At 31.1% G+C, this 140,182-nt stretch overlaps 3 long non-coding RNA genes across 4 annotated transcripts; 1 reads left to right on the top strand and 2 right to left on the bottom strand.

Annotated features, from left to right (window-relative positions):
* Positions 1-5,203: 5,203 nt before the first annotated feature.
* On the bottom strand, positions 5,204-69,911 carry LOC126749569 (uncharacterized). 2 transcript variants are annotated; one of them, XR_007665142.1, is made up of 5 exons: positions 69,633-69,911; positions 54,120-55,091; positions 49,779-50,444; positions 38,684-38,748; positions 5,204-7,096 (listed from the first exon to the last, which is right to left on the bottom strand). It is a non-coding gene; the product is annotated as an uncharacterized LOC126749569 (long non-coding RNA). The 2 variants fall into 2 exon arrangements; XR_007665143.1 differs by lacking the exons at positions 5,204-7,096; positions 38,684-38,748 and adding an exon at positions 41,769-42,399.
* LOC126749568 (uncharacterized) lies at positions 11,993-13,214 on the bottom strand. Its single transcript, XR_007665141.1, has 3 exons — positions 12,662-13,214; positions 12,292-12,602; positions 11,993-12,158 (listed from the first exon to the last, which is right to left on the bottom strand). It is a non-coding gene; the product is annotated as an uncharacterized LOC126749568 (long non-coding RNA).
* A 50,818-nt stretch (positions 69,912-120,729) lies between the features above and the next one.
* Positions 120,730-131,647, top strand: LOC126749567 (uncharacterized). Its single transcript, XR_007665140.1, has 3 exons — positions 120,730-121,779; positions 126,310-126,401; positions 131,221-131,647. It is a non-coding gene; the product is annotated as an uncharacterized LOC126749567 (long non-coding RNA).
* The last annotated feature ends 8,535 nt before the right edge of the window (positions 131,648-140,182 follow it).

Raw genomic sequence — 140,182 nt, forward strand, 5'->3', positions numbered from 1 at the left:
CACATCTCGTGAGAGTTATGCTTTATTTAGGACACAATTAATAAATTTTAACAGATAATTGACAAATTATATTTTAAAGTCACGTGACTTTGATAATTCTTTTGCTATTGATCCGATTGTGTTGAAATTTAGTATTTGGGCTTTATTTAGGATTCAAGTAATAAATTTTGCCAGAAATTTGACATATTGAATTTTAAAGTCACGTGACTTCCATAACTTTTTTGCTTTTGATCCGATTGTGTTCAAATTTGGAATTTGGGGTTTATTTAGGATGCAATTGTTGATTTTTTACAAAATTTTAAAACATTATGTTCTAGGGTCACGTGACTATCAAAATTTCCTATTTGATTGAAATCTGCTATTAGATGATATTTATATATTTATAAATAATATTTTGTATTACCCTATTCATTTTATCTTAATTAGTTAAATTATTTCTTAAATTTGCCTTTTTAAAAACATTAAAAAATCATCGGTTCGAATACATAGGCTTTAAAGGGAACTTATCTTCTTTCATAATATTGTAGCATTATTATAGATTTTGAAAAATTTTGTCATAAAGCTTTTTCATTACTTTTTGAATGGTCTTTAGCCAGAAAAAAGAAATTTTGAATTTGGAGCATGTTTTGAAAAATTTTCATTTTGGGCCGGATTTTGTTCGAAAATCGATAAATGCAAATAAATAGGTTTTCTGTTCATTTTAGAGTCAAATCGATAATAACCTTTTTAAAAGGTATCCTGGAGTAGTACAAGATAGAAAAATAAAAAATTGAAATTATTCCATAGGGCTCTTGATATTTCGATATTTATGTTTAATAGTTTTTTCCAATTTTCTCCGATTCTGTGATAGCTATAATCAATTCGTTTTAACATTCGGATACCTCGGAATATTCCCGAAAACTTTTGTTTAAGACAAAAAGTTGTCAGAGTTATAGTTTATTTAGAAAAAAATAAAAACCATTTTTTCACAATTTTTCATGGCTATACCCCTTTCGATTTTGGAGCAAAAAAAATTTTTTTTCTTGGGTTTTTTTTGCTGGAAATTGCCAACTTAGGGCTTACATTATAATTTGTCGATTATAATTTTAAGAAAAAAAATGGTACCGTGGGAAAAACGAGTTTTCTCCTTTATTTTTTTTCACATTTTTACTAATATCTCGACTTGTATAGCTTCGATTCAATTCGTTGATAGTTTCTATTATTCCTTATTCTCCTCCTGTTAATTCTTTTTATATTTTATTACAATTGCCTTTCGAAATAAAACTGAAAAATTTTAAAAATCGACGTAAATACATAGACTCTTATGGGACCTAATTTTACCTTTATATTGTGCCACTCGTATAAATCGTGGAAATTTTTGTTATTAGGCTTTTTTACTAGTTTTTGAATGGTCTTTAACCAGAAAAAAGAAATTTTGAATTCGGAGCATATTTTGAAAAAAATGGTCATTTTGACCCCGGATTTTGTACGAAATCGAAAAATGCAAAGAAATAGGTTTTCCGTTCATTTTAGAGTCAAATTGGTAATAATCTTTTTTAAAGATACTCTGAAGTAGTACAGGATAGAAAAATAAAAAATTAAAATTTTTCCATAGGGTTCTTGATAATTCGATATTTATGTTTAATAGTTTTTTCCAATTTTCTCCGATTGTATAATAGTTAGAACCGATTCGTTTTAACGCACGGATACCTCGTAATATTTTCAAAAACTTTTGTTTAAGACAAAAAGTTGTCAGAGTTATATTTTATTTATAAAAAAATAAAAACCATTTTTTTTTAATTTTTCGTGGGTATACCCCTTTCGATTTTCGACCAAAAAAAAAAATTTTTTTTCTTAGGTTTTTTTTGTGAAAATTACAAGTTTAGGGCTAAAACTAAAATTTGTCATAAATTATTTTAAGAAAAAAAATTATACCGTGGGAAAAAACCAACACATCTCGTGAGAGTCCCACATTTTTACTTATATCTCGGCTTCTATAGCTTCGATTCAATTTATTTATGGTTTTTTTTATTTTTTATTCTTCTCCTGTCAATTCTTTTGATATTTTATTACTATTACATTTTAAAATAAAAAGAAAAATTAAAACAAATCGACGTAAAATCCCTGTTTGTTCTATTTCAAGAAATAGACCCTTATGGGAACTTCTCTCTGAATTTGGTATTTATGGTTTATTTAGGATACAACTAATAAATTATGACAGATAACTGACATTTGAGTGTCAGCCTAGGTCACGTGACTACCGTAAATTTTTTGCTATTGGTTCGATTCTGTTCGAATTTGGTATTCAGGCTTTATTTAGAATACAATTAATATACTTTCACAGATATTTGAAATATAAGACAGTATATTGACACACAACGCGACTATATAACAAATTATGGTTCTTTGAAGCATGATACCCCAACAACTGGTTTTCTCTTTCCTTGGCAGGTAAACGTTAGCCTCCCCGACTCACCTAAGTACACCTGATAATTTTTGTTTTTTTTTTTTTAATTCCCTTATGACTTTTCACAGACAAGACCTAAAGGTTCCAAACTGGTCCCCACGGACCAAAAGTATAGGAGCGAAGCGACTATACTTGTTATATAGGAGCGTCTGCGACTATATTATGCACGCGAGCCCGGGCCCGAAAAATCGTGTTTTTTTGGAAATAAAAATTCATATCTTTGGCTGTATGGTTAGCGAAACGATGAAATTTGGCATAGGGCCTCTCAATACATTGAGAATGATGGATCCGTAAACGATTTTTTTTTCCGGTACCACCAAACGGAGCGGTACTGTCTCAAAGTCAAAAATTCGTAAAAAAATGGGTCAAATTCCTTTCAGACGCGAGAACTCAAATAAAAAGCCTTTAAAAGACTTAAAATTTTTAGGACATAAGGGTCGGTGGGGCCTTAAGAACTGTATACTTTTTGGGCCAGATCGGTATACAGGGTGAGTTGTTATAAGCGAACAAAAGTGACTAAAAAAAAAATTGAAACTTCTCCAGAGGCTAAAAAAAAATTTTTATAAAAAAAGTGTTTCGGCGAAAAGACTTCGTTTTATAAGAGATTTAACATACTTGGAGCTTTTTTTTGTAAAAAATTTATTTTACGAGTTCTGGCATTTTCAGTTTTTTGGGATTTTCTGCCAAACGATACTTATTTTGGGAATTTTTTTTTTTTCAAAAAATAACTTCATCTTTTACCTTTCATATGCCATATAACCGAAATTTTTGGGAACCATACAGGGCGAGCAATAATGAACTTTACCCATGAAGGTCCGACCCGAAAATCACATTTTATTTAATAACTTTTTAGTGGTGGCACCTGGACCATTTATATTCTCAGGGATTAAATACTTTAATAACCCCATTATTTGTGTAAAATTACAATCTTCCAACTTTAATAGGTTCTGAGCAATTCGAATTTTCGCGTTTAATTCATTTGTCACGTCCCTGTACATGGTGAAAAGATCAGACATCATCTAAAAGATCCGAAATTTTGTTTTACAACACATACTAAAATTTCAGGGTTCCAGCGATAGTACAAGTACCCGAAAAATGCGATTTTATGAAAAAAGTCCATTTTTTTGCGTTTTTGCAGGTAATTGGAGGTGTCAACCTAAACTCTGATGAAATGGCTGGTGGGAACAATACTTTGACGTATGGTGGATACAAATTTTTTGCTCGTGACAGGTGGCCGGGACTTGGTTGGGTTTTTTGTAAAATTATGAATGAAAATGAACCGGAAACGATCAGGGAAAGGAAGCACCGAATCAGAAAATGAATGGGCTTTCCGAATCTGTGCATATCAATAGGGGAAATTGTGTATTGCGGCCAGGAAAATTCGGCAAACATTTTGACGTCTTCGAAAAATGCCGTTTTTTTGAAATGTCAGTGTCTTTATACCGGGGTGAGACGAAATGAAATTTGCCCGATTATTTTATTAAAATTATTCGAATATATACACGGGTCAGTCGTAATGATCTATTTAATTTAAAATAAGAATTTAGATATTTTGTGAGTTTTTACTATTTAGTTTATTATTAATAAATGTTAACAATTCTTAAACATTGCTTTTGGGATATAAATAAAAAATTTTTTGAAATTATTGATTTTTAAGGTTAGTCGAGTATCATAACTTTTTTGGTATTGGTGCGATTTGGTTGAAATTTGGTACCTAGTACCTATTTCGGATAAGATTAATAAATTTTTACAGATATTTGACATGACTATGTTTTAAGGTCACGTGACTACCGTAACTTTTTAACTATTGGTCTGATTTGATTGAAATTTGGTATTTGGGGTTTAGTTAGGATGCAATTATTAATTTTTCACAGATATTTGACATTTGACTTCCGGGTCACGTGACTATTGTAACTTTTTTGCTATTGGTCTGATTGGGTTCAAATTTGGTATTTGGGGTTTATTTAGGATGCAATTATTAATTTTTCACAGATATTTGACATTTGACTTCCAGGTCACGTGACTATTGTAACTTTTTTGCTATGAGTCCGATTGGGTTTAAATTTGGTATTTGGGCTTTAATTAGGATGCAATTATTAATTTTTGACAGATATTTGACATTTGACTTCCGGGTCACGTGACTATTGTAACTTTTTTGCTATGAGTCCGATTGGGTTCAAATTTGGTATTTATGCTTTATTTAGGACACAATTAATAAATTTTGACAGATAATTGACAAATTATATTTTAAAGTCACGTGACTCTCATAATTCTTTTGCTATTGATCCGATTGGGTTGAAATTTAGTATTTGGGCTTTATTTAGGATGCAAGTAATAAATTTTGCCAGAAATTTGACATATTGAATTTTAAAGTCACGTGACTTCCATAACTTTTTTGCTATGGGTCTGATTGGGTTCAAATTTGGAATTTGGGGTTTAATTAGGATGCAATTGTTGATTTCTTACAAAATTTTAAAATATTAAGTTCCAGGGTCACGTGACTATCAACATTTCCTATTCGATTGAAATTTGCTATTAGATGATATGTATATATTTATATATAGTATTTTGTATTACCCTATTCCTTTTATCTTAATTAATTAAATTATTTTTTAAATTTGCCTTTCAAAAATAAATTAAATAATCATCGGTTCGAATACATAGGCTTTAAAGGGAACTTATCTTCTCTCGTAATATTGTGGCATTATTATAGATTTTGAAAAATTTTGTCATAAAGCTTTTTCATTACTTTTTGAATGGTCTTTAGCCAGAAAAAAGAAATTTTGAATTTGGAGCATGTTTTGAAAAATTTTCATTTTGGGCCGGATTTTGTTTGAAAATCGATAAATGCAAATAAATAGGTTTTCTGTTCATTTTAGAGTCAAATCGATAATAACCTTTTTGAAAGGTATCCTGAAGTAATACAAGATAGAAAAATAAAAAGTTGAAATTTTTCCATAGGGCTCTTGATAATTCGATATTTATGATTAATAGTTTTTTACAATTTTCTCCAAATCTGTGATAGCTATAATCAATTAGTTTTAACATTCGAATACCTCGTAACATTCCCTAGAACTTTTGTTTAAGACAAAAAGTTGTCAGAGTTATAGTTTATTTAGAAAAAAATAAAAACCATTTTTTCACAATTTTTCATGGCTATACCCCTTTCGAATTTGGAGCAAAAAAAAATTTTTTTTTCTTGGGTTTTTTTTACTTGAAATTGCCATCATAGGGCTTACATTATGATTTGTCGATTATAATTTTAACAAAAAAAAATGGTACCGTGGGAAAAAACGAGCTTTCTTTTATTTTTTTTCACATTTTTACTAATATCTCGGCTTCTATAGCTTCGATTCAATTCGTTGATGGTTTCTATTATTCCTTATTCTTCTCCTGTTAGTTCTTTTTATATTTTATTACAATTGCCTTTCGAAATAAAACTGAAAAATTAAAAAAATCGACGTAAAAACCCGGTTGTGTTATCCCTATACATAGGCTCTTATGGGACCTTATTTTTTCCTTTATATTATGGCACTCGTATAAATCGTGGAAAATTTTATCATAAAGCTTTTTCGTTAGTTTTTGAATGGTTTTTAACCAGAAAAAAGAAATTTTCAATTTGGAGCATATTTTGAAAAAATTCTTATTTTGAGCCCGGATTTTGCTTCAAAATCGAAAAATGCAAAGAAATAGGTTTTCCGTTTATTTTAGAGTCAAATCGATAATAACCTTTTTGAAAGGTACTTAAAAGTAGTATAGGATAGATAAATAAAAAATTTAAATTTTTCCATAGGACCCTTGATAATTCGATATTTATGTTTCATGGTTTTTCTTTATTTTCTCCGATTTTATGATAGCTAGAACCGATTCGTTTTAACGTACGGATACCTCGTAATATTTCTCATAACTTTTATAAAAGACAAAATGTTGTTAGTCTTATAGTTTATTTTAAAAAAAATAAATACCGTTTTTTCGAAATTTTTTATGGCCGTACCCCTTTCGATTTTGGAGCAAAAAAAAATTTTTTTTTTCTTGGGTTTTTTTACTTGAAATTGCCCACTTAGGGCTTACATTATAATTTGTCAATAATTATTTTAAGAAAAAAAAATTATACCGTGGGAAAAAACCAGTTTTCTTTTGTTTTTTCCCACATTTTTACTAATATCTCGGCTTCTATAGCTTCGATTCAATTCATTGATGGTTTCTTTTATTTCTTATTCTCCTCAATTCTTTTGATATTTTATTACTATTACATTTCAAAATAAAAAGAAAAATTAAAACAAATCGACGTAAAATCCCTGTTTGTTCTATTTCAAGAAATAGACCCTTATGGGAACTTCTCTCTGAATTTAGTATTTATGGTTTATTTAGGATACAACTAATAAATTATAACAGATAACTGACATTTGAGTGTCAGCCTAGGTCATGTGACTACCGTAACTTTTTTGCTATTGGTCCGATTTTGTTGTAATTTGGTATTCAGGCTTTATTTAGGATACAATTAACATATTTTAACAGATATTTGAAATATAAGAGAGTATTTTGACACACAACGCGACTATATAATAAATTATGGTTCTTTGAAGCATGATACCCCAACAACTGGTCCTCTCTTTCCTCGGCAGGTAAACGTTAGCCTCCCCGACTCACCTAAGTACACCTGATAATTTTTGATTTTTTTTTTTTAATTCCCTTATGGCTTTTCACAGACAAGACCTAAAGGTTCCAAACTGGTCCCCACGGACCAAAAGTATAGGAGCGAAGCGACTATACTTGTTATAAGAGCGTAGCTCTTATGGTGGGACGCTTTTTTTTTGGAGTTTTCGCACAACCTCGGGACTCGGCGGACAAAAGTGCCTATAACTTTTTTTCTAATTAGGGTAGAGAAGTGATTTTTACCTTTTCGTAATCTAGATATATGAGGCTACAACTCTATCAACTACAATTTTTCATTTGTTTTTTTAGTTGGGAGGGGGAAGCTTTAGAACTCAAAAAATTTTTTTTGTTCGATTTTTTCCGCGTGCTTCGATACAGGTCGCAACGGTTGTTTGAATTTTATGAAATTTAACGGGTCGATTAGACCTCATCTCTAGATGGACTGTATACTTTTTGGTAATTCTCAGCACACGGGAAGTATTTTTTTTTAACGCTTAAAGTTTCAAACATTTGTGATATTCTAGCCCCTCTGACGGTTTAACGGTATCTTTCCGAAAACAGTGACTCACAGAAGATGTGTGCGCCTTATCGAGAGCTACAATTTTTATTTAGGACTTTTTTTAAAAAAATTTTTTGTTTAGGAGAAAAACCAAAAAAACCTTAAAAAATTGACTTTTTTTAGTTTTTTCTCTGTGAAATTTTTATGGTGCAAAATTTAAAAAAAAAATATTTGGATTAATTGAACCTGCGTTCTTTCCGAATAAAACGGTGTATTAAGTTTAAGGCTATCGTTTATACAGGGTGAGAAGCCCTCAGTTGAAAATACCCTTTTTCACACTTTTTTTTTTCAAATATTAATAACTTTTTAGTGGAGGCACTTAGAGGTTTCATTCAATTGGAGCATTTAAAGAACCTTTTAAAAACAATTTTTTGACACACTCTACAATCATCTACGTAGAGCAGTTTTTGCTCTACACTATTTTTTGACTTTGAGGCCTAATACCGCAATGGCTATGCCACCTACGAAGACCATTTTTGCCCTCAAACACGCGGAATTTATCTGGCTATAATCCACTAAATCCGTTTTGTTTCAAATATCACCATTTTCCAAGAAAATGCAATTTTCCATGAAAGGTCCCAAAAAATCGGTCAGCTGAATATTGGTACCCCCCCGGGCGGAGCTCACAGGGTATAATAACTAATATGGTCTAGCACCCAACAAGTGCGCGTCTCCATGGCAGCGAAACCGGCGATTTTTGCCCGTTTGCACTTAAAATAAGACCCTTTTTATAATCGAAATTTAACTACTAAAACCGATTGGAATCGGTCCAGAATTGATGTTAAACTGTTCCTAAGGCTTTATACTATTTTTCCATGTACAAATCATAAGGTAAAAACCTTTTTTTATACCCGAAATCATCGTCTGAAAATGGTCGATTTTGACGTCTACCCGCGATTTTAATGCCGAGTTTTACGGCGGTTTTGACAACATGACATGACGTCAACGTGAGCAGTCAACGTCAACGTGGATGTATCGGCTCGGACTTGCTTCTTATTTTTATTGATAAAATGCTTAAATTAGCTCAGAATTTCGTGAAATTGGTGTGAAATTATTCAAGAGACTCTGTAGAATCCGATTATGTGCATATCTTCTATCAAATCAAGTTCTTTTAGCCGTGATTATTCTTGTGACAGTGTTTTCATGTGACAAAAGGACTCATACATGGCATTTTGGATGCGGGAGTGGAGGTTTAATGTGGACTATTTATTTATTTTACCACAAAATCTAACTGTGGATCATTGTTATTATTTGAATAAGTTGTAAAGAAAACTCAAGCGTTAAAGGTAAGCCTTAATGTAATGTGAGCTTTAATGCAATGACAACCTAACCTCTGTCATGAGTGTCATGTACTATGTAAATAAATAATAATACCAAAAAGGAAAAAATATTGAACTTATAAGTTGGAATAAGGTCCAAAATGTTGAAGATTGGCAAATTTGCGCTTAACTAAACGTTGTACATGTTATATTACACCTTGCATATAAGTATATAATCAGTTTTCTGCACTTCAAGCAAGAGGCGTGTAACCTTAAAAGAGTAAGAAAATTCAACTACAGTTATGTGTCCCTAGTAAAATATGAATAACAAATAGATATCTGTATGATCTAACAATGAGCGTCCATACAAGGGTATCTTAATGTTTTTGCTTCTGACTGTCACACATTAGTCTGAATGCTCTGGTCAGCGAGATGGCAGGCTTTAAAAATCTAAGAGGATAACCGAAGCAGTAGATAGCATTCAGTTGTGGCACTATCAATGGGGAGGAATGCAGATTCTAGCAGCAAGATGTTTCAAGTATTGAATTCATGATAAGGTGGAAGATGGTGAAAAGAAGCAGAAAAAACCAATCTAAAACTGGAGAGACTTTTTTTTTATCTGTTCTTTATGGTTGTTTAATATTCTTTATTACTTAGGTACCAAAGATAGTTTCCTTACAGAGAAGTATTTATATATTACACAGTTTGGTACATATTAAATAACATATTAGCGATTACTCCACAAACAAAAATGTACATGATCATTTTACGAGAAATAGAGAACATATATATATACAGATATTTATAGGATACACAAGGGTATGTGTGGGGTTTCTTTCTATGGTCCCAAACTCTATAATGCTCTCCCTGCTACCATTAAACTGTTACCTACCAAGTTTTTTACTGCAATTTAAATTTACTATAAAACAATATTTATTGAAAAAATGTTTTTTCTCAATACAAGAATTTCTAAATGATGATTTCTCATATATGTAATTATAATATAAAACTTTTAGGCTTTAAATCCTTTGATTATTAATAATATTAAGAAGTGTAAAGATTTTCTCTGTGACATATGTGAGCATCTTTGTGTATATGGCATGAATAAATTATGTTTATGTTTAAATTAGGTGAAAGAACAGCTATTTTTGTTAAATCTCTCTTTTCTATCAGATAAAGTGATGTGTAAGTGTAACATAAGTGTTTCTGAAATAAAGATGATTTTACTTAATTATTTAACTGTGGCCACCATTTATTTTACCTACCTAAAATATAGCGGGTTGGGAAGGGCAGAAAAACTTACTGGTTTTTCATGTAAACATTACAGCTATGTAGTGTTAGAGTCTGATGATGATGTAACAAAAATCAACTCATCAAAATGCATACCTCTTGACAAAAGATTGGCATTTTCATTTGTCGAGAAAAGTCTTCCCAACCCACTATATTATAGCCACTCCACTTCAACAATGGACTTCTACTTACAAAAAAAAAAAAGATTTAAATAATATTGAATGTTTTTTCCTTTAACTTGGAATATTTAAGAGAATTGTGTGAGTATTCATGTTCTTCTTCTACTGGAAAATAAAACTGTAAAATAGCTAATCTAGTGAAAATATTATAAATGATTTAACATATTTTTTTATAAAGTGGGCTAATATGAATGATCTCTCTATAAATATAAATAAGTGCTACTCAATCGGATTCTCTAGACTTAAAAATAAAATGAATAATATATACACTATTGATGACATAGTACTCAGTTCTGTTATACTCAGTTTCTTTGATACTCAGCTCAAATTTGGGGAACACTGTGATCTTGTGGAGGGGAAGGCCTCTCAGATGTTAGGTTTTGTTTTAGGAACTTGTCGTGACATGTCTATATCTACTTTGAAGATACTTTATTGTTCATTGGTTAGAAGTCATTTAGAGTATGCCTCGATCATTTGGTCTCCTTTTTATAATTGTCACAAAATGCAACTTGAAAGAGTCCAAAAGAGGTTTACCCAGTACTGTTCCTACAAGTTGAATATGCAGGATAACCTACTTGACATGGAGGCAATATTGGGACTTCAATCGTTGGAATCTAGAAGGATTCAAAGTGACCTCAGCTTTATGTATAAGGTTATTCATGGGCTTATTGATTGCCCTGCTCTCATCAACAGCTTTAATTTAAAGGTCCCTGCATGCACCCTAAGGAGACATGAACTGTTTGCTTTACCAATCTGTCACTCCAACTATTCTTTACATTCTCCAATCTGTCCTAGTCTTGCCTATTTCAACTCTCACCCTGAACTTGATCCATTTGCAAGCTCACTCTCTGGATTTATTGGTCAACTGGGTCAAATATTTTAATTTATTGTTTTCTTATTGTGTTTATTTCTTGTGTATATGTTTTGAATACTGTCTTATTATGTTAGTGAAAGTACTTTTATTATGTTAATTATACATCTTTTACTTTATTTAATATTGTAACCAAATCTTTTCTAAAATGGGGTTTCCCGTATATTGATTAAATAAATGAATAAATAAATATTTAATTGACCCAGAGCATTATGAGAAACTAAAAGATACTTGTAAGTGTGCTGAAAGGGTTAGTCTTTGGAGTTCTCTTGTCCTCCCTTTCAGCCAGTGTACCAATTTAGAAACCAGATATGTTTACTTTTCTGCAAGACATTGTAACTTATTAATGACCTAAGTACATATCTGAAATGACTTTCTAAATAAATTAAAGACATTGATTAAACAAGATATATTATGATTAAGCAAAAGAATAAAGTACTCCTTTAGTTAAGTATGTAAGAACATTCAGGTATAAATACTGTCTATGAAATATTTCTGATTAAGTGTATGTACAAATTTAAACTGATCGCCACATATAAACGGTAGCTCATAGAAAACTGTTCCAATAATATCTGCTTTATATGAGGGTAGATTGTCAAAACTATTTATTATATGAAATTTTAAAATTAAACATGTGTATGAAATGGATAACAATCATATGGTAATAACTGCAGAGAAGAGCATAATGTGGTTTATGCCTTAAGGAATGGAATCTTCAAAAAAAAAACAACAACAACTTTCTCTTTAATTATTAAAACTAAATAACTGTATGACAAAATTTAATAAAACAATAAACAGGTCATGGAACATAAACATTAAATAAGTTTTATTTTCTAACCAAAAATAGAGACTTTGGGTCCAGTTGGAAGATTCTCATGCCATTTTGCCTATTCAAGATCTGAAACAAATAAAGTATATATAATTAGATATGCATATTTCATTGAGACAACACAAAGTATATAAATTATCTTCTGGTGAAACAATCCAGTAATAAGTAAAACTTTATTAAAATATTGCTCTGTTTTACTCACAACAAAAAAGCTGATTCATATCCCTTCAAACACATTCCATGATCTCTGGGGAATCCTAACATACTTCCTGTAGCTTATTTATTTCTGGCTGCGTACTCTAACCAACAGTAAAGACAGGCAGTTCTTCCTGGTTTCCCAATTTCATCAATATGGTAGAATCTCAATGATTTCTTGATGGATGTCCTTAAGTGCATGGTCTGAGCCCTATCAAACACATTTCATGATCTCTGGGGTATCCTAACATACTTCATTTAGCTTATTTATTTCTGGTTGTGTAGTCTAATCAGCAGTTAAAACATGCAATTCTTCTCCTACAACAAATGGGTCCCATAGCTGTTAAATTGTTGACCAGGATGAAAACAAATCATACCTTGTAATCATTCTAGGTACACAAAACAAAGGCCACACAAGCAAAATATATGTGAACTTGAATGAAGTTATGAGATTTTCATCAGTTTTATTTAGCAAATAATTTGTGTTGAAGTTTTCCAATAAATATTAGTTAAAAAATAATAATTTCTCAAGTTATTGTTTTGTTGGGTTGACATTGACATCTGAATTTAACTGGCTTGTCAAATTCAGATGTCATTGAGCATTGCTGTTTGAGCTTGGCATGTCATGGGCGCACTAAAATTTATTTTTTCACGGTCGGTTTGATAAATTATATAATTTAATATTTTGGCAGCAAAATTCATATACCTAGTTCTAATTGTTTTTTTCAATTTAGGGTTTGGGCGACATAGGGTAAGTTTAGTAGATAAATTTCATTGCAGGGGTTGTTAAAGCAAGTGACGGTTATTTTATTTCAATGGTTTATTTTACTAGCTTAATTTTAGCTTCTATTGATCTTTCCATTTACCTAATTGACTTTCAAAATGAAAATGGAAAATAGAACAGTCGACGTAAGAATTCTTTTATCCAATCCTAATACACAGATTATTATACGGTCTAATCTTTTCCTTTTCTATTGTGGCACTCCCATAAATTGTAAAAAAATTTGTCAATAAGCTTTTTTACTATTTTTTGAATGATCTTGAACTAATAAAAAAATTGAATTGGGAGCATATTTTGAAAAAATGTTCATCTTGAACACGGACTTTCTTCGAGAATTGAAAAATGCAAATAAATAGGTTTTCTGTTCATTTTAGAGTCAAATCGGTTATAACCTTTTTTAATCTCTGTCGATTTTCGAACAAAATGTGTTTCTTTGGTTTTTTTTACTAGAAATTATCTGTTTAGGGCTTACATTAAAATTAGTCAATAGCCATTTTAAGAAAAAGAAAGTGATATAGTGGGAAAAAACAAGTTTTCTTTTGTTTTTTCCAATGTTTCATTAATATCTCGGCTTCTGTAGCTCCGATTCAATCCGTTAATGGTTTATTGTATTCCTTATTCCGTTTCTGATTATCATTTGCATATTTCATTGTATTAACCTTAATATAAAGGCCAATGTAAAATAAAGGATATTAGAAAAGATATATGGCAAAACCAGTTTGAAATATTTCAATGCAGGATTTTATGAAACATGATTTGCCAAAAATTTATGTTTTATTTAGGTAAAATTATTGAATTTTTACAAAGGGTTGATATATTATGCAAAAGTGTGTGCTAGAGTCTTATTATTTATTTCAGCGTACTTACTCTCATCGCCATAAAAAACATCTTTATCAGGTGTGGCCTAGACCTAGAAGTTTTCACCAACCTTCATCCTCCTGTATGACTGCATTTGACTGTCAATTTTTTGCTTGAAAAATGCATTAAAGCTTTCGAAATGTATAAGAGAACACTACACATATCCTGAATCGAAAAAATAAGAGCACCAAAGCTCTCAATAGAATGCAGGAAAACTAATAATAAAGCTAATGATAACAATAAAATAGTGCAAATTATGGTGTATTGGACCTAGAATAAGAGGAGATTATAATGAAATACATCGGTTGGTTTTCAAGGGAAGAATTTAGAGAAAAGGTGAATAGTGAGAATACACATTTCATTGCTCGAGGATCTACACACATGGCTCATTCAAAATCTTCAGAGCAGCTGTTTAACGAGTTGCTTGTCACTTGGATCACCAATCTTTGAAGGAAGACGGCTGAATGAAAAGAGTAGAGCGAAGCTCTTATCACATCATGATTCTTAGAAGCATGATACCCCAAAAACCGTAAAAACAAATGGTCGTTAAGCTCACAGCGTTGCCGGGGCAGCACCTGTTAAACAATCTCTAATAAATTTAATTCTTTTTTGAATTAGTTTCCTCTGACCAAAAGCTTTTCTACTGGTCCCAACTGATCAAAGTACGAGCGAAGCTCGTACTTGTTATATAGGAGCGTCTGCGACTATATTATGCACGCGAGCCCGGGCCCGAAAAATCGTGTTTTTTTGGAAATAAAAATTCATATCTTTGGCTGTATGGCTAGCGAAACGATGAAATTTGGCATAGAGCCTCTCAATACATTGGGAATGATGGATCCGTAAACGAATTTTTTTTCCGGTACCACCAAACGGAGCGGTACTGTCTCAAAGTCAAAAATTCGTAAAAAAACGGGTCAAATTCCTTTCAGACGCGAGAACTCAAATAAAAAGCCTTTAAAAAACTTTAAATTTTTAGGACATAAGGGTCGGTGGGGGCTTAAGAACTGTATACTTTTTGGGCCAGATCGGTATACAGGGTGAGTTGTTATAAGCGAACAAAAGTGACTAAAAAAAAAATTCAAACTTCTCCAGAGGCTAAAAAAAAATTTTTATAAAAAAAGTGTTTCGGCGAAAAGACTTCATTTTATAAGAGATTTAACATACTTGGAGCTTTTTTTTGTAAAAAATTTATTTTACGAGTTCTGGCATTTTCAGTTTTTTGGAATTTTCCGCCAAACGATACTTATTTTGAGAAAAATTTTTCTTTCAAAAAATAACTTCATCTTTTATCTTCCATATGCCATATAACCGAAATTTTCGTAAGCCATACAGGGCGAGCAATAATGAACTTTACCCATGGAGGTCCGACCCGAAAATCACATTTTATTTAATAACTTTTTCGTAGTGGCATCTGGACCATTTATATTCTCAGGCATTAAATACTTTAATAACCCCAGTATTTGCGTAAAATTACAATCTTCCAACTTTAATAGGTTCTGAGCAATTCGAATTTTCGCGTTTAATTAATTTGCGGCGTCCCTGTACATGGTGAAAAGATCAAACAACATCTAAAGGATCCGAAATTTTGTTTTACAATACATACTAAAATTTCAAGGTTCCAGCGATAGTACAAGTACCCGAAAAATGCGATTTTATGAAAAAAGTCCATTTTTTTGCGTTTTTGCAGGTAATTGGAGGTGTCAACCTAAACTCTGATGAAATGGCTGGTGGGAACAATACTTTGACGCATGGTGGATACAAATTTTTTGCTCGTGACAGGTGGCCGGGACTTGGTTCGGTTTTTTGTAAAATTATGAATGAAAATGAACCGGAAACGATCAGGGAAAGGAAGCACCGAATCAGAAAATGAATGGGCTGTCCGAATCTGTGCATATCAATTGGGGAAATTGTGTATTGCGGCCAGGAAAATTCGGCAAACATTTTGACGTCTTCGAAAAATGCCGTTTTTTTGAAATGTCAGTGTCTTTATACCGGGGTGAGACGAAATGAAATTTGCCCGATTATTTTATTAAAATTATTCGAATATATACACGGGTCAGTCGTAATGATCTACTTAATTTAAAATAAGAATTTAGATATTAGGTGAGTTTTTACTATTTAGTTTATTATTAATAAATGTTAACAATTCTTAAACATTGCTTTTGGGATATAAATAAAAATTTTTTGAAATTATTGATTTTTAAGGTTAGTCGAGTATCATAACTTTTTTGGTATTGGTGCGATTTGGTTGAAATTTGGTACCTAGTACCTATTTCGGATAAGATTAATAAATTTTTACAGATATTTGACATGACTATGTTTTAGGGTCACGTGACTACCTTAACTTTCTTCCTATTTGTCCGATTTGATTGAAATTTGGTATTTGGGGTTTATTTAGGATGCAATTATGAATTTTTCACAGATATTTGACATTTGACTTATAGGTCACGTGACTATTGGTACTTTTTTGCTATTGGTCTGATTGGGTTCAAATTTGGTATTTGGGCTTTATTTAGGATGCAATTATTAATTTTTGACAGATATTTGACATTTGACTTCCGGGTCACGTGACTATTGTAACTTTTTTGCTATGGGTCCGATTGGGTTCAAATTTGGTATTTGGGCTTTATTTAGGATACAATTAATAAATTTTGACAGATAATTGACAAATTATATTTTAAAGTCACGTGACTTTCATAATTCTTTTGCGATTGATCCGATTGGGTTGAAATTTAGTATTTGGGCTTTATTTAGGATGCAAGTAATAAATTCTGACAGGAATTTGACATATTGAATTTTAAAGTCACGTGACTTCCATAACTTTTTTGCTATTGATCCGATTGGGTTCAAATTTGGAATTTGGGGTTTATTTAGGATGCAATTATTGATTTCTTACAAAATTTTAAAATATTAAGTTCTAGGGTCACGTGACTATCAAAATTTCCTATTTGATTGAAATTTGCTATTAGATGATATGTATATATTTGTAGATAATATTTTATATTACCCTATTCCTTTTATGTTAATTAGTTAAATTATTTCTTAAATTTGCCATTCAAAAAAAAAATTAAAAAATCATCTGTTCGAATACATAGGCTTTAAAGGAAACTTATCTTCTTTCATAATATTGTAGCAATATTATAGATTTTGAAAAATTTTGTCATAAAGCTTTTTCATTACTTTTTGAATGGTCTTTAGCCAGAAAAAAGAAATTTTGAATTTGGAGCATGTTTTGAAAAAATTTTCATTTTGGGCCGGATTTTGTTCGAAAATCGAAAAATGCAAAGAAATAGGTTTTCTGTTCATTTTAGAGTCAAATCGATAATAACCTTTTTGAAAGGTATCCTGAAGTAGTACAAGATAGAAAAATAAAAAGTTGAAATTTTTCCATAGGGCTCTTGATAATTCGATATTTATGATTAATAGTTTTTTACAATTTTCTCCGAATCTGTGATAGCAATAATCAATTACTTTTAACATTTAAATACCTCGTAATATTTCCTAGAACTTTTGTTTAGGACAAAAAGTTATCAGAGTTATAGTTTATTAAGAAAAAAATAAAAACCATTTTTTTGAAATTTTTAATGGCTATACCCCTTTCGATTTTGGAGCAAAAAAAAATTTTTTTTTCTTGGGTTTTTTTTAATGGAAATTGCCAACTTAGGGCTTACATTATAATTTGTCGGTTATCATTTTAAGAAAAAAAATGCTACCGTGGAAAAAAACGAGTTTTCTTTTATTTTTTTTCACATTTTTACTAATATCTCGAATTCTATAGCTTCGATTCAATTCGTGGATGGTTTCTATCATTCCTTATTCTCCTCCTGTTAATTCTTTTTATATTTTGTTACAATTGCCTTTCGAAATAAAACTGAAAAATTTAAAAAATCGACGTAAAATCCCGGTTGACTTATCCCTATACATAGGCTCTTATAGGACCTAATTTTTTCCTCTATATTATGGCACTCGTATAAATCGTGGAAAATTTTGTCATAAAGCTTTTTTGTTAGTATTTGAATGGTTTTCAACCAGAAAAAAGAAATTTTGAAATCGGAGCATATTTTGAAAAAATGCTCATTTTGAGCCCGGATTTTGCTTCAAAATCGAAAAATGCAAAGAAATAGGTTTTCCGTTTATTTTAGAGTCAAATCGATAATAACCTTTTTTAAAGGTACTTAAAAGTAGTACATGATAGAAGGATAAAAAACTTTAATTTTTCCATAGGACCCTTGATAATTCGATATTTATGTTTCATGGTTTTTCTTTATTTTCTCCGATTTTATGATAGCTAGAACCGATTCGTTTTAACGCACGGATACCTCGTAATATTCCCGAGAACTTTTATTTAAGACAAAAAGTTGTCAGAGTTATAGTTTATTAAGAAAAAAATAAAAACCGTTTTTTCGAAATTTTTCATGGCTATACCCCTTTCGATTTTGGAGCAAAAAAAAATTTTTTTTTCTTGGGTTTTTTTTACTGGAAATTGCCAACTTAGGGCTTACATTATAATTTGTCGGTTATCATTTTAAGAAAAAAAAATGATACCGTGGGAAAAAACCAGTTTTCTTTTGTTTTTCCCACATTTTTACTAATATCTCGGCTTCTATAGCTTCGATTCAATTCGTTGATGGTTTCTTTTATTTCTTATTCTCCTCCTGTCAATTCTTTTGATATTTTATGACTATTACTGTTGAAAATAAAAAGAAAAATTAAAACAAATCGACGTAAAATCCCGTTTGTTCTATTTCAATAAATAGACCCTTATGGGAACTTCTCTCTAATTTTGGTATTTATGGTTTATTTAGGATACAACTAATAAATTATGACAGATAACTGACATTTGAGTTTCAGCCCAGGTCACGTGACTACCGTAACTTTTTTGCTATTGGTCCGATTCTGTTGGAATTTGGTATTCAGGCTTAATTTAGAATACAATTAATATATTTTGACAGATATTTGAAATATAAGACAGTATATCGACACACAACGCGACTATATAACAAATTATGGTTCTTTGAAGCATGATACCCCAACCACTGGTCATCTCTTTCCTTGGCATATAAACGTTGGTACACCTGATAATTTTTGTTTTGTTTTAAGAAATCCTCTAAGGCCCATCACTGACAGGACTTAGAGGTTCCAAACTGGTCCCCACGGACCAAAAGTATAGGAGCGAAGCGACTATACTTGTTATATAGGAGCGTCTGCGACTATATTATGCACGCGAGCCCGGGCCCGAAAAATCGTGTTTTTTTGGAAATAAAAATTTATATCTTTGGCTGTATGGCTAGCGAAACGATGAAATTTGGCATAGGGCCTCTCAATACATTGGGAATGATGGATCCGTAAACGAATTTTTTTTCCGGTACCACCAAACGGAGCGGTACTGTCTCAAATTCAAAAATTCGTAAAAAAATGGGTCAAATTCCTTTCAGACGCGAGAACTCAAATAAAAAGCCTTTAAAAAACTTTAAATTTTTAGGACATGAGGGTCGGTGGGGGCTTAAGAACTGTATACTTTTTGGGCCAGATCGGTATACAGGGTGAGTTGTTATAAGCGAACAAAAGTGACTAAAAAAAAAATTCAAACTTCTCCAGAGGCTAAAAAAAAATTTTTATAAAAAAAGTGTTTCGGCGAAAAGACTTCGTTTTATAAGAGATTTGACATATTTGGAGCTTTTTTTTGTAAAAAATTTATTTTACGAGTTCTGGCATTTTCAGTTTTTTGGGATTTTCCGCCAAACGATACTTATTTTGGGAAAATTTTTTTTTTCAAAAAATAACTTCATCCTTTACCTTTCATATGCCATATAACCGAAATTTTTGGGAACCATACAGGGCGAGCAATAATGAACTTTACCCATGAAGGTCCGACCCGAAAATCACATTTTATTTAATAACTTTTTAGTGGTGGCACCTGGACCATTTATATTCTCAGGGATTAAATACTTTAATAACCCCATTATTTGTGTAAAATTACAATCTTCCAACTTTAATAGGTTCTGAGCAATTCGAATTTTCGCGTTTAATTCATTTGTCACGTCCCTGTACATGGTGAAAAGATCAGACATCATCTAAAAGATCCGAAATTTTGTTTTACAACACATACTAAAATTTCAGGGTTCCAGCGATAGTACAAGTACCCGAAAAATGCGATTTTATGAAAAAAGTCCATTTTTTTTGCGTTTTTGCAGGTAATTGGAGGTGTCAACCTAAACTCTGATGAAATGGCTGGTGGGAACAATACTTTGACGCATGGTGGATACAAATTTTTTGCTCGTGACAGGTGGCCGGGACTTGGTTGGGTTTTTTGTAAAATTATGAATGAAAATGAACCGGAAACGATCAGGGAAAGGAAGCACCGAATCAGAAAATGAATGGGCTTTCCGAATCTGTGCATATCAATTGGGGAAATTGTGTATTGCGGCCAGGAAAATTCGGCAAACATTTTGACGTCTTCGAAAAATGCCGTTTTTTTGAAATGTCAGTGTCTTTATACCGGGGTGAGACGAAATGAAATTTGCCCGATTATTTTATTAAAATTATTCGAATATATACACGGGTCAGTCGTAATGATCTATTTAATTTAAAATAAAAATTTAGATATTTGGTGAGTTTTTACTATTTAGTTTATTATTAATAAATGTTAACAATTCTTAAACATTGCTTTTGGGATATAAATAAAAATTTTTTGAAATTATTTATTTTTAAGGTTAGTCGAGTATCATAACTTTTTTGGTATTGGTGCGATTTGGTTGAAATTTGGTACCTAGTACCTATTTCGGATAAGATTAATAAATTTTTACAGATATTTGACATGACTATGTTTTAAGGTCACGTGACTACCGTAACTTTTTAACTATTGGTCTGATTTGATTGAAATTTGGTATTTGGGGTTTAGTTAGGATGCAATTATTAATTTTTCACAGATATTTGACATTTGACTTCCGGGTCACGTGACTATTGTAACTTTTTTGCTATGAGTCCGATTGGGTTCAAATTTGGTATTTATGCTTTATTTAGGACACAATTAATAAATTTTGACAGATAATTGACAAATTATATTTTAAAGTCACGTGACTCTCATAATTCTTTTGCTATTGATCCGATTGGGTTGAAATTTAGTATTTGGGCTTTATTTAGGATGCAAGTAATAAATTTTGCCAGAAATTTGACATATTGAATTTTAAAGTCACGTGACTTCCATAACTTTTTTGCTATTGATCCGATTGGGTTCAAATTTGGAATTTGGGGTTTATTTAAGATGCAATTGTTGATTTTTTACAAAATTTTAAAATATTGAGTTCTAGGGTCACGTGACTATCAAAATTTCCTATTTGATTGAAATTGGCTATTAGATGATATGTATATATTTGTAGATAATATTTTGTATTACCCTATTCCTTTTATCTTATTTTGTTAAATTATTTCTTAAATTTGCCTTTAAAAAAAAAATTAAGAAATCATCGGTTCGAATACATAGGCTTTAAAGGGATCTTATGTTCTCTCGTAATATTGTGGCATTATTATAGATTTTGAAAAATTTTGTCATAAAGCTTTTTTATTACTTTTTGAGTGGTCTTTAGCCAGAAAAAAGAAATTTTGAATTTGGAGCATGTTTTGAAAAAATTTTCATTTTGGGCCCGATTTTGTTCGAAAATCGATAAATGCAAATAAATAGGTTTTCTGTTCATTTTAGAGTCAAATCGATAATAACCTTTTTGAAAGGTATCCTGAAGTAGTACAAGATAGAAAAATAAAAAGTTGAAATTTTTCCATAGGGCTCTTGATAATTCGATATTTATGATTAATAGTTTTTTACAATTTTCTCCGAATCTGTGATAGCTATAATCAATTAGTTTTAACATTCAAATACCTCGTAACATTCCCTAGAACTTTTGTTTAAGAGAAAAAGTTGTCAGAGTTATAGTTTATTTAGAAAAAAATAAAAACCATTTTTTCGCAATTTTTCATGGCTATACCCCTTTCGATTTTGGAGCAAAAAAAATTTTTTTTTTCTTGGGTTTTTTTTTCTGGAAATTGCCAACTTAGGACTTACATTATAATTTGTCGGTCATCATTTTAAGAAAAATAAATTATACCGTGTGAAAAAACCAGTTTCCTTTTGTTTTTCCCACATTTTTACTAATATCTCGACTTCTAAAGCTTCGATTCAATTCGTTGATGGTTTCTTTTATTTCTCATTCTCCTCCTGTCAATTCTTTTGATATTTTATTACTATTACTTTTCAAAATAAAAAGAAAAATTAAAACAAATCGACGTAAAATCCCGTTTGTTCTATTTCAATAAATAGACCCTTATGGGAACTTCTCTCTAATTTTGGTATTTATGGTTTATTTAGGATACAACTGATAAATTATGACAGATAACTGACATTTGAGTTTCAGCCCAGGTCACGTGACTACCGTAACTTTTTTGCTATTGGTCCGATTCTGTTGGAATTTGGTACTCAGGCTTAATTTAGAATACAATTAATATATTTTGACAGATATTTGAATTATAAGACAGTATATCGACACACAACGCGACTATATAACAAATTATGGTTCTTTGAAGCATGATACCCCAACCACTGGTCATCTCTTTCCTTGGCATATAAACGTTGGTACACCTGATAATTTTTGTTTTGTTTTAAGAAATCCTCTAAGGCCCATCACTGACAGGACTTAGAGGTTCCAAACTGGTCCCCACGGACCAAAAGTATAGGAGCGAAGCGACTATACTTGTTATATAGGAGCGTCTGCGACTATATTATGCACGCGAGCCCGGGCCCGAAAAATCGTGTTTTTTTGGAAATAAAAATTCATATCTTTGGCTGTATGGTTAGCGAAACGATTAAATTTGGCATAGGGCCTCTCAATACATTGAGAATGATGGATCCGTAAACGATTTTTTTTTCCGGTACCACCAAACGGAGCGGTACTGTCTCAAAGTCAAAAATTCGTAAAAAAATGGGTCAAATTCCTTTCAGACGCGAGAACTCAAATAAAAAGCCTTTAAAAGACTTAAAATTTTTAGGACATAAGGGTCGGTGGGGCCTTAAGAACTGTATACTTTTTGGGCCAGATCGGTATACAGGGTGAGTTGTTATAAGCGAACAAAAGTGACTAAAAAAAAAATTCAAACTTCTCCAGAGGCTAAAAAAAAATTTTTATAAAAAAAGTGTTTCGGCGAAAAGACTTCGTTTTATAAGAGATTTAACATACTTGGAGCTTTTTTTTGTAAAAAATTTATTTTACGAGTTCTGGCATTTTCAGTTTTTTGGAATTTTCTGCCAAACGATACTTATTTTGGGAAAATTTTTTTTTTCAAAAAATAACTTCATCCTTTACCTTTCATATGCCATATAACCGAAATTTTCGTAAGCCATACAGGGCGAGCAATAATGAACTTTACCCATGAAGGTCCGACCTAAAAATCACATTTTATTTAATAACTTTTTAGTGGTGGCATCTGGACCATTTATATTCTCAGGGATTAAATACTTTAATAACCCTAGTATTTGTGTAAAATTACAATCTTCCAACTTTAATAGGTTCTGAGCAATTCGAATTTTCGCGTTTAATTCATTTGCGGCGTCCCTGTACATGGTGAAAAGATCAAACAACATCTAAAGGATCCGAAATTTTGTTTTACAACACATACTAAAATTTCAGGGTTCCAGCGATAGTACAAGTACCCAAAAAATGCGATTTTATGAAAAAAGTCCATTTTTTTGCGTTTTTGCAGGTAATTGGAGGTGTCAACCTAAACTCTGATGAAATGGCTGGTGGGAACAATACTTTGACGCATGGTGGATACAAATTTTTTGCTCGTGACAGGTGGCCGGGACTTGGTTGGGTTTTTTGTAAAATTATGAATGAAAATGAACCGGAAACGATCAGGGAAAGGAAGCACCGAATCAGAAAATGAATGGGCTTTCCGAATCTGTGCATATCAATTGGGGAAATTGTGTATTGCGGCCAGGAAAATTCGGCAAACATTTTGACGTCTTCAAAAAATGCCGTTTTTTTGAAATGTCAGTGGTTTTATACCGGGGTGAGACGAAATGAAATTTGCCCGATTATTTTATTAAAATTATTCGAATATATACACGGGTCAGTCGTAATGATCTATTTAATTTAAAATAAAAATTTCGATATTAGGTGAGTTTTTACTATTTAGTTTATTATTAATATATGTTAATAATTCTTAAACATTGCTTTTGGGATATAAATAAAATTTTTTTGAAATTATTGATTTTTAAGGTTAGTCGAGTATCATAACTTTTTTGGTATTGGTGCGATTTGGTTGAAATTTGGTACCTAGTACCTATTTTGGATAAGATTAAGAAATTTTTACAGATATTTGACATGACTATGTTTTAAGGTCACGTGACTACCTTAACTTTCTTCCTATTTGTCCGATTTGATTGAAATTTTGTATTTGGGCTTTATTTAGGATGCAATTATTAATTTTTCACAGATATTTGACATTTGACTTCCAGGTCACGTGACTATTGGTACTTTTTTGCTATTGGTCTGATTGGGTTCAAATTTGGTATTTGGGCTTTATTTAGGATGCAATTATTAATTTTTGACAGATATTTGACATTTTACTTCCGGGTCACGTGACTATTGTAACTTTTTTGCTATGAGTCCGATTGGGTTCAAATTTGGTATTTATGCTTTATTTAGGACACAATTAATAAATTTTAACAGATAATTGACAAATTATATTTTAAAGTCACGTGACTTTCATAATTCTTTTGCTATTAATCCGATTGGGTTGAAATTTAGTATTTGGGCTTTATTTAGGATGCCAGTAATACATTTTGACAGAAATTTGACATATTGAATTTTAAAGTCACGTGACTTCCATAACTTTTTTGCTATTGATCCGATTGGGTTCAAATTTGGAATTTGGGGTTTATTTAGGATGCAATTGTTGATTTTTTACAAAATTTTAAAATATTGAGTTTTAGGGTCACGTGACTATCAAAATTTTCTATTTGATTGAAATCTGCTATTAGATGATATGTATATATTTATAGATAATATTTTGTATTACCCTATTCCTTTTATCTTAAATAGTTAAATTATTTCTTAAATTTGCCCTTAAAAAAAAAATTTTAAAATCATCGGTACGAATACATGGCCTTTAAAGGAAATATATCTTCTTTCATAATATTGTAGCATTATTATAGATTTTAAAAAAATTTGTCATTAAGCTTTTTTATTACTTTTTGAATGGTCTTTAGCCAGAAAAAAGAAATTTAGAATTTGGAGCATGTTTTGAAAAAATTTTCATTTTGGGCCCGATTTTGTTCGAAAATCGATAAATGCAAATAAATAGGTTTTCTGTTCATTTTAGAGTCAAATCGATAATAACCTTTTTGAAAGGTATCCTGAAGTAGTACAAGATAGAAAAATAAAAAATTGAAATTTTTCTATAGGGCTCTTGATAATTCGATATTTATGATTTATAGTTATTTACAATTTTCTCCGAATCTGTGATAGCTATAATCAATTAGTTTTAACATTCGAATACCTCGTAACATTCCCTAGAACTTTTGTTTAAGACAAAAAGTTGTCAGAGTTATAGTTTATTTAGAAAAAAATAAAAACCATTTTTTCACAATTTTTCATGGCATACCCCTTTCGATTTTGGAGCAAAAAAAAAATTTTTTTTTCTTGGGTTTTTTTTTACTGGAAATTGCCAACTTAGGGCTTACATTATAATTTGTCGATTATAATTTTAAGAAAAAAAATGGTACCGTGGGAAAAAACGAGTTTTCTTTTATTTTTTTTCACATTTTTACTAATATCTCGACTTGTATAGCTTCGATTCAATTCGTTGATAGTTTCTATTATTCCTTATTCTCCTCCAGTTAATTCTTTTTATATTTTATTACAATTGCCTTTCGAAATAAAACTGAAAAATTTAAAAAATCGACGTAAAAGCCCGGTTGTCTTATCCCTGTACATAGGCTCTTATGGAACCTAATTTTTCCCTTTATATTATGGCACTCGTATAAATCGTGGAAAATTTTGTCATAAAGCTTTTTTATTAGTTTTTGAATGGTCTTTAACCAGAAAAAAGAAATTTTGAATTTGGAGCATATTTTGGAAAAATGGTCATTTTGACCCCGGATTTTGTTCGAAAATCGAAAAATGCAAAGAAATAGGTTTCCGTTCATTTTAGAGTCAAATTGGTAATAATCTTTTTTAAAGATACTCTGAAGTAGTACAGGTTAGAAAAATAAAAAATTGAAATTTTTCCATAGGGCTCTTGATAATTCGATATTTATGTTTAATAGTTTTTTCCAATTTTCTCCGATTGTATAATAGCTAGAACCGATTCGTTTTAACGCACGGATACCTCGTAATATTCCCGAAAACTTTTGTTTAAGACAAAAAGTTGTCAGAGTTATATTTTATTTTTAAAAAAATAAAAACCATTTTTTCGCAATTTTTCATGGCTATACCCCTTTCGATTTTCGACCAAAAAAAAATTTTTTTTTTCTTGGGTTTTTTTTACTTGAAATTGCCAACTTAGGGCTTACATTATAATTTGTCAATAATTATTTTAAGAAAAAAAAATGATACCGTGGGAAAAAACCAGTTTTCTTTTGTTTTTCCCACATTTTTTCTAATATCTCGGCTTCTATAGCTTCGATTCAATTTGTTGATGGTTTCTTTTATTTCTTATTCTCCTCCTGTCAATTCTTTTGATATTTTATTACTATTACTTTTCAAAATAAAAAGAAAAATTAAAACAAATCGACGTAAAATCCCTGTTTGTTCTATTTCAAGAAATAGACCTTTATGGGAACTTCTCTCTGAATTTGGTATTTATGGTTTATTTAGGATACAACTAATAAATTATGACAGATAACTGACATTTAAGGTTCAGCCTAGGTCACGTGACTACCGTAACTTTTTTGCTATTGGTCCGATTCTGTTCGAATTTGGTATTCAGGCTATATTTAGGATACAATTAATATACTTTGAGAGATATTTGAAATATAAGACAGTATATTGACACACAACGCGACTATATAACAAATTATGGTTCTTTGAAGCATGATACCCCAACAACTGGTCCTCTCTTACCTTGGCAGGTAAACGTTAGCCTCCCCGACTCACCTAAGTACACCTGATAATTTTTGATTTTTTTTTTTAATTCCCTTATGGCTTTTCACAAACAAGACCTAAAGGTTCCAAACTGGTCCCCACGGACCAAAAGTATAGGAGCGAAGCGACTATACTTGTTATATAGGAGCGTCTGCGACTATATTATGCACGCGAGCCCGGGCCCGAAAAATCGTGTTTTTTTGGAAATAAAAATTCATATCTTTGGCTGTATGGTTAGCGAAACGATGAAATTTGGCATAGGGTCTCTCAATACATTGGGAATGATGGATCCGTAAACGAATTTTTTTTCCGGTACCACCAAACGGAGCGGTACTGTCTCAAAGTCAAAAATTCGTAAAAAAATGGGTCAAATTCCGTTCAGACGCGAGAACTCAAATAAAAAGCCTTTAAAAAACTTTAAATTTTTAGGACATAAGGGTCGGTGGGGGCTTAAGAACTGTATACTTTTTGGGCCAGATCGGTATACAGGGTGAGTTGTTATAAGCGAACAAAAGTGACTAAAAAAAAAATTCAAACTTCTCCAGAGGCTAAAACCACATCTCGTGAGAGTTTCGGCGAAAAGACTTCGTTTTATAAGAGATTTAACATACTTGGAGCTTTTTTTTGTAAAAAATTTATTTTTACGAGTTCTGGCATTTTCAGTTTTTTGGGATTTTCCGCCAAACGATACTTATTTTGGGAAAATTTTTTTTTCAAAAAATAACTTCATCTTTTACCTTTTATATGCCATATAACCGAAATTTTTGGGAACCATACAGGGTGAGCAATAATGAACTTTACCCATGAAGGTCCGACCTGAAAATCACTTTTTATTTAATAACTTTTCAGTGGTAGCACCTGGACCATTTATATTCTCAGGGATTAAATACTTTAATAACCCCATTATTTGTGTAAAATTACAATCTTCCAACTTTAATAGGTTCTGAGCAATTTGAATTTTCGCGTTTAATTCATTTGTCACGTCCCTGTACATGGTGAAAAGATCAAACAACATCTAACGGATCCGAAATTTTGTTTTACAATACATACTAAAATTTCAGGGTTCCAGCGATAGTACAAGTACCCGAAAAATGCGATTTATGAAAAAAGTCCATTTTTTTTGCGTTTTTGCAGGTAATTGGAGGTGTCAACCTAAACTCTGATGAAATGGCTGGTGGGAACAATACTTTGACGCATGGTGGATACAAATTTTTTGCTCGTGACAGGTGGCCGGGACTTGGTTGGGTTTTTTGTAAAATTATGAATGAAAATGAACCGGAAACGATCAGGGAAAGGAAGCACCGAATCAGAAAATGAATGGGCTTTCCGAAATCTGTGCATATCAATTGGGGAAATTGTGTATTGCGGCCAGGAAAATTCGGCAAACATTTTGACGTCTTCGAAAAATGCCGTTTTTTTTGAAAAGTCAGTGGTTTTATACCGGGGTGAGACGAAATGAAATTTGCCCGATTATTTTATTAAAATTATTCGAATATATACACGGGTCAGTCGTAATGATCTATTTAATTTAAAATAATAATTTAGATATTTGGTGAGTTTTTTACTATTTAGTTTATTATTAATATATGTTAACAATTCTTAAACATTGGCTTTTGGGATATAAATAAAAATTTTTGAAATTATTGATTTTTAAGGTTAGTCGAGTATCATAACTTTTTTTGGTATTGGTGCGATTTGGTTGAAATTTGGTACCTAGTACCTATTTTGGATAAGATTAATAAATTTTTACAGATATTTGACATGACTATGTTTTAAGGTCACGTGACTATTGGTACTTTTTTGCTATGAGTCCGATTGGGTTCAAATTTGGTATTTGGGCTTTATTTAGGATGCAATTATTAATTTTTGACAGATATTTGACATTTGACTTCCGGGTCACGTGACTATTGTAACTTTTTTTGCTATGAGTCCGATTGGGTTCAAATTTGGTATTTGGGCTTTATTTAGGATGCAATTATTAATTTTTGACAGATATTTGACATTTGACTTCCGGGTCACGTGACTATTGTAACTTTTTTGCTATGAGTCCGATTGGGTTCAAATTTGGTATTTATGCTTTATTTAGGACACAATCCATAAATTTTGACAGATAATTGACAAATTTATATTTTAAAGTCACGTGACTTTCATAATTCTTTTGCTATTGATCCGATTGGGTTGAAATTTAGTATTTGGGCTTTATTTAGGATGCAAGTAATAAATTATGACAGAAATTTGACATATTGAATTTTAAAGTCACGTGACTTCCATAACTTTTTTTGCTATTAATCCGATTGGGTTCAAATTTGGAATTTGGGGGTTTATTTAGGATGCAATTATTGATTTCTTACAAAATTTTAAAATATTAAGTTCTAGGGTCACGTGACTATGAAAATTTCCTATTTGATTAAAATTTGCTATTAGATGATATGTATATATTTGTAGATAATATTTTGTATTACCCTATTCCTTTTATCTTAATTAGTTAAATTATTTCTTAAATTTGCCATTCAAAAAAAAATTAAAAAATCATCTGTTCGAATACATAGGCTTTAAAGGGAACTTATCTTCTTTCATAATATTGTAGCATTATTATAGATTTTGAAAAATTTTGTCGTTAAGCTTTTTCATTACTTTTTGAATGGTCTTTAGCCAGAAAAAAGAAATTTTGAATTTGGAGCATGTTTTGAAAAAATTTTCATTTTGGGCCGGATTTTGTTCGAAAATCGAAAAATGCAAAGAAATAGGTTTTCTGTTCATTTTAGAGTCAAATCGATAATAACCTTTTTGAAAGGTATCCTGAAGTAGTACAAGATAGAAAAATAAAAAGTTGAAATTTTTCCATAGGGCTCTGATAATTCGACTATATATGATTAATAGTTTTTTACAATTTTCTTTGAATCTGTGATAGCTATAATCAATTAGTTTTAACATTTAAATACCACGTAATATTCCCTAGAACTTTTGTTTAAGACAAAAAGTTGTCAGAGTTATAGTTTATTTAGAAAAAAATAAAAACCATTTTTTCACAATTTTTCATGGCTATACCCCTTTCGATTTTGGAGCAAAAAAAAAATTTTTTTTTTGGGGTTTTTTTACTGGAAATTGCCAACTTAGGGCTTACATTATAATTTGTCAGTTATCATTTTAAGAAAAAAAATGCTACCGTGGGAAGAAACGAGTTCCTATGCATAGACTCTTATGAGACCTAATATTTCCCTTTATATTATGGCACCTCGTATAAATCGTGGAAAATTTTGTCATAAAGCTTTTTTATTAGTTTTTGAATGGTTTTTAACCAGAAAAAAGAAAATTTGAAATCGAAGCATATTTTGAAAAAATGCTCATTTTGAGCCCGGATTTTGCTTCAAAATCGAAAAATGCAAAGAAATAGGTTTTCCGTTCATTTTAGAGTCAAATTGGTAATAATCTTTTTTAAAGATACTCTGATTTAGTACAGGATAGAAAAATAAAAAATTGAAATTTTTTCATAGGGCTCTTGATAATTCGATATTTATGTTTAATAGTTTTTTTCAATTTTCTCCGATTGTATAATAGCTAGAACCGATTCGTTTTAACGCACGGATACCTCGTAATATTCCCGAAAACTTTTGTTTAAGACAAAAAGTTGTCAGAGTTATATTTTATTTTTAAAAAAATAAAAACCATTTTTTCGCAATTTTTCATGGCTATACCCCTTTCGATTTTCGACCAAAAAAAAATTTTTTTTTCTTGGGTTTTTTTTACTTGAAATTGCCAACTTAGGGCTTACATTATAATTTGTCAATAATTATTTTAAGAAAAAAAAATGATACCGTGGGAAAAAACCAGTTTTCTTTTGTTTTTTCCCACATTTTTACTAATATCTCGGCTTCTATAGCTTCGATTCAATTCATTGATGGTTTCTTTTATTTCTTATTCTCCTACTCTCAATTCTTTTGATATTTTATTACTATTACATTTCAAAATAAAAAGAAAAATTAAAGCAAATCGACGTAAAATCCCTGTTTGTTCTATTTCAAGAAATAGACCCTTATGGGAACTTCTCTCTGAATTTGGTATTTATGGTTTATTTAGGATACAACTAATAAATTATGACAGATAACTGACATTTAAGTTTCAGCCTAGGTCACGTGACTACCGTAACTTTTTTGCTATTGGTCCGATTCTGTTGTAATTTGGTATTCAGGCTTTATTTAGAATACAATTAATATACTTCGACAGATATTTGAAATATAAGACAGTATATCGACACACAACGCGACTATATAACAAATTATGGTTCTTTGAAGCATGATACCCCAACCACTGGTCATCTCTTTCCTTGGCATATAAACGTTGGTACACCTGATAATTTTTGTTTTGTTTTAAGAAATCCTCTAAAGCCCATCACTGACAGGACTTAGAGGTTCCAAACTGGTCCCCACGGACCAAAAGTATAGGAGCGAAGCGACTATACTTGTTATATAGGAGCGTCTGCGACTATATTATGCACGCGAGCCCGGGCCCGAAAAATCGTGTTTTTTTGGAAATAAAAATTCATATCTTTGGCTGTATGGTTAGCGAAACGATGAAATTTGGCATAGGGTCTCTCAATACATTGGGAATGATGGATCCGTAAACGAATTTTTTTTCCGGTACCACCAAACGGAGCGGTACTGTCTCAAAGTCAAAAATTCGTAAAAAAATGGGTCAAATTCCGTTCAGACGCGAGAACTCAAATAAAAAGCCTTTAAAAAACTTTAAATTTTTAGGACATAAGGGTCGGTGGGGGCTTAAGAACTGTATACTTTTTGGGCCAGATCGGTATACAGGGTGAGTTGTTATAAGCGAACAAAAGTGACTAAAAAAAAAATTCAAACTTCTCCAGAGGCTAAAAAAAAATTTTTATAATAAAAGTGTTTCGGCGAAAAGACTTCGTTTTATAAGAGATTTAACATACTTGGAGCTTTTTTTTGTAAAAAATTTATTTTACGAGTTCTGGCATTTTCAGTTTTTTGGAATTTTCTGCCAAACAATACTTATTTTGGGAAAATTTTTTTTTTCAAAAAATAACTTCATCCTTTACCTTTCATATGCCATATAACCGAAATTTTCGTAAGCCATACAGGGCGAGCAATAATGAACTTTACCCATGAAGGTCCGACCCGAAAATCACATTTTATTTAATAACTTTTTCGTAGTGGCACCTGGACCATTTATATTCTCAGGCATTAAATACTTTAATAACCCCATTATTTATGTAAAATTACAATCTTCCAACATTAATAGGTTCTGAGCAATTCGAATTTTCGCGTTTAATTAATTTGCCACGTCCCTGTACATGGTGAAAAGATCAAACAACATCTAAAGGATCCGAAATTTTGTTTTACAACACATACTAAAATTTCAGGGTTCCAGCGATAGTACAAGTACCCGAAAAAAGCGATTTTATGAAAAAAGTCCATTTTTTTGCGTTTTTGCAGGTAATTGGAGGTGTCAACCTAAACTCTGATGAAATGGCTGGTGGGAACAATACTTTGACGCATGGTGGATACAAATTTTTTGCTCGTGACAGGTGGCCGGGACTTGGTTGGGTTTTTTGAAAAATTATGAATGAAAATGAACCGGAAACGATCAGGGAAAGGAAGCACCGAATCAGAAAATGAATGGGCTTTCCGAATCTGTGCATATCAATTGGGGAAATTGTGTATTGCGGCCAGGAAAATTCGACAAACATTTTGACGTCTTCGAAAAATGCCGTTTTTTTGAAATGTCAGTGTCTTTATACCGGGGTGAGACGAAATGAAATTTGCCCGATTATTTTATTAAAATTATTCGAATATATACACGGGTCAGTCGTAATGATCTATTTAATTTAAAATAAAAATTTAGATATTTGGTGAGTTTTTACTATTTAGTTTATTATTAATAAATGTTAACAATTCTTAAACATTGCTTTTGGGATATAAATAAAATTTTTTTGAAATTATTGATTTTTAAGGTTAGTCGAGTATCATAACTTTTTTGGTATTGGTGCGATTTGGTTGAAATTTGGTACCTAGTACCTATTTCGGATAAGATTAATAAATTTTTACAGATATTTGACATGATTATGTTTTAAGGTCACGTGACTACCTTAACTTTCTTCCTATTTGTCCGATTTGATTGAAATTTGGTATTTGGGGTTTATTTAGGATGCAATTATGAATTTTTCACGGATATTTGACATTTGACTTCCAGGTCACGTGACTATTGTAACTTTTTTGCTATTGGTCTGATTGGGTTCAAATTTGGTATTTGGGCTTTATTTAGGATGCAATTATTAATTTTTGACAGATATTTGACATTTGACTCCCGGGTCACGTGGCTATTGTAACTTTTTTGCTATGGGTCCGATTGGGTTCAAATTTGGTATTTGGGCTTTATTTGGGATACAATTAATAAATTTTGACAGATAATTGACAAATTATATTTTAAAGTCACGTGACTCTCATAATTCTTTTGCTATTGATCCGATTGGGTTGAAATTTAGTATTTAGGCTTTATTTAGGATGCAAGTAATAGATTTTGCCAGAAATTTGACATATTGAATTTTAAAGTCACGTGACTTCCATAACTTTTTTGCTATTGATCCGATTGGGTTGAAATTTAGTATTTAGGCTTTATTTAGGATGCAAGTAATAGATTTTGCCAGAAATTTGACATATTGAATTTTAAAGTCACGTGACTTCCATAACTTTTTTGCTATTGATCCGATTGGGTTGAAATTTGGTATTTAGAGTTTTATTACGATGCCATTATTGAATTTTTACAAATTTTTAAAATATTATGTTTTTAAGTCACGTGACTATCAAAATTTCTTTCGTATTCGCTCGATTTGATTGAAATTTCCTATTAGATTATATGTATATATTTATAGATAATATTTTGTATTACCCTATTGCTTTTATCTTAATTAGTTAAATTGTTTCTTAGATTTGCCTTTGAAAAAAAAATTAAAAAATCATCGGTTCAGTATGCTTTAAAGGAAACTTATCTTCTTTCATAATATTTTAGCATTATTATAGATTTTGAAAATTTTTGTCATTAAGCTTTTTCATTACTTTTTGAATGGTCTTTAGCCAGAAAAAAGAAATTTTGAATTTGGAGCATGTTTTGAAAAATTTTCATTTTGGGCCGGATTTTGTTTGAAAATCGATAAATGCAAATAAATAGGTTTTCTGTTCATTTTAGAGTCAAATCGATAATAACCTTTTTGAAAGGTATCCTGAAGTAGTACAAGATAGAAAAATAAAAAATTGAAATTTTTCCATAGGGCTCTTGATATTTCGATATTTATGTTTAATAGTTTTTTACAATTTTCTCCGATTCTGTGATAGCTAGAATCAATTTGTTTTAACATTCGGATACCTCGTAATATTCCCGAAAACTTTTGTTTAAGACAAAAAGTTGTCAGAGTTATAGTTTATTTAGAAAAAAATAAAAACCATTTTTTCACAATTTTTCATGGCTATACCCCTTTCGAATTTGGAGCAAAAAAAAATTTTTTTTTTCTTGGGTTTTTTTTACTTGAAATTGCCATCATAGGGCTTACATTATGATTTGTCGATTATAATTTTAACAAAAAAAAATGGTACCGTGGGAAAAAACCAGTTTTCTTTTGTTTTTCCCACATTTTTACTTATATCTCGGCTTCTATAGCTTCGATTCAATTCGTTGATGGTTTCTTTTATTTCTAATTCTCCTCCTGTCAATTCTTTTGATATTTTATTACTATTACATTTTAAAATAAAAAGAAAAATTAAAACAAATCGACGTAAAATCCTGTTTGTTCTATTTCAATAAATAGACCCTTATGGGAACTTTTCTCTGAATTTGGTATTTATGGTTTATTTGGGATACAACTAATAATTCATGACAGATAACTGACATTTGAGTTTCAGCCCAGGTCACGTGACTACCGTAACTTTTTTGCTATTGGTCCGATTCTGTTGTAATTTGGTATTCATGCTTTATTTAGGATACAATTAACATATTTTGCCAGATATTTGAAATATAAGACAGTATATTGACACACAACGCGACTATATAACAAATTATGGTTCTTCGAAGCATGATACCCCAACAACTGGTCCTCTCTTTCCTTGGCAGGTAAACGTTAGCCTCCCCGACTCACCTAAATACACCTGATAGTTTTTGATTTTTTTTTTAATTACCTTATGCCTTTTCACAGACAAGACCTAAAGGTTCCAAACTGGTCCCCACGGACCAAAAGTATAGGAGCGAAGCGAGTATACTTGTTATATAGGAGCGTCTGCGACTATATTATGCACGCGAGCCCGGGCCCGAAAAATCGTGTTTTTTTGGAAATAAAAATTCATATCTTTGGCTGTATGGTTAGCGAAACGATGAAATTTGGCATAGGGTCTCTCAATACATTGAGAATGATGGATCCGTAAACGATTTTTTTTTCCGGTACCACCAAACGGAGCGGTACTGTCTCAAAGTCAAAAATTCGTAAAAAAACGGGTCAAATTCCTTTCAGACGCGAGAACTCAAATAAAAAGCCTTTAAAAGACTTTAAATTTTTAGGACATAAGGGTCGGTGGCGGCTTAAGAACTGTATACTTTTTGGGCCAGATCGGTATACAGGGTGAGTTATTATAAGCGAACAAAAGTGACTAAAAAAAAAATTCAAACTTCTCCAGAGGCTAAAAAAAAATGTTTATAAAAAAAGTGTTTCGGCGAAAAGACTTCATTTTATAAGAGATTTGACATACTTGGAGCTTTTTTTTGTAAAAAATTTATTTTACGAGTTCTAGCATTTTCAGTTTTTTGAGATTTCCCGCCAAACGATACTTATTTTGGGAAAAATTTTTTTTTCAAAAAATAACTTCATCTTTTACCTTTCATATGCCATATAACCGAAATTTTTGGGAATCATACAGGGCGAGCAATAATGAACTTTACCCATGAAGGTCCGACCCGAAAATCACATTTTATTTAATAACTTTTTAGTGGTGGCACCTGGACCATTTATATTCTCAGGGATTAAATACTATAATAACCCCATTATTTGTGTAAAATTACAATCTTCCAACATTAATAGGTTCTGAGCAATTCGAATTTTCGCGTTTAATTCATTTGCCACGTCCCTGTATATGGTGAAAAGATCAGACATCATCTAAAAGATCCGAAATTTTGTTTTACAACACATACTAAAATTTCAGGGTTCCAGCGATAGTACAAGTACCCGAAAAATGCGATTTTATGAAAAAAGTCCATTTTTTTGCGTTTTTGCAGGTAATTGGAGGTGTCAACCTAAACTCTGATGAAATGGCTGGTGGGAACAATACTTTGACGCATGGTGGATACAAATTTTTTGCTCGTGACAGGTGGCCGGGACTTGGTTTGGTTTTTTGTAAAATTATGAATGAAAATGAACCGGAAACGATCAGGGAAAGGAAGCACCGAATCAGAAAATGAATGGGCTTTCCGAATCTGTGCATATCAATAGGGGAAATTGTGTATTGCGGCCAGGAAAATTCGGCAAACATTTTGACGTCTTCGAAAAATGCCGTTTTTTTGAAATGTCAGTGGTTTTATACCGGGGTGAGACGAAATGAAATTTGCCCGATTATTTTATTAAAATTATTCGAATATATACACGGGTCAGTCGTAATGATCTATTTAATTTAAAATAAAAATTTAGATATTTTGTGAGTTTTATGCTATTTAGTTTATTATTAATATATGTTAATAATTCTTAAACATTGCTTTTGGGATATAAATAAAAATGTTTTGAAATTATTGATTTTTAAGGTTAGTCGAGTATCATAACTTTTTTGGTATTGGTGCGATTTGGTTGAAATTTGGTACCTAGTACCTATTTCGGATAAGATTAATAAATTTTTACAGATATTTGACATGACTATGTTTTAAGGTCACGTGACTATTGGTACTTTTTTGCTATGAGTCCGATTGGGTTCAAATTTGGTACTTGGGCTTTATTTAGGATGCAATTATTAATTTTTCACAGATATTTGACATTTGACTTCCGGGTCACGTGACTATTGTAACTTTTTTGCTATGAGTCCGATTGGGTTCAAATTTAATATTTATGCTTTATTTAGGATACAATTAATAAATTTTGACAGATAATTGACAAATTATATTTTAAAGTCACGTGACTCTCATAATTCTTTTGCTATTGATCCGATTGGGTTGAAATTTGGTATTTAGAGTTTTATTACGATGCCATTATTGAATTTTTACAAATTTTTAAAATATTGTGTTTTTAAGTCACGTGACTATCAAAATTTCTTTCGTATTCGCTCGATTTGATTGAAATTTCCTATTAGATTATATGTATATATTTATAGATAATATTTTGTATTACCCTATTGCTTTTATCTTAATTAGTTAAATTGTTTCTTAGATTTGCCTTTGAAAAAAAAATTAAAAAATCATCGGTTCAGTATGCTTTAAAGGAAACTTATCTTCTTTCATAATATTTTAGCATTATTATAGATTTTGAAAATTTTTGTCATTAAGCTTTTTCATTACTTTTTGAATGGTCTTTAGCCAGAAAAAAGAAATTTTGAATTTGGAGCATGTTTTGAAAAATTTTCATTTTGGGCCGGATTTTGTTTGAAAATCGATAAATGCAAATAAATAGGTTTTCTGTTCATTTTAGGGTCAAATCGATAATAACCTTTTTGAAAGGTATCCTGAAGTAGTACAAGATAGAAAAATAAAAAGTTGAAATTTTTCCATAGGGCTCTTGATAATTCGATATTTATGATTAATAGTTTTTTACAATTTTCTCCGATTCTGTGATAGCTAGAATCAATTCGTTTTAGTATTCGGATACCTCGTAATATTCCCGAAAACTTTTGTTTAAGACAAAAAGTTGTCAGAGTTATAGTTTATTAAGAAAAAAATAAAAACCGTTTTTTCGAAATTTTTCATGGCTATACCCCTTTCGATTTTGGAGCAAAAAAAATTTTTTTTTTCTTGGGTTTTTTTTACTGGAAATTGCCAACTTAGGACTTACATTATAATTTGTCGGTTATCATTTTAAGAAAAAAAAATTATACCGTGGGAAAAAACCAGTTTTCTTTTGTTTTTCCCACATTTTTACTAATAGCTCGGCTTCTATAGCTTCGATTCAATTCGTTGATGGTTTCTTTTATTTCTTATTCTCCTCCTGTCAATTCTTTTGATATTTTATTACTATTACATTTTAAAATAAAAAGAAAAAATAAAATAAATCGACGTAAAATCCTGTTTGTTCTATTTCAATAAATAGACCCTTATGGGAACTTCTCTCTGAATTTGGTATTTATGATTTAATTAAGATACAACTAATAAATTATGACAGATACTTAACTGACATTTGAGTTTCAGCCTAGGTCACGTGACTACCGTAACTTTTTTGCTATTGGTCCGATTCTGTTGTAATTTGGTATTCAGGCTTTATTTAGAATACAATTAATATACTTTCACAGATATTTGAAATATAAGACAGTATATTGACACACAACGCGACTATATAACAAATTATGGTTCTTTGAAGCATGATACCCCAACAACTGGTCCTCTCTTTCCTTGGCAGGTAGACGTTAGCCTCCCTGACTCACCTAAGTACACCTGATAATTTTTGATTGTTTTTTTAAATTCCCTTATGGCTTTTCACAGACAAGACCTAAAGGTTCCAAACTGGTCCCCACGGACCAAAAGTATAGGAGCGAAGCGACTATACTTGTTATATAGGAGCGTCTGCGACTATATTATGCACGCCACCTCGGGTCCGAAAAATCGTGTTTTTTTGCAAATAAAAATTCATATCTTTGGCTGTATGGCTAGCGAAACGATGAAATTTGGCATACGGTCTCTCAATACATTGGGAATGATGGATCCGTAAACGAATTTTTTTTCGGGTACCACCAAACGGAGCGGGTACTGTCTCAAAGTCAAAAATTCGTAAAAAAACGGGTCAAATTCCTTTCAGACGCGAGAACTCAAATAAAAAGCCTTTAAAAAACTTTAAATTTTTAGGACATAAGGGTCGGTGGGGGCTTAAGAACTGTATACTTTTTGGGCCAGATCGGTATACAGGGTGAGTTGTTATAAGCGAACAAAAGTGACTAAAAAAAAAATTCAAACTTCTCCAGAGGCAAAAAAAAAATTTTTATAAAAAAAGTGTTTCGGCGAAAAGACTTCGTTTTATAAGAGATTTAACATACTTAAAGCTTTTTTTTGTAAAAAATTTATTTTACGAGTTCTGGCATTTTCAGTTTTTTGGAATTTTCTGCCAAACGATACTTATTTTGGGAAAATTTTTTTTTTCAAAAAATAACTTCATCCTTTACCTTTCATATGCCATATAACCGAAATTTTCGTAAGCCATACAGGGCGAGCAATAATGAACTTTACCCATGAAGGTCCGACCTAAAAATCACATTTTATTTAATAACTTTTTAGTGGTGGCACCTGGACCATTTATATTCTCAGGGATTAAATACTTTAATAACCCCAGTATTTGTGTAAAATTACAATCTTCCAACTTTAATAGGTTCTGAGCAATTCGAATTTTCGCGTTTAATTCATTTGCGGCGTCCCTGTACATGGTGAAAAGATCAAACAACATCTAAAGGATCCGAAATTTTGTTTTACAACACATACTAAAATTTCAGGGTTCCAGCGATAGTACAAGTACCCGAAAAATGCGATTTTATGAAAAAAGTCCATTTTTTTGCGTTTTTGCAGGTAATTGGAGGTGTCAACCTAAACTCTGATGAAATGGCTGGTGGGAACAATACTTTGACGCATGGTGGATACAAATTTTTTGCTCGTGACAGGTGGCCGGGACTTGGTTGGGTTTTTTGTAAAATTATGAATGAAAATGAACCGGAAACGATCAGGGAAAGGAAGCACCGAATCAGAAAATGAATGGGCTTTCCGAATCTGTGCATATCAATTGGGGAAATTGTGTATTGCGGCCAGGAAAATTCGGCAAACATTTTGACGTCTTCGAAAAATGCCGTTTTTTTGAAATGTCAGTGTCTTTATACCGGGGTGAGACGAATTAAAATGTGCCCGATTATTTTATTAAAATCATTCGAATATATACACGGGTCAGTCGTAATGATCTACTTAATTCAAAATAAGAATTTAGATATTAGGTGAGTTTTTACTATTTAGTTTATTATTAATAAATGTTAACAATTCTTAAACATTGCTTTTGGGATATAAATAAAAATTTTTTGAAATTATTGATTTTTAAGGTTAGTCGAGTATCATAACTTTTTTGGTATTGGTGCGATTTGGTTGAAATTTGGTACCTAGTACCTATTTCGGATAAGATTAAGAAATTTTTACAGATATTTGACATGACTATGTTTTAAGGTCACGTGACTACCTTAACTTTCTTCCTATTTGTCCGATTTGATTGAAATTTTGTATGTGGGGTTTATTTAGGATGCAATTATTAATTTTTCACAGATATTTGACATTTGACTTCCGGGTCACGTGACTATTGTAACTTTTTTGCTATGAGTCCGATTGGGTTCAAATTTGGTATTTGGGCTTTATTTAGGATGCAATTATTAATTTTTGACAGATATTTGACATTTGACTTCCGGGTCACGTGACTATTGTAACTTTTTTGCTATGAGTCCGATTGGGTTTAAATTTGGTATTTATGCTTTATTTAGGACACAATCCATAAATTTTGACAGATAATTGACAAATTATATTTTAAAGTCACGTGACTTTCATAATTCTTTTGCTATTGATCCGATTGGGTTGAAATTTAGTATTTGGGCTTTATTTAGGATGCAAGTAATAAATTATGACAGAAATTTGACATATTGAATTTTAAAGTCACGTGACTTCCATAACTTTTTTGCTATTAATCCGATTGGGTTCAAATTTGGAATTTGGGGTTTATTTAGGATGCAATTATTGATTTCTTACAAAATTTTAAAATATTAAGTTCTAGGGTCACGTGACTATCAAAATTTCCTATTTGATTAAAATTTGCTATTAGATGATATGTATATATTTGTAGATAATATTTTGTATTACCCTATTCCTTTTATCTTAATTAGTTAAATTATTTCTTAAATTTGCTATTCAAAAAAAAAATTAAAAAATCATCTGTTCGAATACATAGGCTTTAAAGGAAACTTATCTTCTTTCATAATATTGTAGCATTATTATAGATTTTGAAAAATTTTGTCATTAAGCTTTTTCATTACTTTTTGAATGGTCTTTAGCCAGAAAAAAGAAATTTTGAATTTGGAGCATGTTTTGAAAAAATTTTCATTTTGGGCCGGATTTTGTTCGAAAATCGAAAAATGCAAAGAAATAGGTTTTCTGTTCATTTTAGAGTCAAATCGATAATAACCTTTTTGAAAGGTATCCTGAAGTAGTACAAGATAGAAAAATAAAAAGTTGAAATTTTTCCATAGGGCTCTTGATAATTCGATATTTATGATTAATAGTTTTTTACAATTTTCTCCGAATCTGTGATAGCTATAATCAATTAGTTTTAACATTTAAATACCTCGTAATATTCCCTAGAACTTTTGTTTAGGACAAAAAGTTGTCAGAGTTATAGTTTATTTATAAAAAAATAAAAACCATTTTTTCGCAATTTTTCATGGCTATACCCCTTTTGATTTTGGAGCAAAAAAAAAATTTTTTTTTTTGGGGTTTTTTTACTGGAAATTGCCAACTTAGGGCTTACATTATAATTTGTCAGTTATCATTTTAAGAAAAAAAAATTATACCGTGAGAAAAAACCAGTTTTCTTTTGTTTTTCCCACATTTTTACTTATATCTCGGCTTCTATAGCTTCGATTCAATTCGTTGATGGTTTCTTTTATTTCTAATTCTCCTCCTGTCAATTCTTTTGATATTTTATAACTATTACATTTTAAAATAAAAAGAAAAATTAAAACAAATCAACGTAAAATCCTGTTTGTTCTATTTCAATAAATAGACCCTTATGGGAACTTCTCTCTGAATTTGCTAATAAATTATGACAGATAACTGACATTTGAGTTTCAGCCCAGGTCACGTGACTACCGTAACTTTTTTGCTATTGGTCCGATTCTGTTGTAATTTGGTATTCAGGCTTTATTTAGGATACAATTAATATATTTTAACAGATATTTGAAATATAAGACAGTATATTGACACACAACGCGACTATATAACAAATTATGGTTCTTTGAAGCATGATACCCCAACCACTGGTCATCTCTTTCCTTGGCATATAAACGTTGGTACAGCTGATAATTTTTGTTTTTTTTTTAAGAATTCCTTTATAGCCCTTCACAGACAAGACCTAAAGGTTCCAAACTGGTCCCCACGGACCAAAAGTATAGGAGCGAAGCGACTATACTTGTTATATAGGAGCGTCTGCGACTATATTAAGCACGCCACCTCGGGTCCGAAAAATCGTGTTTTTTTGGAAATAAAAATTCATATCTTTGGCTGTATGGCTAGCGAAACGATGAAATTTGGCATAGGGTCTCTCAATACATTGAGAATGATGGATCCGTAAACAATTTTTTTTTCCGGTACCACCAAACGGAGCGGTACTGTCTCAAAGTCAAAAATTCGTAAAAAAATGGGTCAAATTCCTTTCAGACGCGAGAACTCAAATAAAAAGCCTTTAAAAGACTTTAAATTTTTAGGACATGAGGGTCGGTGGGGGCTTAAGAACTGTATACTTTTTGGGCCAGATCGGTATACAGGGTGAGTTGTTATAAGCGAACAAAAGTGACTAAAAAAAAAATTCAAACTTCTCCAGAGGCTAAAAAAAAATTTTTATAAAAAAAGTGTTTCGGCGAAAAGACTTCGTTTTATAAGAGATTTAACATACTTGGAGCTTTTTTTTGTAAAAAATTTATTTTACGAGTTCTGGCATTTTCAGTTTTTTGGAATTTTCTGCCAAACGATACTTATTTTGGGAAAATTTTTTTTTTCAAAAAATAACTTCATCCTTTACCTTTCATATGCCATATAACCGAAATTTTCGTAAGCCATACAGGGCGAGCAATAATGAACTTTACCCATGAAGGTCCGACCTAAAAATCACATTTTATTTAATAACTTTTTAGTGGTGGCACCTGGACCATTTATATTCTCAGGGATTAAATACTTTAATAACCCCAGTATTTGTGTAAAATTACAATCTTCCAACTTGAATAGGTTCTGAGCAATTCGAATTTTCGCGTTTAATTCATTTGCGGCGTCCCTGTACATGGTGAAAAGATCAAACAACATCTAAAGGATCCGAAATTTTGTTTTACAACACATACTAAAATTTCAGGGTTCCAGCGATAGTACAAGTACCCGAAAAATGCGATTTTATGAAAAAAGTCCATTTTTTTGCGTTTTTGCAGGTAATTGGAGGTGTCAACCTAAACTCTGATGAAATGGCTGGTGGGAACAATACTTTGACGCATGGTGGATACAAATTTTTTGCTCGTGACAGGTGGCCGGGACTTGGTTGGGTTTTTTGTAAAATTATGAATGAAAATGAACCGGAAACGATCAGGGAAAGGAAGCACCGAATCAGAAAATGAATGGGCTTTCCGAATCTGTGCATATCAATTGGGGAAATTGTGTATTGCGGCCAGGAAAATTCGGCAAACATTTTGACGTCTTCGAAAAATGCCGTTTTTTTGAAATGTCAGTGGTTTTATACCGGGGTGAGACGAAATGAAATTTGCCCTATTATTTTATTAAAATTATTCGAATATATACACGGGTCAGTCGTAATGATCTATTTAATTTAAAATAAGAATTTAGATATTTGGTGAGTTTTTACTATTTAATTTATTATTAATAAATGTTAACAATTCTTAAACATTGCTTTTGAGATATAAATAAAAATTTTTTGAAATTATTGATTTTTAAGGTTAGTCGAGTATCATAACTTTTTTGCTATTGGTGCGATTTGGTTGAAATTTGGTACCTAGTACCTATTTCCGATAAGATTAAGAAATTTTAACAGATATTTGACATGACTATGTTTTAAGGTCACGTGACTGCCTTAACTTTCTTCCTATTTGTCCGATTTGATTGAAATTTTGTATTTGGGGTTTATTTAGGATGCAATTATTAATTTTTGACAGATATTTGACATTTGACTTCCAGGTCACGTGACTATTGTAACTTTTTTGCTATTGGTCTGATTGGGTTCAAATTTGGTATTTGGGCTTTATTTAGGATGCAATTATTAATTTTTGACAGATTTTTGACATTTCACTTCCGGGTCACGTGACTATTGTAACTTTTTTGCTATCAGTCCGATTGGGTTCAAATTTGGTATTTATGCTTTATTTAGGATACAATTAATAAATTTTGACAGATAATTGACATATTGAATTTTAAAGTCACGTGACTTTCATAATTCTTTTGCTATTGATCCGATTGGGTTGAAATTTAGTATTTGGGCTTTATTTAGGATGCAAGTAATAAATTTTGCCAGAAATTTGACATATTGAATTTTAAAGTCACGTGACTTCCATAACTTTTTTGCTATTGATCCGATTGGGTTCAAATTTGGAATTTGGAGTTTATTTAGGATGCAATTGTTGATTTTTTACAAAATTTTAAAATATTGAGTTCTAGGGTCACGTGACTATCAAAATTTCCTATTTGATTGAAAAATGCTATTAGATGATATGTATATATTTGTAGATAATATTTTGTATTACCCTATTCCTTTTATCTTAATTAGTTAAATTATTTCTTAAATTTCCCTTTAAAAAAAAATTAAAAAATCATCGGTTCGAATACATAGGCTTTAAAGGGAACTTATCTTCTTTCCTAATATTGTAGCATTATTATAGGTTTTGAAAAATTTTGTTATTAAGCTTTTTCATTACTTTTTGAATGGTCTTTAGCCAGAAAAAACAAATTTTAAATTTGGAGCATGTTTTGAAAAAAATTTAATTTTGGGCCCGATTTTGTTCGAAAACCGATAAATGCAAATAAATAGGTTTTCCGTTCATTTTAGAGTCAAATTGGTAATAATCTTTTTTAAAGATACTTTGATGTAGTACAGGATAGAAAAATAAAAAATTGAAATTTTTCCATAGGGCTCTTGATAATTTGATATTTATGATTAATAGTTTTTTACAATTTTCTCCGAATCTGTGATAGCTATAATCAATTAGTTTTAACATTCGAATACCTCGTAACATTCCCTAGAACTTTTGTTTAAGGCAAAAAGTTGTCAGAGTTATAGTTTATTTAGAAAAAAATAAAAACCGTTTTTTTGACATTTTTCATGGCTGTACCCCTTTCGATTTTCGACCAAAAAAAAAATTTTTTTTTCTTGGGTTTTTTTAGTGAAAATTACCAGTTTAGGGCTAAAACTAAAATTTGTCATAAATTATTTTAAGAAAAAAAAATGATACCGTGGGAAAAAACCAGTTTTCTTTTGTTTTTCCCACATTTTTACTAATATCTCGGCTTCTATAGCTTCGATTCAATTCGTTGATGGTTTCTTTTATTTCTTATTCTCCTCCTGTCAATTCTTTTGATATTTTATTACTATTATATTTCAAAACAAAAAGGAAAATTAAAACAAATCGACGTAAAATCCCTATTTGTTCTATTTAAATAAATAGACCCTTATGGGAACTTCTCTCTGAATTTGGTATTTATGGTTTATTTAGGATACAACTAATAAATTATAACAGATAACTGACATTTAAGTTTCAGCCTAGGTCACGTGACTACCGTAACTTTTTTGCTATTGGTCCGATTCTGTTCGAATTTGGTATTCAGGCTTTATTTAGAATACAATTAATATACTTTCACAGATATTTGAAATATAAGACAGTATATTGACACACAACGCGACTATATAACAAATTATGGTTCTTTGAAGCATGATACCCCAACAACTGGTCCTCTCTTTCCTTGGCAGGTAGACGTTAGCCTCCCTGACTCACCTAAGTACACCTGATAATTTTTGATTGTTTTTTTAAATTCCCTTATGGCTTTTCACAGACAAGACCTAAAGGTTCCAAACTGGTCCCCACGGACCAAAAGTATAGGAGCGAAGCGACTATACTTGTTATATAGGAGCGTCTGCGACTATATTATGCACGCGAGCCCGGGCCCGAAAAATCGTGTTTTTTTGGAAATAAAAATTCATATCTTTGGCTGTATGGTTAGCGAAACGATGAAATTTGGCATAGGGTCTCTCAATACATTGAGAATAATGGATCCGTAAACGATTTTTTTTTCCGGTACCACCAAACGGAGCGGTACTGTCTCAAAGTCAAAAATTCGTAAAAAAATGGGTCAAATTCCTTTCAGACGCGAGAACTCAAATAAAAAGCCTTTAAGAGACTTTAAATTTTTAGGACATGAGGGTCGGTGGGGGCTTAAGAACTGTATACTTTTTGGGCCCGATCGGTATACAGGGTGAGTTGTTATAAGCGAACAAAAGTGACTAAAAAAAAAATTCAAACTTCTCCAGAGGCTAAAAAAAAATTTTTATAAAAAAAGTGTTTCGGCGAAAAGACTTCATTTTATAAGAGATTTAACATACTTGGAGCTTTTTTTTGTAAAAAATTTATTTTACGAGTTCTGGCATTTTTAGTTTTTTGGGATTTTCCGCCAAACGATACTTATTTTGGGAAAATTTTTTTTTTCAAAAAATAACTTCATCTTTTACCTTTTATATGCCATATAACCGAAATTTTTGGGAACCATACAGGGCGAGCAATAATGAACTTTACCCATGAAGGTCCGACCTGAAAATCACTTTTTATTTAATAACTTTTCAGTGGTAGCACCTGGACCATTTATATTCTCAGGGATTAAATACTTTAATAACCCCATTATTTGTGTAAAATTACAATCTTCCAACTTTAATAGGTTCTGAGCAATTTGAATTTTCGCGTTTAATTCATTTGTCACGTCCCTGTACATGGTGAAAAGATCAAACAACATCTAACGGATCCGAAATTTTGTTTTACAATACATACTAAAATTTCAAGGTTCCAGCGATAGTACAAGTACCCGAAAAATGCGATTTTATGAAAAAAGTCCATTTTTTTGCGTTTTTGCAGGTAATTGGAGGTGTCAACCTAAACTCTGATGAAATGGCTGGTGGGAACAATACTTTGACGCATGGTGGATACAAATTTTTTGCTCGTGACAGGTGGCCGAGACTTGGTTGGGTTTTTTGTAAAATTATGAATGAAAATGAACCGGAAACGATCAGGGAAAGGAAGCACCGAATCAGAAAATGAATGGGCTTTCCGAATCTGTGCATATCAATTGGGGAAATTGTGTATTGCGGCCAGGAAAATTCGGCAAACATTTTGACGTCTTCGAAAAATGCCGTTTTTTTGAAATGTCAGTGTCTTTATACCGGGGTGAGACGAAATGAAATTTGCCCGATTATTTTATTAAAATTATTCGAATATATACACGGGTCAGTCGTAATGATCTACTTAATTTAAAATAAAAATTTCGATATTAGGTGAGTTTTTACTATTTAGTTTATTATTAATAAATGTTAACAATTCTTAAACATTGCTTTTGGGTTATAAATAAAAATTTTTTGAAATTATTGATTTTTAAGGTTAGTCGAGTATCATAACTTTTTTGGTATTGGTGCGATTTGGTTGAAATTTGGTACCTAGTACCTATTTCGGATAAGATTAATAAATTTTTACAGATATTTGACATGACTATGTTTTAAGGTCACGTGACTACCTTAACTTTTTTCCTATTTGTCCGATTTGACTGAAATTTGGTATTTGGGGTTTATTTAGGGTGCAATTATTAATTTTGGACTAATATTTGACATTTGACTTCCAGGTCACGTGACTATTGTAACTTTTTTGCTATTGGTCTGATTAGGTTCAAATTTGGTATTTGGGCTTTATTTAGGATGCAATTATTAATTTTTGACAGATATTTGACATTTGACTTCCGGGTCACGTGACTATTGTAACTTTTTTGCTATGAGTCCGATTGGGTTCAAATTTGGTATTTATGCTTTATTTAGGATACAATTAATAAATTTTAACAGATAATTGACAAATTATATTTTAAAGTCACGTGACTTTCATAATTCTTTTGCTATTGATCCGATTGGGTTGAAATTTAGTATTTGAGCTTTATTTAGGATGCCAGTAATACATTTTGACAGAAATTTGACATATTGAATTTTAAAGTCACGTGACTTCCATAACTTTTTTGCTATTGATCCGATTGGGTTCAAATTTGGAATTTGGGGTTTATTTAGGATGCAATTGTTGATTTCTTACAAAATTTTAAAATATTGAGTTCTAGGGTCACGTGACTATCAAAATTTCCTATTTGATTGAAATTGGCTATTAAATGATATGTATATATTTGTAGATAATATTTTGTATGATTCTATTCCTTTTATCTTATTTTGTTAAATTATTTCTTAAATTTGCCTTTAAAAAAAAAATTAAGAAATCATCGGTTCGAATACATAGGCTTTAAAGGGAACTTATGTTCTCTCGTAATATTGTGGCATTATTATAGATTTTTAAAAATGTTGTCATAAAGCTTTTTTATTACTTTTTGAGTGGTCTTTAGCCAGAAAAAAGAAATTTTGAATTTGGAGCATGTTTTGAAAAAATTTTCATTTTGGGCCCGATTTTGTTCGAAAATCGATAAATGCAAATAAATAGGTTTTCTGTTCATTTTAGAGTCAAATCGATAATAACCTTTTTGAAAGGTATCCTGAAGTAGTACAAGATAGAAAAATAAAAAATTGAAATTTTTCCATAGGGCTCTTGATAATTCGATATTTATGATTTATAGTTGTTTACAATTTTCTCCGAATCTGTGATAGCTATAATCAATTAGTTTTAACATTCGAATACCTCGTAACATTCCCTAGAACTTTTGCTTAATACAAAAAGTTGTCAGAGTTATAGTTTATTTAGAAAAAAATAAAAATCATTTTTTCACAATTTTTCATGGCTATACCCCTTTCGATTTTCGACCAAAAAAAAATTTTTTTTTTCTTGGGTTTTTTTTTACTTGAAATTGCCAACTTAGGGCTTACATTATAATTTGTCAATAATTATTTTAAGAAAAAAAAATGATACCGTGGGAAAAAACCAGTTTTCTTTTGTTTTTCCCACATTTTTTCTAATATCTCGGCTTCTATAGCTTCGATTCAATTTGTTGATGGTTTCTTTTATTTCTTATTCTTCTCCTGTCAATTCTTTTGATATTTTATTACTATTACTTTTCAAAATAAAAAGAAAAATTAAAACAAATCGACGTAAAATCCCGTTTGTTCTATTTCAAGAAATAGACCCTTATGGGAACTTCTCTCTGAATTTAGTATTTATGGTTTATTTAGGATACAACTAATAAATTATGACAGATAACTGACATTTAAGTTTCAGCCTAGGTCACGTGACTACCGTAACTTTTTTGCTATTGGTCCGATTCTGTTCGAATTTGGTATTCAGGCTTTATTTAGAATACAATTAATATACTTTCACAGATATTTGAAATATAAGACAGTATATTGACACACAACGCGACTATATAACAAATTATGGTTCTTTGAAGCATGATACCCCAACAACTGGTCCTCTCTTTCCTTGGCAGATAAACGTTAGCCTCACCTAAGTACACCTGATAATTTGCGATTTTTTTAAGAAATCCTCTAAGGCCCATCACTGACAAGACCTAAAGGTTCCAAACTGGTCCCCACGGACCAAAAGTATAGGAGCGAAGCGACTATACTTGTTATATAGGAGCGTCTGCGACTATATTATGCACGCGAGCCCGGGCCCGAAAAATCGTGTTTTTTTGGAAATAAAAATTTATATCTTTGGCTGTATGGCTAGCGAAACGATGAAATTTGGCATAGGGCCTCTCAATACATTGGGAATGATGGATCCGTAAACGATTTTTTTTTCCGGTACCACCAAACGGAGCGGTACTGTCTCAAAGTCAAAAATTCGTAAAAAAATGGGTCAAATTCCTTTCAGACGCGAGAACTCAAATAAAAAGCCTTTAAGAGACTTTAAATTTTTAGGACATGAGGGTCGGTGGGGGCTTAAGAACTGTATACTTTTTGGGCCAGATCGGTATACAGGGTGAGTTGTTATAAGCGAACAAAAGTGACTAAAAAAAAAATTCAAACTTCTCCAGAGGCTAAAAAAAAATTTTTATAAAAAAAGTGTTTCGGCGAAAAGACTTCGTTTTATAAGAGATTTAACATACTTGGAGCTTTTTTTTGTAAAAAATTTATTTTACGAGTTCTGGCATTTTCAGTTTTTTGGAATTTTCTGCCAAACGATACTTATTTTGGGAAAATTTTTTTTTTCAAAAAATAACTTCATCCTTTACCTTTCATATGCTATATAACCGAAATTTTCGTAAGCCATACAGGGCGAGCAATAATGAACTTTACCCATGAAGGTCCGACCTAAAAATCACATTTTATTTAATAACTTTTTAGTGGTGGCACCTGGACCATTTATATTCTCAGGGATTAAATACTTTAATAACCCCAGTATTTGTGTAAAATTACAATCTTCCAACTTTAATAGGTTCTGAGCAATTCGAATTTTCGCGTTTAATTCATTTGCGGCGTCCCTGTACATGGTGAAAAGATCAAACAACATCTAAAGGATCCGAAATTTTGTTTTACAACACATACTAAAATTTCAGGGTTCCAGCGATAGTACAAGTACCCGAAAAATGCGATTTTATGAAAAAAGTCCATTTTTTTGCGTTTTTGCAGGTAATTGGAGGTGTCAACCTAAACTCTGATGAAATGGCTGGTGGGAACAATACTTTGACGCATGGTGGATACAAATTTTTTGCTCGTGACAGGTGGCCGGGACTTGGTTGGGTTTTTTGTAAAATTATGAATGAAAATGAACCGGAAACGATCAGGGAAAGGAAGCACCGAATCAGAAAATGAATGGGCTTTCCGAATCTGTGCATATCAATTGGGGAAATTGTGTATTGCGGCCAGGAAAATTCGGCAAACATTTTGACGTCTTCGAAAAATGCCGTTTTTTTGAAATGTCAGTGTCTTTATACCGGGGTGAGACGAAATGAAATTTGCCCGATTATTTTATTAAAATTATTCGAATATATACACGGGTCAGTCGTAATGATCTATTTAATTTAAAATAAAAATTTAGATATTAGGTGAGTTTTTACTATTTAGTTTATTATTAATAAATGTTAACAATTCTTAAACATTGCTTTTGGGTTATAAATAAAAATTTTTTGAAATTTTTGAATTTTAAGGTTAGTCGACTATCATAACTTTTTTGGTATTGGTGCGATTTGGTTGAAATTTGGTACCTAGTACCTATTTCGGATAAGATTAATAAATTTTTACAGATATTTGACATGACTATGTTTTAAGGTCACGTGACTACCTTAACTTTCTTCCTATTTGTCCGATTTGCTTGAAATTTGGTATTTGGGGTTTATTTAGGATGCAATTATTAATTTTTGACAGATATTTGACATTTGACTTCCAGGTCACGTGACTATTGGTACTTTTTTGCTATTGGTCTGATTGGGTTCAAATTTGGTATTTGGGCTTTATTTAGGATGCAATTATTAATTTTTGACAGATATTTGACATTTGACTTCCGGGTCACGTGACTATTGTAACTTTTTTGCTATGAGTCCGATTGGGTTCAAATTTGGTATTTATGCTTTATTTAGGATACAATTAATAAATTTTAACAGATAATTGACATATTGAATGTTAAAGTCACGTGACTTCCATAACTTATTTGCTATTGTTCCGATTGGGTTGAAATTTAGTATTTAGGCTTTATATAGGATGCAAGTAATAAATTTTGACAGAAATTTGACATGTTGAATTTTTTAAGTCACGTGACTTCCATAACTTTTTTGCTATTGATCCGATTGGGTTCAAATTTGGAATTTGGGGTTTATTTAGGATGAAATTGTTGATTTTTTACAAAATTTTAAAATATTGAGTTCTAGGGTCACGTGACTATCAAAATTTTCTATTTGATTGAAATTTGCTATTAGATGATATGTATATATTTGTAGATAATATTTTGTATTACCCTATTTCTTTTATCTTAATTAGTTAAATTATTTCTTAAATTTACCTTTCAAAAAAAAATAAAAAAATCATCGGTTCGAATACATGGGCTTTAAAGGGAACTTATCTTCTTTCATAATATTGTAGCATTATTATAGATTTTGAAAAATTTTGTCATAAAGCTTTTTTATTACCTTTTGAATGGTCTTTAACCAGAAAAAAGAAATTTTGAATTTGGAGCATGTTTTGAAAAAATGTTCATTTTGGGCCGGATTTTGTTCGAAAATTGATAAATGCAAATAAATAAGTTTTCTGTTCATTTTGGAGTCAAATCGATAATAATCTTTTTGAAAGGTATCCTGAAGTAGTACAAGATAGAAAAATAAAAAATTGAAATTTTTCCATAGGGCTCTTGATATCTTGATATTTATGATTAATAGTTTTTTACAATTTTCTCCGAATCTGTGATAGCTATAATCAATTAGTTTTAACATTCAAATACCTCGTAACATTCCCTAGAACTTTTGTTTAAGACAAAAATTTGTCAGAGTTATAGTTTATTTAGAAAAAAATAAAAACCATTTTTTCGCAATTTTTCATGGCTATACCCCTTTCGATTTTGGAGCAAAAAAAATTTTTTTTTTCTTGGGTTTTTTTTTCTGGAAATTGCCAACTTAGGACTTACATTATAATTTGTCGGTCATCATTTTAAGAAAAATAAATTATACCGTGTGAAAAAACCAGTTTCCTTTTGTTTTTCCCACATTTTTACTAATATCTCGACTTCTAAAGCTTCGATTCAATTCGTTGATGGTTTCTTTTATTTCTCATTCTCCTCCTGTCAATTCTTTTGATATTTTATTACTATTACTTTTCAAAATAAAAAGAAAAATTAAAACAAATCGACGTAAAATCCCGTTTGTTCTATTTCAATAAATAGACCCTTATGGGAACTTCTCTCTAATTTTGGTATTTATGGTTTATTTAGGATACAACTAATAAATTATGACAGATAACTGACATTTGAGTTTCAGCTAAGGTCACGTGACTACCGTAACTTTTTTGCTATTGGTCCGATTCTGTTGGAATTTGGTACTCAGCCTTAATTTAGAATACAATTAATATATTTTGACAGATATTTGAAATATAAGACAGTATATCGACACACAACGCGACTATATAACAAATTATGGTTCTTTGAAGCATGATACCCCAACCACTGGTCATCTCTTTCCTTGGCATATAAACGTTGGTACACCTGATAATTTTTGTTTTGTTTTAAGAAATCCTCTAAGGCCCATCACTGACAGGACTTAGAGGTTCCAAACTGGTCCCCACGGACCAAAAGTATAGGAGCGAAGCGACTATACTTGTTATATAGGAGCGTCTGCGACTATATTATGCACGCGAGCCCGGGCCCGAAAAATCGTGTTTTTTTGGAAATAAAAATTTATATCTTTGGCTGTATGGCTAGCGGAACGATGAAATTTGGCATAGGGCCTCTCAATACATTGGGAATGATGGATCCGTAAACGAATTTTTTTTCGGGTACCACCAAACGGAGTGGTACTTTCTCAAAATCAAAAATTCGTAAAAAAATGGGTCAAATTCCTTTCAGACGCGAGAACTCAAATAAAAAGCCTTTAAAAGACTTTAAATTTTTAGGACATGAGAATCGGTGGGGGCTTAAGAACTGTATACTTTTTGGGCCAGATCGGTATACAGGGTGAGTTGTTATAAGCGAACAAAAGTGACTAAAAAAAAAATTCAAACTTCTCCAGAGGCTAAAAAAAAATTTTTATAAAAAAAGTGTTTCGGCGAAAAGACTTCGTTTTATAAGAGATTTAACATACTTGGAGCTTTTTTTTGTAAAAAATTTATTTTACGAGTTCTGGCATTTTCAGTTTTTTGGAATTTTCTGCCAAACGATACTTATTTTGGGAAATTTTTTTTTTTCAAAAAATAACTTCATCCTTTACCTTTCATATGCCATATAACCGAAATTTTCGTAAGCCATACAGGGCGAGCAATAATGAACTTTACCCATGAAGGTCCGACCTAAAAATCACATTTTATTTAATAACTTTTTAGTGGTGGCACCTGGACCATTTATATTCTCAGGGATTAAATACTTTAATAACCCCAGTATTTGTGTAAAATTACAATCTTCCAACTTTAATAGGTTCTGAGCAATTCGAATTTTCGCGTTTAATTCATTTGCGGCGTCCCTGTACATGGTGAAAAGATCAAACAACATCTAAAGGATCCGAAATTTTGTTTTACAACACATACTAAAATTTCAGGGTTCCAGCGATAGTACAAGTACCCGAAAAATGCGATTTTATGAAAAAAGTCCATTTTTTTGCGTTTTTGCAGGTAATTGGAGGTGTCAACCTAAACTCTGATGAAATGGCTGGTGGGAACAATACTTTGACGCATGGTGGATACAAATTTTTTGCTCGTGACAGGTGGCCGGGACTTGGTTGGGTTTTTTGTAAAATTATGAATGAAAATGAACCGGAAACGATCAGGGAAAGGAAGCACCGAATCAGAAAATGAATGGGCTTTCCGAATCTGTGCATATCAATTGGGGAAATTGTGTATTGCGGCCAGGAAAATTCGACAAACATTTTGACGTCTTCGAAAAATGCCGTTTTTTTGAAATGTCAGTGTCTTTATACCGGGGTGAGACGAAATGAAATTTGCCCGATTATTTTATTAAAATTATTCGAATATATACACGGGTCAGTCGTAATGATCTATTTAATTTAAAATAAAAATTTCGATATTAGGTGAGTTTTTACTATTTAGTTTATTATTAATATATGTTAATAATTCTTAAACATTGCTTTTGGGATATAAATAAAATTTTTTTGAAATTATTGATTTTTAAGGTTAGTCGAGTATCATAACTTTTTTGGTATTGGTGCGATTTGGTTGAAATTTGGTACCTAGTACCTATTTCGGATAAGATTAATAAATTTTTACAGATTTTTGACATGACTATGTTTTAAGGTCACGTGACTACCTTAACTTTCTTCCTATTTGTCCGATTTGATTGAAATTTGGTATTTGGGGTTTATTTAGGATGCAATTATTAATTTTTCACAGATATTTGACATTTGACTTCCAGGTCACGTGACTATTGTAACTTTTTTGCTATTGGTCTGATTGGGTTCAAATTTGGTATTTGGGCTTTATTTAGAATGCAATTATTAATTTTTGACAGATATTTGACATTTGACTTCCGGGTCACGTGACTATTGTAACTTTTTTGCTATGAGTCCGATTGGGTTGAAATTTTGTATTTGGGCTTTATTTAGGATGCAAGTAATAAATTTTGACAGAAATTTGACATATTGAATTTTAAAGTCACGTGACTTCCATAACTTTTTTGCTATTGATCCGATTGGGTTCAAATTTGGAATTTGGGGTTTATTTAGGATGCAATTGTTGATTTTTTACAAAATTTTAAAATATTAAGTTTTAGGGTCACGTGACTATCAAAATTTCCTATTCGATTGAAATTTACTATTAGATGATATTTATATATTTATAGATAATATTTTGTATTACCCTATTCGTTTTATCTTAATTAGTTAAATTATTTCTTAAAATTGCCTTTTTAAAAAACATTAAAAAATCATCGGTTCGAATACATAGGCTTTAAAGGGAACTTATCTTCTTTCATAATATTGTAGCATTATTATAGATTTTGAAAAATTTTGTCATAAAGCTTTTTCATTACTTTTTGAATGGTCTTTAGCCAGAAAAAAGAAATTTTAAATTTGGAGCATGTTTTGAAAAATTTTCATTTTGGGCCGGATTTTGTTCGAAAATCGATAAATGCAAATAAATAGGTTTTCTGTTCATTTTAGAGTCAAATCGATAATAATCTTTTTAAAAGGTATCCTGGAGTAGTACAAGATAGAAAAATAAAAAATTGAAATTTTTCCATAGGGCTCTTGATATTTCGATATTTATGTTTAATAGTTTTTTACAATTTTCTCCGATTCTGTGATAGCTATAATCAATTCGTTTTAACATTCGGATACCTCGTAATATTCCCGAAAACTTTTGTTTAAGACAAAAAGTTGTCAGAGTTATAGTTTATTTAGAAAAAAATAAAAACCATTTTTTCACAATTTTTCATGGCTATACCCCTTTCGATTTTGGAGCAAAAAAAAATTTTTTTTTCTTGGGTTTTTTTTACTGGAAATTGCCAACTTAGGGCTTACATTATAATTTGTCGATTATAATTTTAAGAAAAAAAATGGTACCGTGGGAAAAAACGAGTTTTCTTTTATTTTTTTTCACATTTTTACTTATATCTCGGCTTCTATAGCTTCGATTCAATTTATTTATGGTTTTTTTTATTTCTTATTCTTCTCCTGTCAATTCTTTTGATATTTTATAACTATTACATTTTTAAATAAAAAGAAAAATTAAAACAAATCGACGTAAAATCCCGTTTGTTCTATTTCAATAAATAGACCCTTATGGGAACTTCTCTCTGAATTTGGTATTTATGGTTTATTTAGGATACAATAAATTATGACAGATAACTGACATTTGAGTTTCAGCCTAGGTCACGTGACTACCGTAACTTTTTTGCTATTGGTCCGATTCTGTTCGAATTTGGTATTCAGGCTTTATTTAGAATACAATTAATATACTTTGACAGATATTTGAAATATAAGACAGTATATTGACACACAACGCGACTATATAACAAATTATGGTTCTTTGAAGCATGATACCCCAACCACTGGTCATCTCTTTCCTTGGCATATATACGTTGGTACACCTCATAATTTTTGTTTTTTTTTAAGAATTCCTTTATAGCCATTCACAGACAAAACCTAAAGGTTCCAAACTGGTCCCCACGGACCAAAAGTATAGGAGCGAAGCGACTATACTTGTTATATAGGAGCGTCTGCGACTATATTATGCACGCGAGCCCGGGCCCGAAAAATCGTGTTTTTTTGGAAATAAAAATTTATATCTTTGGCTGTGTGGCTAGCGAAACGATGAAATTTGGCATAGGGCCTCTCAATACATTGGGAATGATGGATCCGTAAACGAATTTTTTTTCCGGTACCACCAAACGGAGCGGTACTGTCTCAAAGTCAAAAATTCGTAAAAAAATGGGTCAAATTCCTTTCAGACGCGAGAACTCAAATAAAAAGCCTTTAAAAGACTTTAAATTTTTAGGACATGAGGGTCGGTGGGGGCTTAAGAACTGTATACTTTTTGGGCCAGATCGGTATACAGGGTGAGTTGTTATAAGCGAACAAAAGTGACTAAAAAAAAAATTCAAACTTCTCCAGAGGCTAAAAAAAAATTTTTATAAAAAAAGTGTTTCGGCGAAAAGACTTCGTTTTATAAGAGATTTAACATACTTGGAGCTTTTTTTTGTAAAAAATTTATTTTACGAGTTCTGGCATTTTCAGTTTTTTGGAATTTTCTGCCAAACGATACTTATTTTGGGAAAATTTTTTTTTTCAAAAAATAACTTCATCCTTTACCTTTCATATGCCATATAACCGAAATTTTCGTAAGCCATACAGGGCGAGCAATAATGAACTTTACCCATGAAGGTCCGACCTAAAAATCACATTTTATTTAATAACTTTTTAGTGGTGGCACCTGGACCATTTATATTCTCAGGGATTAAATACTTTAATAACCCCAGTATTTGTGTAAAATTACAATCTTCCAACTTTAATAGGTTCTGAGCAATTCGAATTTTCGCGTTTAATTCATTTGCGGCGTCCCTGTACATGGTGAAAAGATCAAACAACATCTAAAGGATCCGAAATTTTGTTTTACAACACATACTAAAATTTCAGGGTTCCAGCGATAGTACAAGTACCCGAAAAATGCGATTTTATGAAAAAAGTCCATTTTTTTGCGTTTTTGCAGGTAATTGGAGGTGTCAACCTAAACTCTGATGAAATGGCTGGTGGGAACAATACTTTGACGCATGGTGGATACAAATTTTTTGCTCGTGACAGGTGGCCGGGACTTGGTTGGGTTTTTTGTAAAATTATGAATGAAAATGAACCGGAAACGATCAGGGAAAGGAAGCACCGAATCAGAAAATGAATGGGCTTTCCGAATCTGTGCATATCAATTGGGGAAATTGTGTATTGCGGCCAGGAAAATTCGGCAAACATTTTGACGTCTTCGAAAAATGCCGTTTTTTTGAAATGTCACTGTCTTTATACCGGGGTGAGACGAAATGAAATTTGCCCGATTATTTTATTAAAATCATTCGAATATATACACGGGTCAGTCGTAATGATCTACTTAATTTAAAATAAGAATTTAGATATTAGGTGAGTTTTTACTATTTAGTTTATTATTAATAAATGTTAACAATTCTTAAACATTGCTTTTGGGATATAAATAAAAATTTTTTGAAATTATTGATTTTTAAGGTTAGTCGAGTATCATAACTTTTTTGGTATTGGTGCGATTTGGTTGAAATTTGGTACCTAGTACCTATTTCGGATAAGATTAAGAAATTTTTACAGATATTTGACATGACTATGTTTTAAGGTCACGTGACTACCTTAACTTTCTTCCTATTTGTCCGATTTGATTGAAATTTTGTATGTGGGGTTTATTTAGGATGCAATTATTAATTTTTGACAGATATTTGACATTTGACTTCCGGGTCACGTGACTATTGTAACTTTTTTGCTATGAGTCCGATTGGGTTCAAATTTGGTATTTATGCTTTATTTAGGACACAATCCATAAATTTTGACAGATAATTGACAAATTATATTTTAAAGTCACGTGACTTTCATAATTCTTTTGCTATTGATCCGATTGGGTTGAAATTTAGTATTTGGGCTTTATTTAGGATGCAAGTAATAAATTATGACAGAAATTTGACATATTGAATTTTAAAGTCACGTGACTTCCATAACTTTTTTGCTATTAATCCGATTGGGTTCAAATTTGGAATTTGGGGTTTATTTAGGATGCAATTATTGATTTCTTACAAAATTTTAAAATATTAAGTTCTAGGGTCACGTGACTATCAAAATTTCCTATTTGATTAAAATTTGCTATTAGATGATATGTATATATTTGTAGATAATATTTTGTATTACCCTATTCCTTTTATCTTAATTAGTTAAATTATTTCTTAAATTTGCTATTCAAAAAAAAAATTAAAAAATCATCTGTTCGAATACATAGGCTTTAAAGGAAACTTATCTTCTTTCATAATATTGTAGCATTATTATAGATTTTGAAAAATTTTGTCATTAAGCTTTTTCATTACTTTTTGAATGGTCTTTAGCCAGAAAAAAGAAATTTTGAATTTGGAGCATGTTTTGAAAAAATTTTCATTTTGGGCCGGATTTTGTTCGAAAATCGAAAAATGCAAAGAAATAGGTTTTCTGTTCATTTTAGAGTCAAATCGATAATAACCTTTTTGAAAGGTATCCTGAAGTAGTACAAGATAGAAAAATAAAAAGTTGAAATTTTTCCATAGGGCTCTTGATAATTCGATATTTATGATTAATAGTTTTTTACAATTTTCTCCGAATCTGTGATAGCTATAATCAATTAGTTTTAACATTTAAATACCTCGTAATATTCCCTAGAACTTTTGTTTAGGACAAAAAGTTGTCAGAGTTATAGTTTATTTATAAAAAAATAAAAACCATTTTTTCGCAATTTTTCATGGCTATACCCCTTTCGATTTTGGAGCAAAAAAAAAATTTTTTTTTTTGGGGTTTTTTTACTGGAAATTGCCAACTTAGGGCTTACATTATAATTTGTCAGTTATCATTTTAAGAAAAAAAAATTATACCGTGAGAAAAAACCAGTTTTCTTTTGTTTTTCCCACATTTTTACTTATATCTCGGCTTCTATAGCTTCGATTCAATTCGTTGATGGTTTCTTTTATTTCTAATTCTCCTCCTATCAATTCTTTTGATATTTTATAACTATTACATTTTAAAATAAAAAGAAAAATTAAAACAAATCAACGTAAAATCCTGTTTGTTCTATTTCAATAAATAGACCCTTATGGGAACTTCTCTCTGAATTTGCTAATAAATTATGACAGATAACTGACATTTGAGTTTCAGCCCAGGTCACGTGACTACCGTAACTTTTTTGCTATTGGTCCGATTCTGTTGTAATTTGGTATTCAGGCTTTATTTAGGATACAATTAATATATTTTAACAGATATTTGAAATATAAGACAGTATATTGACACACAACGCGACTATATAACAAATTATGGTTCTTTGAAGCATGATACCCCAACCACTGGTCATCTCTTTCCTTGGCATATAAACGTTGGTACAGCTGATAATTTTTGTTTTTTTTTTAAGAATTCCTTTATAGCCCTTCACAGACAAGACCTAAAGGTTCCAAACTGGTCCCCACGGACCAAAAGTATAGGAGCGAAGCGACTATACTTGTTATATAGGAGCGTCTGCGACTATATTATGCACGCGAGCCCGGGCCCGAAAAATCGTGTTTTTTTGGAAATAAAAATTCATATCTTTGGCTGTATGGTTAGCGAAACGATGAAATTTGGCATAGGGCCTCTCAATACATTGAGAATGATGGATCCGTAAACGATTTTTTTTTCCGGTACCACCAAACGGAGCGGTACTGTCTCAAAGTCAAAAATTCGTAAAAAAATGGGTCAAATTCCTTTCAGACGCGAGAACTCAAATAAAAAGCCTTTAAAAGACTTAAAATTTTTAGGACATAAGGGTCGGTGGGGCCTTAAGAACTGTATACTTTTTGGGCCAGATCGGTATACAGGGTGAGTTGTTATAAGCGAACAAAAGTGACTAAAAAAAAAATTGAAACTTCTCCAGAGGCTAAAAAAAAATTTTTATAAAAAAAGTGTTTCGGCGAAAAGACTTCGTTTTATAAGAGATTTAACATACTTGGAGCTTTTTTTTGTAAAAAATTTATTTTACGAGTTCTGGCATTTTCAGTTTTTTGGAATTTTCCGCCAAACGATACTTATTTTGGGAAAATTTTTTTTTTCAAAAAATAACTTTATCTTTTACCTTTTATATGCCATATAACCGAAATTTTTGGGAACTATACAGGGTGAGCAATAATGAACTTTACCCATGAAGGTCCGACCTGAAAATCACTTTTTATTTAATAACTTTTCAGTGGTAGCACCTGGACCATTTATATTCTCAGGGATTAAATACTTTAATAACCCCATTATTTGTGTAAAATTACAATCTTCCAACTTTAATAGGTTCTGAGCAATTTGAATTTTCGCGTTTAATTCATTTGTCACGTCCCTGTACATGGTGAAAAGATCAAACAACATCTAACGGATCCGAAATTTTGTTTTACAATACATACTAAAATTTCAGGGTTCCAGCGATAGTACAAGTACCCGAAAAATGCGATTTTATGAAAAAAGTCCATTTTTTTGCGTTTTTGCAGGTAATTGGAGGTGTCAACCTAAACTCTGATGAAATGGCTGGTGGGAACAATACTTTGACGCATGGTGGATACAAATTTTTTGCTCGTGACAGGTGGCCGGGACTTGGTTGGGTTTTTTGTAAAATTATGAATGAAAATGAACCGGAAACGATCAGGGAAAGGAAGCACCGAATCAGAAAATGAATGGGCTTTCCGAATCTGTGCATATCAATTGGGGAAATTGTGTATTGCGGCCAGGAAAATTCGGCAAACATTTTGACGTCTTCGAAAAATGCCGTTTTTTTGAAATGTCAGTGTCTTTATACCGGGGTGAGACGAAATGAAATTTGCCCGATTATTTTATTAAAATCATTCGAATATATACACGGGTCAGTCGTAATGATCTACTTAATTTAAAATAAGAATTTAGATATTAGGTGAGTTTTTACTATTTAGTTTATTATTAATAAATGTTAACAATTCTTAAACATTGCTTTTGGGATATAAATAAAAATTTTTTGAAATTATTGATTTTTAAGGTTAGTCGAGTATCATAACTTTTTTGGTATTGGTGCGATTTGGTTGAAATTTGGTACCTAGTACCTATTTCGGATAAGATTAAGAAATTTTTACAGATATTTGACATGACTATGTTTTAAGGTCACGTGACTACCTTAACTTTCTTCCTATTTGTCCGATTTGATTGAAATTTTGTATGTGGGGTTTATTTAGGATGCAATTATTAATTTTTCACAGATATTTGACATTTGACTTCCGGGTCACGTGACTATTGTAACTTTTTTGCTATGAGTCCGATTGGGTTCAAATTTGGTATTTGGGCTTTATTTAGGATGCAATTATTAATTTTTGATAGATATTTGACATTTGACTTTCGGGTCACGTGACTATTGTAACTTTTTTGCTATGAGTCCGATTGGGTTCAAATTTGGTATTTGGGCTTTATTTAGGATGCAATTATTAATTTTTGACAGATATTTGACATTTGACTTCCGGGTCACGTGACTATTGTAACTTTTTTGCTATGAGTCCGATTGGGTTCAAATTTGGTATTTATGCTTTATTTAGGACACAATCCATAAATTTTGACAGATAATTGACAAATTATATTTTAAAGTCACGTGACTTTCATAATTCTTTTGCTATTGATCCGATTGGGTTGAAATTTAGTATTTGGGCTTTATTTAGGATGCAAGTAATAAATTATGACAGAAATTTGACATATTGAATTTTAAAGTCACGTGACTTCCATAACTTTTTTGCTATTAATCCGATTGGGTTCAAATTTGGAATTTGGGGTTTATTTAGGATGCAATTATTGATTTCTTACAAAATTTTAAAATATTAAGTTCTAGGGTCACGTGACTATCAAAATTTCCTATTTGATTAAAATTTGCTATTAGATGATATGTATATATTTGTAGATAATATTTTGTATTACCCTATTCCTTTTATCTTAATTAGTTAAATTATTTCTTAAATTTGCTATTCAAAAAAAAAATTAAAAAATCATCTGTTCGAATACATAGGCTTTAAAGGAAACTTATCTTCTTTCATAATATTGTAGCATTATTATAGATTTTGAAAAATTTTGTCATTAAGCTTTTTCATTACTTTTTGAATGGTCTTTAGCCAGAAAAAAGAAATTTTGAATTTGGAGCATGTTTTGAAAAAATTTTCATTTTGGGCCGGATTTTGTTCGAAAATCGAAAAATGCAAAGAAATAGGTTTTCTGTTCATTTTAGAGTCAAATCGATAATAACCTTTTTGAAAGGTATCCTGAAGTAGTACAAGATAGAAAAATAAAAAGTTGAAATTTTTCCATAGGGCTCTTGATAATTCGATATTTATGATTAATAGTTTTTTACAATTTTCTCCGAATCTGTGATAGCTATAATCAATTAGTTTTAACATTTAAATACCTCGTAATATTCCCTAGAACTTTTGTTTAGGACAAAAAGTTGTCAGAGTTATAGTTTATTTATAAAAAAATAAAAACCATTTTTTCGCAATTTTTCATGGCTATACCCCTTTCGATTTTGGAGCAAAAAAATTTTTTTTTTCTTGGGTTTTTTTTACTGGAAATTGCCAACTTAGGACTTACATTATAATTTGTCGGTCATCATTTTAAGAAAAAAAAATTATACCGTGTGAAAAAACCAGTTTCCTTTTGTTTTTCCCACATTTTTACTAATATCTCGACTTCTATAGCTTCGATTCAATTCGTTGATGGTTTCTTTTATTTCTCATTCTCCTCCTGTCAATTCTTTTGATATTTTATTACTATTACTTTTCAAAATAAAAAGAAAAATTAAAACAAATCGACGTAAAATCCCGTTTGTTCTATTTCAATAAATAGACCCTTATGGGAACTTCTCTCTAATTTTGGTATTTATGGTTTATTTAGGATACAACTAATAAATTATGACAGATAACTGACATTTGAGTTTCAGCTAAGGTCACGTGACTACCGTAACTTTTTTGCTATTGGTCCGATTCTGTTGGAATTTGGTACTCAGGCTTAATTTAGAATACAATTAATATATTTTGACAGATATTTGAAATATAAGACAGTATATCGACACACAACGCGACTATATAACAAATTATGGTTCTTTGAAGCATGATACCCCAACCACTGGTCATCTCTTTCCTTGGCATATAAACGTTGGTACACCTGATAATTTTTGTTTTGTTTTAAGAAATCCTCTAAGGCCCATCACTGACAGGACTTAGAGGTTCCAAACTGGTCCCCACGGACCAAAAGTATAGGAGCGAAGCGACTATACTTGTTATATAGTCGCAGACTATATTATGCACGCGAGGTCGGGCCCGAAAAATCGTGTTTTTTTGGAAATAAAAATTCATATCTTTGGCTGTATGGTTAGCGAAACGATGAAATTTGGCATAGGGTCTCTCAATACATTGAGAATGATGGATCCGTATACGATTTTTTTTTCCGGTACCACCAAACGGAGCGGTACTGTCTCAAAGTCAAAAATTCGTAAAAAAACGGGTCAAATTCCTTTCAGACGCGAGAACTCAAATAAAAAGCCTTTAAAAAACTTTAAATTTTTAGGACATAAGGGTCGGTGGGGGCTTAAGAACTGTATACTTTTTGGGCCAGATCGGTATACAGGGTGAGTTGTTATAAGCGAACAAAAGTGACTAAAAAAAAAATTCAAACTTCTCCAGAGGCTAAAAAAAAATTTTTATAAAAAAAGTGTTTCGGCGAAAAGACTTCGTTTTATAAGAGATTTGACATACTTGGAGCTTTTTTTTGTAAAAAATTTATTTTACGAGTTCTGGCATTTTCAGTTTTTTAGGATTTTCCGCCAAACGATACTTATTTTGGGAAAATTTTTTTTTTCAAAAAATAACTTTATCCTTTACCTTTTATATGCCATATAACCGAAATTTTTGGGAACCATACAGGGTGAGCAATAATGAACTTTACCCATGAAGGTCCGACCCGAAAATCACATTTTATTTAATAACTTTTTAGTGGTTGCACCTGGACAATTTATATTCTCAGGCATTAAATACTTTAATAACCCCATTATTTGTGTAAAATTACAATCTTCCAACTTTAATAGGTTCTGAGCAATTCGAATTTTCGCGTTTAATTCATTTGCCGCGTCCCTGTACATGGTGAAAAGATCAGACATCGTCTAAAAGATCCGAAATTTTGTTTTACAACACATACTAAAATTTCAGGGTTCCAGCGATAGTACAAGTACCCGAAAAATGCGATTTTATGAAAAAAGTCCATTTTTTTGCGTTTTTGCAGGTAATTGGAGGTGTCAACCTAAACTCTGATGAAATGGCTAGTGGGAACAATACTTTGACGCATTGTGGTTACAAATTTTTTGCTCGTAACAGGTGGCCGGGACTTGGTTGGGTTTTTTGTAAAATTATGAATGAAAATGAACCGGAAACGATCAGGGAAAGGAAGCACCGAATCAGAAAATGAATGGGCTTTCCGAATCTGTGCATATCAATTGGGGAAATTGTGTATTGCGGCCAGGAAAATTCGGCAAACATTTTGACGTCTTCGAAAAATGCCGTTTTTTTGAAAAGTCAGTGGTTTTATACCGGGGTGAGACGAAATGAAATTTGCCCGATTATTTTATTAAAATTATTCGAATATATACACGGGTCGGTCGTAATGATCTATTTAATTTAAAATAAGAATTTAGATATTTGGTGAGTTTTTACTATTTAGTTTATTATTAATATATGTTAATAATTCTTAAACATTGCTTTTGGGTTATAAATAAAAATTTTTTGAAATTATTGATTTTTAAGGTTAGTCGAGTATCATAACTTTTTTGGTATTGGTGCGATTTGGTTGAAATTTGGTACCTAGTACCTATTTCGGATAAGATTAATAAATTTTTACAGATATTTGACATGACTATGTTTTAAGGTCACGTGACTACCTTAACTTTCTTCCTATTTGTCCGATTTGATTGAAATTTGGTATTTGGGGTTTATTTAGGATGCAATTATGAATTTTTTACAGATATTTGACATTTGACTTCCAGGTCACGTGACTATTGTAACTTTTTTGCTATTGGTCTGATTGGGTTCAAATTTGGTATTTGGGCTTTATTTAGGATGCAATTATTAATTTTTGACAGATATTTGACATTTGACTTCCGGGTCACGTGACTATTGTAACTTTTTTGCTATGAGTCCGATTGGGTTCAAATTTGGTATTTATGCTTTATTTAGGACACAATTAATAAATTTTAACAGATAATTGACAAATTATATTTTAAAGTCACGTGACTTTCATATTTCTTTTGCTATTGATCCGATTGGGTTGAAATTTAGTATTTGGGCTTTATTTAAGATGCAAGTAATAAATTTTGCCAGAAATTTGACATATTGAATTTTAAAGTCACGTGACTTCCATAACTTTTTTGCTATTGATCCGATTGGGTTCAAATTTGGAATTTGGGGTTTATTTAGGATGCAATTATTGATTTCTTACAAAATTTTAAAATATTAAGTTCTAGGGTCACGTGACTATCAAAATTTCCTATTTGATTGAAATTTGCTATTAGATGATATGTATATATTTGTAGATAATATTTTGTATTACCCTATTCCTTTTATCTTAATTAGTTAAATTATTTCTTAAATTTGCCTTTAAAAAAAAAATTAAAAAATCATCGGTTCGAATACATAGGCTTTAAAGGGAACTTATCTTCTTTCGTAAAATTGTAGCATTATTATAGATTTTGAAAAATTTTGTCATAAAGCTTTTTCATTACTTTTTGAATGGTCTTTAGCCAGAAAAAAGAAATTTTGAATTTGGAGCATGTTTTGAAAATTTTTCATTTTGGGCCGGATTTTGTTTGAAAATCGATAAATGCAAATAAATAGGTTTTCTGTTCATTTTAGAGTCAAATCAATAATAACCTTTTTGAAAGGTATCCTGAAGTAATACAAGATAGAAAAATAAAAAGTTGAAATTTTTCCATAGGGCTCTTGATAATTCGATAATTATGATTAATAGTTTTTTACAATTTTCTCCGAATCTGTGATAGCTATAATCAGTTAGTTTTAACATTCGAATACCTCGTAATATTCCCTAGAACTTTTGTTTAAGACAAAAAGTTGTCAGAGTTATAGTTTATTTAGAAAAAAATAAAAACCATTTTTTCACAATTTTTCATGGCTATACCCCTTTCGATTTTGGAGCAAAAAAAAAATTTTTTTTCTTGGGTTTTTTTTACTGGAAATTGCCAACTTAGGGCTTACATTATAATTTGTCGGTTATCATTTTAAGAAAAAAAATGCTACCGTGGGAAAAAACGAGTTTTCTTTTATTTTCTTTCACATTTTTACTAATATCTCGACTTCTGTAGCTTCGATTCAATTCGTTGATGGTTTCTTTTATTTCTTATTCTCCTCCTGTCAATTCTTTTGATATTTTATTACTATTACTTTTCAAAATAAAAAGAAAAATTAAAACAAATCGACGTAAAATCCCGTTTGTTCTATTTCAATAAATAGACCCTTATGGGAACTTCTCTCTAATTTTGGTATTTATGGTTTATTTAGGATACAACTAATAAATTATGACAGATAACTGACATTTGAGTTTCAGCCCAGGTCACGTGACTACCGTAACTTTTTTGCTATTGGTCCGATTCTGTTGGAATTTGGTACTCAGGCTTAATTTAGAATACAATTAATATATTTTGACAGATATTTGAAATATAAGACAGTATATCGACACACAACGCGACTATATAACAAATTATGGTTCTTTGAAGCATGATACCCCAACCACTGGTCATCTCTTTCCTTGGCATATAAACGTTGGTACACCTGATAATTTTTGTTTTGTTTTAAGGAATCCTCTAAGGCCCATCACTGACAGGACTTAGAGGTTCCAAACTGGTCCCCACGGACCAAAAGTATAGGAGCGAAGCGACTATACTTGTTATATAGGAGCGTCTGCGACTATATTATGCACGCGAGCCCGGGCCCGAAAAATCGTGTTTTTTTGGAAATAAAAATTCATATCTTTGGCTGTATGGCTAGCGAAACGATGAAATTTGGCATAGGGCCTCTCAATACATTGGGAATGATGGATCCGTAAACGAATTTTTTTTCCGGTACCACCAAACGGAGCGGTACTGTCTCAAAGTCAAAAATTCGTAAAAAAATGGGTCAAATTCCTTTCAGACGCGAGAACTCAAATAAAAAGCCTTTAAAAGACTTTAAATTTTTAGGACATGAGGGTCGGTGGGGGCTTAAGAACTGTATACTTTTTGGGCCAGATCGGTATACAGGGTGAGTTGTTATAAGCGAACAAAAGTGACTAAAAAAAAAATTCAAACTTCTCCAGAGGCTAAAAAAAAATTTTTATAAAAAAAGTGTTTCGGCGAAAAGACTTCGTTTTATAAGAGATTTAACATACTTGGAGCTTTTTTTTGTAAAAAATTTATTTTACGAGTTCTGGCATTTTCAGTTTTTTGGAATTTTCTGCCAAACGATACTTATTTTGGGAAAATTTTTTTTTTCAAAAAATAACTTCATCCTTTACCTTTCATATGCCATATAACCGAAATTTTCGTAAGCCATACAGGGCGAGCAATAATGAACTTTACCCATGAAGGTCCGACCTAAAAATCACATTTTATTTAATAACTTTTTAGTGGTGGCACCTGGACCATTTATATTCTCAGGGATTAAATACTTTAATAACCCCATTATTTGTGTAAAATTACAATCTTCCAACTTTAATAGGTTCTGAGCAATTCGAATTTTCGCGTTTAATTCATTTGTCACGTCCCTGTACATGGTGAAAAGATCAGACATCATCTAAAAGATCCGAAATTTTGTTTTACAACACATACTAAAATTTCAGGGTTCCAGCGATAGTACAAGTACCCGAAAAATGCAATTTTATGAAAAAAGTCCATTTTTTTGCGTTTTTGCAGGTAATTGGAGGTGTCAACCTAAACTCTGATGAAATGGCTGGTGGGAACAATACTTTGACGCATGGTGGATACAAATTTTTTGCTCGTGACAGGTGGCCGGGACTTGGTTGGGTTTTTTGTAAAATTATGAATGAAAATGAACCGGAAACGATCAGGGAAAGGAAGCACCGAATCAGAAAATGAATGGGCTTTCCGAATCTGTGCATATCAATAGGGGAAATTGTGTATTGCGGCCAGGAAAATTCGGCAAACATTTTGACGTCTTCGAAAAATGCCGTTTTTTTGAAATGTCAGTGTCTTTATACCGGGGTGAGACGAAATGAAATTTGCCCGATTATTTTATTAAAATTATTCGAATATATACACGGGTCAGTCGTAATGATCTATTTAATTTAAAATAAAAATTTAGATATTAGGTGAGTTTTTACTATTTAGTTTATTATTAATAAATGTTAACAATTCTTAAACATTGCTTTTGGGTTATAAATAAAAATTTTTTGAAATTATTGATTTTTAAGGTTAGTCGACTATCATAACTTTTTTGGTATTGGTGCGATTTGGTTGAAATTTGGTACCTAGTACCTATTTCGGATAAGATTAATAAATTTTTACAGATATTTGACATGACTATGTTTTAAGGTCACGTGACTACCTTAACTTTCTTCCTATTTGTCCGATTTGATTGAAATTTGGTATTTGGGGTTTATTTAGGATGCAATTATTAATTTTTCACAGATATTTGACATTTGACTTCCAGGTCACGTGACTATTGTAACTTTTTTGCTATGAGTCCGATTGGGTTCAAATTTGGTATTTATGCTTTATTTAGGATGCAATTATTAATTTTTGACAGATATTTGACATTTGACTTCTGGGTCACGTGACTATTGTAACTTTTTTGCTATGAGTCCGATTGGGTTCAAATTTGGTATTTAAGCTTTATTTAGGATACAATTAATAAATTTTAACAGATAATTGTCAAATTATATTTTAAAGTCACGTGACTTTGATAATTCTTTTGCTATTGATCCGATTGGGTTGAAATTTGGAATTTGGGCTTTATTTAAGATGCAAGTAATAAATTTTGACAGAAATTTGACAGATTGAATTTTAAAGTCACGTGACTTCCATAACTTTTTTGCTATTGATCCGATTGGGTTCAAATTTGGAATTTGGGGTTTATTTAAGATGCAATTGTTGATTTTTTACAAAATTTTAAAATATTGAGTTCTAGGGTCACGTGACTATCAAAATTTCCTATTTGATTGAAATTGGCTATTAGATGATATGTATATATTTGTAGATAATATTTTGTATTACCCTATTCCTTTTATCTTATTTTGTTAAATTATTTCTTAAATTTGCCTTTAAAAAAAAATTAAGAAATCATCGGTTCGAATACATAGGCTTTAAAGGGGATCTTATGTTCTCTCGTAATATTGTGGCATTATTATAGATTTTGAAAAATTTTGTCATAAAGCTTTTTTATTACTTTTTGAGTGGTCTTTAGCCAGAAAAAAGAAATTTTGAATTTGGAGCATGTTTTGAAAAAATTTTCATTTTGGGCCGGATTTTGTTTGAAAATCGATAAATGCAAATAAATAGGTTTTCTGTTAATTTTAGAGTCAAATCGATAATAACCTTTTTGAAAGGTATCCTGAAGTAGTACAAGATAGAAAAATAAAAAGTTGAAATATTTCCATAGGGCTCTTGATAATTCGATATTTATGATTAATAGTTTTTTACAATTTTCCTTGAATCTGTGATAGCTATAATCAATTAGTTTTAACATTCAAATACCTCGTAACATTCCCTAGAACTTTTGTTTAAGAGAAAAAGTTGTCAGAGTTATAGTTTATTTAGAAAAAAATAAAAACCATTTTTTCGCAATTTTTCATGGCTATACCCCTTTCGATTTTGGAGCAAAAAAAAATTTTTTTTTCTTGGGTTTTTTTTACTGGAAAATGGCAACTTAGGGCTTACATTATAATTTGTCGGTTATCATTTTAAGAAAAAAAATGCTACCTTGGGAAAAAACGAGTTTTCTTTTATTTTTTTTTACATTTTTACTAATATCTCGACTTCTATAGCTTCGATTCAATACGTTGATGGTTTCTATTATTCCTTATTCTTCTCCTGTTAGTTCTTTTTATATTTTATTACAATTGCCTTTCGAAATAAAACTGAAAAATTTTAAAAATCGACGTAAATACATAGACTCTTATGGGACCTAATTTTACCTTTATATTGTGGCACTCGTATAAATCGTGGAAATTTTTGTTATTATGCTTTTTTGCTAGTTTTTGAATGGTCTTTAACCAGAAAAAAGAAATTTTGAATTCGGAGCATATTTTGAAAAAATTGTCATTTTGACCCCGGATTTTGTTCGAAAATCGAAAAATGCAAAGAAATAGGTTTTCCGTTCATTTTAGAGTCAAATTGGTAATAATCTTTTTTAAAGATACTCTGAAGTAGTACAGGATAGAAAAATAAAAAATTTAAATTTTTCCATAGGGCTCTTGATAATTCGATATTTATGTTTAATAGTTTTTTCCAATTTTCTCCGATTGTATAATAGCTAGAACCGATTCGTTTTAACGCACGGATACCTCGTAATATTTCCGAAAACTTTTGTTTAAGACAAAAAGTTGTCAGAGTTATATTTTATTTATAAAAAAATAAAAACCATTTTTTTTAAATTTTTCGTGGGTATACCCCTTTCGATTTTCGACCAAAAAAAAAAATGTTTTTTTCTAGGGTTTTTTTTGTGAAAATTACAAGTTTAGGGCTAAAACTAAAATTTGTCATAAATTATTTTAAGAAAAAAAATTATACCGTGGGAAAAAACCAGTTTTCTTTTGTTTTTCCCACATTTTTACTTATATCTCGGCTTCTATAGCTTCGATTTAATTCGTTGATGGTATCTTTTATTTCTTATTCTCCTGCTGTCAATTCTTTTGATATTTTATTACTATTACATTTTAAAATAAAAAGAAAAATTGAAACAAATCGACGTAAAATCCCTGTTTGTTCTATTTAAGTAAATAGACCCTTATGGGATCTTCTCTCTGAATTTGGTATTTATGGTTTATTTAGGATACAACTAATAAATTATGACATTTAAGTTTCAACCTAGGTCACGTGACTACCGTAACTTTTTTGCTATTGGTCCGATTCTGTTCGAATTTGGTATTCAGGCTTTATTTAGAATACAATTAATATACTTTCACAGATATTTGAAATATAAGACAGTATATTGACACACAACGCGACTATATAACAAATTATGGTTCTTTGAAGCATGATACCCCAACAACTGGTCCTCTCTTTCCTTGGCAGATAAACGTTAGCCTCACCTAAGTACACCTGATAATTTGCGATTTTTTTTAAGAAATCCTCTAAGGCCCATCACTGACAAGACCTAAAGGTTCCAAACTGGTCCCCACGGACCCAAAGTATAGGAGCGAAGCGACTATACTTGTTATATAGGAGCGTCTGCGACTATATTATGCACGCGGGCCCGGGTCCGAAAAATCGTGTTTTTTTGGAAATAAAAATTCATATCTTTGGCTGTATGGCTAGCGAAACGATGAAATTTGGCATAGGGTCTCTCAATACATTGGGAATGATGGATCCGTAAACGAATTTTTTTTCCGGTACCACCAAACGGAGCGGTACTGTCTCAAATTCAAAAATTCGTAAAAAAATTGGTAAAAATCGAGTTGCTCACGAGATCTCAATTTTAAAGCGTTCAATCGAGTTGAAATTTTCAGGATATATGGGTTCTTGGGGCTTACGTGTCTGTATACTTTTTGAGCCCGATCGGTATACAGGGTGAGTTGTTATAAGCGAACAAAAGTGACTAAAAAAAAAATTCAAACTTCTCCAGAGGCTAAAAAAAAATTTTTATAAAAAAAGTGTTTCGGCGAAAAGACTTCATTTTATAAGAGATTTAACATACTTGGAGCTTTTTTTTGTAAAAAAATTATTTTACGAGTTCTGGCATTTTCAGTTTTTTGGAATTTTCCGCCAAACGATACTTATTTTGGGAAAATTTTTTTTTTCAAAAAATAACTTCATCTTTTACCTTTTATATGCCATATAACCGAAATTTTTGGGAACCATACAGGGTGAGCAATAATGAACTTTACCCATGAAGGTCCGACCTGAAAATCACTTTTTATTTAATAACTTTTCAGTGGTAGCACCTGGACCATTTATATTCTCAGGGATTAAATACTTTAATAACCCCATTATTTGTGTAAAATTACAATCTTCCAACTTTAATAGGTTCTGAGCAATTTGAATTTTCGCGTTTAATTCATTTGTCACGTCCCTGTACATGGTGAAAAGATCAAACAACATCTAGCCGATCCGAAATTTTGTTTTACAACACATACTAAAATTTCAGGGTTCCAGCGATAGTACAAGTACCCGAAAAATGCGATTTTATGAAAAAAGTCCATTTTTTTGCGTTTTTGCAGGTAATTGGAGGTGTCAACCTAAACTCTGATGAAATGGCTGGTGGGAACAATACTTTGACGCATGGTGGATACAAATTTTTTGCTCGTGACAGGTGGCCGGGACTTGGTCGGGTTTTTTGTAAAATTATGAATGAAAATGAACCGGAAACGATCAGGGAAAGGAAGCACCGAATCAGAAAATGAATGGGCTTTCCGAATCTGTGCATATCAATTGGGGAAATTGTGTATTGCGGCCAGGAAAATTCGGCAAACATTTTGACGTCTTCGAAAAATGCCGTTTTTTTGAAATGTCAGTGGTTTTATACCGGGGTGAGACGAAATGAAATTTGCCCTATTATTTTATTAAAATTATTCGAATATATACACGGGTCAGTCGTAATGATCTATTTAATTTAAAATAAGAATTTAGATATTAGGTGAGTTTTTACTATTTAGTTTATTATTAATATATGTTAATAATTCTTAAACATTGCTTTTGGGATATAAATAAAAATTTTTTGAAATTATTGATTTTTAAGGTTAGTCGAGTATCATAACTTTTTTGGTATTGGTGCGATTTGGTTGAAATTTGGTACCTAGTACCTATTTCGGATAAGATTAATACATTTTGACAGATATTTGACATGACTATGTTTTAAGGTCACGTGACTACCTTAACTTTCTCCCTATTTGTCCGATTTGATTGAAATTTGGTATTTGGGGTTTATTTAGGATGCAATTATTAATTTTTGGCAGATATTTGACATTTGACTTCCAGGTCACGTGACTATTGGTACTTTTTTGCTATTGGTCTGATTGGGTTCAAATTTGGTATTTGGGGTTTATTTAGGATGCAATTATTAATTTTTGACAGATATTTGACATTTGACTTCCGGGTCACGTGACTATTGTAACTTTTTTGCTATGAGTCCGATTGTGTTCAAATTTGGTATTTAAGCTTTATTTAGGATACAATTAACAAATTTTAACAGATAATTGACAAATTATATTTTAAAGTCACGTGACTTTCATAATTCTTTTGCTATTGATCCGATTGGGTTGAAATTTAGTATTTAGGCTTTATTTAGGATGCAATTGATAAATTTTGCCAGAAATTTGACATATTGAATTTTAAAGTCACGTGACTTCCATAACTTTTTTGCTATTGATCCGATTGGGTTGAAATTTGGTATTTAGAGTTTTATTACGATGCCATTATTGAATTTTTACAAATTTTTAAAATATTGTGTTTTTAAGTCACGTGACTATCAAAATTTCTTTCGTATTCGCTCGATTTAATTGAAATTTCCTATTAGATTATATGTATATATTTATAGATAATATTTTGTATTACCCTATTGCTTTTATCTTAATTAGTTAAATTGTTTCTTAGATTTGCCTTTGAAAAAAAAATTAAAAAATCATCGGTTCAGTATGCTTTAAAGGAAACTTATTTTCTTTCATAATATTTTAGCATTATTATAGATTTTGAAAATTTTTGTCATTAAGCTTTTTCATTACTTTTTGAATGGTCTTTAGCCAGAAAAAAGAAATTTTGAATTTGGAGCATGTTTTGAAAAATTTTCATTTTGGGCCGGATTTTGTTTGAAAATCGATAAATGCAAATAAATAGGTTTTCTGTTCATTTTAGAGTCAAATCGATAATAACCTTTTTGAAAGGTATCTTGAAGTAATACAAGATAGAAAAATAAAAAGTTGAAATTTTTCCATAGGGCTCTTGATAATTCGATATTTATGATTAATAGTTTTTTACAATTTTCTCCGAATCTGTGATAGCTATAATCAATTAGTTTTAACATTCGAATACCTCGTAACATTCCCTAGAACTTTTGTTTAAGACAAAAAGTTGTCAGAGTTATAGTTTATTTAGAAAAAAATAAAAACCATTTTTTCACAATTTTTCATGGCTATACCCCTTTCGATTTTGGAGCAAAAAAAAAAATTTTTTTTCGTGGGTTTTTTTTTACTGGAAATTGCCAACTTAGGGCTTACATTATAATTTGTCGGTTATCATTTTAAGAAAAAAAAATGCTACCGTGGGAAAAAACGAGTTTTCTTTTATTTTCTTTCACATTTTTACTAATATCTCGACTTCTGTAGCTTCGATTCAATTCGTTGATGGTTTCTTTTATTTCTTATTCTCCTCCTGTCAATTCTTTTGATATTTTATTACTATTACTTTTCAAAATAAAAAGAAAAATTAAAACAAATCGACGTAAAATCCCGTTTGTTCTATTTCAATAAATAGACCCTTATGGAAACTTCTCTCTAATTTTGGTATTTATGGTTTATTTAGGATACAACTAATAAATTATGACAGATAACTGACATTTGAGTTTCAGCCCAGGTCACGTGACTACTGTAACTTTTTTGCTATTGGTCCGATTCTGTTGCAATTTGGTATTCAGGCTTTATTTAGAATACAATTAATATACTTCGACAGATATTTGAAATATAAGACAGTATATTGACACACAACGCGACTATATAACAAATTATGGTTCTTTGAAGCATGATACCCCAACCACTGGTCATCTCTTTTCTTCGCATATAAACGTTGGTACGTCTGATAATTTTTGGTTTCTTTTTAGAATTCCTTTATAGCCCTTCACAGACAAGACCTAAAGGTTCCAAACTGGTCCCCACGGACCAAAAGTATAGGAGCGAAGCGACTATACTTGTTATATAGGAGCGTCTGCGACTATATTATGCACGCGAGCCCGGGCCCGAAAAATCGTGTTTTTTTGGAAATAAAAATTTATATCTTTGGCTGTATGGCTAGCGAAACGATGAAATTTGGCATAGGGCCTCTCAATACATTGGGAATGATGGATCCGTAAACGAATTTTTTTTCCGGTACCACCAAACGGAGCGGTACTGTCTCAAATTCAAAAATTCGTAAAAAAATGGGTCAAATTCCTTTCAGACGCGAGAACTCAAATAAAAAGCCTTTAAAAAACTTTAAATTTTTAGGACATGAGGGTCGGTGGGGGCTTAAGAACTGTATACTTTTTGGGCCAGATCGGTATACAGGGTGAGTTGTTATAAGCGAACAAAAGTGACTAAAAAAAAAATTCAAACTTCTCCAGAGGCTAAAAAAAAATTTTTATAAAAAAAGTGTTTCGGCGAAAAGACTTCGTTTTATAAGAGATTTGACATATTTGGAGCTTTTTTTTGTAAAAAATTTATTTTACGAGTTCTGGCATTTTCAGTTTTTTGGGATTTTCCGCCAAACGATACTTATTTTGGGAAAATTTTTTTTTTCAAAAAATAACTTCATCCTTTACCTTTCATATGCCATATAACCGAAATTTTTGGGAACCATACAGGGCGAGCAATAATGAACTTTACCCATGAAGGTCCGACCCGAAAATCACATTTTATTTAATAACTTTTTAGTGGTGGCACCTGGACCATTTATATTCTCAGGGATTAAATACTTTAATAACCCCATTATTTGTGTAAAATTACAATCTTCCAACTTTAATAGGTTCTGAGCAATTCGAATTTTCGCGTTTAATTCATTTGTCACGTCCCTGTACATGGTGAAAAGATCAGACATCATCTAAAAGATCCGAAATTTTGTTTTACAACACATACTAAAATTTCAGGGTTCCAGCGATAGTACAAGTACCCCGAAAAATGCGATTTTATGAAAAAAGTCCATTTTTTTTGCGTTTTTGCAGGTAATTGGAGGTGTCAACCTAAACTCTGATGAAATGGCTGGTGGGAACAATACTTTGACGCATGGTGGATACAAATTTTTTGCTCGTGACAGGTGGCCGGGACTTGGTTGGGTTTTTTGTAAAATTATGAATGAAAATGAACCGGAAACGATCAGGGAAAGGAAGCACCGAATCAGAAAATGAATGGGCTTTCCGAATCTGTGCATATCAATTGGGGAAATTGTGTATTGCGGCCAGGAAAATTCGGCAAAACATTTTGACGTCTTCGAAAAATGCCGTTTTTTTGAAATGTCAGTGTCTTTATACCGGGGTGAGACGAAATGAAATTTGCCCGATTATTTTATTAAAATTATTCGAATATATACACGGGTCAGTCGTAATGATCTATTTAATTTAAAATAAAAATTTAGATATTTGGTGAGTTTTTACTATTTAGTTTATTATTAATAAATGTTAACAATTCTTAAACATTGCTTTTGGGATATAAATAAAAATTTTTTGAAATTATTTATTTTTAAGGTTAGTCGAGTATCATAACTTTTTTGGTATTGGTGCGATTTGGTTGAAATTTGGTACCTAGTACCTATTTCGGATAAGATTAATAAATTTTTACAGATATTTGACATGACTATGTTTTAAGGTCACGTGACTACCGTAACTTTTTAACTATTGGTCTGATTTGATTGAAATTTGGTATTTGGGGTTTAGTTAGGATGCAATTATTAATTTTTCACAGATATTTGACATTTGACTTCCGGGTCACGTGACTATTGTAACTTTTTTGCTATGAGTCCGATTGGGTTCAAATTTGGTATTTATGCTTTATTTAGGACACAATTAATAAATTTTGACAGATAATTGACAAATTATATTTTAAAGTCACGTGACTCTCATAATTCTTTTGCTATTGATCCGATTGGGTTGAAATTTAGTATTTGGGCTTTATTTAGGATGCAAGTAATAAATTTTGCCAGAAATTTGACATATTGAATTTTAAAGTCACGTGACTTCCATAACTTTTTTGCTATTGATCCGATTGGGTTCAAATTTGGAATTTGGGGTTTATTTAAGATGCAATTGTTGATTTTTTACAAAATTTTAAAATATTGAGTTCTAGGGTCACGTGACTATCAAAATTTCCTATTTGATTGAAATTGGCTATTAGATGATATGTATATATTTGTAGATAATATTTTGTATTACCCTATTCCTTTTATCTTATTTTGTTAAATTATTTCTTAAATTTGCCTTTAAAAAAAAAATTAAGAAATCATCGGTTCGAATACATAGGCTTTAAAGGGATCTTATGTTCTCTCGTAATATTGTGGCATTATTATAGATTTTGAAAAATTTTGTCATAAAGCTTTTTTATTACTTTTTGAGTGGTCTTTAGCCAGAAAAAAGAAATTTTGAATTTGGAGCATGTTTTGAAAAAATTTTCATTTTGGGCCCGATTTTGTTCGAAAATCGATAAATGCAAATAAATAGGTTTTCTGTTCATTTTAGAGTCAAATCGATAATAACCTTTTTGAAAGGTATCCTGAAGTAGTACAAGATAGAAAAATAAAAAGTTGAAATTTTTCCATAGGGCTCTTGATAATTCGATATTTATGATTAATAGTTTTTTACAATTTTCTCCGAATCTGTGATAGCTATAATCAATTAGTTTTAACATTCAAATACCTCGTAACATTCCCTAGAACTTTTGTTTAAGAGAAAAAGTTGTCAGAGTTATAGTTTATTTAGAAAAAAATAAAAACCATTTTTTCGCAATTTTTCATGGCTATACCCCTTTCGATTTTGGAGCAAAAAAAATTTTTTTTTTCTTGGGTTTTTTTTTCTGGAAATTGCCAACTTAGGACTTACATTATAATTTGTCGGTCATCATTTTAAGAAAAATAAATTATACCGTGTGAAAAAACCAGTTTCCTTTTGTTTTTCCCACATTTTTACTAATATCTCGACTTCTAAAGCTTCGATTCAATTCGTTGATGGTTTCTTTTATTTCTCATTCTCCTCCTGTCAATTCTTTTGATATTTTATTACTATTACTTTTCAAAATAAAAAGAAAAATTAAAACAAATCGACGTAAAATCCCGTTTGTTCTATTTCAATAAATAGACCCTTATGGGAACTTCTCTCTAATTTTGGTATTTATGGTTTATTTAGGATACAACTGATAAATTATGACAGATAACTGACATTTGAGTTTCAGCCCAGGTCACGTGACTACCGTAACTTTTTTGCTATTGGTCCGATTCTGTTGGAATTTGGTACTCAGGCTTAATTTAGAATACAATTAATATATTTTGACAGATATTTGAATTATAAGACAGTATATCGACACACAACGCGACTATATAACAAATTATGGTTCTTTGAAGCATGATAACCCCAACCACTGGTCATCTCTTTCCTTGGCATATAAACGTTGGTACACCTGATAATTTTTGTTTTGTTTTAAGAAATCCTCTAAGGCCCATCACTGACAGGACTTAGAGGTTCCAAACTGGTCCCCACGGACCAAAAGTATAGGAGCGAAGCGACTATACTTGTTATATAGGAGCGTCTGCGACTATATTATGCACGCGAGCCCGGGCCCGAAAAATCGTGTTTTTTATGGAAATAAAAATTCATATCTTTGGCTTGTATGGTTAGCGAAACGATGAAATTTGGCATAGGGTCTCTCAATACATTGGGAATGATGGATCCGTAAAACGAATTTTTTTTCCGGTTACCACCAAACGGAGCGGTACTGTCTCAAAGTCAAAAATTCGTAAAAAAATGGGTCAAATTCCGTTCAGACGCGAGAACTCAAATAAAAAGCCTTTAAAAAACTTTAAATTTTTAGGACATAAGGGTCGGTGGGGGCTTAAGAACTGTATACTTTTTGGGCCAGATCGGTATACAGGGTGAGTTGTTATAAGCGAACAAAAGTGACTAAAAAAAAAATTCAAACTTCTCCAGAGGCTAAAAAAAAATTTTTATAATAAAAGTGTTTCGGCGAAAAGACTTCGTTTTATAAGAGATTTAACATACTTGGAGCTTTTTTTTGTAAAAAATTTATTTTACGAGTTCTGGCATTTTCAGTTTTTTGGAATTTTCTGCCAAACAATACTTATTTTGGGAAAATTTTTTTTTTCAAAAATAACTTCATCCTTTACCTTTCATATGCCATATAACCGAAATTTTCGTAAGCCATACAGGGCGAGCAATAATGAACTTTACCCATGAAGGTCCGACCCGAAAATCACATTTTATTTAATAACTTTTTCGTAAGTGGCACCTGGACCATTTATATTCTCAGGCATTAAATACTTTAATAACCCCATTATTTATGTAAAATTACAATCTTCCAACATTAATAGGTTCTGAGCAATTCGAATTTTCGCGTTTAATTAATTTGCCACGTCCCTGTACATGGTGAAAAGATCAAACAACATCTAAAGGATCCGAAATTTTGTTTTACAAACACATACTAAAATTTCAGGGTTCCAGCGATAGTACAAGTACCCGAAAAAAGCGATTTTATGAAAAAAGTCCATTTTTTGCGTTTTTGCAGGTAATTGGAGGTGTCAACCTAAACTCTGATGAAATGGCTGGTGGGAACAATACTTTGACGCATGGTGGATACAAATTTTTTGCTCGTGACAGGTGGCCGGGACTTGGTTGGGTTTTTTGAAAAATTATGAATGAAAATGAACCGGAAACGATCAGGGAAAGGAAGCACCGAATCAGAAAATGAATGGGCTTTCCGAATCTGTGCATATCAATTGGGGAAATTGTGTATTGCGGCCAGGAAAATTCGACAAACATTTTGACGTCTTCGAAAAATGCCGTTTTTTTGAAATGTCAGTGTCTTTATACCGGGGTGAGACGAAATGAAATTTGCCCGATTATTTTATTAAAATTATTCGAATATATACACGGGTCAGTCGTAATGATCTATTTAATTTAAAATAAAAATTTAGATATTTGGTGAGTTTTTACTATTTAGTTTATTATTAATAAATGTTAACAATTCTTAAACATTGCTTTTGGGATATAAATAAAATTTTTTTGAAATTATTGATTTTTAAGGTTAGTCGAGTATCATAACTTTTTTGGTATTGGTGCGATTTGGTTGAAATTTGGTACCTAGTACCTATTTCGGATAAGATTAATAAATTTTTACAGATATTTGACATGATTATGTTTTAAGGTCACGTGACTACCTTAACTTTCTTCCTATTTGTCCGATTTGATTGAAATTTGGTATTTGGGGTTTATTTAGGATGCAATTATGAATTTTTCACGGATATTTGACATTTGACTTCCAGGTCACGTGACTATTGTAACTTTTTTGCTATTGGTCTGATTGGGTTCAAATTTGGTATTTGGGCTTTATTTAGGATGCAATTATTAATTTTTGACAGATATTTGACATTTGACTCCCGGGTCACGTGGCTATTGTAACTTTTTTGCTATGGGTCCGATTGGGTTCAAATTTGGTATTTGGGCTTTATTTGGGATACAATTAATAAATTTTGACAGATAATTGACAAATTATATTTTAAAGTCACGTGACTCTCATAATTCTTTTGCTATTGATCCGATTGGGTTGAAATTTAGTATTTAGGCTTTATTTAGGATGCAAGTAATAGATTTTGCCAGAAATTTGACATATTGAATTTTAAAGTCACGTGACTTCCATAACTTTTTTGCTATTGATCCGATTGGGTTGAAATTTAGTATTTAGGCTTTATTTAGGATGCAAGTAATAGATTTTGCCAGAAATTTGACATATTGAATTTTAAAGTCACGTGACTTCCATAACTTTTTTGCTATTGATCCGATTGGGTTGAAATTTGGTATTTAGAGTTTTATTACGATGCCATTATTGAATTTTTACAAATTTTTAAAATATTATGTTTTTAAGTCACGTGACTATCAAAATTTCTTTCGTATTCGCTCGATTTGATTGAAATTTCCTATTAGATTATATGTATATATTTATAGATAATATTTTGTATTACCCTATTGCTTTTATCTTAATTAGTTAAATTGTTTCTTAGATTTGCCTTTGAAAAAAAAATTAAAAAATCATCGGTTCAGTATGCTTTAAAGGAAACTTATCTTCTTTCATAATATTTTAGCATTATTATAGATTTTGAAAATTTTTGTCATTAAGCTTTTTCATTACTTTTTGAATGGTCTTTAGCCAGAAAAAAGAAATTTTGAATTTGGAGCATGTTTTGAAAAATTTTCATTTTGGGCCGGATTTTGTTTGAAAATCGATAAATGCAAATAAATAGGTTTTCTGTTCATTTTAGAGTCAAATCGATAATAACCTTTTTGAAAGGTATCCTGAAGTAGTACAAGATAGAAAAATAAAAAATTGAAATTTTTCCATAGGGCTCTTGATATTTCGATATTTATGTTTAATAGTTTTTTACAATTTTCTCCGATTCTGTGATAGCTAGAATCAATTTGTTTTAACATTCGGATACCTCGTAATATTCCCGAAAACTTTTGTTTAAGACAAAAAGTTGTCAGAGTTATAGTTTATTTAGAAAAAAATAAAAACCATTTTTTCACAATTTTTCATGGCTATACCCCTTTCGAATTTGGAGCAAAAAAAAATTTTTTTTTTCTTGGGTTTTTTTTACTTGAAATTGCCATCATAGGGCTTACATTATGATTTGTCGATTATAATTTTAACAAAAAAAAATGGTACCGTGGGAAAAAACCAGTTTTCTTTTGTTTTTCCCACATTTTTACTTATATCTCGGCTTCTATAGCTTCGATTCAATTCGTTGATGGTTTCTTTTATTTCTAATTCTCCTCCTGTCAATTCTTTTGATATTTTATTACTATTACATTTTAAAATAAAAAGAAAAATTAAAACAAATCGACGTAAAATCCTGTTTGTTCTATTTCAATAAATAGACCCTTATGGGAACTTTTCTCTGAATTTGGTATTTATGGTTTATTTGGGATACAACTAATAATTCATGACAGATAACTGACATTTGAGTTTCAGCCCAGGTCACGTGACTACCGTAACTTTTTTGCTATTGGTCCGATTCTGTTGTAATTTGGTATTCATGCTTTATTTAGGATACAATTAACATATTTTGCCAGATATTTGAAATATAAGACAGTATATTGACACACAACGCGACTATATAACAAATTATGGTTCTTCGAAGCATGATACCCCAACAACTGGTCCTCTCTTTCCTTGGCAGGTAAACGTTAGCCTCCCCGACTCACCTAAATACACCTGATAGTTTTTGATTTTTTTTTTAATTACCTTATGCCTTTTCACAGACAAGACCTAAAGGTTCCAAACTGGTCCCCACGGACCAAAAGTATAGGAGCGAAGCGAGTATACTTGTTATATAGGAGCGTCTGCGACTATATTATGCACGCGAGCCCGGGCCCGAAAAATCGTGTTTTTTTGGAAATAAAAATTCATATCTTTGGCTGTATGGTTAGCGAAACGATGAAATTTGGCATAGGGCCTCTCAATACATTGAGAATGATGGATCCGTAAACGATTTTTTTTTCCGGTACCACCAAACGGAGCGGTACTGTCTCAAAGTCAAAAATTCGTAAAAAAATGGGTCAAATTCCTTTCAGACGCGAGAACTCAAATAAAAAGCCTTTAAAAGACTTAAAATTTTTAGGACATAAGGGTCGGTGGGGCCTTAAGAACTGTATACTTTTTGGGCCAGATCGGTATACAGGGTGAGTTGTTATAAGCGAACAAAAGTGACTAAAAAAAAAATTGAAACTTCTCCAGAGGCTAAAAAAAAATTTTTATAAAAAAAGTGTTTCGGCGAAAAGACTTCGTTTTATAAGAGATTTAACATACTTGGAGCTTTTTTTTGTAAAAAATTTATTTTACGAGTTCTGGCATTTTCAGTTTTTTGGGATTTTCTGCCAAACGATACTTATTTTGGGAATTTTTTTTTTTTCAAAAAATAACTTCATCTTTTACCTTTCATATGCCATATAACCGAAATTTTTGGGAACCATACAGGGCGAGCAATAATGAACTTTACCCATGAAGGTCCGACCCGAAAATCACATTTTATTTAATAACTTTTTAGTGGTGGCACCTGGACCATTTATATTCTCAGGGATTAAATACTTTAATAACCCCATTATTTGTGTAAAATTACAATCTTCCAACTTTAATAGGTTCTGAGCAATTCGAATTTTCGCGTTTAATTCATTTGTCACGTCCCTGTACATGGTGAAAAGATCAGACATCATCTAAAAGATCCGAAATTTTGTTTTACAACACATACTAAAATTTCAGGGTTCCAGCGATAGTACAAGTACCCGAAAAATGCGATTTTATGAAAAAAGTCCATTTTTTTGCGTTTTTGCAGGTAATTGGAGGTGTCAACCTAAACTCTGATGAAATGGCTGGTGGGAACAATACTTTGACGTATGGTGGATACAAATTTTTTGCTCGTGACAGGTGGCCGGGACTTGGTTGGGTTTTTTGTAAAATTATGAATGAAAATGAACCGGAAACGATCAGGGAAAGGAAGCACCGAATCAGAAAATGAATGGGCTTTCCGAATCTGTGCATATCAATAGGGGAAATTGTGTATTGCGGCCAGGAAAATTCGGCAAACATTTTGACGTCTTCGAAAAATGCCGTTTTTTTGAAATGTCAGTGTCTTTATACCGGGGTGAGACGAAATGAAATTTGCCCGATTATTTTATTAAAATTATTCGAATATATACACGGGTCAGTCGTAATGATCTATTTAATTTAAAATAAGAATTTAGATATTTTGTGAGTTTTTACTATTTAGTTTATTATTAATAAATGTTAACAATTCTTAAACATTGCTTTTGGGATATAAATAAAAAATTTTTTGAAATTATTGATTTTTAAGGTTAGTCGAGTATCATAACTTTTTTGGTATTGGTGCGATTTGGTTGAAATTTGGTACCTAGTACCTATTTCGGATAAGATTAATAAATTTTTACAGATATTTGACATGACTATGTTTTAAGGTCACGTGACTACCGTAACTTTTTAACTATTGGTCTGATTTGATTGAAATTTGGTATTTGGGGTTTAGTTAGGATGCAATTATTAATTTTTCACAGATATTTGACATTTGACTTCCGGGTCACGTGACTATTGTAACTTTTTTGCTATTGGTCTGATTGGGTTCAAATTTGGTATTTGGGGTTTATTTAGGATGCAATTATTAATTTTTCACAGATATTTGACATTTGACTTCCAGGTCACGTGACTATTGTAACTTTTTTGCTATGAGTCCGATTGGGTTTAAATTTGGTATTTGGGCTTTAATTAGGATGCAATTATTAATTTTTGACAGATATTTGACATTTGACTTCCGGGTCACGTGACTATTGTAACTTTTTTGCTATGAGTCCGATTGGGTTCAAATTTGGTATTTATGCTTTATTTAGGACACAATTAATAAATTTTGACAGATAATTGACAAATTATATTTTAAAGTCACGTGACTCTCATAATTCTTTTGCTATTGATCCGATTGGGTTGAAATTTAGTATTTGGGCTTTATTTAGGATGCAAGTAATAAATTTTGCCAGAAATTTGACATATTGAATTTTAAAGTCACGTGACTTCCATAACTTTTTTGCTATGGGTCTGATTGGGTTCAAATTTGGAATTTGGGGTTTAATTAGGATGCAATTGTTGATTTCTTACAAAATTTTAAAATATTAAGTTCCAGGGTCACGTGACTATCAACATTTCCTATTCGATTGAAATTTGCTATTAGATGATATGTATATATTTATATATAGTATTTTGTATTACCCTATTCCTTTTATCTTAATTAATTAAATTATTTTTTAAATTTGCCTTTCAAAAATAAATTAAATAATCATCGGTTCGAATACATAGGCTTTAAAGGGAACTTATCTTCTCTCGTAATATTGTGGCATTATTATAGATTTTGAAAAATTTTGTCATAAAGCTTTTTCATTACTTTTTGAATGGTCTTTAGCCAGAAAAAAGAAATTTTGAATTTGGAGCATGTTTTGAAAAATTTTCATTTTGGGCCGGATTTTGTTTGAAAATCGATAAATGCAAATAAATAGGTTTTCTGTTCATTTTAGAGTCAAATCGATAATAACCTTTTTGAAAGGTATCCTGAAGTAATACAAGATAGAAAAATAAAAAGTTGAAATTTTTCCATAGGGCTCTTGATAATTCGATATTTATGATTAATAGTTTTTTACAATTTTCTCCAAATCTGTGATAGCTATAATCAATTAGTTTTAACATTCGAATACCTCGTAACATTCCCTAGAACTTTTGTTTAAGACAAAAAGTTGTCAGAGTTATAGTTTATTTAGAAAAAAATAAAAACCATTTTTTCACAATTTTTCATGGCTATACCCCTTTCGAATTTGGAGCAAAAAAAAATTTTTTTTTCTTGGGTTTTTTTTACTTGAAATTGCCATCATAGGGCTTACATTATGATTTGTCGATTATAATTTTAACAAAAAAAAATGGTACCGTGGGAAAAAACGAGCTTTCTTTTATTTTTTTTCACATTTTTACTAATATCTCGGCTTCTATAGCTTCGATTCAATTCGTTGATGGTTTCTATTATTCCTTATTCTTCTCCTGTTAGTTCTTTTTATATTTTATTACAATTGCCTTTCGAAATAAAACTGAAAAATTAAAAAAATCGACGTAAAAACCCGGTTGTGTTATCCCTATACATAGGCTCTTATGGGACCTTATTTTTTCCTTTATATTATGGCACTCGTATAAATCGTGGAAAATTTTATCATAAAGCTTTTTCGTTAGTTTTTGAATGGTTTTTAACCAGAAAAAAGAAATTTTCAATTTGGAGCATATTTTGAAAAAATTCTTATTTTGAGCCCGGATTTTGCTTCAAAATCGAAAAATGCAAAGAAATAGGTTTTCCGTTTATTTTAGAGTCAAATCGATAATAACCTTTTTGAAAGGTACTTAAAAGTAGTATAGGATAGATAAATAAAAAATTTAAATTTTTCCATAGGACCCTTGATAATTCGATATTTATGTTTCATGGTTTTTCTTTATTTTCTCCGATTTTATGATAGCTAGAACCGATTCGTTTTAACGTACGGATACCTCGTAATATTTCTCATAACTTTTATAAAAGACAAAATGTTGTTAGTCTTATAGTTTATTTTAAAAAAAATAAATACCGTTTTTTCGAAATTTTTTATGGCCGTACCCCTTTCGATTTTGGAGCAAAAAAAAATTTTTTTTTTCTTGGGTTTTTTTACTTGAAATTGCCCACTTAGGGCTTACATTATAATTTGTCAATAATTATTTTAAGAAAAAAAAATTATACCGTGGGAAAAAACCAGTTTTCTTTTGTTTTTTCCCACATTTTTACTAATATCTCGGCTTCTATAGCTTCGATTCAATTCATTGATGGTTTCTTTTATTTCTTATTCTCCTCAATTCTTTTGATATTTTATTACTATTACATTTCAAAATAAAAAGAAAAATTAAAACAAATCGACGTAAAATCCCTGTTTGTTCTATTTCAAGAAATAGACCCTTATGGGAACTTCTCTCTGAATTTAGTATTTATGGTTTATTTAGGATACAACTAATAAATTATAACAGATAACTGACATTTGAGTGTCAGCCTAGGTCATGTGACTACCGTAACTTTTTTGCTATTGGTCCGATTTTGTTGTAATTTGGTATTCAGGCTTTATTTAGGATACAATTAACATATTTTAACAGATATTTGAAATATAAGAGAGTATTTTGACACACAACGCGACTATATAATAAATTATGGTTCTTTGAAGCATGATACCCCAACAACTGGTCCTCTCTTTCCTCGGCAGGTAAACGTTAGCCTCCCCGACTCACCTAAGTACACCTGATAATTTTTGATTTTTTTTTTTTAATTCCCTTATGGCTTTTCACAGACAAGACCTAAAGGTTCCAAACTGGTCCCCACGGACCAAAAGTATAGGAGCGAAGCGACTATACTTGTTATATAGGAGCGTCTGCGACTATATTATGCACGCGAGCCCGGGCCCGAAAAATCGTGTTTTTTTGGAAATAAAAATTCATATCTTTGGCTGTATGGTTAGCGAAACGATGAAATTTGGCATAGGGTCTCTCAATACATTGAGAATGATGGATCCGTAAACGATTTTTTTTTCCGGTACCACCAAACGGAGCGGTACTGTCTCAAAGTCAAAAATTCGTAAAAAAACGGGTCAAATTCCTTTCAGACGCGAGAACTCAAATAAAAAGCCTTTAAAAGACTTTAAATTTTTAGGACATAAGGGTCGGTGGGGGCTTAAGAACTGTATACTTTTTGGGCCAGATCGGTATACAGGGTGAGTTATTATAAGCGAACAAAAGTGACTAAAAAAAAAATTCAAACTTCTCCAGAGGCTAAAAAAAAATGTTTATAAAAAAAGTGTTTCGGCGAAAAGACTTCATTTTATAAGAGATTTGACATACTTGGAGCTTTTTTTTGTAAAAAATTTATTTTACGAGTTCTAGCATTTTCAGTTTTTTGAGATTTCCCGCCAAACGATACTTATTTTGGGAAAAATTTTTTTTTCAAAAAATAACTTCATCTTTTACCTTTCATATGCCATATAACCGAAATTTTTGGGAATCATACAGGGCGAGCAATAATGAACTTTACCCATGAAGGTCCGACCCGAAAATCACATTTTATTTAATAACTTTTTAGTGGTGGCACCTGGACCATTTATATTCTCAGGGATTAAATACTATAATAACCCCATTATTTGTGTAAAATTACAATCTTCCAACTTTAATAGGTTCTGAGCAATTCGAATTTTCGCGTTTAATTCATTTGTCACGTCCCTGTACATGGTGAAAAGATCAGACATCATCTAAAAGATCCGAAATTTTGTTTTACAACACATACTAAAATTTCAGGGTTCCAGCGATAGTACAAGTACCCGAAAAATGCGATTTTATGAAAAAAGTCCATTTTTTTGCGTTTTTGCAGGTAATTGGAGGTGTCAACCTAAACTCTGATGAAATGGCTGGTGGGAACAATACTTTGACGCATGGTGGATACAAATTTTTTGCTCGTGACAGGTGGCCGGGACTTGGTTGGGTTTTTTGTAAAATTATGAATGAAAATGAACCGGAAACGATCAGGGAAAGGAAGCACCGAATCAGAAAATGAATGGGCTTTCCGAATCTGTGCATATCAATTGGGGAAATTGTGTATTGCGGCCAGGAAAATTCGGCAAACATTTTGACGTCTTCGAAAAATGCCGTTTTTTTGAAATGTCAGTGTCTTTATACCGGGGTGAGACGAAATGAAATTTGCCCGATTATTTTATTAAAATTATTCGAATATATACACGGGTCAGTCGTAATGATCTATTTAATTTAAAATAAAAATTTAGATATTTGGTGAGTTTTTACTATTTAGTTTATTATTAATAAATGTTAACAATTCTTAAACATTGCTTTTGGGATATAAATAAAAATTTTTTGAAATTATTGATTTTTAAGGTTAGTCGAGTATCATAACTTTTTTGGTATTGGTGCGATTTGGTTGAAATTTGGTACCTAGTACCTATTTCGGATAAGATTAATAAATTTTTACAGATATTTGACATGACTATGTTTTAAGGTCACGTGACTATTGGTACTTTTTTGCTATGAGTCCGATTGGGTTCAAATTTGGTACTTGGGCTTTATTTAGGATGCAATTATTAATTTTTGACAGATATTTGACATTTGACTTCCGGGTCACGTGACTATTGGTACTTTTTTGCTATTGGTCTGATTGGGTTCAAATTTGGTATTTGGGCTTTATTTAGGATGCAATTATTAATTTTTGACAGATATTTGACATTTGACTTCCGGGTCACGTGACTATTGTAACTTATTTGCTATTGGTCTGATTGGGTTCAAATTTGGTATTTATGCTTTATTTAGGATACAATTAATATATTTTAACAGATAATTGACATATTGAATTTTAAAGTCACGTGACTTTCATAATTCTTTTGCTATTGATCCGATTGGGTTGAAATTTAGTATTTGGGCTTTATTTAGGATGCAAGTAATAAATTTTGCCAGAAATTTGACATATTGAATTTTAAAGTCACGTGACTTCCATAACTTTTTTGCTATTGATCCGATTGGGTTCAAATTTGGAATTTGGAGTTTATTTAGGATGCAATTGTTGATTTTTTACAAAATTTCAAAATATTGAGTTCTAGGTCACGTGACTATCAAAATTTCCTATTTGATTGAAAAATGCTATTAGATGATATGTATATATTTGTAGATAATATTTTGTTTTACCCTATTCCTTTTATCTTAATTAGTTAAATTATTTCTTAAATTTCCCTTTAAAAAAAAATTAAAAAATCATCGGTTCGAATACATAGGCTTTAAAGGGAACTTATCTTCTTTCCTAATATTGTAGCATTATTATAGATTTTGAAAAATTTTGTCATAAAGCTTTTTTATTACCTTTTGAATGGTCTTTAACCAGAAAAAAGAAATTTTGAATTTGGAGCATGTTTTGAAAAAATTTTCATTTTGGGCCCGATTTTGTTTGAAAATCGATAAATGCAAATAAATTGGTTTTCTGTTCATTTTACAGTCAAATCGATAATAACCTTTTTGAAAGGTATCCTGAAGTAGTACGAGATAGAAAAATAAAAAATTGAAATTTTTCCATAGGGCTCTTGATATTTCGATATTTATGTTTAATAGTTTTTTACAATTTTCTCCGATTCTGTGATAGCTAGAATCAATTCGTTTTAACATTCGGATACCTCGTAATATTCCCGAAAACTTTTGTTTAAGACAAAAAGTTGTCAGAGTTATAGTTTATTTAGAAAAAAATAAAAACCATTTTTTTGAAATTTTTCATGGCTATACCCCTTTCGATTTTGGAGCAAAAAAAAAATTTTTTTTTCTTGGGTTTTTTTTACTGGAAATTGCCAACTTAGGGCTTACATTATAATTTGTTGGTTATCATTTTAAGAAAAAAAATGATACCGTGGGAAAAAACGAGTTTTCATTTATTTTTTTTCACATTTTTACTAATATCTCGACTTCTATAGCTTCGATTCAATTCGTTGATGGTTTCTATTATTCCTTATTCTTCTCCTGTTAATTCTTTTTATATTTTATTACAATTGCCTTTCGAAATAAAACAGAAAAATTGAAAAAATCCACGTAAAAACCCGGTTGTCTTATCCCTATACATAGACTCTTATGGGACCTAATTTTTCCCTTTATATTATGGCACTCGTATAAATCGTGGAAAATTTTGTCATAAAGTTTTTTTGTTAGTTTTTGAATGGTTTTTAACCAGAAAAAAGAAATTTTGAAATCGGAGCATATTTTGAAAAAATGTTCATTTTGAGCCCGGATTTTGCTTCAAAATCGAAAAATGCAAAGAAATAGGTTTTCCGTTTATTTTAGAGTCAAATCGATAATAACCTTTTTTAAAGGTACTTGAAAGTAGTACAGGATAGACAAATAAAAAATTAAAATTTTTCCATAGGACCCTTGATAATTCGATATTTATGTTTCATGGTTTTTCTTTATTTTCTCCGATTTTATGATAGCTAGAACCGATTCGTATTAACTCACGGATACCTCGTAATATTCCCGAGAACTTTTACTTAAGACAAAAAGTTGTCAGAGTTATAGTTTATTAAGAAAAAAATAAAATCCGTTTTTTCGAAATTTTTCATGGCTATACCCCTTTCGATTTTGGAGCAAAAAAAAATTTTTTTTTCTTGGGTTTTTTTTATTGGAATATGCCAACTTAGGGCTTACATTATAATTTGTCGGTTATCATTTTAAGAAAAAAAAATGATACCGTGGGAAAAAACCAGTTTTCTTTTGTTTTTCCCACATTTTTACTACTATCTCGGCTTCTATAGCTTCGATTCAATTCGTTGATGGTTTCTTTTATTTCTTATTCTCCTCCTGTCAATTCTTTTGATATTTTAGTTTTTAGTACTATTACTTTTCAAAATAAAAAGATAAATTAAAACAAATCGACGGAAAATCCCGTTTGTTCTATTTCAATAAATAGACCCTTATGGGAACTTTTTTCTAAATTTGGTATTTATCGTTTAATTAGGATACAATTAATATATTTTGACAGATAACTGACATTTGAGTTTCAGCCTAGGTCAGGTGACCGTAAGTGCAAGTACCGTAACTTTTTTGCTATTGGTCCGATTCTGTTCGAATTTGGTATTCAGGCTTTATTTAGAATACAATTAATATACTTTCACAGATATTTGAAATATAAGACAGTATATTGACACACAACGCGACTATATAACAAATTATGGTTCTTTGAAGCATGATACCCCAACAACTGGTCCTCTCTTTCCTCGGCAGGTAAACGTTAGCCTCCCCGACTCACCTAAGTACACCTGATAATTTGCGATTTTTTTAAGAAATCCTCTAAGGCCCATCACTGACAGGACTTAGAGGTTCCAAACTGGTCCCCACAGACCAAAAGTATAGGAGCGAAGCGACTATACTTGTTATATAGGAGCGTCTGCGACTATATTATGCACGCGAGCCCGGGCCCGAAAAATCGTGTTTTTTTGGAAATAAAAATTTATATCTTTGGCTGTATGGCTAGCGAAACGATGAAATTTGGCATAGGGCCTCTCAATACATTGGGAATGATGGATCCGTAAACGAATTTTTTTTCCGGTACCACCAAACGGAGCGGTACTGTCTCAAAGTCAAAAATTCGTAAAAAAACGGGTCAAATTCCTTTCAGACGCGAGAACTCAAATAAAAAGCCTTTAAAAAACTTTAAATTTTTAGGACATAAGGGTCGGTGGGGGCTTAAGAACTGTATACTTTTTGGGCCCGATCGGTATACAGGGTGAGTTGTTATAAGCGAACAAAAGTGACTAAAAAAAAAATTCAAACTTCTCCAGAGGCTAAAAAAAAATTTTTATAAAAAAAGTGTTTCGGCGAAAAGACTTCATTTTATAAGAGATTTGACATACTTGGAGCTTTTTTTTGTAAAAAATTTATTTTACGAGTTCTGGCATTTTCAGTTTTTTGGGATTTCCCGCCAAACGATACCTATTTTGGGAAAATTTTTTTTTTCAAAAAATAACTTCATCCTTTACCTTTCATATGCCATATAACCGAAATTTTTGGGAACCATACAGGGCGAGCAATAATGAACTTTACCCATGAAGGTCCGACCCAAAAATCACATTTTATTTAATAACTTTTTAGTGGTGGCACCTGGACCATTTATATTCTCAGGCATTAAATACTTTAATAACCCCATTATTTGTGTAAAATTACAATCTTCCAAATTTAATAGGTTCTGAGCAATTCGAATTTTCGCGTTTAATTCATTTGCCACGTCCCTGTACATGGTGAAAAGATCAAACAACATCTAAAGGATCCGAAATTTTGTTTTACAACACATACTAAAATTTCAGGGTTCCAGCGATAGTACAAGTACCCGAAAAATGCAATTTTATGAAAAAAGTCCATTTTTTTGCGTTTTTGCAGGTAATTGGAGGTGTCAACCTAAACTCTGATGAAATGGCTGGTGGGAACAATACTTTGACGCATGGTGGATACAAATTTTTTGCTCGTGACAGGTGGCCGGGACTTGGTTGGGTTTTTTGTAAAATTATGAATGAAAATGAACCGGAAACGATCAGGGAAAGGAAGCACCGAATCAGAAAATGAATGGGCTTTCCGAATCTGTACATATCAATTGGGGAAATTGTGTATTGCGGCCAGGAAAATTCGGCAAACATTTTGACGTCTTCGAAAAATGCCGTTTTTTTGAAATGTCAGTGGTTTTATACCGGGGTGAGACGAAATGAAATTTGCCCGATTATTTTATTAAAATTATTCGAATATATACACGGGTCAGTCGTAATGATCTATTTAATTTAAAATAAAAATTTCGATATTTGGTGAGTTTTTACTATTTAGTTTATTATTAATAAATGTTAACAATTCTTAAACATTGCTTTTGGGATATAAATAATTTTTTTTTAAAATTATTGATTTTTAAGGTTAGTCGAGAATCATAACTTTTTTGGTATTGGTGCGATTTGGTTGAAATTTGGTACCTAGTACCTATTTCGGATAAGATTAATAAATTTTTACAGATATTTAACATGACTATGTTTTAAGGTCACGTGACTACCTTAACTTTCTTCCTATTTGTCCGATTTGATTGAAATTTGGTATTTGGGGTTTATTTAGGATGCAATTATTAATTTTTCCCAGATATTTGACATTTGACTTCCAGGTCACGTGACTATTGTAACTTTTTTGCTATTGGTCTGATTGGGTTCAAATTTGGTATTTGGGCTTTATTTAGGATGCAATTATTAATTTTTGACAGATATTTGACATTTGACTTCCGGGTCACGTGACTATTGTAACTTTTTTGCTATGAGTCCGATTGGGTTCAAATTTGGTATTTATGCTTTATTTAGGACACAATTAATAAATTTTGACAGATAATTGACAAATTATATTTTAAAGTCACGTGACTTTCATAATTCTTTTGCTATTGATCCGATTGGGTTGAAATTTAGTATTTGGGCTTTATTTAGGATGCCAGTAATAGATTTTGACAGAAATTTGACATATTGAATTTTAAAGTCACGTGACTTCCATAACTTTTTTGCTATTGATCCGATTGGGTTCAAATTTGGAATTTGGGGTTTATTTAGGATGCAATTGTTGATTTTTTACAAAATTTTAAAATATTAAGTTTTAGGGTCACGTGACTATCAAAATTTCCTATTCGATTGAAATTTACTATTAGATGATATTTATATATTTATAGATAATATTTTGTATTACCCTATTCCTTTTATCTTAATAAGTTAAATTATTTCTTAAATTTGCCTTTTTAAAAAACATTAAAAAATCATCGGTTCGAATACATAGGCTTTAAAGGGAACTTATCTTCTTTCATAATATTGTAGCATTATTATAGATTTTGAAAAATTTTGTCATAAAGCTTTTTCATTACTTTTTGAATGGTCTTTAGCCAGAAAAAAGAAATTTTAAATTTGGAGCATGTTTTGAAAAATTTTCATTTTGGGCCGGATTTTGTTCGAAAATCGATAAATGCAAATAAATAGGTTTTCTGTTCATTTTAGAGTCAAATCGATAATAACCTTTTTAAAAGGTATCCTGGAGTAGTACAAGATAGAAAAATAAAAAATTGAAATTTTTCCATAGGGCTCTTGATATTTCGATATTTATGTTTAATAGTTTTTTACAATTTTCTCCGATTCTGTGATAGCTATAATCAATTCGTTTTAACATTCGGATACCTCGTAATATTCCCGAAAACTTTTGTTTAATACAAAAAGTTGTCAGAGTTATAGTTTATTTAGAAAAAAATAAAAACCATTTTTTCACAATTTTTCATGGCTATACCCCTTTCGATTTTGGAGCAAAAAAAAAATTTTTTTTTCTTGGGTTTTTTTTACTGGAAATTGCCAACTTAGGGCTTACATTATAATTTGTCGATTATAATTTTAAGAAAAAAAATGGTACCGTGGGAAAAAACGAGTTTTCTTTTATTTTTTTTCACATTTTTACTAATATCTCGACTTGTATAGCTTCGATTCAATTCGTTGATAGTTTCTATTATTCCTTATTCTCCTCCTGTTAATTCTTTTTATATTTTATTACAATTGCCTTTCGAAATAAAACTGAAAAATTTTAAAAATCGACGTAAATACATAGACTCTTATGGGACCTAATTTTACCTTTATATTGTGCCACTCGTATAAATCGTGGAAATTTTTGTTATTAGGCTTTTTTACTAGTTTTTGAATGGTCTTTAACCAGAAAAAAGAAATTTTGAATTCGGAGCATATTTTGAAAAAATTGTCATTTTGACCCCGGATTTTGTACGAAAATCGAAAAATGCAAAGAAATAGGTTTTCCGTTCATTTTAGAGTCAAATTGGTAATAATCTTTTTTAAAGATACTCTGAAGTAGTACAGGATAGAAAAATAAAAAATTAAAATTTTTCCATAGGGTTCTTGATAATTCGATATTTATGTTTAATAGTTTTTTCCAATTTTCTCCGATTGTATAATAGCTAGAACCGATTCGTTTTAACGCACGGATACCTCGTAATATTTCCGAAAACTTTTGTTTAAGACAAAAAGTTGTCAGAGATATATTTTATTTATAAAAAAATAAAAACCATTTTTTAAAAATTTTTCATGGGTATACCCCTTTCGATTTTTGACCAAAAAAAAAATTTTTTTTTCTTGGGTTTTTTTTTTGAAAATTACAAGTTTAGGGCTAAAACTAAAATTTGTCATATGTTATTTTAAGGAAAAAAATGATACCGTGGGAAAAAACCAGTTTACTTTTGTTTTTCCCACATTTTTACTTATATCTCGGCTTCTATAGCTTCGATTCAATTTATTTATGGTTTTTTTTTATTTCTTATTCTTCTCCTGTCAATTCTTTTGATATTTTATTACTATTACATTTTAAAATAATAAGAAAAATTAAAACAAATCGACGTAAAATCCCGTTTGTTCTATTTCAATAAATAGACCCTTATGGGAACTTCTCTCTGAATTTGGTATTTATGGTTTATTTAGGATACAACTAATAAATTGTGACAGATAACTGACATTTGAGTGTCAGCCTAGGTCACGTGACTACCGTAACTTTTTTGCTATTGGTCCGATTCTGTTCGAATTTGGTATTCAGGCTTTATTTAGAATACCATTAATATACTTTGAGAGATATTTGAAATATAAGACAGTATATTGACACACAACGCGACTATATAACAAATTATGGTTCTTTGAAGCATGATACCCCAACAACTGGTCCTCTCTTTCCTTGGCAGGTAAACGTTAGCCTCCCCGACTCACCTAAATACACCTGATAGTTTTTGATTTTTTTTTTTAATTACCTTATGCCTTTTCACAGATAAGACCTAAAGGTTCCAAACTGGTCCCCACGGACCAAAAGTATAGGAGCGAAGCGACTATACTTGTTATATAGGAGCGTCTGCGACTATATTATGCACGCGAGCCCGGGCCCGAAAAATCGTGTTTTTTTGGAAATAAAAATTCATATCTTTGGCTGTATGGTTAGCGAAACGATGAAATTTGGCATAGGGTCTCTCAATACATTGGGAATGATGGATCCGTAAACGAATTTTTTTTCCGGTACCACCAAACGGAGCGGTACTGTCTCAAAGTCAAAAATTCGTAAAAAAATGGGTCAAATTCCGTTCAGACGCGAGAACTCAAATAAAAAGCCTTTAAAAAACTTTAAATTTTTAGGACATAAGGGTCGGTGGGGGCTTAAGAACTGTATACTTTTTGGGCCAGATCGGTATACAGGGTGAGTTGTTATAAGCGAACAAAAGTGACTAAAAAAAAAATTCAAACTTCTCCAGAGGCTAAAAAAAAATTTTTATAAAAAAAGTGTTTCGGCGAAAAGACTTCGTTTTATAAGAGATTTAACATACTTGGAGCTTTTTTTTGTAAAAAATTTATTTTACGAGTTCTGGCATTTTCAGTTTTTTGGAATTTTCTGCCAAACGATACTTATTTTGGGAAAATTTTTTTTTTCAAAAAATAACTTCATCCTTTACCTTTCATATGCCATATAACCGAAATTTTCGTAAGCCATACAGGGCGAGCAATAATGAACTTTACCCATGAAGGTCCGACCCGAAAATCACATTTTATTTAATAACTTTTTAGTGGTGGCACCTGGACCATTTATATTCTCAGGGATTAAATACTTTAATAACCCCATTATTTGTGTAAAATTACAATCTTCCAACTTTAATAGGTTCTGAGCAATTCGAATTTTCGCGTTTAATTCATTTGTCACGTCCCTGTACATGGTGAAAAGATCAGACATCATCTAAAAGATCCGAAATTTTGTTTTACAACACATACTAAAATTTCAGGGTTCCAGCGATAGTACAAGTACCCGAAAAATGCGATTTTATGAAAAAAGTCCATTTTTTTGCGTTTTTGCAGGTAATTGGAGGTGTCAACCTAAACTCTGATGAAATGGCTGGTGGGAACAATACTTTGACGCATGGTGGATACAAATTTTTTGCTCGTGACAGGTGGCCGGGACTTGGTTGGGTTTTTTGTAAAATTATGAATGAAAATGAACCGGAAACGATCAGGGAAAGGAAGCACCGAATCAGAAAATGAATGGGCTTTCCGAATCTGTGCATATCAATTGGGGAAATTGTGTATTGCGGCCAGGAAAATTCGGCAAACATTTTGACGTCTTCGAAAAATGCCGTTTTTTTGAAATGTCAGTGTTTTTATACCGGGGTGAGACGAAATGAAATTTGCCCGATTATTTTATTAAAATTATTCGAATATATACACGGGTCAGTCGTAATGATCTATTTAATTTAAAATAAAAATTTAGATATTAGGTGAGTTTTTACTATTTAGTTTATTATTAGTAAATGTTAACAATTCTTAAACATTGCTTTTGGGATATAAATAAAAAAATTTTGAAATTATTGATTTTTAAGGTTAGTCGAGTATCATAACTTTTTTGGTATTGGTGCGATTTGGTTGAAATTTGGTACCTAGTACCTATTTCGGATAAGATTAATAAATTTTTACAGATATTTGACATGACTATGTTTTAAGGTCACGTGACTACCTTAACTTTTTTCCTATTTGTCCGATTTGACTGAAATTTGGTATTTGGGGTTTATTTAGGATGCAATTATTAATTTTGAACTAATATTTGACATGTGACTTCCGGGTCACGTGACTATTGTAACTTTTTTGCTATTGGTCTGATTGGGTTCAAATTTGGTATTTGGGCTTTATTTAGAATGCAATTATTAATTTTTGACTAATATTTGACATTTGACTTCCGGGTCACGTGACTATTGTTACTTTTTTGCTATGGGTCCGATTGGGTTCAAATTTGGTATTTGGGCTTTATTTAAGATACAATTAATAAATTTTCACAGATAATTGACAAATTATATTTTAAAGTCACGTGACTTTCATAATTCTTTTGCTATTGTTCCGATTGGGTTGAAATTTTGTATTTGGGCTTTATATAGGATGCAAGTAATAAATTTTGACAGAAATTTGACATGTTGAATTTTTTAAGTCACGTGACTTCCATAACTTTTTGCTATTGATTTGATTGTGTTCAAATTTGGAATTTGGGGTTTATTTAGGATGCAATTGTTGATTTTTTACAAAATTTTAAAATATTAAGTTCTAGGGTCACGTGACTATCAACATTTTCTATTCGATTGAAATTTGCTATTAGATGATATGTATATATTTATAGATAGTATTTTGTATTACCCTATTCCTTTTATCTTAATTAATTAAATTATTTCTTAAATTTGCCTTTAAAAAAAAATTAAAAAATCATCGCTTCGAATACATAGGCTTTAAAGGGAATTTATCTTCTTTCATAATATTGTAGCATTATTATAGATTTTGAAAAATTTTGTCATTAAGCTTTATCATTACTTTTTGAATGGTCTTTAGCCGGAAAAAAGAAATTTTGAATTTGGAGCATGTTCTGAAAAATTTTCATTTTGGGCCGGATTTTGTTTGAAAATCGATAAATGCAAATAAATAGGTTTTCTGTTCATTTTAGAGTCAAATCGATAATAACCTTTTTGAAAGGTATCCTGAAGTAGTACAAGATAGAAAAATAAAAAGTTAAAATTTTTCCATAGGGCTCTTGATAATTCGATATTTATGATTATTAGTTTTTTACAATTTTCTCCGATTCTGTGATAGCTATAATCAATTCGTTTTAACAGTCGAATTCCTCGTAATATTCCCGAGAACTTTTATTTAAGAGAAAAAGTTGTCAGAGTTATAGTTTATTTAGAAAAAAATAAAAACCATTTTTTCGCAATTTTTCATGGCTATACTGTCGATTTTGGAGCAAAAAAAAAAATTTTTTTTTCTTGGGTTTTTTTACTGGAAATTGCCAACTTAGGGCTTACATTATAAGTTGTCAGTTATCATTTAAAAAAAAAAAAATTCTACCGTGGGAAAAAACGAGTTTTCTTTTATTTTTTTTTACATTTTTACTAATATCTCGACTTCTATAGCTTCGATTCAATTCGTTGATGGTTTCTTTTATTCTTTATTCTCCTCCTGTTAATTCTTTTTATATTTTATTACAATTGCCGTTCGGAATAAAACTGAAAAATTTTAAAAATCGACGTAAATACATAGACTCTTATGGGACCTAATATTTCTCTTTATATTGTGGCACTCGTATAAATCATGGAAAATTTTGGCATTAAGCTTTTTTACTAGTTTTTGAATGGTCTTTAACTAGAAAAAAGAAATTTTGAATTCGGAGCATATTTTGAAAAAATTGTCATTTTGACCCCGGATTTTGTTCGAAAATCGAAAAATGCAAAGAAATAGGTTTTCCGTTCATTTTAGAGTCAAATTGGTAATAATCTTTTTTAAAGATACTCTGAAGTAGTACAGGATAGAAAAATAAAAAATTGAAATTTTTCCATAGGGCTCTTGATAATTCGATATTTATGTTTAATAGTTTTTTCCAATTTTCTCCGATTGTATAATAGCTAGAACCGATTCGTTTTAACGCACGGATACCTCGTAATATTCCCGAAAACTTTTGTATAAGACAAAAAGTTGTCAGAGTTATATTTTATTTATAAAAAAATAAAAACCATTTTTTCGAAATTTTTCGTGGGTATACCCCTTTCGATTTTCGACCAAAAAAAAAAATTTTTTTCTTGGGTTTTTTTTGTGAAAATTACAAGTTTAGGGCTAAAACTAAAATTTGTCATAAATTATTTTAAGAAAAAAAATGATACCGTGGGAAAAAACCAGTTTTCTTTTGTTCTTCCCCATTTTTTTACTTATATCTTGGCTTCTATAGCTTCGATTTAATTTATTTATGGTTTTTTTTATTTCTTATTCTTCTCCTGTCAATTCTTTTGATATTTTATTACTATTACATTTTAAAATAAAAAGAAAAATTAAAACAAATCGACGTAAAATCCCGTTTGTTCTATTTCAATAAATAGACCCTTATGGGAACTTCTCTCTGAATTTGGTATTTATGGTTTATTTAGGATACAACTAATAAATTAAGACAGATAACTGACATTTGAGTGTCAGCCTAGGTCACGTGACTACCGTAACTTTTTTGCTATTGGTCCGATTCTGTTCGAATTTGGTATTCAGGCTTTATTTAGAATACAATTAATATACTTTCACAGATATTTGAAATATAAGACAGTATATTGACACACAACGCGACTATATAACAAATTATGGTTCTTTGAAGCATGATACCCCAACCACTGGTCATCTCTTTTCTTGACATATAAACGTTGGTACACCTGATAATTTTTGTTTTTTTTAAGAATTCCTTTATAGCCATTCACAGACAAGACCTAAAGGTTCCAAACTGGTCCCCACGGACCAAAAGTATAGGAGCGAAGCGACTATACTTGTTATATAGGAGCGTCTGCGACTATATTATGCACGCGAGCCCGGGCCCGAAAAATCGTGTTTTTTTGGAAATAAAAATTCATATCTTTGGCTGTATGGTTAGCGAAACGATGAAATTTGGCATAGGGTCTCTCAATACATTGGGAATGATGGATCCGTAAACGAATTTTTTTTCCGGTACCACCAAACGGAGCGGTACTGTCTCAAAGTCAAAAATTCGTAAAAAAATGGGTCAAATTCCGTTCAGACGCGAGAACTCAAATAAAAAGCCTTTAAAAAACTTTAAATTTTTAGGACATAAGGGTCGGTGGGGGCTTAAGAACTGTATACTTTTTGGGCCAGATCGGTATACAGGGTGAGTTGTTATAAGCGAACAAAAGTGACTAAAAAAAAAATTCAAACTTCTCCAGAGGCTAAAAAAAAATTTTTATAAAAAAAGTGTTTCGGCGAAAAGACTTCGTTTTATAAGAGATTTAACATACTTGGAGCTTTTTTTTGTAAAAAATTTATTTTACGAGTTCTGGCATTTTCAGTTTTTTGGAATTTTCTGCCAAACAATACTTATTTTGGGAAATTTTTTTTTTTCAAAAAATAACTTCATCCTTTACCTTTCATATGCCATATAACCGAAATTTTCGTAAGCCATACAGGGCGAGCAATAATGAACTTTACCCATGAAGGTCCGACTCAAAAATCACATTTTATTTAATAACTTTTTCGTAGTGGCACCTGGACCATTTATATTCTCAGGCATTAAATACTTTATTAACCCCATTATTTGTGTAAACTTACAATCTTCCAACATAATTAGGTTCTGAGCAATTCGAATTTTCGCGTTTAATTCATTTGCCACGTCCCTGTACATGGTGAAAAGATCAGACATCATCTAAAAGATCCGAAATTTTGTTTTACAACACATACTAAAATTTCAGGGTTCCAGCGATAGTACAAGTACCCGAAAAATGCAATTTTATGAAAAAAGTCCATTTTTTTGCGTTTTTGCAGGTAATTGGAGGTGTCAACCTAAACTCTGATGAAATGGCTGGTGGGAACAATACTTTGACGCATGGTGGATACAAATTTTTTGCTCGTGACAGGTGGCCGGGACTTGGTTGGGTTTTTTGTAAAATTATGAATGAAAATGAACCGGAAACGATCAGGGAAAGGAAGCACCGAATCAGAAAATGAATGGGCTTTCCGAATCTGTGCATATCAATAGGGGAAATTGTGTATTGCGGCCAGGAAAATTCGACAAACATTTTGACGTCTTCGAAAAATGCCGTTTTTTTGAAATGTCAGTGGTTTTATACCGGGGTGAGACGAAATGAAATTTGCCCGATTATTTTATTAAAATTATTCGAATATATACACGGGTCAGTCGTAATGATCTATTTAATTTAAAATAAAAATTTCGATATTAGGTGAGTTTTTACTATTTAGTTTATTATTAATATATGTTAATAATTCTTAAACATTGCTTTTGGGATATAAATAAAAATTTTTTGAAATTATTGATTTTTAAGGTTAGTCGAGTATCATAACTTTTTTGGTATTGGTGCGATTTGGTTGAAATTTGGTACCTAGTACCTATTTCGGATAAGATTAATAAATTTTTACAGATATTTGACATGACTTAAAACATAAGGTCACGTGACTACCTTAACTTTCTTCCTATTTGTCCGATTTGATTGAAATTTGGTATTTGGGGTTTATTTAGGATGCAATTATGAATTTTTCACAGATATTTGACATTTGACTTCCAGGTCACGTGACTATTGTAACTTTTTTGCTATTGGTCTGATTGGGTTCAAATTTGGTATTTGGGCTTTATTTAGGATGCAATTATTAATTTTTGACAGATATTTGACATTTGACTTCCGGGTCACGTGACTATTGTAACTTTTTTGCTATGAGTCCGATTGGGTTCAAATTTGGTATTTATGCTTTATTTAGGACACAATTAATAAATTTTAACAGATAATTGACGAATTATATTTTAAAGTCACGTGACTTTCATAACTCTTTTGCTATTGATCCGATTGGGTTGAAATTTAGTATTTGGGCTTTATTTAAGATGACACATCTCGTGAGAGTGAAATTTGACATATTGAATTTTAAAGTCACGTGACTTTCATAACTTTTTTGCTATTGATCCGATTGGGTTCAAATTTGGAATTTGGGGTTTATTTAGGATGCAATTGTTGATTTCTTACATAATTTTAAAATATTAAGTTCTAGAGTCACGTGACTATCAACATTTCCTATTCGATTGAAATTTGCTATTAGATTGATATGTATATATTTGTAGATAATATTTTGTATTACCCTATTCCTTTTATCTTAATTAGTTAAATTATTTCTTAAATTTGCCTTTAAAAAAAAAATTAAAAAATCATCGGTTCGAATACATAGGCTTTAAAGGGAACTTATCTTCTTTCGTAATATTGTAGCATTATTATAGATTTTGAAAAATTTTGTCATAAGGCTTTTTCATTACTTTTTGAATGGTCTTTAGCCAGAAAAAAGAAATTTTGAATTTGGAGCATGTTTTGAAAAATTTTCATTTTGACCCCGGATTTTGTTCGAAAATCGAAAAATGCAAAGAAATAGGTTTTCTGTTTATTTTAGAGTCAAATTGGTAATAATCTTTTTTAAAGATACTCTGAAGTAGTACAGGATAGAAAAATAAAAAATTTAAATTTTTCCATAGGGCTCTTGATATTTCGATATTTATGATTAATAGTTTTTTACAATTTTCTCCGATTCTGTGATAGCTAGAATCAATTCGTTTTAACGCACGGATACCTCGTAATATTCCCGAAAACTTTTGTTTAAGACAAAAAGTTGTCAGAGTTATATTTTATTTAGAAAAAAAATAAAAACCATTTTTTTTAATTTTTCGTGGGTATACCCCTTTCGATTTTCGACCAAAAAAAAAAAATGTTTTTTTCTAGGGTTTTTTTTTTGTGAAAATTACAAGTTTAGGGCTAAAACTAAAATTTGTCATAAATTATTTTAAGAAGAAAAATTATACCGTGGGAAAAAACCAGTTTTCTTTTGTTTTTCCCACATTTTTACTTATATCTCGGCTTCTATAGCTTCGATTCAATTCGTTGATGGTTTCTTTTATTTCTTATTCTCCTCCTGTCAATTCTTTTGATATTTTATTACTATTACATTTCAAAATAAAAAGAAAAATTGAAACAAATCGACGTAAAATCCCTGTTTGTTCTATTTAAATAAATAGACCCTTATGGGAACTTCTCTCTGAATTTGGTATTTATGGTTTATTTAGGATACAACTAATAAATTATGACATTTAAGTTTCAGCCTAGGTCACGTGACTACCGTAACTTTTTTGCTATTGGTCCGATTCTGTTCGAATTTGGTATTCAGGCTTTTTTTAGAATACAATTAATATACTTTCACAGATATTTGAAATATAAGACAGTATATTGACACACAACGCGACTATATAACAAATTATGGTTCTTTGAAGCATGATACCCCAACAACTGGTCCTCTCTTTCCTTGGCAGATAAACGTTAGCCTCACCTAAGTACACCTGATAATTTGCGATTTTTTTAAGAAATCCTCTAAGGCCCATCACTGACAAGACCTAAAGGTTCCAAACTGGTCCCCACGGACCAAAAGTATAGGAGCGAAGCGACTATACTTGTTATATAGGAGCGTCTGCGACTATATTATGCACGCGAGCCCGGGCCCGAAAAATCGTGTTTTTTTGGAAATAAAAATTCATATCTTTGGCTGTATGGTTAGCGAAGCGATGAAATTTGGCATAGGGCCTCTCAATACATTGAGAATGATGGATCCGTAAACGATTTTTTTTTCCGGTACCACCAAACGGAGCGGTACTGTCTCAAAGTCAAAAATTCGTAAAAAAATGGGTCAAATTCCTTTCAGACGCGAGAACTCAAATAAAAAGCCTTTTAAAAGACTTAAAATTTTTAGGACATAAGGGTCGGTGGGGCCTTAAGAACTGTATACTTTTTGGGCCAGATCGGTATACAGGGTGAGTTGTTATAAGCGAACAAAAGTGACTAAAAAAAAAATTCAAACTTCTCCAGAGGCTAAAAAAAATTTTTATAAAAAAAGTGTTTCGGCGAAAAGACTTCATTTTATAAGAGATTTAACATACTTGGAGCTTTTTTTTGTAAAAAATTTATTTTACGAGTTCTGGCATTTTCAGTTTTTTGGGATTTTCCGCCAAACGATACTTATTTTGGGAAATTTTTTTTTTCAAAAAATAACTTCATCTTTTACCTTTTATATGCCATATAACCGAAATTTTTGGGAACCATACAGGGCGAGCAATAATGAACTTTACCCATGAAGGTCCGACCTGAAAATCACTTTTTATTTAATAACTTTTCAGTGGTAGCACCTGGACCATTTATATTCTCAGGGATTAAATACTTTAATAACCCCATTATTTGTGTAAAATTACAATCTTCCAACTTTAATAGGTTCTGAGCAATTTGAATTTTCGCGTTTAATTCATTTGTCACGTCCCTGTACATGGTGAAAAGATCAAACAACATCTAACGGATCCGAAATTTTGTTTTACAATACATACTAAAATTTCAAGGTTCCAGCGATAGTACAAGTACCCGAAAAATGCGATTTTATGAAAAAAGTCCATTTTTTTGCGTTTTTGCAGGTAATTGGAGGTGTCAACCTAAACTCTGATGAAATGGCTGGTGGGAACAATACTTTGACGCATGGTGGATACAAATTTTTTGCTCGTGACAGGTGGCCGGGACTTGGTTGGGTTTTTTGTAAAATTATGAATGAAAATGAACCGGAAACGATCAGGGAAAGGAAGCACCGAATCAGAAAATGAATGGGCTTTCCGAATCTGTGCATATCAATTGGGGAAATTGTGTATTGCGGCCAGGAAAATTCGGCAAACATTTTGACGTCTTCGAAAAATGCCGTTTTTTTGAAAAGTCAGTGGTTTTATACCGGGGTGAGACGAAATGAAATTTGCCCGATTATTTTATTAAAATTATTCGAATATATACACGGGTCAGTCGTAATGATCTATTTAATTTAAAATAAAAATTTAGATATTAGGTGAGTTTTTACTATTTAGTTTATTATTAATAAATGTTAACAATTCTTAAACATTGCTTTTGGGATATAAATAAAAATTTTTTAAAATTATTGATTTTTAAGGTTAGTCGAGTATCATAACTTTTTTGGTATTGGTGCGATTTGGTTGAAATTTGGTACCTAGTACCTATTTCGGATAAGATTAAGAAATTTTAACAGATATTTGACATAACTATGTTTCAAGGTCACGTGACTACCTTAACTTTCTTCCTATTTGTCCGATTTGATTGAAATTTTGTATTTGGGGTTTATTTAGGATGCAATTATGAATTTTTCACAGATATTTGACATTTGACTTCCAGGTCACGTGACTATTGGTACTTTTTTGCTATTGGTCTGATTGGGTTCAAATTTGGTATTTGGGCTTTATTTAGGATGCAGTTATTAATTTTTGACAGATATTTGACATTTGACTTCCGGGTCACGTGACTATTGTAACTTTTTTGCTATGGGTCCGATTGGGTTCAAATTTGGTATTTGGGCTTTATTTAGGATACAATTAATAAATTTTGACAGATAATTGACAAATTATATTTTAAAGTCACGTGACTTTCATAATTCTTTTGCGATTGATCCGATTGGGTTGAAATTTAGTATTTGGGCTTTATTTAGGATGCAAGTAATAAATTCTGACAGGAATTTGACATATTGAATTTTAAAGTCACGTGACTTCCATAACTTTTTTGCTATTGATCCGATTGGGTTCAAATTTGGAATTTGGGGTTTATTTAGGATGCAATTGTTGATTTTTTACAAAATTTTAAAATATTAAGTTCTAGGGTCACGTGACTATCAAAATTTCCTATTTGATTGAAATTTGCTATTAGATGATATGTATATATTTGTAGATAATATTTTGTATTACCCTATTCCTTTTATCTTATTTTGTAAAATTATTTCTTAAATTTGCCTTTAAAAAAAAAATTAAGAAATCATCGGTTCGAATACATAGGCTTTAAAGGGGATCTTATGTTCTCTCGTAATATTGTGGCATTATTATAGATTTTGAAAAATTTTGTCATAAAGCTTTTTTATTACTTTTTGAGTGGTCTTTAGCCAGAAAAAAGAAATTTTGAATTTGGAGCATGTTTTGAAAAAATTTTCATTTTGGGCCCGATTTTGTTCGAAAATCGATAAATGCAAATAAATAGGTTTTCTGTTAATTTTAGAGTCAAATCGATAATAACCTTTTTGAAAGGTATCCTGAAGTAGTACAAGATAGAAAAATAAAAAGTTGAAATTTTTCCATAGAGCTCTTGATAATTCGATATTTATGATTAATAGTTTTTTACAATTTTCCTTGAATCTGTGATAGCTATAATCAATTAGTTTTAACATTCAAATACCTCGTAACATTCCCTAGAACTTTTGTTAAAGAGAAAAAGTTGTCAGAGTTATAGTTTATTTAGAAAAAAATAAAAACCATTTTTTCGCAATTTTTCATGGCTATACCCCTTTCGATTTTGGAGCAAAAAAAAAATTTTTTTTCTTGGGTTTTTTTTACTGGAAAATGGCAACTTAGGGCTTACATTATAATTTGTCGGTTATCATTTTAAGAAAAAAAATGCTACCTTGGGAAAAAACGAGTTTTCTTTTATTTTTTTTTACATTTTTACTAATATCTCGACTTCTATAGCTTCGATTCAATTCGTTGATGGTTTCTATTATTCCTTATTCTTCTCCTGTTAGTTCTTTTTATATTTTATTACAATTGCCTTTCGAAATAAAACTGAAAAATTTTAAAAATCGACGTAAATACATAGACTCTTATGGGACCTAATTTTACCTTTATATTGTGCCACTCGTATAAATCGTGGAAATTTTTGTTATTAGGCTTTTTTGCTAGTTTTTGAATGGTCTTTAACCAGAAAAAAGAAATTTTGAATTCGGAGCATATTTTGAAAAAATTGTCATTTTGACCCCGGATTTTGTTCGAAAATCGAAAAATGCAAAGAAATAGGTTTTCCGTTCATTTTAGAGTCAAATTGGTAAAAATCTTTTTTAAAGATACTCTGAAGTAGTACAGGATAGAAAAATAAAAAAATTGAATTTTTCCATAGGGCTCTTGATAATTCGATATTTATGTTTAATAGTTTTTTCCAATTTTCTCCGATTGTATAATAGCTAGAACCGATTCGTTTTAACGCACGGATACCTCGTAATATTTCCGAAAACTTTTGTTTAAGACAAAAAGTTGTCAGAGTTATATTTTATTTATAAAAAAATAAAAACCATTTTTTTTAAATTTTTCGTGGGTATACCCCTTTCGATTTTCGACCAAAAAAAAAATGTTTTTTTCTAGGGTTTTTTTTGTGAAAATTACAAGTTTAGGGCTAAAACTAAAATTTGTCATAAATTATTTTAAGAAAAAAAATTATACCGTGGGAAAAAACCAGTTTTCTTTTGTTTTTCCCACATTTTTACTTATATCTCGGCTTCTATAGCTTCGATTTAATTCGTTGATGGTTTCTTTTATTTCTTATTCTCCTGCTGTCAATTCTTTTGATATTTTATTACTATTACATTTCAAAATAAAAAGAAAAATTGAAACAAATCGACGTAAAATCCCTGTTTGTTCTATTTAAGTAAATAGACCCTTATGGGAACTTCTCTCTGAATTTGGTATTTATGGTTTATTTAGGATACAACTAATAAATTATGACATTTAAGTTTCAGCCTAGGTCACGTGACTACCGTAACTTTTTTGCTATTGGTCCGATTCTGTTCGAATTTGGTATTCAGGCTTTATTTAGAATACAATTAATATACTTTGACAGATATTTGAAATATAAGACAGTATACTGACACACAACGCGACTATATAACAAATTATGGTTCTTTGAAGCATGATACCCCAACCACTGGTCATCTCTTTCCTTGGCATATAAACGTTGGTACACCTGATAATTTTTGTTTTGTTTTAAGAAATCCTCTAAGGCCCATCACTGACAGGACTTAGAGGTTCCAAACTGGTCCCCACGGACCAAAAGTATAGGAGCGAAGCGACTATACTTGTTATATAGGAGCGTCTGCGACTATATTATGCACGCGAGCCCGGGCCCGAAAAATCGTGTTTTTTTGGAAATAAAAATTCATATCTTTGGCTGTATGGTTAGCGAAACGATGAAATTTGGCATAGGGTCTCTCAATACATTGAGAATGATGGATCCGTAAACGATTTTTTTTTTCCGGTACCACCAAACGGAGCGGTACTGTCTCAAAGTCAAAAATTCGTAAAAAAACGGGTCAAATTCCTTTCAGACGCGAGAACTCAAATAAAAAGCCTTTAAAAGACTTTAAATTTTTAGGACATAAGGGTCGGTGGGGGCTTAAGAACTGTATACTTTTTGGGCCAGATCGGTATACAGGGTGAGTTATTATAAGCGAACAAAAGTGACTAAAAAAAAAATTCAAACTTCTCCAGAGGCTAAAAAAAAATGTTTATAAAAAAAGTGTTTCGGCGAAAAGACTTCATTTTATAAGAGATTTGACATACTTGGAGCTTTTTTTTGTAAAAAATTTATTTTACGAGTTCTAGCATTTTCAGTTTTTTGAGATTTCCCGCCAAACGATACTTATTTTGGGAAAAATTTTTTTTTCAAAAAATAACTTCATCTTTTACCTTTCATATGCCATATAACCGAAATTTTTGGGAATCATACAGGGCGAGCAATAATGAACTTTACCCATGAAGGTCCGACCCGAAAATCACATTTTATTTAATAACTTTTTAGTGGTGGCACCTGGACCATTTATATTCTCAGGGATTAAATACTATAATAACCCCATTATTTGTGTAAAATTACAATCTTCCAACTTTAATAGGTTCTGAGCAATTCGAATTTTCGCGTTTAATTCATTTGTCACGTCCCTGTACATGGTGAAAAGATCAGACATCATCTAAAAGATCCGAAATTTTGTTTTACAACACATACTAAAATTTCAGGGTTCCAGCGATAGTACAAGTACCCGAAAAATGCGATTTTATGAAAAAAGTCCATTTTTTTGCGTTTTTGCAGGTAATTGGAGGTGTCAACCTAAACTCTGATGAAATGGCTGGTGGGAACAATACTTTGACGCATGGTGGATACAAATTTTTTGCTCGTGACAGGTGGCCGGGACTTGGTTGGGTTTTTTGTAAAATTATGAATGAAAATGAACCGGAAACGATCAGGGAAAGGAAGCACCGAATCAGAAAATGAATGGGCTTTCCGAATCTGTGCATATCAATTGGGGAAATTGTGTATTGCGGCCAGGAAAATTCGGCAAACATTTTGACGTCTTCGAAAAATGCCGTTTTTTTGAAATGTCAGTGTCTTTATACCGGGGTGAGACGAAATGAAATTTGCCCGATTATTTTATTAAAATTATTCGAATATATACACGGGTCAGTCGTAATGATCTATTTAATTTAAAATAAAAATTTAGATATTTGGTGAGTTTTTACTATTTAGTTTATTATTAATAAATGTTAACAATTCTTAAACATTGCTTTTGGGATATAAATAAAAATTTTTTGAAATTATTGATTTTTAAGGTTAGTCGAGTATCATAACTTTTTTGGTATTGGTGCGATTTGGTTGAAATTTGGTACCTAGTACCTATTTCGGATAAGATTAATAAATTTTTACAGATATTTGACATGACTATGTTTTAAGGTCACGTGACTATTGGTACTTTTTTGCTATGAGTCCGATTGGGTTCAAATTTGGTACTTGGGCTTTATTTAGGATGCAATTATTAATTTTTGACAGATATTTGACATTTGACTTCCGGGTCACGTGACTATTGGTACTTTTTTGCTATTGGTCTGATTGGGTTCAAATTTGGTATTTGGGCTTTATTTAGGATGCAATTATTAATTTTTGACAGATATTTGACATTTGACTTCCGGGTCACGTGACTATTGTAACTTATTTGCTATTGGTCTGATTGGGTTCAAATTTGGTATTTATGCTTTATTTAGGATACAATTAATATATTTTAACAGATAATTGACATATTGAATTTTAAAGTCACGTGACTTTCATAATTCTTTTGCTATTGATCCGATTGGGTTGAAATTTAGTATTTGGGCTTTATTTAGGATGCAAGTAATAAATTTTGCCAGAAATTTGACATATTGAATTTTAAAGTCACGTGACTTCCATAACTTTTTTGCTATTGATCCGATTGGGTTCAAATTTGGAATTTGGAGTTTATTTAGGATGCAATTGTTGATTTTTTACAAAATTTCAAAATATTGAGTTCTAGGTCACGTGACTATCAAAATTTCCTATTTGATTGAAAAATGCTATTAGATGATATGTATATATTTGTAGATAATATTTTGTTTTACCCTATTCCTTTTATCTTAATTAGTTAAATTATTTCTTAAATTTCCCTTTAAAAAAAAATTAAAAAATCATCGGTTCGAATACATAGGCTTTAAAGGGAACTTATCTTCTTTCCTAATATTGTAGCATTATTATAGATTTTGAAAAATTTTGTCATAAAGCTTTTTTATTACCTTTTGAATGGTCTTTAACCAGAAAAAAGAAATTTTGAATTTGGAGCATGTTTTGAAAAAATTTTCATTTTGGGCCCGATTTTGTTTGAAAATCGATAAATGCAAATAAATTGGTTTTCTGTTCATTTTACAGTCAAATCGATAATAACCTTTTTGAAAGGTATCCTGAAGTAGTACGAGATAGAAAAATAAAAAATTGAAATTTTTCCATAGGGCTCTTGATATTTCGATATTTATGTTTAATAGTTTTTTACAATTTTCTCCGATTCTGTGATAGCTAGAATCAATTCGTTTTAACATTCGGATACCTCGTAATATTCCCGAAAACTTTTGTTTAAGACAAAAAGTTGTCAGAGTTATAGTTTATTTAGAAAAAAATAAAAACCATTTTTTTGAAATTTTTCATGGCTATACCCCTTTCGATTTTGGAGCAAAAAAAAAATTTTTTTTTCTTGGGTTTTTTTTACTGGAAATTGCCAACTTAGGGCTTACATTATAATTTGTTGGTTATCATTTTAAGAAAAAAAATGATACCGTGGGAAAAAACGAGTTTTCATTTATTTTTTTTCACATTTTTACTAATATCTCGACTTCTATAGCTTCGATTCAATTCGTTGATGGTTTCTATTATTCCTTATTCTTCTCCTGTTAATTCTTTTTATATTTTATTACAATTGCCTTTCGAAATAAAACAGAAAAATTGAAAAAATCCACGTAAAAACCCGGTTGTCTTATCCCTATACATAGACTCTTATGGGACCTAATTTTTCCCTTTATATTATGGCACTCGTATAAATCGTGGAAAATTTTGTCATAAAGTTTTTTTGTTAGTTTTTGAATGGTTTTTAACCAGAAAAAAGAAATTTTGAAATCGGAGCATATTTTGAAAAAATGTTCATTTTGAGCCCGGATTTTGCTTCAAAATCGAAAAATGCAAAGAAATAGGTTTTCCGTTTATTTTAGAGTCAAATCGATAATAACCTTTTTTAAAGGTACTTGAAAGTAGTACAGGATAGACAAATAAAAAATTAAAATTTTTCCATAGGACCCTTGATAATTCGATATTTATGTTTCATGGTTTTTCTTTATTTTCTCCGATTTTATGATAGCTAGAACCGATTCGTATTAACTCACGGATACCTCGTAATATTCCCGAGAACTTTTACTTAAGACAAAAAGTTGTCAGAGTTATAGTTTATTAAGAAAAAAATAAAATCCGTTTTTTCGAAATTTTTCATGGCTATACCCCTTTCGATTTTGGAGCAAAAAAAAATTTTTTTTTCTTGGGTTTTTTTTATTGGAATATGCCAACTTAGGGCTTACATTATAATTTGTCGGTTATCATTTTAAGAAAAAAAAATGATACCGTGGGAAAAAACCAGTTTTCTTTTGTTTTTCCCACATTTTTACTACTATCTCGGCTTCTATAGCTTCGATTCAATTCGTTGATGGTTTCTTTTATTTCTTATTCTCCTCCTGTCAATTCTTTTGATATTTTAGTTTTTAGTACTATTACTTTTCAAAATAAAAAGATAAATTAAAACAAATCGACGGAAAATCCCGTTTGTTCTATTTCAATAAATAGACCCTTATGGGAACTTTTTTCTAAATTTGGTATTTATCGTTTAATTAGGATACAATTAATATATTTTGACAGATAACTGACATTTGAGTTTCAGCCTAGGTCAGGTGACCGTAAGTGCAAGTACCGTAACTTTTTTGCTATTGGTCCGATTCTGTTCGAATTTGGTATTCAGGCTTTATTTAGAATACAATTAATATACTTTCACAGATATTTGAAATATAAGACAGTATATTGACACACAACGCGACTATATAACAAATTATGGTTCTTTGAAGCATGATACCCCAACAACTGGTCCTCTCTTTCCTCGGCAGGTAAACGTTAGCCTCCCCGACTCACCTAAGTACACCTGATAATTTGCGATTTTTTTAAGAAATCCTCTAAGGCCCATCACTGACAGGACTTAGAGGTTCCAAACTGGTCCCCACAGACCAAAAGTATAGGAGCGAAGCGACTATACTTGTTATATAGGAGCGTCAGCGACTATATTATGAGCGTCACCTAGAGCTCGCGCGACCGTGTTTTTTGGGATATAAAAATTCATAACTTTGGCTGTATGGCTAGTGAAACGATGAAATTTGGCATGTGGCCTCTCAATACATTGGGAATGATGGATATGTAAACAATTTTTTTTTCCGACACCCGCGACGGAAGTGGTTGCGAGTTGAAGTCAAAAAATGGTAAAAAAGCCGGTCAAAATCGAGTCAGACGCGATAACTCAAATTTAAAGCCTTTAATCGACCTGAAATTTTCAGGACATAAGGGGTCTTGGGTGGTTCATGTCTGTATACTTTTTGAGCCAGATCCGTATACAGGGTGATTTATTATAAGCGATCAAAGTTTAGTAAAAAAAAAATTCAAAATGGTCCAGAGGCTAAAACATAACTTTTATAAAAAAAGTTTTTCGGCGAAAAGACTTAGTTTTATAAGAGAAATAACATACTTAAAGCTTTTTTTTCAAAAAAATTTTTTTAACGAGTTCTGGCATTTTCAGTTTTTTTGAATTTGTCGCCAAACAAAACTTATTTCCGAAAAAAAAAAATTTCAAAAAATAGCTTCATCTTTTATCTTTCAAATGCCATATAAACGAAATTTTTATGAACCATACAGGGCGAGCAATAATAAATTTTCTCCATGAAGGTCCGAAAAATTGACAAAAAAAAATCACATTTTATTTAATAACTTTTTAAGGGTGGCACTTGGAGATTTGAAACTTTCAACATTTATAATACTTTTTAAGGGCTTTTTTCTGATGTAATCTACAGTCATCTACGTAGAGTAGTTTTTGCTCTACACGTTTTTTTAACTTTGACGCTTAATACTGGCATACCTATGCAACGTAGAAAGACCATTTTTGCCTTCAGACACGCGAAATTTATCTGGCTATAATCCACTAAATACCGTTTTGTTTCAAATTTTACCATTTTCCAAGAAAATTCCATTTTCTATGAAAAGTACCAAAAATCGTCCAATGGAATGCTGTACCCCCCCGTTGCCCGATGATCATGGTACAATCCATAAGTGGTCTAGCACCCAACAAGCACGTCACCCAGGCAATGAAACCTGCGCTGTTCGCCCGTGTCCGCTTAAAATAAGACCCTTTTTATAATCGAAATTTAACTACTAAAACCGATTGGAATCGGTCCAGAATTGATGTTAAACTGTTCCTAAGGCTTTATACTATTTTTCCATGTACAAATCATAAGGTAAAAACCTTTTTTTATACCCTAAAACATCGTCTGAAAATGGTCGATTTTGACGTTTACGGGCGATTTTAATGCAGACTTTTACCGCAGTTTTGATGACATCAGTGACATGACGTCAACGTGAACGAATCGTCTCGGTCTTGCTTTTTATTTTCGTTGATAAAATACTTAAATTAGCTCAGAATTTCCCGAAATCGGTATGGAATAATTCTAGAGACTCTGGAGAATCCGATTATGTGCATATCTTTTACCAAGTCGCCTTCCTTTACCTGTGATCATTCGACAAAGTTGTAAAGTTTTAGAATTTACCGTATTTTCATGCGACGGAAGGACTCATACATGGCATTTTGGGTGCGGGAGTGAAAGTTTAATTACTATTTATTTATTTTAACACTAAATCTAACTCTGGACTGTGGATCATTGTTATTATTTGAATTGTGAAGAAAACGCAAGCGTTAAAGGTAGGCCTTAATGTAATATGAGGAGTTTCAATGACAACCTAACCTCTACATGTATTATGTAAATAAATAACAAGACCAAAAAGGAGAAAATATTGAACTTATTAGTTAGAATAAGGCCCAAAATGTGAAAGATTGGCAAATTTCCGCTTAACTAAACGCTGTAAATGTTATATTACATCTTGCATATAAGCATATAATCAGTTTTCACACAAGAGGTGTGTAACCTTAAAAGAGTAAGGAAATTCAACTACAGTTATGTGTCCCTAGTAAAATATGAATAACAAATAGATATCTGTATGGTCTAACAATTAGCGTCCATGCAAGGCTATCTTAATGGTTTTGCTCATGACTGGCAGCAGGCCACTTAGTCTGAATGCTCAGGTCAGCGAGATGCCAGGCTTTAAAACATCTAAGAGGATAATCGAAGCAGTAGATAGCATCCAGTTGTGGCACTATCGAAGGGGAGGAATGCAGATTCTGGCAGCTAGATGTTTCAAGTGTTGAGTTGATGATAAGGTGGAAGATGGTGGTGAAAAGAAGCAGAAAAAGCCAGTCCAAAACTGGAGAGACTTTTTTTTATCTTATTGTTGTTGTTCTATATTCTATATTATTTAGATAACAAAGATAGTTTCCTTACAGAGAAGTATTTATATATCATATAGTTTAGTACATATTAAACATCATATTAGTGATTACTCCACACACAAAATTGTACAATTTTCATTTTACGAGAAATAGAGAACATATATATACAAATTTTTATAGGATACACAAGGTTAAGTGTTGGGTTTCCTTCTTTGCTCCCAAACTCTATAATGCTCTCCCTGCTACCATTAAACTGTTACCTACCAAGTTTTTTACTGCAATATAAATTTACTATAAAACAATATCTATTGAAAAAATGTTTTTTCTCAATACAAGAATTTCTAAATGATGATTTCTCATATATGTAATTATAATATAAAACTTTTAGGCTTTAAATCCTTTGATTAATAATAATATTAAGAAGTGTAAAGATTTTCTCTGCGACATATGTGAGCACCTTTGTGTATATGGCATTAACAAATTATGTTTATGTTTAAATTAGGTGTAAAAACAGCTGCTTTTGTAAAATGTCTCTTTTCTATCACATAAAGTGATGTGTAAGTGTAACATAAGTTCATGAAATAAAGATGATTTTACTTAATTATTTAACTGTGTTCACCATTTATTATTCCTACCTTAAAGATTGAAATAATATAGCGGGTTGGGTTGGGTTAGAAGGGCAGAAAAACCTATAAACTTACTGGGTTTTTATGTAAACATTACAGCTATGTGGGGTTAGAGTCTGATAATGATGAGTGAACTTATCGAAACACATAAACTTGGAATATTTAAGAGAATTGGGTAAGTATTCTAAGGGTAAGTATAAATTGTAAAATAGCTAATGTAACAAAAATATTATAAATGATTTAACATATTTATTTGACCGAGAGCATTATGAGAAACTAAAAGATAATTGTAAGTGTGCTTCAAGGGTTAGTCCTCGGATTTTTGTTGTCCTCTTTTTCAGCTAGCATACCAATTTGACAACCAGATATGTTTGCTGTTCTTCAAGACATTGTAACTTTTTAATGACCTAAGTACATATCTTAAAAGACTTTCTAAATAAATTAAAAACATTGATTTAACAGATATTATTGAGACAGTTTTCTAGAGCTACTGTTTATAAGTGGCGATCAGTTTAAATTTGTACACTTAATGCAAAATATTTCATAGACAGTATTTATACCTGAATATTCTTACACACTTAAGAACTGCCTTATTCTTTTGCTTAATTATAAAATATGTATTATAAATACTGTCTATGAAATATTTTGGATTAAGTGTACAAATTTAAACTGATCGCCACTTATAAACAGTAGCTCTTAGAAAACTGTCCCAATATCTGCTTTATATGAGAGTAAAGATTGTTTGCCTAAAAAGTGTAAATTTTAATTGTATGTTTTGAAATGTAAACTATTTATTATAGACATTTTGATGAAAATTAAAGATATGTATAAAATGGATAATAACTGTATGCTAATGACTGCAAAGTAATATAAAGCAAATTTGGTTTATGCCTTCAGGAATGGAATCTTGAATAGAACTCAACCTTTATTATAGATCATTTTTCTCTTTAATTATTAAAAGTAAATAACTGTATGACAAAAGTTGATAAAACAATAAACAGGTTATAGAATATAAACATGAAATAAGTTTTATTTTCTACCCAACAATAGGGTTTTTAGGTCCAGTTGAAAAATTCTCGTGCCTTTTTGCCTATTCAAGATTCGAAACAAATAAAGTATATATAATTACATATGTATATTTAATTCAAATAACATTAAGTATATAAATTATAAATGCATCCAACTTCTGGTGAAAAAATCCAGTATTAAGTGAAACTTCATTGAAATATTGCTCCGTTCCACAACAAAAAAGTGGATTGTCTACAGTTTGTGTCACAGTTCAGTTGTTAGATTCCTGTTTACTTCTAATTTTTATTTCCTTCCTCATATGCCTGCACCTACTCCATCAAACACATTTCATGATCTCTGGGGAATCCTAACATACTTTATGTAATTTATTTATTTCTGGCTGTGTAGTCTAATCAACAGTAAAGACAGGCAGTTCTTCCTGGTTTCCCAATTTCATCAATATGGTAGAATCTCAATGATTTCTTGATGGATGTCCTTAAGTACATGGTCTGAGCCCCATCAAACACATTTCATGATCTCTGCGGAATCCTAACATACTTCAATTAGCTTACTTATTCCTGGTTGTGTGGTATACTAATCAGCAGTTAAAACATGCAATTCCTCCTAGTTTACAACTAATGGGTCCCACAGCCCTTGAATTGTTGACCAGGATGAAAACAAATCATACTGTGTGATCATTCTAGGTACACAAAAGATCACACAGGCAAGATATATGTAAACTTGAATGAAATTATGAGATTTTTATCAGTCTTATTTAGCAAAGTCAATCTTTTTTTCATATATATTTCCACAATACAAGCTGAGTATACATATTTATATAAAACTTATAAAATACATATAGGTATGCATCTTCATACACATTAGCTACGTCCGATCGTTTTTAGCGACCGAAATCGAGAACGCAGCATATGCCGGTTGTCACCAACAACATTATAGTCCGCGCTCCATGTTATTTAATCAATATAATGCCTGTTTCACACGCCTTTACTCAAGCTGCGTATCGGATGCGTTTTGGTAGATCCGTTTACGCTTTGAAAGGGCGACTCTGCCGAGACGTTCAATTTTGATTTTGCTTTATTTACAAATGAGAATATTTTATTTATGTGATTGATTTATTGTTTAAAATATGTATAGACGCCGTTAATAATTATATAAATGGATTATTAGACTTTTCCCCCTATATTGTAGTATTTTACTTATATAAATTTAATCAATTAATAAATTAACAACTTTCTCAGTCGGTGCTAAAGAAGTGGATCCAATGTTTAAATAATTAGTGGAATGGAAATGAATGGAATGGAATGGAATTGGTAAGGTAAAATCCATTTTAGGTCGTTTTGAGACAACTCATCTTCAAAAATTTTTACATTACACAGGTCAGATATTAGAATTTTTTAGGAATAGTAACTCAGAAGCTCTTCAAAATTTGTTATGAAATCAAGTTGCCCAAAGGCTTCATTGGCAAGTTCATTACTTTTTTGTTGTTCACTATTTCTTTCGTCTGGACTTTCTCTAGGAAGTGGCACTTTTTGTGTTAAATATGCAGGTAAATTTGGAAAAATTTGAGGCACTGCTGAGCAAACTAATCTTGCTTTAACTCTAATCTTAGTGAGTGTGCCATCAACTAAAAGTTAATCATCTTCACGGATAATATAGTTCCGGTCAAAATGCTTATAATATAGTTCCGGTCAAAATGCTTAGCACAAACCACAGAATATTGAGTAGGAGCCCAATTATCTCTACGTATGGCTTTTAGCCATTTAATTTTAAGTTGTTCATCTTTGGGGAAGCCAAAAACAGAACGACTTGCCTCCCCTGCTTTTAAACTACTTATGTAATTAGATTTACATCCGGGAACAGAGCAGGGACTTGGCATGTTCAAATGATTCGAATGAAACTTTTTTATGTAATTAACAACTTTTTTGCTATTGATCCGATTGGGATGAAATTTGGTATTTGGGGTTGATTTAGGATGCAATTAATAAATTTGGACAGATAATTGACATTTGAGGACTAGGTCACGTGACATCGTAACTCTTTTGCTATTGATCCGATTTGGTTGAAATTTTGTATTTAGAATTTATTTAGGATGCAATAAATATACGTTGAGAGATATTTCACATATAACACATTATATTGACATACAACGCGACTATATAACACATTATGGTTCTTTGAAGCATGATACCCCAACAACTGGTCCTCTTTTTCCTTGGCATATAAACTTTGGCCCCCTGACTGACCAGACTTAAGTACACCTGATATTTTTTGATTTTTTAAAGAAATTCTATATGGCTCTTCACAAACAAGACCTAAAGGTTTCAAACTGGTCCCCACGGACCAAAAGTATAGGAGCGAAGCGACTATACTTGTTATATAGGAGCGTCTGCGACTATATTATGCACGCGGGCCCGGGTCCGAAAAATCGTGTTTTTTTGGAAATAAAAATTCATATCTTTGGCTGTATGGCTAGCGAAACGATGAAATTTGGCATAGGGTCTCTCAATACATTGGGAATGATGGATCCGTAAACGAATTTTTTTTCCGGTACCACCAAACGGAGCGGTACTGTCTCAAATTCAAAAATTCGTAAAAAAATTGGTAAAAATCGAGTTGCTCACGAGATCTCAATTTTAAAGCGTTCAATCGAGTTGAAATTTTCAGGATATATGGGTTCTTGGGGCTTACGTGTCTGTATACTTTTTGAGCCCGATCGGTATACAGGGTGAGTTGTTATAAGCGAACAAAAGTGACTAAAAAAAAAATTCAAACTTCTCCAGAGGCTAAAAAAAAATTTTTATAAAAAAAGTGTTTCGGCGAAAAGACTTCATTTTATAAGAGATTTAACATACTTGGAGCTTTTTTTTGTAAAAAATTTATTTTACGAGTTCTGGCATTTTCAGTTTTTTGGGATTTTCCGCCAAACGATACTTATTTTGGGAAAATTTTTTTTTTCAAAAAATAACTTCATCTTTTACCTTTTATATGCCATATAACCGAAATTTTTGGGAACCATACAGGGCGAGCAATAATGAACTTTACCCATGAAGGTCCGACCCGAAAATCACATTTTATTTAATAACTTTTTCGTAGTAGCATCTGGACCATTTATATTCTCAGGCATTAAATACTTTAATAACCCCAATATTTATGTAAAATTACAATCTTCCAACATTAATAGGTTCTGAGCAATTCGAATTTTCGCGTTTAATTCATTTGCCACGTCCCTGTACATGGTGAAAAGATCAGACATCATCTAAAAGATCCGAAATTTTGTTTTACAACACATACTAAAATTTCAGGGTTCCAGCGATAGTACAAGTACCCGAAAAATGCGATTTTATGAAAAAAGTCCATTTTTTTGCGTTTTTGCAGGTAATTGGAGGTGTCAACCTAAACTCTGATGAAATGGCTGGTGGGAACAATACTTTGACGCATGGTGGATACAAATTTTTTGCTCGTGACAGGTGGCCGGGACTTGGTTGGGTTTTTTGTAAAATTATGAATGAAAATGAACCGGAAACGATCAGGGAAAGGAAGCACCGAATCAGAAAATGAATGGGCTTTCCGAATCTGTGCATATCAATAGGGGAAATTGTGTATTGCGGCCAGGAAAATTCGGCAAACATTTTGACGTCTTCGAAAAATGCCGTTTTTTTGAAATGTCAGTGTCTTTATACCGGGGTGAGACGAAATGAAATTTGCCCGATTATTTTATTAAAATTATTCGAATAATACACGGGTCAGTCGTAATGATCTATTTAATTTAAAATAAAAATTTCGATATTAGGTGAGTTTTTACTATTTAGTTTATTATTAATATATGCTAATAATTCTTAAACATTGCTTTTGGGATATAAATAAAATTTTTTTGAAATTATTGATTTTTAAGGTTAGTCGAGTATCATAACTTTTTTGGTATTGGTGCGATTTGGTTGAAATTTGGTACCTAGTACCTATTTCGGATAAGATTAATAAATTTTTACAGATATTTGACATGACTATGTTTTAAGGTCACGTGACTACCTTAACTTTCTTCCTATTTGTCCGATTTGATTGAAATTTGGTATTTGGGGTTTATTTAGGATGCAATTATTAATTTTTCACAGATATTTGACATTTGACTTCCAGGTCACGTGACTATTGTAACTTTTTTGCTATGAGTCCGATTGGGTTCAAATTTGGTATTTATGCTTTATTTAGGATACAATTAATAAATTTTAACAGATAATTGACATATTGAATGTTTAAGTCACGTGACTTCCATAACTTATTTGCTATTGTTCCGATTGGGTTGAAATTTAGTATTTGGGCTTTATTTAGGATGCAAGTAATAAATTTTGACAGAAATTTGACATGTTGAATTTTTTAAGTCACGTGACTTCCATAACTTTTTTGCTATTGATCCGATTGGGTTGAAATTTAGTATTTGGGCTTTATTTAGGATGCAAGTAATAAATTTTGACAGAAATTTGACATGTTGAATTTTTTAAGTCACGTGACTTCCATAACTTTTTTGCTATTGATCCGATTGGGTTCAAATTTGGAATTTGGGGTTTATTTAGGATGCAATTGTTGATTTTTTACAAAATTTTAAAATATTAAGTTCTAGGGTCACGTGACTATCAAAATTTCCTATTTGATTAAAATCTGCTATTAGATGATATGTATATATTTATAGATAATATTTCGTATTACCCTATTCCTTTTATCTTAATTAGTTAAATTATTTCTTAAATTTGCCTTTCAAAAAAAAATAAAAAAATCATCGGTTCGAATACATAGGCTTTAAAGGGAACTTATCTTCTTTCATAATATTGTAGCATTATTATAGATTTTGAAAATTTTTGTCATTAAGCTTTTTCATTACTTTTTGAATGGTCTTTAGCCAGAAAAAAGAAATTTTGAATTTGGAGCATGTTTTGAAAAAATTTTCATTTTGGGCCGGATTTTGTTCGAAAATCGAAAAATGCAAAGAAATAGGTTTTCTGTTCATTTTAGAGTCAAATCGATAATAATCTTTTTGAAAGGTATCCTAAAGTAGTACAAGATAGAAAAATAAAAAAATGAAATCTTTCCATAGGGCTCTTGATAATTCGATATTTATGATTTATAGTTTTTTACAATTTTCTCCGAATCTGTGATAGCTGTAATCAATTAGTTTTAACATTCGAATACCTCGTAATATTCCCTAGAACTTTTGTTTAAGACAAAAAGTTGTCAGAGTTATAGTTTAGTTAGAAAAAAATAAAAACCATTTAATCACAATTTTTCATGGCTATACCCCTTTCGATTTTGGAGCAAAAAAAAAATTTTTTTTCTTGGGTTTTTTTTAATGGATATTGCCAACTTAGGGCTTACATTATAATTTGTCAGTTATCATTTTAAGAAAAAAAATGCTACCGTGGAAAAAAACGAGTTTTCTTTTATTTTTTTTTCACAGTTTTACTAATATCTCGACTTCTAGAGCTTCGATTCAATTTGTTGATGGTTTTTATTATTCCTTATTCTCCTCCTGTTAATTCTTTTTATATTTTATTACAACTGCCTTTCGAAATAAAACTGAAAAATTAAAAAAATCGACGTAAAAGCCCGGTTGTCTTATCCCTGTACATAGGCTCTTATGGAACCTAATTTTTCCCTTTATATTATGGCACTCGTATAAATCGTGGAAAATTTTGTCATAAAGCTTTTTTATTAGTTTTTAAATGGTCTTTAACCAGAAAAAAGAAATTTTGAATTCGGAGCATATTTTGGAAAAATGGTCATTTTGACCCCGGATTTTGTTCGAAAATCGAAAAATGCAAAGAAATAGGTTTTCCGTTCATTTTAGAGTCAAATTGGTAATAATCTTTTTTAAAGATACTCTGAAGTAGTACAGGATAGAAAAATAAAAAACTGAAATTTTTCCATAGGGCTCTTGATAATTCGATATTTATGTTTAATAGTTTTTTTCAATTTTCTCCGACTGTATAATAGCTAGAACCGATTCGTTTTAACGCACGGATACCTCGTAATATTCCCGAAAACTTTTGTTTAAGACAAAAAGTTGTCAGAGTTATATTTTATTTAAAAAAAAATAAAAACCATTTTTTCGCAATTTTTCATGGTTATACCCCTTTCGATTTTCGACCAAAAAAAAATTTTTTTTTTCTTGGGTTTTTTTTACGTGAAATTGCCAACTTAGGGCTTACATTATAATTTGTCAATAATTATTTTAAGAAAAAAAAATGATACCGTGGGAAAAAACCAGTTTTCTTTTGTTTTTTCCCACATTTTTACTAATCTCTCGGCTTCTATAGCTTCGATTCAATTCATTGATGGTTTCTTTTATTTCTTATTCTCCTCCTCTCAATTCTTTTGATATTTTATTACTATTACATTTCAAAATAAAAAGAAAAATTAAAACAAATCGACGTAAAATCCCTGTTTGTTCTATTTCAAGAAATAGACCCTTATGGGAACTTCTCTCTGAATTTGGTATTTATGGTTTATTTAGGATACAACTAATAAATTATGACAGATAACTGACATTTAAGTTTCAGCCTAGGTCACGTGACTACCGTAACTTTTTTGCTATTGGTCCGATTCTGTTCGAATTTGGTATTCAGACTTTATTTAGAATACAATTAATATACTTTCACAGATATTTGAAATATAAGACAGTATATTGACACACAACGCGACTATATAACAAATTATGGTTCTTTGAAGCATGATACCCCAACAACTGGTCCTCTCTTTCCTTGGCAGGTAAACGTTAGCCTCCCCGACTCACCTAAGTACACCTGATAGTTTTTGATTTTTTTTTTATTACCTTATGGCTTTTCACAGACAAGACCTAAAGGTTTCAAACTGGTCCCCACGGACCAAAAGTATAGGAGCGAAGCGACTATACTTGTTATATAGGAGCGTCTGCGACTATATTATGCACGCGACCTCGGGTCCGAAAAATCGTGTTTTTTTGGAAATAAAAATTCATATCTTTGGCTGTATGGCTAGCGAAACGATGAAATTTGGCATAGGGTCTCTCAATACATTGGGAATGATGGATCCGTAAAGGAATTTTTTTTACGGTACCACCAAACGGAGCGGTACTGTCTCAAAGTCAAAAATTCGTAAAAAAAACGGGTCAAAATTCATTTTTGCACGAGATCTCAATTTTAACGCTGTCAAAAAAATTGAAATTTTTAGGCATAAAAGACTTTATAGTAATTCATGTCTGTATACTTTTTGGGCCCGATCGGTATACAGGGTGAGTTGTTATAAGCGAACAAAAGTGACTAAAAAAAAAATTCAAACTTCTCCAGAGGCTAAAAAAAAATTTTTATAAAAAAATTGTTTCGGCGAAAAGACTTTATTTTATAAGAGATTTGACATACTTGGAGCTTTTTTTTGTAAAAAATTTATTTTACGAGTTCTGGCATTTTCAGTTTTTTGGGATTTTCCGCCAAACGATACTTATTTTGGGAAATTTTTTTTTTTCAAAAAATAACTTCATCCTTTACCTTTCATATGGCATATAACCGAAATTTTTGGGAACCATACAGGGCGAGCAATAATGAACTTTACCCATGAAGGTCCGACCCGAAAATCACATTTTATTTAATAACTTTTTAGTGGTGGCACCTGGACCATTTATATTCTCAGGGATTAAATACTTTAATAACCCCATTATTTGTGTAAAATTACAATCTTCCAACATTAATAGGTTCTGAGCAATTCGAATTTTCGCGTTTAATTCATTTGCCACGTCCCTGTACATGGTGAAAAGATCAAACAACATCTAAAGGATCCGAAATTTTGTTTTACAACACATACTAAAATTTCAGGGTTCCAGCGATAGTACAAGTACCCGAAAAATGCGATTTTATGAAAAAAGTCCATTTTTTTGCGTTTTTGCAGGTAATTGGAGGTGTCAACCTAAACTCTGATGAAATGGCTAGTGGGAACAATACTTTGACGCTTTGTGGTTAAAGATTTTTTGCTCGTGACAGGTGGCCGGGACTTGGTTGGGTTTTTTGTAAAATTATGAATGAAAATGAACCGGAAACGATCAGGGAAAGGAAGCACCGAATCAGAAAATGAATGGGCTTTCCGAATCTGTGCATATCGATTGGGGAAATTGTGTATTGCGGCCAGGAAAATTCGGCAAACATTTTGACGTCTTCGAAAAATGCCGTTTTTTTGAAATGTCAGTGGTTTTATACCGGGGTGAGGCGAAATGAAATTTGCCCGATTATTTTATTAAAATTATTCGAATATATACACGGGTCAGTCGTAATGATCTATTTAATTTAAAATAAAAATTTAGATATTAGGTGAGTTTTTACTATTTAGTTTATTATTAATAAATGTTAACAATTCTTAAACATTGCTTTTGGGTTGTAAATAAAATTTTTTTGAAATTATTGATTTTTAAGGTTAGTCGAGTATCATAACTTTTTTGCTATTGGTGCGATTTGGTTGAAATTTGGTACCTAGTACCTATTTCGGATAAGATTAATAAATTTTTACAGATATTTGACATGACTATGTTTTAAGGTCACGTGACTACCTTAACTTTCTTCCTATTTGTCCGATTTGATTGAAATTTGGTATTTGGGGTTTATTTAGGATGCAATTATTAATTTTTGACAGATATTTGACATTTGACTTCCAGGTCACGTGACTATTGGTACTTTTTTGCTATTGGTCTGATTGGGTTCAAATTTGGTATTTGGGCTTTATTTAGGATGCAATTATTAATTTTTGACAGATATTTGACATTTGACTTCCGGGTCACGTGACTATTGTAACTTTTTTGCTTTGAGTCCGATTGGGTTCAAATTTGATATTTATGCTTTATTTAGGATACAATTAATAAATTTTAACAGATAATTGACAAATTATATTTTAAAGTCACGTGACTTTCATAATTCTTTTGCTATTGTTCCGATTGGGTTGAAATTTAGTATTTGGGCTTTATTTAGGATGCAAGTAATAAATTTTGACAGAAATTTGACATATTGAATTTTAAAGTCACGTGACTTCCATAACTTTTTTGCTATTGATCCGATTGGGTTCAAATTTGGAATTTGGGGTTTATTTAGGATGCAATTGTTGATTTTTTACAAAATTTTAAAATATTGAGTTCTAGGGTCACGTGACTATCAAAATTTCCTATTTGATTAAAATCTGCTATTAGATGATATGTATATATTTATAGATAATATTTTGTATTACCCTATTCCTTTTATCTTAATTAGTTAAATTATTTCTTAAATTTGCCTTTTTAAAAAACATTAAAAAATCATCGGTTCGAATACATAGGCTTTAAAGGGAACTTATCTTCTTTCATAATATTGTAGCATTATTATAGATTTTGAAAAATTTTGTCATAAAGCTTTTTCATTACTTTTTGAATGGTCTTTAGCCAGAAAAAAGAAATTTTGGATTTGGAGCATGTTTTGAAAAATTTTCATTTTTGGCCGGATTTTGTTCGAAAATCGATAAATGCAAATAAATAGGTTTTCTGTTCATTTTAGAGTCAAATCGATAATAACCTTTTTAAAAGGTATCCTGGAGTAGTACAAGATAGAAAAATAAAAAATTGAAATTTTTCCATAGGGCTCTTGATATTTTGATATTTATGTTTAATAGTTTTTTACAATTTTCTCCGATTCTGTGATAGCTATAATCAATTCGTTTTAACATTCGGATACCTCGTAGTATTCCCGAAAACTTTTATTTAAGACAAAAAGTTGTCAGAATTATAGTTTATTTAGAAAAAAATAAAAACCATTTTTTCACAATTTTTCATGGCTATACCCCTTTCGATTTTGGAGTAAAAAAAAAATTTTTTTTTCTTGGGTTTTTTTTACTGGAAATTGCCAACTTAGGGCTTACAATATAATTTGTCGATTATAATTTTAACAAAAAAAATGGTACCGTGGGAAAAAACGAGTTTTCTTTTATTTTTTTTCACATTTTTACTAATATCTCGACTTGTATAGCTTCGATTCAATTCGTTGATAGTTTCTATTCTTCCTTATTCTCCTCCTGTTAATTCTTTTTTTATTTTATTACAATTGCCTTTCGAAATAAAACTGAAAAATTTTAAAAATCGACGTAAATACATAGACTCTTATGGGACCTAATTTTACCTTTATATTGTGCCACTCGTATAAATCGTGGAAGTTTTTGTTATTAGGCTTTTTTACTAGTTTTTGAATGGTCTTTAACCAGAAAAAAGAAATTTTGAATTCGGAGCATATTTTGAAAAAATTGTCATTTTGACCCCGGATTTTGTACGAAAATCGCAAAATGCAAAGAAATAGGTTTTCCGTTCATTTTAGAGTAAAATTGGTAATAATCTTTTTTAAAGATACTCTGAAGTAGTACAGGATAGAAAAATAAAAAATTAAAATTTTTCCATAGGGTTCTTGATAATTCGATATTTATGTTTAATAGTTTTTTCCAATTTTCTCCGATTGTATAATAGCTAGAACCGATTCGTTTTAACGCACGGATACCTCGTAATATTTCCGAAAACTTTTGTTTAAGACAAAAAGTTGTCAGAGTTATATTTTATTTATAAAAAAATAAAAACCATTTTTTTAAAATTTTTCGTGAGTATACCCCTTTCGATTTTCGACCAAAAAAAAAAAAAAATTTTTCTTGGGTTTTTTTTGTGAAAATTACAAGTTTAGGGCTAAAACAAAAATTCGTCATAAATTATTTTAAGAAAAAAAATTATACCGTGGGAAAAAAACCAGTTTTCTTTTGTTTTTCCCACATTTTTACTTATATCTCGGCTTCTATAGCTTCGATTCAATTTATGGTTTTTTTTATTTCTTATTCTTCTCCTGTCAATTCTTTTGATATTTTATTACTATTACATTTTAAAATAAAAAGAAAAATTAAAACAAATCGACGTAAAATCCCGTTTGTTCTATTTCAATAAATAGACCCTTATGCAAAAAACTTTCGACCAAAAAAAAAAAATTTTTTTCTTGGGTTTTTTTTGTGAAAATTGCCAGTTTAGGGCCAAAAATTAGAATTTGTCAATAATTATTTTAAGAAAAAAAATGATACCGTGGGAAAAAACCAATTTTCTTTTGTTTTTCCCACATTTTTACTAATATCTCGGCTTCTATAGCTTCGATTCAATTCGTTGATGGTTTCTTTTATTTCTTATTCTCCTCCTGTCAATTCTTTTGATATTTTATGACTATTACTGTTGAAAATAAAAAGAAAAATTAAAACAAATCGACGTAAAACCCCGTTTGTTCTATTTCAATAAATAGACCCTTATGGGAACTTCTCTCTAATTTTGGTATTTATGGTTTATTTAGGATACAACTAATAAATTATGACAGATAACTGACATTTGAGTTTCAGCCCAGGTCACGTGACTACCGTAACTTTTTTGCTATTGGTCCGATTCTGTTGGAATTTGGTATTCAGGCTTAATTTAGAATACAATTAATATATTTTGACAGATATTTGAAATATAAGACAGTATATCGACACACAACGCGACTATATAACAAATTATGGTTCTTTGAAGCATGATACCCCAACCACTGGTCATCTCTTTCCTTGGCATATAAATGTTGGTACACCTGATAATTTTTGTTTTGTTTTAAGAAATCCTCTAAGGCCCATCACTGACAGGACCTAAAGGTTCCAAACTGGTCCCCACGGACCAAAAGTATAGGAGCGAAGCGACTATACTTGTTATATAGGAGCGTCAGCGACTATATTATGCACGCGACCTCGGGTCCGAAAAATCGTGTTTTTTTGGAAATAAAAATTCATATCTTTGGCTGTATGGCTAGCGAAACGATGAAATTTGGCATAGGGTCTCTCAATACATTGGGAATGATGGATCCGTAAACGAATTTTTTTTCCGGTACCACCAAACGGAGTGGTACTGTCTCAAAGTCAAAAATTCGTAAAAAAACCGGTCAAAATTCATTTTTGCACGAGATCTCAATTTTAACGCTGTCAAAAAAATTGAAATTTTTAGGCATAAAAGACTTTATAGTAATTCATGTCTGTATACTTTTTGGGCCCGATCGGTATACAGGGTGAGTTGTTATAAGCGAACAAAAGTGACTAAAAAAAAAATTCAAACTTCTCCAGAGGCTAAAAAAAAATTTTTATAAAAAAAGTGTTTCGGCGAAAAGACTTTATTTTATAAGAGATTTGACATACTTGGAGCTTTTTTTTGTAAAAAATTTATTTTACGAGTTCTGGCATTTTCAGTTTTTTGGGATTTTCCGCCAAACGATACTTATTTTGGGGAAAATTTTTTTTTCAAAAAATAACTTCATCCTTTACCTTTCATATGCCATATAACCGAAATTTTTGGGAACCATACAGGGCGAGCAATAATGAACTTTACCCATGAAGGTCCGACCCAAAAATCACATTTTATTTAATAACTTTTTAGTGGTGGCACCTGGACCATTTATATTCTCAGGGATTAAATACTTTAATAACCCCAGTATTTGTGTAAAATTACAATCTTCCAACTTTAATAGGTTCTGAGCAATTTGAATTTTCGCGTTTAATTCATTTGCGGCGTCCCTGTACATGGTGAAAAGATCAAACAACATCTAACGGATCCGAAATTTTGTTTTACAATACATACTAAAATTTCAAGGTTCCAGCGATAGTACAAGTACCCGAAAAATGCGATTTTATGAAAAAAGTCCATTTTTTTGCGTTTTTGCAGGTAATTGGAGGTGTCAACCTAAACTCTGATGAAATGGCTGGTGGGAACAATACTTTGACGCATGGTGGATACAAATTTTTTGCTCGTGACAGGTGGCCGGGACTTGGTTGGGTTTTTTGTAAAATTATGAATGAAAATGAACCGGAAACGATCAGGGAAAGGAAGCACCGAATCAGAAAATGAATGGGCTTTCCGAATCTGTGCATATCAATTGGGGAAATTGTGTATTGCGGCCAGGAAAATTCGGCAAACATTTTGACGTCTTCGAAAAATGCCGTTTTTTTGAAATGTCAGTGTCTTTATACCGGGGTGAGACGAAATGAAATTTGCCCGATTATTTTATTAAAATTATTCGAATATATACACGGGTCAGTCGTAATGATCTATTTAATTTAAAATAAAAATTTAGATATTTGGTGAGTTTTTACTATTTAGTTTATTATTAATAAATGTTAACAATTCTTAAACATTGCTTTTGGGATATAAATAAAAATTTTTTGAAATTATTTATTTTTAAGGTTAGTCGAGTATCATAACTTTTTTGGTATTGGTGCGATTTGGTTGAAATTTGGTACCTAGTACCTATTTCGGATAAGATTAATAAATTTTTACAGATATTTGACATGACTATGTTTTAAGGTCACGTGACTACCGTAACTTTTTAACTATTGGTCTGATTTGATTGAAATTTGGTATTTGGGGTTTAGTTAGGATGCAATTATTAATTTTTCACAGATATTTGACATTTGACTTCCGGGTCACGTGACTATTGTAACTTTTTTGCTATGAGTCCGATTGGGTTCAAATTTGGTATTTGGGGTTTATTTAGGATGCAATTATTAATTTTTCACAGATATTTGACATTTGACTTCCGGGTCACGTGACTATTGTAACTTTTTTGCTATGAGTCCGATTGGGTTCAAATTTGGTATTTGGGCTTTATTTAGGATGCAATTATTAATTTTTGATAGATATTTGACATTTGACTTTCGGGTCACGTGACTATTGTAACTTTTTTGCTATGAGTCCGATTGGGTTCAAATTTGGTATTTGGGCTTTATTTAGGATGCAATTATTAATTTTTGACAGATATTTGACATTTGACTTCCGGGTCACGTGACTATTGTAACTTTTTTGCTATGAGTCCGATTGGGTTCAAATTTGGTATTTATGCTTTATTTAGGACACAATCCATAAATTTTGACAGATAATTGACAAATTATATTTTAAAGTCACGTGACTTTCATAATTCTTTTGCTATTGATCCGATTGGGTTGAAATTTAGTATTTGGGCTTTATTTAGGATGCAAGTAATAAATTATGACAGAAATTTGACATATTGAATTTTAAAGTCACGTGACTTCCATAACTTTTTTGCTATTAATCCGATTGGGTTCAAATTTGGAATTTGGGGTTTATTTAGGATGCAATTATTGATTTCTTACAAAATTTTAAAATATTAAGTTCTAGGGTCACGTGACTATCAAAATTTCCTATTTGATTAAAATTTGCTATTAGATGATATGTATATATTTGTAGATAATATTTTGTATTACCCTATTCCTTTTATCTTAATTAGTTAAATTATTTCTTAAATTTGCTATTCAAAAAAAAAATTAAAAAATCATCTGTTCGAATACATAGGCTTTAAAGGAAACTTATCTTCTTTCATAATATTGTAGCATTATTATAGATTTTGAAAAATTTTGTCATTAAGCTTTTTCATTACTTTTTGAATGGTCTTTAGCCAGAAAAAAGAAATTTTGAATTTGGAGTGAAATAATGATGTTTTGAAAAAATTTTCATTTTGGGCCGGATTTTGCTCGAAAATCGAAAAATGCAAAGAAATAGGTTTTCTGTTCATTTTAGAGTCAAATCGATAATAACCTTTTTGAAAGGTATCCTGAAGTAGTACAAGATAGAAAAATAAAAAGTTGAAATTTTTCCATAGGGCTCTTGATAATTCGATATTTATGATTAATAGTTTTTTACAATTTTCTCCGAATCTGTGATAGCTATAATCAATTAGTTTTAACATTTAAATACCTCGTAATATTCCCTAGAACTTTTGTTTAGGACAAAAAGTTGTCAGAGTTATAGTTTATTTATAAAAAAATAAAAACCATTTTTTCGCAATTTTTCATGGCTATACCCCTTTCGATTTTGGAGCAAAAAAAAAATTTTTTTTTTTGGGGTTTTTTTACTGGAAATTGCCAACTTAGGGCTTACATTATAATTTGTCAGTTATCATTTTAAGAAAAAAAAATTATACCGTGAGAAAAAACCAGTTTTCTTTTGTTTTTCCCACATTTTTACTTATATCTCGGCTTCTATAGCTTCGATTCAATTCGTTGATGGTTTCTTTTATTTCTAATTCTCCTCCTGTCAATTCTTTTGATATTTTATAACTATTACATTTTAAAATAAAAAGAAAAATTAAAACAAATCAACGTAAAATCCTGTTTGTTCTATTTCAATAAATAGACCCTTATGGGAACTTCTCTCTGAATTTGCTAATAAATTATGACAGATAACTGACATTTGAGTTTCAGCCCAGGTCACGTGACTACCGTAACTTTTTTGCTATTGGTCCGATTCTGTTGTAATTTTGTATTCAGGCTTTATTTAGGATACAATTAATATATTTTAACAGATATTTGAAATATAAGACAGTATATTGACACACAACGCGACTATATAACAAATTATGGTTCTTTGAAGCATGATACCCCAACCACTGGTCATCTCTTTCCTTGGCATATAAACGTTGGTACACCTGATAATTTTTGTTTTGTTTTAAGAAATCCTCTAAGGCCCATCACTGACAGGACTTAGAGGTTCCAAACTGGTCCCCACGGACCAAAAGTATAGGAGCGAAGCGACTATACTTGTTATATAGGAGCGTCAGCGACTATATTATGAGCGTCACCTAGAGCTCGCGCGACCGTGTTTTTTGGGATATAAAAATTCATAACTTTGGCTGTATGGCTAGTGAAACGATGAAATTTGGCATGTGGCCTCTCAATACATTGGGAATGATGGATATGTAAACAATTTTTTTTTCCGACACCCGCGACGGAAGTGGTTGCGAGTTGAAGTCAAAAAATGGTAAAAAAGCCGGTCAAAATCGAGTCAGACGCGATAACTCAAATTTAAAGCCTTTAATCGACCTGAAATTTTCAGGACATAAGGGGTCTTGGGTGGTTCATGTCTGTATACTTTTTGAGCCAGATCCGTATACAGGGTGATTTATTATAAGCGATCAAAGTTTAGTAAAAAAAAAATTCAAAATGGTCCAGAGGCTAAAACATAACTTTTATAAAAAAAGTTTTTCGGCGAAAAGACTTAGTTTTATAAGAGAAATAACATACTTAAAGCTTTTTTTTCAAAAAAATTTTTTTAACGAGTTCTGGCATTTTCAGTTTTTTTGAATTTGTCGCCAAACAAAACTTATTTCCGAAAAAAAAAAATTTCAAAAAATAGCTTCATCTTTTATCTTTCAAATGCCATATAAACGAAATTTTTATGAACCATACAGGGCGAGCAATAATAAATTTTCTCCATGAAGGTCCGAAAAATTGACAAAAAAAAATCACATTTTATTTAATAACTTTTTAAGGGTGGCACTTGGAGATTTGAAACTTTCAACATTTATAATACTTTTTAAGGGCTTTTTTCTGATGTAATCTACAGTCATCTACGTAGAGTAGTTTTTGCTCTACACGTTTTTTTAACTTTGACGCTTAATACTGGCATACCTATGCAACGTAGAAAGACCATTTTTGCCTTCAGACACGCGAAATTTATCTGGCTATAATCCACTAAATACCGTTTTGTTTCAAATTTTACCATTTTCCAAGAAAATTCCATTTTCTATGAAAAGTACCAAAAATCGTCCAATGGAATGCTGTACCCCCCCGTTGCCCGATGATCATGGTACAATCCATAAGTGGTCTAGCACCCAACAAGCACGTCACCCAGGCAATGAAACCTGCGCTGTTCGCCCGTGTCCGCTTAAAATAAGACCCTTTTTATAATCGAAATTTAACTACTAAAACCGATTGGAATCGGTCCAGAATTGATGTTAAACTGTTCCTAAGGCTTTATACTATTTTTCCATGTACAAATCATAAGGTAAAAACCTTTTTTTATACCCTAAAACATCGTCTGAAAATGGTCGATTTTGACGTTTACGGGCGATTTTAATGCAGACTTTTACCGCAGTTTTGATGACATCAGTGACATGACGTCAACGTGAACGAATCGTCTCGGTCTTGCTTTTTATTTTCGTTGATAAAATACTTAAATTAGCTCAGAATTTCCCGAAATCGGTATGGAATAATTCTAGAGACTCTGGAGAATCCGATTATGTGCATATCTTTTACCAAGTCGCCTTCCTTTACCTGTGATCATTCGACAAAGTTGTAAAGTTTTAGAATTTACCGTATTTTCATGCGACGGAAGGACTCATACATGGCATTTTGGGTGCGGGAGTGAAAGTTTAATTACTATTTATTTATTTTAACACTAAATCTAACTCTGGACTGTGGATCATTGTTATTATTTGAATTGTGAAGAAAACGCAAGCGTTAAAGGTAGGCCTTAATGTAATATGAGGAGTTTCAATGACAACCTAACCTCTACATGTATTATGTAAATAAATAACAAGACCAAAAAGGAGAAAATATTGAACTTATTAGTTAGAATAAGGCCCAAAATGTGAAAGATTGGCAAATTTCCGCTTAACTAAACGCTGTAAATGTTATATTACATCTTGCATATAAGCATATAATCAGTTTTCACACAAGAGGTGTGTAACCTTAAAAGAGTAAGGAAATTCAACTACAGTTATGTGTCCCTAGTAAAATATGAATAACAAATAGATATCTGTATGGTCTAACAATTAGCGTCCATGCAAGGCTATCTTAATGGTTTTGCTCATGACTGGCAGCAGGCCACTTAGTCTGAATGCTCAGGTCAGCGAGATGCCAGGCTTTAAAACATCTAAGAGGATAATCGAAGCAGTAGATAGCATCCAGTTGTGGCACTATCGAAGGGGAGGAATGCAGATTCTGGCAGCTAGATGTTTCAAGTGTTGAGTTGATGATAAGGTGGAAGATGGTGGTGAAAAGAAGCAGAAAAAGCCAGTCCAAAACTGGAGAGACTTTTTTTTATCTTATTGTTGTTGTTCTATATTCTATATTATTTAGATAACAAAGATAGTTTCCTTACAGAGAAGTATTTATATATCATATAGTTTAGTACATATTAAACATCATATTAGTGATTACTCCACACACAAAATTGTACAATTTTCATTTTACGAGAAATAGAGAACATATATATACAAATTTTTATAGGATACACAAGGTTAAGTGTTGGGTTTCCTTCTTTGCTCCCAAACTCTATAATGCTCTCCCTGCTACCATTAAACTGTTACCTACCAAGTTTTTTACTGCAATATAAATTTACTATAAAACAATATCTATTGAAAAAATGTTTTTTCTCAATACAAGAATTTCTAAATGATGATTTCTCATATATGTAATTATAATATAAAACTTTTAGGCTTTAAATCCTTTGATTAATAATAATATTAAGAAGTGTAAAGATTTTCTCTGCGACATATGTGAGCACCTTTGTGTATATGGCATTAACAAATTATGTTTATGTTTAAATTAGGTGTAAAAACAGCTGCTTTTGTAAAATGTCTCTTTTCTATCACATAAAGTGATGTGTAAGTGTAACATAAGTTCATGAAATAAAGATGATTTTACTTAATTATTTAACTGTGTTCACCATTTATTATTCCTACCTTAAAGATTGAAATAATATAGCGGGTTGGGTTGGGTTAGAAGGGCAGAAAAACCTATAAACTTACTGGGTTTTTATGTAAACATTACAGCTATGTGGGGTTAGAGTCTGATAATGATGAGTGAACTTATCGAAACACATAAACTTGGAATATTTAAGAGAATTGGGTAAGTATTCTAAGGGTAAGTATAAATTGTAAAATAGCTAATGTAACAAAAATATTATAAATGATTTAACATATTTATTTGACCGAGAGCATTATGAGAAACTAAAAGATAATTGTAAGTGTGCTTCAAGGGTTAGTCCTCGGATTTTTGTTGTCCTCTTTTTCAGCTAGCATACCAATTTGACAACCAGATATGTTTGCTGTTCTTCAAGACATTGTAACTTTTTAATGACCTAAGTACATATCTTAAAAGACTTTCTAAATAAATTAAAAACATTGATTTAACAGATATTATTGAGACAGTTTTCTAGAGCTACTGTTTATAAGTGGCGATCAGTTTAAATTTGTACACTTAATGCAAAATATTTCATAGACAGTATTTATACCTGAATATTCTTACACACTTAAGAACTGCCTTATTCTTTTGCTTAATTATAAAATATGTATTATAAATACTGTCTATGAAATATTTTGGATTAAGTGTACAAATTTAAACTGATCGCCACTTATAAACAGTAGCTCTTAGAAAACTGTCCCAATATCTGCTTTATATGAGAGTAAAGATTGTTTGCCTAAAAAGTGTAAATTTTAATTGTATGTTTTGAAATGTAAACTATTTATTATAGACATTTTGATGAAAATTAAAGATATGTATAAAATGGATAATAACTGTATGCTAATGACTGCAAAGTAATATAAAGCAAATTTGGTTTATGCCTTCAGGAATGGAATCTTGAATAGAACTCAACCTTTATTATAGATCATTTTTCTCTTTAATTATTAAAAGTAAATAACTGTATGACAAAAGTTGATAAAACAATAAACAGGTTATAGAATATAAACATGAAATAAGTTTTATTTTCTACCCAACAATAGGGTTTTTAGGTCCAGTTGAAAAATTCTCGTGCCTTTTTGCCTATTCAAGATTCGAAACAAATAAAGTATATATAATTACATATGTATATTTAATTCAAATAACATTAAGTATATAAATTATAAATGCATCCAACTTCTGGTGAAAAAATCCAGTATTAAGTGAAACTTCATTGAAATATTGCTCCGTTCCACAACAAAAAAGTGGATTGTCTACAGTTTGTGTCACAGTTCAGTTGTTAGATTCCTGTTTACTTCTAATTTTTATTTCCTTCCTCATATGCCTGCACCTACTCCATCAAACACATTTCATGATCTCTGGGGAATCCTAACATACTTTATGTAATTTATTTATTTCTGGCTGTGTAGTCTAATCAACAGTAAAGACAGGCAGTTCTTCCTGGTTTCCCAATTTCATCAATATGGTAGAATCTCAATGATTTCTTGATGGATGTCCTTAAGTACATGGTCTGAGCCCCATCAAACACATTTCATGATCTCTGCGGAATCCTAACATACTTCAATTAGCTTACTTATTCCTGGTTGTGTGGTATACTAATCAGCAGTTAAAACATGCAATTCCTCCTAGTTTACAACTAATGGGTCCCACAGCCCTTGAATTGTTGACCAGGATGAAAACAAATCATACTGTGTGATCATTCTAGGTACACAAAAGATCACACAGGCAAGATATATGTAAACTTGAATGAAATTATGAGATTTTTATCAGTCTTATTTAGCAAAGTCAATCTTTTTTTCATATATATTTCCACAATACAAGCTGAGTATACATATTTATATAAAACTTATAAAATACATATAGGTATGCATCTTCATACACATTAGCTACGTCCGATCGTTTTTAGCGACCGAAATCGAGAACGCAGCATATGCCGGTTGTCACCAACAACATTATAGTCCGCGCTCCATGTTATTTAATCAATATAATGCCTGTTTCACACGCCTTTACTCAAGCTGCGTATCGGATGCGTTTTGGTAGATCCGTTTACGCTTTGAAAGGGCGACTCTGCCGAGACGTTCAATTTTGATTTTGCTTTATTTACAAATGAGAATATTTTATTTATGTGATTGATTTATTGTTTAAAATATGTATAGACGCCGTTAATAATTATATAAATGGATTATTAGACTTTTCCCCCTATATTGTAGTATTTTACTTATATAAATTTAATCAATTAATAAATTAACAACTTTCTCAGTCGGTGCTAAAGAAGTGGATCCAATGTTTAAATAATTAGTGGAATGGAAATGAATGGAATGGAATGGAATTGGTAAGGTAAAATCCATTTTAGGTCGTTTTGAGACAACTCATCTTCAAAAATTTTTACATTACACAGGTCAGATATTAGAATTTTTTAGGAATAGTAACTCAGAAGCTCTTCAAAATTTGTTATGAAATCAAGTTGCCCAAAGGCTTCATTGGCAAGTTCATTACTTTTTTGTTGTTCACTATTTCTTTCGTCTGGACTTTCTCTAGGAAGTGGCACTTTTTGTGTTAAATATGCAGGTAAATTTGGAAAAATTTGAGGCACTGCTGAGCAAACTAATCTTGCTTTAACTCTAATCTTAGTGAGTGTGCCATCAACTAAAAGTTAATCATCTTCACGGATAATATAGTTCCGGTCAAAATGCTTAGCACAAACCACAGAATATTGAGTAGGAGCCCAATTATCTCTACGTATGGCTTTTAGCCATTTAATTTTAAGTTGTTCATCTTTGGGGAAGCCAAAAACAGAACGACTTGCCTCCCCTGCTTTTAAACTACTTATGTAATTAGATTTACATCCGGGAACAGAGCAGGGACTTGGCATGTTCAAATGATTCGAATGAAACTTTTTTATGTAATTAACAACTTTTTTGCTATTGATCCGATTGGGATGAAATTTGGTATTTGGGGTTGATTTAGGATGCAATTAATAAATTTGGACAGATAATTGACATTTGAGGACTAGGTCACGTGACATCGTAACTCTTTTGCTATTGATCCGATTTGGTTGAAATTTTGTATTTAGAATTTATTTAGGATGCAATAAATATACGTTGAGAGATATTTCACATATAACACATTATATTGACATACAACGCGACTATATAACACATTATGGTTCTTTGAAGCATGATACCCCAACAACTGGTCCTCTTTTTCCTTGGCATATAAACTTTGGCCCCCTGACTGACCA

Source organism: Anthonomus grandis, unplaced genomic scaffold, assembly GCF_022605725.1.
Source record: "Anthonomus grandis grandis unplaced genomic scaffold, icAntGran1.3 ctg00000325.1, whole genome shotgun sequence".
Classification (NCBI taxonomy): Eukaryota; Metazoa; Arthropoda; class Insecta; order Coleoptera; family Curculionidae; genus Anthonomus; species Anthonomus grandis.